This window comes from Cucumis sativus, chromosome 1, assembly GCF_000004075.3.
Source record: "Cucumis sativus cultivar 9930 chromosome 1, Cucumber_9930_V3, whole genome shotgun sequence".
Taxonomy (NCBI): domain Eukaryota; kingdom Viridiplantae; phylum Streptophyta; class Magnoliopsida; order Cucurbitales; family Cucurbitaceae; genus Cucumis; species Cucumis sativus.
The window spans coordinates 2,511,275-2,622,092 of record NC_026655.2 but is presented as its reverse complement, the minus strand read 5'-3'; the positions used below and the strand labels follow the sequence as shown (position 1 = coordinate 2,622,092).

General features: G+C 32.2%; 16 protein-coding genes and 1 long non-coding RNA gene across 20 annotated transcripts; 8 read left to right on the top strand and 9 right to left on the bottom strand.

Moving 5' to 3' along the window:
- Nucleotides 1-2,714: 2,714 nt before the first annotated feature.
- LOC101205241 (protein DETOXIFICATION 16) lies at nt 2,715-7,785 on the top strand. The gene is made up of 8 exons (XM_011650762.2): nt 2,715-3,265; nt 3,860-4,404; nt 4,506-4,592; nt 4,668-4,724; nt 4,917-5,155; nt 6,674-6,792; nt 7,220-7,306; nt 7,391-7,785. The coding sequence occupies exons 1-8, from the start codon at nt 2,966-2,968 to the stop codon at nt 7,448-7,450; spliced, it is 1,494 nt and encodes a 497-aa protein (XP_011649064.1). The 5' UTR covers nt 2,715-2,965; the 3' UTR covers nt 7,451-7,785.
- A 1,339-nt stretch (nt 7,786-9,124) lies between these two features.
- LOC101218125 (protein DETOXIFICATION 16) lies at nt 9,125-12,345 on the top strand. The gene is made up of 8 exons (XM_004137285.3): nt 9,125-9,506; nt 9,620-10,164; nt 10,255-10,341; nt 10,421-10,477; nt 10,676-10,914; nt 11,436-11,554; nt 11,819-11,905; nt 11,990-12,345. Exons 1-8 carry the CDS (start codon nt 9,210-9,212, stop codon nt 12,047-12,049), a joined length of 1,491 nt encoding a protein of 496 aa, XP_004137333.3. The 5' UTR covers nt 9,125-9,209; the 3' UTR covers nt 12,050-12,345.
- Nucleotides 12,346-14,014: 1,669 nt separating this feature from the next.
- LOC101217888 (protein DETOXIFICATION 16) lies at nt 14,015-17,750 on the top strand. Its single transcript, XM_004137284.3, has 8 exons — nt 14,015-14,504; nt 14,901-15,445; nt 15,532-15,618; nt 15,711-15,767; nt 15,923-16,161; nt 16,982-17,100; nt 17,213-17,299; nt 17,384-17,750. The coding sequence occupies exons 1-8, from the start codon at nt 14,208-14,210 to the stop codon at nt 17,441-17,443; spliced, it is 1,491 nt and encodes a 496-aa protein (XP_004137332.2). The 5' UTR covers nt 14,015-14,207; the 3' UTR covers nt 17,444-17,750.
- A 265-nt stretch (nt 17,751-18,015) lies between these two features.
- Nucleotides 18,016-23,635, bottom strand: LOC101217645 (cyclin-dependent kinase D-3). Its single transcript, XM_004137283.3, has 8 exons — nt 23,147-23,635; nt 22,428-22,726; nt 22,221-22,329; nt 21,815-21,940; nt 20,576-20,811; nt 20,165-20,494; nt 19,073-19,194; nt 18,016-18,500 (listed from the first exon to the last, which is right to left on the bottom strand). Exons 1-7 carry the CDS (start codon nt 23,249-23,251, stop codon nt 19,143-19,145), a joined length of 1,257 nt encoding a protein of 418 aa, XP_004137331.1. The 5' UTR covers nt 23,252-23,635; the 3' UTR covers nt 18,016-18,500; nt 19,073-19,142.
- Nucleotides 23,636-25,350: 1,715 nt separating this feature from the next.
- On the top strand, nt 25,351-26,940 carry LOC101217418 (probable glutathione S-transferase). The gene is made up of 2 exons (XM_004137282.3): nt 25,351-25,771; nt 26,328-26,940. The coding sequence occupies exons 1-2, from the start codon at nt 25,463-25,465 to the stop codon at nt 26,691-26,693; spliced, it is 675 nt and encodes a 224-aa protein (XP_004137330.1). The 5' UTR covers nt 25,351-25,462; the 3' UTR covers nt 26,694-26,940.
- Nucleotides 26,941-27,492: 552 nt separating this feature from the next.
- Nucleotides 27,493-29,584, bottom strand: LOC101217184. The gene is made up of 4 exons (XM_004137281.3): nt 29,210-29,584; nt 28,312-28,506; nt 28,157-28,216; nt 27,493-27,979 (listed from the first exon to the last, which is right to left on the bottom strand). The coding sequence occupies exons 1-4, from the start codon at nt 29,477-29,479 to the stop codon at nt 27,692-27,694; spliced, it is 813 nt and encodes a 270-aa protein (XP_004137329.1). The 5' UTR covers nt 29,480-29,584; the 3' UTR covers nt 27,493-27,691.
- Nucleotides 29,585-30,976: 1,392 nt separating this feature from the next.
- LOC101216945 (peroxisome biogenesis protein 3-2) lies at nt 30,977-37,952 on the bottom strand. The gene is made up of 8 exons (XM_011650735.2): nt 37,576-37,952; nt 37,367-37,428; nt 36,210-36,371; nt 35,917-36,116; nt 35,697-35,827; nt 33,276-33,403; nt 31,779-32,006; nt 30,977-31,438 (listed from the first exon to the last, which is right to left on the bottom strand). The coding sequence occupies exons 2-8, from the start codon at nt 37,378-37,380 to the stop codon at nt 31,180-31,182; spliced, it is 1,122 nt and encodes a 373-aa protein (XP_011649037.1). The 5' UTR covers nt 37,381-37,428; nt 37,576-37,952; the 3' UTR covers nt 30,977-31,179.
- Nucleotides 37,953-40,454: 2,502 nt separating this feature from the next.
- LOC101216713 (guanine nucleotide-binding protein subunit beta-like protein) lies at nt 40,455-42,451 on the top strand. The gene is made up of 2 exons (XM_004137279.3): nt 40,455-41,410; nt 42,049-42,451. The coding sequence occupies exons 1-2, from the start codon at nt 40,529-40,531 to the stop codon at nt 42,148-42,150; spliced, it is 984 nt and encodes a 327-aa protein (XP_004137327.1). The 5' UTR covers nt 40,455-40,528; the 3' UTR covers nt 42,151-42,451.
- Nucleotides 42,452-44,483: 2,032 nt separating this feature from the next.
- On the bottom strand, nt 44,484-52,819 carry LOC101211075 (DExH-box ATP-dependent RNA helicase DExH3). Its single transcript, XM_004137501.3, has 19 exons — nt 52,221-52,819; nt 51,882-52,036; nt 51,687-51,774; nt 51,287-51,535; nt 50,452-50,547; nt 50,174-50,362; nt 49,916-50,075; nt 49,654-49,784; nt 48,815-48,988; nt 48,423-48,695; nt 48,102-48,296; nt 47,580-47,783; nt 47,358-47,427; nt 47,116-47,264; nt 46,683-46,991; nt 46,426-46,485; nt 46,115-46,267; nt 45,906-46,016; nt 44,484-45,800 (listed from the first exon to the last, which is right to left on the bottom strand). The coding sequence occupies exons 1-19, from the start codon at nt 52,614-52,616 to the stop codon at nt 45,315-45,317; spliced, it is 3,648 nt and encodes a 1,215-aa protein (XP_004137549.2). The 5' UTR covers nt 52,617-52,819; the 3' UTR covers nt 44,484-45,314.
- A 2,536-nt stretch (nt 52,820-55,355) lies between these two features.
- LOC101210826 (WAT1-related protein At3g18200) lies at nt 55,356-58,085 on the bottom strand. Its single transcript, XM_004137500.3, has 7 exons — nt 57,840-58,085; nt 57,684-57,746; nt 57,481-57,597; nt 56,865-57,111; nt 56,294-56,452; nt 56,015-56,166; nt 55,356-55,928 (listed from the first exon to the last, which is right to left on the bottom strand). Exons 1-7 carry the CDS (start codon nt 58,031-58,033, stop codon nt 55,772-55,774), a joined length of 1,089 nt encoding a protein of 362 aa, XP_004137548.1. The 5' UTR covers nt 58,034-58,085; the 3' UTR covers nt 55,356-55,771.
- A 1,760-nt stretch (nt 58,086-59,845) lies between these two features.
- On the bottom strand, nt 59,846-65,888 carry LOC101216467 (probable protein phosphatase 2C 8). 2 transcript variants are annotated; one of them, XM_004137278.3, is made up of 10 exons: nt 65,411-65,882; nt 64,977-65,085; nt 64,392-64,428; nt 64,249-64,293; nt 63,514-63,566; nt 62,709-62,870; nt 61,549-61,632; nt 61,133-61,222; nt 60,973-61,020; nt 59,846-60,394 (listed from the first exon to the last, which is right to left on the bottom strand). In XM_004137278.3, the coding sequence occupies exons 1-10, from the start codon at nt 65,716-65,718 to the stop codon at nt 60,284-60,286; spliced, it is 1,047 nt and encodes a 348-aa protein (XP_004137326.1). In that variant the 5' UTR covers nt 65,719-65,882; the 3' UTR covers nt 59,846-60,283. The 2 variants fall into 2 exon arrangements, with proteins under 2 accessions (XP_004137326.1, XP_031741048.1); XM_031885188.1 differs by lacking the exons at nt 60,973-61,020; nt 61,133-61,222 and having other exon boundaries at nt 65,411-65,888.
- A 684-nt stretch (nt 65,889-66,572) lies between these two features.
- Nucleotides 66,573-71,085, top strand: LOC101216222. The gene is made up of 2 exons (XM_004137277.3): nt 66,573-67,291; nt 69,011-71,085. The coding sequence occupies exons 1-2, from the start codon at nt 67,130-67,132 to the stop codon at nt 69,569-69,571; spliced, it is 723 nt and encodes a 240-aa protein (XP_004137325.1). The 5' UTR covers nt 66,573-67,129; the 3' UTR covers nt 69,572-71,085.
- A 2,016-nt stretch (nt 71,086-73,101) lies between these two features.
- LOC105434572 lies at nt 73,102-74,521 on the bottom strand. Its single transcript, XR_968662.2, has 2 exons — nt 73,855-74,521; nt 73,102-73,509 (listed from the first exon to the last, which is right to left on the bottom strand). It is a non-coding gene; the product is annotated as an uncharacterized LOC105434572 (long non-coding RNA).
- A 9,538-nt stretch (nt 74,522-84,059) lies between these two features.
- On the top strand, nt 84,060-86,999 carry LOC101215981. The gene is made up of 4 exons (XM_004137276.3): nt 84,060-84,199; nt 85,384-86,217; nt 86,316-86,474; nt 86,600-86,999. Exons 1-4 carry the CDS (start codon nt 84,191-84,193, stop codon nt 86,846-86,848), a joined length of 1,251 nt encoding a protein of 416 aa, XP_004137324.1. The 5' UTR covers nt 84,060-84,190; the 3' UTR covers nt 86,849-86,999.
- Nucleotides 87,000-87,453: 454 nt separating this feature from the next.
- On the bottom strand, nt 87,454-90,600 carry LOC105436375. 2 transcript variants are annotated; one of them, XM_011662040.2, is made up of 4 exons: nt 90,470-90,600; nt 88,750-89,613; nt 87,956-88,123; nt 87,454-87,824 (listed from the first exon to the last, which is right to left on the bottom strand). In XM_011662040.2, exons 2-4 carry the CDS (start codon nt 89,605-89,607, stop codon nt 87,561-87,563), a joined length of 1,290 nt encoding a protein of 429 aa, XP_011660342.2. In that variant the 5' UTR covers nt 89,608-89,613; nt 90,470-90,600; the 3' UTR covers nt 87,454-87,560. The 2 variants fall into 2 exon arrangements, with proteins under 2 accessions (XP_011660342.2, XP_031736213.1); XM_031880353.1 differs by having other exon boundaries at nt 88,750-89,636; nt 90,470-90,542.
- A 2,602-nt stretch (nt 90,601-93,202) lies between these two features.
- On the bottom strand, nt 93,203-97,012 carry LOC101210584. Of its 2 annotated transcripts, none has more exons than XM_011650691.2 (4): nt 96,870-97,012; nt 94,520-95,389; nt 93,802-93,969; nt 93,203-93,679 (listed from the first exon to the last, which is right to left on the bottom strand). In XM_011650691.2, exons 2-4 carry the CDS (start codon nt 95,378-95,380, stop codon nt 93,410-93,412), a joined length of 1,299 nt encoding a protein of 432 aa, XP_011648993.2. In that variant the 5' UTR covers nt 95,381-95,389; nt 96,870-97,012; the 3' UTR covers nt 93,203-93,409. The 2 variants fall into 2 exon arrangements, with proteins under 2 accessions (XP_011648993.2, XP_031736212.1); XM_031880352.1 differs by having other exon boundaries at nt 94,520-95,415; nt 96,870-96,888.
- A 9,658-nt stretch (nt 97,013-106,670) lies between these two features.
- Nucleotides 106,671-109,375, top strand: LOC101210340. Its single transcript, XM_004137498.3, has 2 exons — nt 106,671-107,901; nt 108,312-109,375. Exons 1-2 carry the CDS (start codon nt 106,754-106,756, stop codon nt 109,168-109,170), a joined length of 2,007 nt encoding a protein of 668 aa, XP_004137546.1. The 5' UTR covers nt 106,671-106,753; the 3' UTR covers nt 109,171-109,375.
- The last annotated feature ends 1,443 nt before the right edge of the window (nt 109,376-110,818 follow it).

Sequence of the window (110,818 nt, the reverse complement as noted above, 5' to 3'; positions counted from 1 at the left end):
AAAGAGAATATAACTTCTCATTAAATTTGACATTAATGTACAAAAAAAAAATCTCAAAAATAATAAATTTTCTACAATATTTAAAACTGAAGTTCTATTAACCGATAGTGGATACACTACACTAATAGAAAACACTGATAGAATTTAAAATTTTATTATAACTCGTAAATATTTTAATTTATTTTGTTATTTTTAAAATAGTATTAATTTAAAATCTTAAAAAATGAATTAAAACTTCTAAAAATTTTCTTTTTATTATTCCTTATCAACTTTTGGACATTTACATTATATCACGTGAAACACAATGATACGTCATTAATCTATAAATAAAAGTGTAAAATTCTTATTCATTGATTGAAATATTCTTTTGTTGAATTTTGATTTTTACAGTTTTTATTAGAAATTCCTTGATCGTTAGGGTGTTTTTCTCATCATATCGACATTTTAAATATTATTAGTAATTTTATTTTCATTGTACATCTTTTTCTGTCATTACTAAAACGAACATATAACTCAATTGAATGTATTAATACTATCAAAAGCTTTTGGTTCGAATTTTTCTACCAAAAAAATGAATTTTACAAACAATTATCACTACCTCAAACCTATGAATCTATGAATGAGGGGAATAAAGATTAATGGTAATAAAATCAACTAAGATTATGATGAATATTTTATCGACTAAAAGCTTTACAGTTCATGGAGTTCACAAAATAAAGTTATATAAAAAATTCGTATACTAGTTTGTCGCGGAGACTTTTGGTTCGATAGCCAAATATTAGAACTTAGGAGGAGTCTGATATTGATATTGATATTGTATTTAGGGGAATTTAAATATAACGAATGCATGTTACAGGATTGGATCTCACTCTTAGGGAAAACTGAACGTATTGTATTAAGAGCATCTCATACAAAGCTTAAAGATAAATATTGTGGAAGTGAAAGAGCTCAAACTTAGGAGAAGCCTTAGTTGAAACGTTGAAGAGCAAGTTATATAGAGTTAGGAGTCTGGTAGATAAGTACTTTCGTGGTAATTATATGCTCAATTACTTTATATAGTGAAGTTTCAATACTTTTGTTATCCATAACAATTCACTTCATTTTTTTTAACTTCTATTTTCTCCCTAATTTTCAATTAAAATTTTGTAAAATAAATTAAAACATTTATAAAATATAGCAAAATTTTGGATTATATCAGTGATAAAAACTGATAAATTTCTATCATTGTCTATCAATATCACTGGTAGAATCATATTAGTATCTATTATTGATAAAATATGAAGTTTGACTATATTTTAAAAAATATTTTATGAAACTTTCCATTTTTTACGATTCTCCTTTATAATATTTTTTTTATCTAATTCAATAAATTATAAATTGGTCATAATAAATTACTTTTAGGATGAATTTACAGTTTTTGGTAGGTTACAAATTTAACTTTGTATTGTAATTAAGATTGAAATCAACTATTGATTGAAGTATTAAAATTTGAACATTATGCATTAGAGCATACAAAAACAATTGATTTTATTTATATATTTATATAATGAGTAGTTATGATTATATGTTTATATTGATTTGTATAAAATCATCCAAACTATCCTTAATTAGAAAATTCCAAGGACAAAAGAATAAAGTGAGAAGTTTCTTCCTACTTTATTCATCAAGTCTCAAACACTATTTATAAATTTCATTACTCATTCATATAGTCCAAGAAAAAGGGTGAGGAAATGACAAAAACGTCCTTGTGAACTATTGATGGCAACCAGCATCATTTATTAGTGCGATCTTTGTAGGGTCAATTCCAAAATTATACTATTTTCTTTCGAAACAAATCAGATAAATTTAATAAAATATTTACGACATATACTAAAATTTTTCTATTCCATCACTAATAAACATTCATAATCATTAATATGCTTTTATTAGTAAACTTGATAGTTCGGGATAGAAGTCTATTAATTTTTATTATGGATAGAATCCAAAATTTTGCGTAAATATTTTACTATTTTTAAAAATGCAAGCTACAAAAAGTATTTTTCTTTTTCAAAATAGAAAATTTATTATGAAGTATTTTTTATAATGGAAGTTTGTAAAAATAGTAAAAAAAAATTTAGTTAATTGAATCCATGTTACCTATATTTTTTAAACTGCAAAAACAGTAAATTACTAGCTGATTACCATTAATTACTAGTGAAAAAAATGTATTATAAGCTATTTTTTTTTTTTCATCTAATTCAATTCTTCGTTTTATAAAGTCTATAATTTTAAAAAGAAAAATCATATAAAATGCGTATTTGAGTTTCTTTCATAATCTTAAAAACAAGTTTGTTGTTTAAAAGAATGAGAAAGTGAATTAATTAACAAATACATGTTAAAAGTCAATTGAGCAAATGAGCATTAGCTTATTAAATCATTGATTGTAAACGTGGTGTGAGTTTGTTTTTTTCCTTTGTAATAATATAATTTAATGTGATTTAATTTTTAAAGCAATTTTTGGTGGATGCAAATTGCAAATACACAGCTCATTTGTTTTTTTTGGATCGTTAGAAACGTGTGATCTAACATAGAGAAAAAACAAGGAAACCATGTTAGTGCAATTTCGGCTAGTCAAATTTCTCTCCCCCTACTCTCTTTTTGATCTTACCCCACTTTTCTCTAATCAATGGACCTAACTTTCAAACGAACCTGTAATTAAGGGGAGGACTCTTTGTTTGTGAACACTACATGATGAAAAAAATCGGTGGTGTTTGTTTAAACTTTATATCAACGAAGTTTGAATATCTGAATCTTTTAGTAAAACTGTAGGATACAAAAACGATTAAAATAACAACCATTCATCAAAGAAGGCATTTCCAAATTTTCCACCGCTTCCTTCTTTCTAGTTTTAACTTGTTTAATAAGCGCCCGGGGTGTAGCTCTCTTATCCTTGAGCCTCTATCCTTCTCCATAAGCAGAAGAAATCATGGAGAAAGATACCAACTCCTCATTGAACTCGCCCCTTCTTCACATTTCTGAAGATGGGTTGACTTCCTCTAATGGCGAGAGGGAGAGACGAGTCAATGATATCAACCATAGAAGGCAACAAGTTGGGGAAGAAATAAAGAAGCAGCTATGGCTAGCTGGGCCTTTGATATTGGTCAGTCTTTTACAATATTGTTTGCAGATGATTTCCGTCATGTTTGTGGGCCATCTCGGCGAGTTGTCTCTCTCTGGTGCTTCTATGGCGACTTCTTTTGCAACCGTCACTGGTTTTAGCTTGTTGGTGAGTTAGGTTTCTTTTTGTTTTTCCAGAAAAACTCATAATGGGTTTATTGAGAATGATGCCATTTTGTATTTCATAACTAGTTTCAGCTTATTGGTGAGTTGGGTTTCTGTTTGTTTCTTGAAAAAAAAAAAAAAAAAAAAAACCTCATTTTCTTGATGAATTTTCATTAATGGGTTTCTAAAGAATGATGCATTTTGATTTAATAACTTGTTTCAGCTTATTATTGAGTTGGGTTTCTGTTTGCTTCTCCAGAAAGATTCATTGTGTTGATGAATATGCAATAATGGATTTATTTAGAATGATGCACTTTTTGATCTCAAAACTAGTTTTCCTATAAACCCTGTTGATCTAGTTTTGGGTTTTACCAAAACGCTTCATACCAATAGATTCATAGTTGATCTCCCTCATATGGCTAATGTTCATTTCTTTATCTGATCAATATGGGACTTTAATCATATTCTCAAAGAGTTTTCTTACTTATAATCGTCTTAGTTTGAATATTATCTAGCAAATTTAGATTGGTTGACTTTGAGTTGAATTAGAAATCATCCATGTTACTTAAAATTGTCTTTAATTTGAATATTTGTATAGATGGGGATGGCTAGTGCTCTGGATACATTTTGTGGCCAATCTTATGGAGCAAAGCAGTTTCATATGCTGGGAATTCATATGCAGCGAGCGATGTTTGTTCTTTCAATTGTGAGCATCCCTCTTGCAGTTATTTGGGCTAACACAGGAGAAATTCTGAAATTTCTTGGCCAAGATGCTGAAATCTCAGCAGAAGCTGGGAAATATGCTATTTTCATGATTCCAAGCCTGTTTGCATATGGTTTACTTCAATGTCTGAACAGATTCTTACAAACCCAAAACGTCGTTTTTCCAATGGTGATGTGTTCTGGAATAGCAGCTTTGCTTCACATCCCCATATGTTGGATTCTAATTTTCGAAATTGGACTCGAGATTCGTGGAGCGGCTATGGCCAATGCCATCTCTTATTGGATTAATGTGTTGATGTTGATGCTTTATGTTAAGTATTCTTCTTCATGTTCCAAGTCTTGGACTGGCTTTTCAGTTCAGGCTTTTCAAAACATCCCAAATTTCCTTAGACTTGCAATTCCTTCAGCTTGCATGGTTTGGTAATTCTCGCTTTACTATTATTTTTTTCATCATCATCATCATCATCATCATAAAGATGTTTTGATTTGTCTCACAATGTTCAACAAAATGTTCTCAACAGCTTGGAAATGTGGTCATTTGAATTGATCGTTCTTTTATCTGGACTTTTACCAAATCCAAAATTAGAGACATCAGTTCTTTCCATTAGGTAAATAACAGAAATCACTTCTTGTTTCTTCTTACCTAGCCACCTCTAGCTTCACTGACTCATTTTCTTTTCCAGTCTTAATACAGCGACGATCTTTTGGATGATCCCATTTGGTATGAGTGGCGCTGGAAGGTAAATTTCATACAAATTTCTCATTACAATCTCCATTGTCTTAATCAAGAACTTTACAAAAGACCACTTTCATTTCTTCTTCTTCTTCCATCTCTCCCTCAGTTTTGAAACTAAAACATTGCATATGTGACGAAAATGGAAATATACAAATATAACTGATATGTATATACTAATTCTGTTTCATTTTGTTAGCACGCGAGTCTCTAACGAACTAGGAGCTGGCCGTTCTGCAGCAGCAAAGCTAGCTGGATGTGTAGTTGTGTCAATGGCCACTATTGAAGGACTACTGCTTGCAATTATCTTAGTTCTTATACGTAATGTTTGGGGCTACGCTTATAGCAGTGAACCAGAAGTGGTGGAATATTTAGCAAACATGCTTCCTATCGTTGCAATTTCCAGTTTTCTTGATGGACTTCAATGTGTGCTTTCAGGTTCTCATTTTATCTTATTCTACAATTATATGTTTTTCTTCTCTTATTATGTTTCATTTCATTTGACTCCAACTAGCTTTGAAATGAAAATTGAAGTAGAACTTGAACCAAAAACTTACATTAGAGTTTATAATTAACCCCTTTCCACAACTAGTCAGACAAACTTACCTTACATGTCACAAGTAGGCAACTTAGGTTTAGATGCCATTTTCTAGTTAGGCAGTAAGATGTGCATTCTCACATTCTCACAAGCACATAGACAACAAGTACCACTTTTGTCAAATTTTGGTCATAAAAAATCAACAAAAATGTACAGCAAGTCTTCACAGGATAACTGACTTTTTAGTGCATCTTTTACAATAGATATGCAGTCAAATGAATAATCTCTATTGAAAAGAGAGACAACGAGTTCACACCAATTTACGTGGAAACCCGAGTACCGAGAGAAAAACCACGATTGTTTGTTGTTGTTATTTTCTAATGAATAAAACAATAGGTACATGGGAGAATAAATAGAGTACACAATGGAATAAAAAAGGAAAAGATTTAGGAAAATAAGGAATACATTCCCATAATCTTTCCATAATTATTCTAGGATTCTAACAAAGAAAAAACCTAGAAAAAAGGAAAGAATTCCAACAATCTCATATTGTAGCACTTCGATGGAGCTATACGTCAGACGAATAAATCTGCAAAATAGAAATTCGTTAGTAGTATGTTTAAGACATTTTGCGGCTCTTCTTGGTGTGCAAACAGCTTTGGAATTGCCTTGTCGTCCCTAGAATAAAACAGGTATGTTTGTCGATCGGAGCTGCACTAGAACCGAATGAAAAACCAACACTCTAATGATACTTGCTCGGATTTCAAAATAGAATGAAATAGAATAGGAGAGAACGAAATTAGATAGAACAGTTTTTTAATTCACTTCGATGATCTCAAAAAGAGAACCAAGGTGAGATATATATAGTGGAGCAGGAAAGCTGGTAACATTTCTTAATGATTCAACAGTCAAAAAATGGTTCAACCGTCTACACAAAATTAATTAACAAAAACATAAAGGTAATTATGAGAAACAACTCAAATTTAATTTTAACAAAAAAAGTAAATCTATTCGTCTGATCTTGGACGGACAAGAGTGCATGCATAGAGATATTGACAAAGCCACATTTTTCTATCTTCTCACTCTCTCCAAAACTTGGGCTACCAAACCCATAACCCAAAGTATGGGTATTTAAGGGAAGCTTCACTTTGCTTTCTAAGCAATTGAGAATCCAACTTTGAATAAAATAATAATAGTTTTTATCTAAATAAATTTTCATCAACACTCTCTCTCTCTGATTATGCTTATAGTTAAATGTTAGACTTGGCATTACATGTCTACAGATCTATTATGATTTGAATTGGTGTCTGCACTAGGATTGTTCTTCTACCCTTATGGCCTAACCATCCACATATTTACTTGCTTAAAATGATAAGTATTTTATAATATCTACTTATATGTGCATAAAAACAATGCAGGCATTGCTAGAGGTTGTGGTTGGCAGAAGATTGGTGCATATGTCAATCTTGGATCATATTATATTGTGGGAATTCCATCTGCAGTTTTGCTTGCTTTTGTTTTGCACGTTGGTGGAAAGGTAAAAACAAAAAACCCTGATGATCATATGTCATTCATTCTTAAATTGAATTATACTAAACACTCGTTGTCTCATCATTCAAACTTGTAATGTTACCCTTTGACCTCTCATAAACGTCATTAACCACTCTAGGAGTAGAAATCTTTCAAAATTTCAGAAGAAGATTAGAACTTGAAATGGTGTGGGAGTGACCTAAAGTGATTCGGCTATCCATATCTCCATTCTAAGTCATAATTTCTGTTTTGAACTCCAGAGGACTTCTCTACTCCAAAGATAATTCTAAAACACTTATAGATTTAACAATAATATTCCAACTTCTGAATCCACAAACAACAAAGCTGATAGCCATTTTTATAATCCAACCCAACTCTTACCAACCGTAATTCTACTCTAATCTTTTTTCTATTTTGTAAATGACTCTTAATAGGGGCTGTGGTTTGGCATCATTTTAGCACTCATTGTCCAAGTCCTTTCTCTTGCTACCATTACCATCCGCACCAACTGGGACCAAGAAGTACAATTCCATAACTCAAACTTTAAACTTTGACTTATTCCCTAACTTTAATGCTTCTAATGCATTCATTTTGTTCATATTCAGGCAAAGATAGCTACAGAACGTGTTTATGATGCAATAATTCCATCAAATGTTGTCTCATAAAACTTGAGTTACTTGGTGGAGGAGCTTTGTTTTTGAGTTCTACTTTTGGAAGCCAAGGTTGATAGCTTCTTCCAACTTGACTATTGTTCAAGGATAGCTGAAGATTCTTTCACTTGAAGATCGGGTTTTCTCAATCTTCACGTGTTTAAAAATCATTCAATCTAGATTAAATTACGACAAATTTAGTTCTCCGTAGTTTAAAGAAAGCTAGAATTTATGTTTCGATTGTGGTATACGTTGTGCTATTGGACATATGTAAAAAATTGCAGGTACCACAAGTATTAAAAAGTGAAGGTGGAGAATTAGAGAAATAAAAGTATAGAATTTGGAGGTCATGTCCTTAGGGTAAATATTGGTCAGATCATTATCATCCGTGATAGTTACAAATTTAGCAATTAGATTCAAAATAAGTAAGTATATAACAACATTTTAAAAAGTTTGTAAATATAGCAAAAATTGTCAAATTCTATCAATGATATAAATCTATCACCGATAGATCATGTTGCAAATATTGGTCTATCATCAATAAATCATACGAAGTCTATCCGTGATAGATTTGCTATATTTGCAATTTTTTTAAAATGTTGTTATCTCCTTAATTATTATTCATAAAATGGTCATCAATTGCAATTTTTTTAACTTTTCCATGAAAGTATTTTATTTTTTAGAAAAAAGTTAGAATACTTTTATTTATTTTTTAAAAAAATAATAGAAGTAAAAGGAAAAAAAGAATATTACAGCAAATGTTTAAAACGTTAAGTACTTTATAAGTCTGCATTTAGACCGATTAATTAATGTGTTGTTTTTAAAATATTAAAAATTGACTTAAAACTTTATATATATACTTTTTATGGTTATCAACTTATGAACCTTTCCATTATTACTAATCTATAAATAAAAGTGTAAAGTACTTATTGATTGATGTAAATATTCTTTTGTTGAATTTTGAACTTTATAATTTTTTATGAGAAATTTCCATCAACATTTCTTTAAAATTTGATCTTTAGGGTATCTTTACAACTCTATTTTTATTGTACATATCTTTTTCTTCAATATTTTTATAAATAATTGTCATTGCTAAAATGAGTAAGAATGTTGAAGAAGTGAAAGAAGTGAAGAGAGAATGGAAGAAACAAAAAGGGAAAGAATAATAAAGATTTTTTAAAAAAATTAATGCTAAAAATGTCAACTAAGATTAAGATGAATATTATCTACTAAAAGCTTTACATTTCATATCTTTTACTTTAAATTTCGAATTTTAGTTTTGTGCTTTCGAATTGAAAAAATCACTGATAAAGTCGATAGTCGCAATTATACTTTTAAACTTTTAAATTTAAATATTAAGTCTTCAACAATATTCAGATTAGATTAAAATTGGATCCTCGAACTTAGTTTTAGATTAATATAATAGAAATGCTAATAATTATATTCCTAATTTAGTTTTAGAGTGAAGTTAATTATTGATCTAAACAAATTTTATAAACTTTGTGCATTTTAGAAATATAGGATGGTTTATGGATATAAATATATTAATGAACTTATGAACTATAAGAGGAGAGTTGGATTTTAACATTGAAAATATTTACAAAACGACAATTAAATAATAACCAATCAATTTTTTTAGAAAGAATACATAAAAGGCAATGATTATTATAATAATGTAGAAAGGCGTCACCAAAATTTCCACCTCTGTCATTCGTTCACATGTTTATAAGTATCGTTCCGGCCTCCTTCTTTGTCCTTCTCCGCAAGCAGAGAAATGGTGGAGAAAGGTGCCGGTTCGTCATTGAACTCGCCCCTTCTTCACATTTCTGAAGATGGGTTGGTTTCTTCTAATGGGGTGATACGATCAAGTGATAGAATTCGTAGAAGGCAACAAGTAGCGGAGGAATTAAAGAGGCAGTTATGGCTAGCTGGGCCTTTAATATTGGTTAGTCTATTACAATATTCTTTGCAGATGATTTCCGTCATGTTCGTTGGTCATCTCGGCGAATTGCCTCTCTCTGGTGCTTCTATGGCCACTTCTTTCGCAACAGTCACTGGTTTCAGCTTATTGGTGAGTTGGGTTTCTGTTTGTTTCTCGTGAAAAACTCGTTGTATTGCTCAATATTCATTTACACGGGGATATTTTAAATGATTCACTTTTTGTTATTTTGAATATATGTATAGATGGGGATGGCTAGTGCTTTGGATACATTTTGTGGTCAATCTTATGGAGCAAAGCAGTATCATATGCTGGGAATTCATATGCAGAGAGCTATGGTTGTTCTTTTACTTGTGAGCGTCCCTCTTGCAGTTATTTGGGCTAATACAGGAGGGATTCTGAAATTACTTGGCCAAGATCATGAAATTGCAGCTGAAGCTGGGAAATATGCCATATGCATGATTCCAACTCTTTTTGCGTATGGTTTACTTCAATGTTTGAACAGGTTCTTACAGACCCAAAACATTGTTTTACCAATGGTGATGTGTTCTGCAACCGTAGTTTTGCTTCACATCCTCATTTGTTGGATTTTTATATATAAAGTAGGACTCGGAATTCGAGGAGCGGCTATCGCTAGCTCCATCTCTTATTCGCTCAATGTGTTGATGACTATGCTTTATGTTAAGTTCTCTTCTTCATGTTCCAAGTCTTGGACAGGCTTTTCAGTGAAGGCTTTTCAAAACATCCCAACTTATATTAGACTCGCAATTCCTTCAGCTTGCATGGTTTGGTAATTCTCTTTTTACTATTACTCCTTTTTATCATCATCATGAAGATGTATTAATTTGTCACATAATGTTCAACAAAATGCTCTCAACAGCTTGGAAATGTGGTCATTTGAGTTGACCGTTCTCTTATCTGGGCTTCTACCAAATCCAAAATTAGAGACATCAGTACTTTCAATAAGGTAAATAACAGAGAGACATCAGTTCTTTTTTCTTCATATCTAGCCACCTCTAACTTCACTTACACATATTCTTTACCAGCCTTAATACAGCTGCAATAATTTGGAATATCTCATTTGGCATGAGTGGTGTAGGAAGGTAAATTTCAGACAACTTCTCAGTAGAATCACTATTGTCCCTGACTCTCTACAAAGAACTTATATACGATCACTTTCACATGTTCTTCTATCTCTCCTGAATTTGAAAACTAAAAACTTCGCATTTGTCATTTGTTAAAAAAAATGGATAGATGACCAGTGTAACTGAGATTTCTTTGTTTGTATTTCATTCTTTTAGTACGCGAGTCTCAAACGAACTAGGAGCCGGCCATCCTGCAGCAGCGAAGCTAGCTGGGTGCGTAGTAATGACAATGGTAACTATTCATGGGGTGGTTGTTGGAACTTTCTTCATTCTTATACGTGATGTTTGGGGCTACGCTTTTAGCAACGAACAAGAAGTGGTTGAATATTTAGCAAAGATGCTTCCTATAGTTGCAGTTTCTGAATTTTTCTCAGGTCTTCAATGTGTACTTTCAGGTTATCATTCTATCATATGCTACAATTATATATATATTTTTTCCACTTCATATGTTTTATTTCATTTGACTTCATCTAGCCTTGGAATGAAATTTGTAGAGGTGGAATTAAATGATTGTGATTAGTCTCTACCATCGATATCTGTTCCACATGCTACATCCAAGTTGTCTAGATGACATTTTCTGTTCAGGCAGTAAGATGTGCATTCCCATAAAAACATAGACAAATTAAAAGTACCACTTGTGTCAAGTACTTGGATCATAAAAAAATTAACTGAGTATTGTCAGGATATCAGACTTTTTACTGCATATATTGGTAAATAGATATGTAGCCAAATGAATTTAATCTCTCTCTTGGTCATGTTTATTACTAAAACCTCTTCTTTGTGTTAATATTAGACTTGGGTTTACATGTCTACCCTATATTATAACTTGACTTGGTGCCTGCATTAAGCTTTTTAACCCTTGCGGTGTAACCAAGCACATTTTACTTAACTTGTCTTTCGCATATACTCAATGCAGGCATTGCTAGAGGGTGCGGGTGGCAAAAGATAGGTGCATATGTCAATCTTGGATCATATTATATCGCGGGAGTTCCATTTGGAATTCTGCTTGCTTTTGTTTTTCACGTCGGTGGACAGGTACTTTTATTCTTAGACTAAATTATACAAAATGCTCAGAAACTTGACCCTTCGTTTATAAGTACTTTATTCTTTCAAAATTTGTAATATTACCCTTATCATCTTTTATATGATCTTATAACTATCCTTGGAGTATAAATAATTAAAAAATTTCAAATGAAAATTGAGACATGAAATGATGTGACAATTCATATTTTCATTCTAGTTCAATGCCCTTTCATTCCAAGACCCAATTTCTGACCTATTGTAAATGATCCTTAATAGGGGCTGTGGTTTGGCATCATGTCTGCACTCATAGTCCAAGCATCTTCTCTTGGTATCATTACCATCCGCACCAACTGGGACCAAGAAGTACAACTCATAACTCAAATCTCAACTTTGCTTTATTCCCTAAACTTGTTGAAGTTTCTAATGCATTCATTTTCTGCTATTCAGGCAAAGAAAGCTACAGAACGAGTATACGACACAACAATTCCAAGTAACGTTGTCTCATGAAACTACAGTAATTTTTTGGTGAAGGGGCTTTGTGATTGACACGATTGAGCTCTTGCTTTCTTTTCAAAATCAATAAATTGTGTAAGCCAAGCTTGAAAGGTTCATTTTTTATCAATAACATGGGCTCTTACACAAATAAATGATATCTTAGTTTCCATTATTGTGTTTAGAAATCATTCAATATTTCATTTGTATTATTCTTTGCTCTCTATATTGAATGAACATCTCAAACATAAGCATTGCAAAATAAAGGTGGAGAGTATATATATAAAAGAAGAAAAATATTGAATTTTTGAGTCTTGTTCTTGTTTCTCTTTAGGGATATACATTGGTGATGATTATTATACTGTTCAGGCCTCTTTTGAGCTTGTTAATTCACTTCGTTTTCTGTTTGTTTCTTGGGAAAAGGTTGTTGAAATAAATGATAGTGATCGGTAACATAAAGTTGTATCATTTTATAAATGAAGAAGTTTGTCCGTAAAGCTAAATTACAAAAATTTTAAAAAAAAATTATTCATGAATTTGTAGTTTGTATCAAAAATACATTTAAACTTTCAAAATTTTTAAAAATGTCCTTAAACTTTAAAAAATTGTTATAAAATATCATTACAGTTGATTTTAGATAGAAATAGTTAAAGTTTTATTTAAAAAATACACTTGAACTATTGAAAATTTTCATAAATAACATTAAACTTAAAAATAAGTTTTATTTTAAAAAAATACTATAATTGATCCAAATTTTAGGTTGATTTTCTCGACCGCCAAAATAAACCAAAATTCAATGCTAAAACCAAAATTTTAAATTTATTTGATTATTAACATAAAATGATAAGATTATGAACATCACAAATCTCAATGTTATTATTATAATTAGCATAATGTTAACTACCAAATGAAAACATGTATTAGACTATTAACACATAGTCGAATAGATCAAATGTTGTGAGATTCTTTTTTATTTGACTAGTTATTGTTTTAGTATGTTTTTGGGAGAATTTGTTTTTTTTCTTCTTAATTTCGTGAGATTTTGTGGAATTTTATATTTTAATCAAAGTTTAAAACATTGATGTTGATGGATATCTCGAAATGTTAATTTTACATAAATGTTGATTTCGATAGATATTTCTGGAAAATTATTGAAACAAAAAAAAATATTAGTAAATAAATATGTTATTATTTTCAAATAAATATGTTATTATTTTCAAATAAATAAATATGTCTATTACTTATATTTAAGTCTTTTTTTTGTGTGATTGGTGGATTTTTCTACTATTCAATGAAAATATCAATTATCTCTTCTGTCGAGATCGAACGAAGAAATTTGGTGTAGGGTTTGGATGAATGAGTATTTTTTTTTTTCATTTTTCTAAACTTAAGGATAGTTATAAATTTTTTTTAATAGTTTAGAAATATTTTTGAAACAAAACATGAACGTTTCCATCCAAAACTACCGTAAAAGATATTTTTGGACATTTTTTTTAAAGTTTAAGAACGTCTTTTTTTAACTTTTGAAAGTTTAAGAGTATTTTTGACACAAACCACACAGTTGATGAACATTTTCTTTTATAATTTAACAAATTTGATGAAGAGATATGATATAAATATGTCTCTTCTTGGAATAGAATTTATATAACGATTTGTTAAAGCATATCTACTGTTTGTTGTCAAACCACAAATCCAAATGATGAACCCAAAAAATAACAAAGTGAAGCCGACGTTAGAGCCTCTAGTAAACTCTCTACAAATAGAGGTGAGTTTAATAATTTAAGAGAAGACTTGGAAGAAATGAGTTTACAAGAAGACTTGGAAGAAAAACTTAGCTTATAGAAAAGGCATCAAAAGCTATACTAAAGTCTGATATAAGATTACATTTATTCAAACATCGGATTTATTTAAGAGGCAGTTTGGGAGTTTGAATGTTATCACCATTGCTGAATGGAGGAACGAATAAAAAAAATGAGATTATGAATTGTGAAGAAGATGAATACCAAACCATAATGAACTTAATATTTCAATTCAATCCCGAACACCGGATTTGAATGTAAATTTTGAATTACATATGGTCATAGTTTATATATAATTTATATTTATATGGAGCCATCATCTTCATCTTCATATTCACCTCCTCTGCTCTCTCCTTGTCTGTGAGCAGAGAGAAATGATGGAGGAAGAATATCAAAACTCGTCATTTAACTCACCCCTTATTCACAAATCTGAAGATGAAGTGAATTCCAAAGACGAGAGACAAATAGATTATGAGAATATCAGAAGGAAGCTGATAGCTGAGGAAGTTAAGAAGCAATTATGGCTAGCAGGGCCTCTAATATTGGTCAGTCTTCTTCAATACTGTTTGCAGATGATTTCCATCATGTTTGTGGGTCATCTCGGCGAATTGCCTCTCTCCGGTGCTTCCATGGCTGTTTCTTTTACATCGGTGACTGGTTTCACCGTCTTGGTGAGTTGGGTTTCTGTTTATTTCTTCGAAAAATTACATCTTCTTGCTGTTTCTTTATTGTAGATTGGGGTGATTGAACCATTGGATTTTGAATGTTAATGGTGACTTGTGTACTTAAATTTTATGCCTTGGAACTTTTTCTGGAGGGGTACGTTCACAAGTTTATCTGCCTTATTTTAGAAGACAATTATTTCTGATTAACAATTTTTGGGTCATAAGCGAACAAAGAGGCTGTGTGGTATTGGTTTTGAATTCCACAATTTTTATTTTCTATCCATGATGAGTATATAACAGATATTGATACTCAATCGTTCATGGTTTAATTTAGGATGGTGCACTTTGTTTTTAAGGCTAATCATCTTACCACAAATGGTGTTAATTTGAATATATGTATAGTTGGGGATGGCTAGTGCTTTGGATACATTTTGTGGTCAATCCTATGGAGCAAAGCAGTATCATATGCTGGGAATTCATTTGCAGAGAGCTATGTTTGTTCTTTCACTTGTGAGCATTCCCCTTGCAGTCATTTGGGCTAACACAGGGGAAATCCTGAAGTTACTTGGCCAAGATGCTCAAATTTCAGCTGAAGCTGGGAAATATGCTAAATGCTTGATACCATGCCTTTTTGCACATGGTCTTGTTCAATGTCTGTACAGATTTTTACAGACCCAAAACGTTGTTTTCCCTATGATGATGAGTTCTGGAATATCAGCTTTGTCTCACATCACCCTCTGTTGGCTTATGGTATTCAAAGTTGGACTTGGAACTCGAGGAGCTGCTGTGGCAAACTCTATTTCTTATTGGATCAATGCATTGATATTGATACTTTATGTTAAGTTTTCTTCTTCAAGTTCGAAGACTTGGACTGGCTTTTCAAGGCTGGCTTTTCACAACATCCCTTATTTTCTTAAACTTGCAATCCCTTCAACTGTCATGGTTTGGTAATTCTCATTTCTATTGTTTCTCCCTTTTATCATGATCACAAAGATGGAGTTTCTCTAAAAATGTTCGAAAAGATTTTCAACAGCCTGGAATTGTGGTCATTTGAAATGGTGGTTCTTCTGTCTGGACTTCTACCAAATCCGAAACTAGAGACATCAGTGCTTTCTATTAGGTATGAACTAGATACATCAGTTTTTCAGGAGCAAGCTTGTTTTCTTCTTTTATTTAACCACCTCTAGCTTTGCCATCACATTTGTTTACCAGCCTTAATACAGATTTAACCGTTTGGATGATCCCAATGGGTCTGAGTGCTGCTGCTAGGTAAATTTGCGACTGTCTTTCATAAGAATCTCCATTTTCTTTATCATTAACTTAAAAGTGATCATTTTCATGTCTTTTTCCATTTTTCCTGAATTGGGTAACTGAGGACCTTGCATTTCTTTTGAGATTTCAATGTTTCTACTTTATTTTGTAAGCACTCGAGTTTCAAATGAACTAGGAGCTGGTCGTCCTGCAGCAGCAAAGCTAGCGGGGTATGTAGTTATGACAATAGCCGTTATTGAGGGGCTACTGCTTGCGACTGTCTTGATTCTTGTAAGAAATGTATGGGGTTATGCTTATAGCAACGAACAAGAAGTGGTCGAATATGTAGCGAACGTAGTTCCTCTAATTGCAGTGTCCAGTTTTCTTGATGGACTCCAATGTGTTCTTTCAGGTTCTTATTTTGTAGTTCTTTTACAATCGTATATTTTTCTTCTCTACATATCTTTCATTTCATGCGACTCCCTGCTAGTCTTGAATCAAAAATTGTAGAGGTGGATTCCAATGATTATGAGTTAGACTGCCTTCTGCTAGCATTTGGTTATCGGAGGCTGAGTTCTTATTCGAAGATTGAATTCTCTTGCTATAGTTAGTTCTCGTTTCAGTGATATTCATGATTACTTGAAGCAACTTGCATGCATTTACGCTAATCCCATAGCTTCCATGTATTATCAGTAATCCAACTGGATAACACATAAAAACTCATGACATATTTGAATTCATTGATTGGGGAATATTACAGTCTGAATTTATTACCATGTGCCAATGAACATCATAGTTTAAACTTCACAGTGTTATCTTTTTTACCAATGACTAGCTTGTTGTGGTTTTGATATTTCCGAACCAAGTTATCTACACTTTCTAGTTTCTAGTTGGTTACTAAGACATGAAATGGTAAGGCAAGAGGAATTCTCGAAAAAGCTGTGTCGATTTTGCTCCCAAGAAATCAAACATCATCTTTTCGAAACTCTATTTTCTAGCAGAAACCCCACCAGCAATTTCTTTACAGAGTTTTAAACTTTTTAGGTAAACCTTGATGATCTAACCAGACACATTCTACTTAAGCTGTGTCGATCTTTGTTCTTTGTTTTAGTTAATATTAGACTTGGGATTACATTTATACAGTTACAGATAACTTGATGATCTAACAAGACACATTCTACTTACCCAAAGTAAGGTAATGGTATTTTGTATAATGCTTAAATAAAATGCAGGCATTGCTAGAGGATGTGGTTGGCAGAAAATTGGTGCATATGTCAATCTTGGATCATATTATCTCGTGGGAATCCCATCTGCAGTGTTGCTTGCTTTTGTCTTCCATGTTGGTGGAAAGGTAAAAATGATAATAACAGTTATCTCCATTCTCCATTCTCACCGGTTTACTTCACTTCCTACAACTACTGCTGATCCAGTTTTTAACCTCTCTCGAAAACATTCCTTCATAGGGGCTGTGGTTAGGCATCATCTGTGCACTTGCTGTCCAAACACTTTCTCTTGCTATCATTACCATTCGCACTAACTGGGACCAAGAAGTACAACTTTAAACTCAAATCTCAACTTTCTTTCATTCTTGAGAAATTTGATGTTTCTGATTATGCATTCATCCAATGTTTCAGGCAAAAAAGGCTACAGAACGAGTGTACGATGCAGTGATTCCAGTGAATGCCATCTCATGAAACTAAAGTTTTTCTTTGGTGTAGGAGCTCTTTGATTAGTCTCTTGATGTGAAGTTCTTTGCCTTTGAAAATCAACAAATTTGGAAATGATTACAAAAGCCGCATTTTCACTGATTCGAAGTTGGTTTTCCGTTTTCATGTGTTTGGAAATCATTCTATCTTACCCAATGAAAGCTCAAGGGAAATTACGTAAAATTTTATCTAAATTCAATGCTTAATAAGAGAGTAAGTTGTAATAGAACAGAAGAGCATGGGGCTTAGAATATTTCCCTTGCGAATAAAGATGGTTTGTGATAATTTTCTGAAATATCTTGTTTTCTACAAGGTTCATTCTTGATGGTTCGATGAATCCTCTATAAAGTTCTCTTTAGAAAACCAACAAAATGCAATTACTGCCACTTCAGAAAGCTTACAAGACTCAAAAGTAAGAATACTCTTGTATGATTATCATTCTTAGTTATAACATCAATCTCATCAATTAAAATGCCTACTTTCATTGAGATATTTCAATTAGAAAGGAAGAGTACTGTAGATAATATTACAATCATACACGTAACCCTATAGAACAGATATTGTTCGTAAAATCCTGGCAATCTTATTACAAGCAGTAATAAGATAATTTTCATTTTCCTTTCCAATTGAAACATAGCAAGCTTAGCTTCTCAATGATTTCCGAACCATTGTGGAAGTTCTTTCTCCAAGTGCCTTAAATAACCAAATAGTCATCACCACACACAAAAACACATGATAGAAGAAAAATCAGTGAATCTTTACACAATGTATGATCAATTTTATTTCGTTTTGTTACTGTGTACTGAATACTGCTTCGAAGCTGTTAAAGTGTTACACTTCCCAAAACCGAGTTGTAGCAGAAATGGTCCAAGGCAGAGGCATCAAATATTTTTATAAGAGATCAAATGAATTAACTTCAATTAGCTATATGTAAAAATTACATAATGAAACACCGGTATAATTTAGTAGTGGCTCAAGGGGATAAGAGGGTAAACGATAAATGATCCGGCAGTCTTTACCTTGGGAAGTAATTCCACAATTTGCCCTAGAAAACAACCAAATAGCAATCACGTGAGGATATTCAGCAAGATTCTTTGTAAATAGGTCTATAACCTTCATGAGAATAGAGATATCGCGGGAAAAAAACTACTATTGAGATAGAGTGGAAAAGACATGAAAAGGCAAACACTTAAAACCTAACAAACTAAGTCCAGAAAGGAAACCAAAACTAGAGAGTAAATAAATTTTAAAGCCGAAGCCAAATGAAGTATCTTTGAGCATAAGCCAACTAAAAAGTGTGAATACCGAAAATTGGACACCAGAAATCTTGAAGCGATCTAAATATTACAAGAGATGCATTATTAACAGAGTTACAAAGCCGCTTAAACATACAGGAAATTTAAGTCCATCTCTCCAAGCACTCAATTGAGAAGAACGCTCATCTTTTAAAATACTAACAAGCTGGGAAGAGGAAAGGAAAAGAAGGGTAAGGGTAAAAAAATTGTCGATCGTAAAGGTTACAGGATGAGAGATCTTTTACAAAAAGAGAGATTAGGTTACATGACAAGGAAAAAAAGAGAATAGTTCAAGTTCGAACAAACTCGAAAGTTATTGTACCTCATAAATGCAGGCTAGCATTCAATTGAAAGGCCGAACTCATATTGCAGTACAATGATACGGAGTCTCCTTATTGCTGGAATTCAAGATCTAATTTCCTTTTAAGATGTGATCTGTCAGCACTGCAAGTGAAGAGGAAAAATAACAAAATCTATTCAGAATCTAGGTGTCATGAAGATCACGTAGCTGCTTAAAAAATGTTTAGTTTCTTATTAAAAAATAAAAACAAATAGCCTGCATCTTTCCACTTGGTGGCTTTGATTCATGAACGAATTTATCACCATTTATTAGACTTAATAATGTGCCCAAGGGTTGTGATTTCACATCTCCTCCCACCCATCCTAAGTTAGGACTTGGAAGGGTACATAAATATATACTTTTCAGAGCGAAAACTGAAAAGTATATGCATATTGCCCATGAGGAAGCGCCATTCAAATGGAGCAAACATGCACATCCAAGAACTATTACTACATGTTTTTCCATGAAAACTTAAAGCAAACAACTCATGCAACATGACCAATCCTTTACCAATATCAATAATGCAATTTTTTTTAAGTACATCAATAATGCAAAATTGAACATTTATCATTGCAATTAGTTATCAAAGAAATACACTACATTCTGCACAATAAGGTAACACAATCAAAATTTGGTTAGACTATCTTAAAACATCTCCCCTTTAAAAGATTTCATTCAATAAATAAAATTACTATCCCATGATTTTTTGTGTTCTTATAAGTTTTTAGAGATTAGGTTAAATATGGCGATGCCTTGATTATTAGAAATTAGGAGGCCTTTCTGTGATAGTTTCTTCTTAGGGAGGGTTCTCTCCACCCTTGCCCTTAAGTTTTCCTTTTGTCAATATGAATATACTTTTCAGTTTTCACTCTTTCATAATTTTTTTTTAAAAAAAAAGGTTACTATCCCATGACATATTAAACTTAAATTAATTCAAACCCAGACTATGACATTACATTCAAGAAGGTTCATAACTCCTATACCATGCGTTCATACCCATTTTCAAGCTAAGGCAGACAATCGGCTTAGCAATTTACACAATATAATTATTGTGGCAGAATGAGAAAATTTTACCTGTTAATTGTAGGTCTATTTGGAGGTTTTCCACCAAATACAGAAAAATCCAACGACATAGGCGCTGCTTCATTCTTGCTCGTATTTCCAGCAGCCAACTCTCGCACCTCATTAACATGGTCATCAAGCCTATCAGCTCTATATGCATTGCCTTCAAAAGCCTCACGATCTGGCATTACTCTTCTTGACTTTCTTGGAGGTGAGAGTACAGTAGGACCGTCATTTGAATTTAAATCCAAAACTCGAGAGTTTGAGTTCGTAGGTTCACGCTTTGAAGTAGGCCTTGGAAGCTTACTAGGATCTGTGGGAAGTGGTGCAGATGTGAAGTACCTAAAAAGGAAAACCTGTAAGAAATGTATCCAAAATAATTCTAGGATTCTAACTTATATTTTCATATATTAAAAATGAAACCTATGCTCCAATGCTTGTTGAATGGTAATTCTAGATTTTGGATCATATGCAAACATCTTTGATAGGAGATCCAGCGTGTCATCACTAGCCATAGGAAACAATGATCTTAGAGGAGGTGCAGGGACATATTGGAACTCAACGTAATCAGGTAGGTATAACATATCAGGCCATTGTGAAGGCGTAGGCGTTCCAAACGCTGCAAAAATCTTCCCTAATTGATCAATGTCACTTGAACCCTGTCAATGACAGAAATGATTTTAGAAACAATCAAAAGAGATACAAGAAACCAAATTTGAATATAAATCTATTTTGCATAATAATACAAATCCAAGAACACCATGCAAGTGGATTAAAACATCACAGAATATAATTGTCAGAGACTAATCACTAGGGTTCTCGGAAGAGTACAGAAATCAAGTACAGATTTCTTTGTTTTTTCTTAATAGAAATCAAAACATTGGCAGAGGTAACTTGAAGTCAAGAAAATACGGGTCAGCTAAATTACAAGCCATGAAACTTACCTTTATACCACATACTAACAACACCATCTACACAAACCCAGGTTTCTACAGCCCATTCTTCCAAGAACCTAGACACAGATTATATAAACGAAGGCTGCTCAACTATAAGCTTAATAAACTAAGGGAGTAAGGGTTGTTAAATTTGTGAGCTAAATATTCCCTTGTTGGTATTAGCAAAATCAGTTCTCATGCTCAAATATACTCTGGAAAGTCTATTGCACTGCAGGAAATGCAAGACTAGCCACATTGATAGAAACATTCATATCATGGCATACAAAATGACTCATACTCGGCAAAAACCCCACGGCCAAATTCATTACCCAGAATATATGGAAGCTCAATAATTTATTGTATGCAACTAGTTCTAAGCTTGATTTGTAAGTACACAACCACGTGGATATACGTAAGCTGGAAATATACATCGGTTGGTTGTTATTAAGAGAGAGCTCGCATTGGAGTCAAAAGTTTGCTTGTAGAAAAAACACGGCACTTAAAACTCATACTTTGTATCATACATTGTTTGAATGCTACCATGGAACCACTATGTGTAGAAAGACTAATTAATACATGACACTAAGTTCGTACTTCATTTATTTACATGGTGAAGCCTGCAAATTACAAGCAGAAAAAGAGAGAAGAAACAAATATGATTATCGTGGGATATACTTCAGCCATCATCAGGTAAAGAATTGTTTGTATTTTACAAATATAGGCATACCTGAAGAAAAGGTCGACGAAGTAGTAGTTCAGCAAAAATACAAGCTGCTGCCCAAACATCCACTGCAGAACCATATTGCTTAGTACCAAACAATAGCTCAGGTGCTCTGTACCATCGAGCAAAAACCTATTTTGAAATATTGCAGCGATAGGTGTTAAGATTGAAATGAATGGAAATTCAGGAATTGTGATGAAATAATTGGCCACAATAAAATGAGGATGGTTCTGAGCCTGAACTATTTTATATTGGAAAAATAATTCCGTCTATAATACATAACCCGGTCATTAAATATGACCAACTTCAAAGCAACAGATACTACACATAATAAATTAGAGCCGAGAGATTCCAAAGCAAGAAATTTTTACCTGCATCAATCAATAATGCAAAAGAGGGAGAAGAAGTATACCTGGTGAGTAAATCTACGATCCGGACTCCCAAATATCCGAGCCAAACCAAAATCCGCAAGTTTCAGTTGACCATTTGATCCTATCAACAAATTATTTGGCTTCATATCCCTGCAAAGTACAAGCGGGCATATTATAAACAGAAAGTAATCACAGGTATCCAGATGCTAAATAAGCAAAAACAATAGCATTGTAAAAAAATTGGACACCTATGCAAAACCCATTTCTTGTGGCAATATGCAAGGCCTTTCAACGTCATCTGAAGGTATGATTTGATGTCAGCTGGGGAAAGAAATATGTTTCGATCACGTATAACAGCTTCAAGGTCTGTCTCCATAAATTCAAACACAAGATGCAAATTCCCTTTGTGAGGGAATGCATCAATTAACTCAATTATATTTGAATCTTTTAGCTCTTTAAGCAGCTTGATTTCTCGAAGAGCAGTAAAATTTACTCCCTCTTTTTGTTTCCCAAGCCGAATTTTCTTGATGGCAACCGTCTGACCTGTCTAGAAAGTAAAAAAAAGAAGTTGGTAAACCAAGTTGAAATCCCCCTTACATCAAAATTTCAAGTAACTAAAGAACTAACGCCTTAGGTCCAGACATCTATTCAGCTACAGTGAGTCACAATTCAAGTAAACAAATCTGATTTTACATTAGTGTATATCCTAGAGCAATAGACATTCCACCAAATTGAAACACAACCAAATTAACGAAACTCGAAAAAACACACTCCAAATAGCTCCAGAAGCCATCGCCATATTCCCCCTTCCTAGCTACCGCACCCATCACAGCATAATCCCAAATCAATTACAGCTAATTTCAGCAACAACTAAACGAATTACTCCCTCTCTTCTCTATCCCATATATTCCCACCAAAGTAATCGACGCGCTATCAACTTTTTTTCACGCAAAGAAAGCATACCAACCTGAGTATCAATGGCTTTATATACAACACCATAGGTACCCTCTCCAAGAACCTCACGCTTTAAATATCTATCAGCCACTTTCTTTGATGGATCGAGGTCAGCCATTGGTGCATCAAAAATAGTACTTCTTGAAAATGTGTTGTTAGGTCCGGTAACGTTCTCATGCCAGAGACATAGGCTGAGAGAAAAGGATTGTGAAAGGCACCATTGTTGAAAGAAGGGAAGTGGGAGGAAATTAGGGTTTGGAGATGGTGAGTGTGTGCAGTTCAGTTCGTATGCTTAAAGAAAGCCGTTGAAGATAGAGAGAAAGACGAGAGCGTAGAAAAGCAGCCACTTTCTTTTGCCCGCTCCAAGGATGTTTTCCTTTTTCTTTCCCTCGCCAATGGGCAAATCGATTCTTACTATTGCATCCTCTCATTTCGTTTCAATAAATGTTGGGCCGTTGCGCACGCGGCCCAAATCCTTATTATTTAGAATTAAAAAATACTCTTTTTATATTATTTTTTCGTCCGACTTCTATCTCGTATTTGGATTTCAAAATGCGATCCTTTGTGTGGAGAGCGTTTACAAACGATGATCCATTTCACGTCAAATATGTTTACTTATTGCGTTATTCTAATATATTGATTCTCTACTTTCGACCGTGTTTCCTTTTCTTTTTTTCATGATTGATTTCTTCCGTTTTGTTAGTTTTTCGTGAAAATCAGGATGAAGATTGTGATAAGAATTATCTCATTACGTAAAGATAATATGCATGGTCATCCCTAATGCGATACAGTAAAAAAATAGAATTAGTGGATTATGACGTAAGCAAAATGTTATAAATCATATTTTTTTTAAAGGTAGATCATCAATCACAAACACTTTTTTGAGACGGTCATCTGTACAAAAACCTCTATTCAGTCGTTAACTTTTGAGTTTGATTTTAATTTACTTTCTAGATTTCAAAATATTGCAATTTTAACTTTAAGATTTGAGTTTTTGAATTTTGTTTTGCCTAAGTTTTAAGACTTTTTCGCTTTTGATCTCTAAAGACTAACTTGGTTCATGGTATACTTTTAAAAAAAACCAAATAACTTGATTTCTAAAAATGTATTTATGTATAAAACCATTTTGTGAGAAAATGCACTCAATCATAACGTTGTTATCTATTTGAATTACATTTAACCACACTACCTATCGGAAAGCTCAACCACAAATGACTGCCACTATAATTGCACCTTTGAGTCAACGATGCAATAAGAAAAAAAGTGGTTGATGCGGTATTTATTGTTGATTAAGCTCGGTGAGGTTGATCGGATGAATCATGTGGCCTTTCACTATTATGGTTTGTGATTGTGACTAGATTATCAAAGTCTTACGAAAATGAATCCGACCCACTTATTAAAGATCGTCTTATCCATAGCATAAAGACTTTGAAAGGTAGAAGTCAAATAATTTTATGTCTAGATCTTAAATGTACTCCTACGTTATGAAACGCCAAAATGGGTGAAGATTGAAAGGCGTAAGTGGCATCATTTACAACATTATGAAAATGATTTTAATAACGAAATGAATCTTCTATATAGTTATAAATAATATCAAATTATTCTTCTCCATATTACACATTAATTGTCGCACTAATTTTTACTTTATAAATATATCTAAAAAACAATTTCAAAAAGTTCGAGAGCACTCTTAGTTTTAGGAGAGTAAAAACAAAGCATAATTAAAATCTAACTCAAAATTTATACGTTTTTCTTTTCTTCAGTATAAATTTAAACTATTGAAATTTAAAACTAATGGAAGAAATGAAAGGACAGTACTTTTTCAAACAAACATGTAAAAATATCATATCGCAAGCAATGACGTTTCAGTGAAGAATCTAAATTTCAAACAAATCTTTATAAAATGGAACATGGTTGACTCTGAATCTTTCAAGGGTAACACTTGAACAGATCAGATCTAGGTTCTTCAATTTTCATTCCTTCCATATATTTTATATCAATTCTTTCTGTAGATGGTCTCTTACCCCTTATTTGATAGCTAATTTACTTTTGAAAAGGTAACATTGTTTACTAATAAACATGCTCATTCTGAAGAAGAAAAAGCAAAGTGATGCATTTGGTGGCTGTTTAAAAAAAAAAAAAATGGGGCCTCGTTTAAAAACTCATTAGCACTATCCTTTGATGCCAGCTCCTAGTCAAAGAAGCTATTTCCTACGTTTGAAAGGTCAAAATTGGACAATAATAATAGCATCAGCTAGAAGCAATACAGAGTCACAGACTATAAAAGGCAAGAAACTTGAGCTAAAGGAGATATCAAATATCACCAACAATGGCAGAGGTAAAGATTATTGGATCAGCTGGAAGCCTATTCTGCATAAGGGTCGAATGGGCCTTGAAGCTCAAAGGAATTGAGTTTGAGTACATAGTTGAAGACTTGAGAAACAAAAGTGAGCTGCTTCTCAAGTCCAACCCTGTACACAAGAAAATACCTGTGTTTTTGCACAATGACAAAGCCATCTCCGAGTCGCTTCTCATTATTGAATACATCGACGAGACGTGGAAGGAGAACCCGATATTGCCTGAAGATCCATATGACAGAGCCAATGCTCGCTTCTGGGCTAAGTTTTTAGACGAGAAGGTAACCATAGTTCTTTTGCTATTAACTTCCTTTTTCATGCATTTTTGTGCTTCCAAGTCCTGAAATTTAATTTAAATTAAGCTTTAAAGATAAAAATTCAGTGATAGCATAAATGGTAGGTCATATAAACAATTTTTGGCATACAATACAACTATTTAGGTCCTGTTTGATAACAATTTTGTTTTTAGTTTCTGTTTTTTTAATTTATTGCTTGTTTTCTCCCTTTAAATTCTTAACGGAGTTCCAAAATCAGAAACAAGTTTTCAGTTTTTATAGTTTCTAAAACTTTGTTTTGTTTTTGAAAACATTGGTAAGTACCAATGTATAACAAAACAAATAAACTTATAAATGTGAGAAATGATTACAAGCTTAATTTTCAAAAACTAAACCAAATAGTTATCTAGTGCAACCTTAGTTTTGCAAAACTTAAGACCTTCAAACTAAATGGAGTGGTTACAGAAAATGACACAAAACTGGTTGCACTCCAAATCTGTAACTTCACAAGATAATGGCTTATCGTCAGAATATTGTAATAACCATACTTTTCTTAACGCAGGGTTTGATCGGTGCCTGGGAAGCTTGCCAGGCTGAAGGAGAAGAGAAAGAGAAGGCTGTAGAGGCTGCAATACAAAATTTGGCACTGCTTGACAAAGAAATACAAGGAAAGAAATTCTTTGGTGGAGAGCAAATTGGTTACCTAGATTTAGCTGCAGGTTGGATTTGCCACTGGCTCAATGTTCTGGATGAAGTGGGAGAAATGAATGTGTTTGACAGAGAAAGGGTCCCATCCCTTCATGAATGGGCTCAAAACTTCATCCACGTTCCAGTTATCAAAGAATCGCTTCCACCCAGAGAAACTCTAGTCAACTACTTCAAGGGGAGTCTGAGCTACGTCCGGTCCTTGGCTGCAAATAAGAACTAAGATGTCTCGTCCAAAGTTTGCATTTCGTTAAAAATAAGTTTATTCTGTCAAACAGTAAGAATACAGATGGTCAATGTGAAACAAATCTCATAGGTTAAAAAATCATAGGAGGTGTTTGTGTTTGGATACTCTTTACTACCCTGGATGATATGCATCTGCTTCATTGATTGTTCAGCTCTTCCACATTTTTTTCCTTATATTTTTTGACCATTTTAATCAATTAATACGAAAGCATGAATTAATGAAAGAAACTGGAATAACAAGAGTAACATATAAACTCCTTTCCTCCCTTCTAAACTGAACTGACTTCGTCTAAATTATCCATCACTCCCAAGATGAAATCTACGCAGAAGTCAGAAGAGTGGATTACTTGTTGATTCATGGAACAGCTGAGCATTCTAGGTTTGCTCGTTGCTGTCTACATGAATCATTCAACATTTATAAGATATCTTGTTAACTTATAAAAATAATTTTTTTAAAAAATTAAGAGGATAGCAGCACAGCTACACTTGACCCCCCCAAAATGATAGACGATCATTGGCACCAGCCTTCCAAAACTAAATTCTAGAGAAAGAAAGAGTAAGCTAAGGTGATCTCAATAGAATCAATACTTGATTGCTGTTCAAGCTACACTCAAACACTGTATCTCCAAGAGCCATCCAAAGAGAAGTGGCAGTTACCTAAAAAGAAGCCCAAAAATCATAATAAACTTTCTGCTGGAGCAAATAGTATGCTCTATATAAATAAATAATTGATTCGTTCAGAGTTGGCAAATAGGACAGATGAAGTGAAACTCATGTAGACCAATTCGAAAGGTTTCTATGCCAATTGCAAACTTTCAAATGAGAGAAGGTAGTTCAAAGGATGTACACGTTCTTAATAAATATAGCACATTGAACATTTGAATATGACAGCGTCGAGGTACATGATAATTTGATACAAGCATACAAATTCGACATGTACAAAGCAGAAGATCAAATATCTGATGGAGAAAAGAACTAAGTATTGACACGGCGACACCGGCACCAAAATGCAGTTCCCCCACTTCTACCACGAGCAACAGCTATTTCCTCATCAACATAAAACCAGATAAAGCAAGGATCCTTGGTGCTTGGCTCCCTTTCTTCTTTTTGACCAAGACTAATCTCTAAAGGGTTTAAAGGTCCAATTTTTATTCGAACTCGTTCGAAAATGAACGCTAGTATTCTTGTCTTCCATGAAAGTCTACCTTCGAACGTTAAGCTTCCAATAGGTCCCAGAAACACTCCATTCTCTATTCTTTTTCCCTAAATCCAGGCAATGATGAATTAGTTTCAGGAAAAAAAGATCTGGAAAATCAACGAGAGCATCCCTAAACTTTTGTTCCAAGTGCACAATAAGGTTTGCTAAGTTATAACTTCTTGCAATCTTATCAGAGGAGAAATCGTATAGCAAAGTCCAGATAGAAAGATAGATATACGTACAGCAGCATCAAACCTCTGGATGGCTGTAACAGGGAAGTAGCGACCCTTTTTCAATTTTTTCTGCAATTCAGTACTAAAATCCAGTGTTTAGAAAACTCCAAAACGGGAGTGATTAAATCTTCTTAATTAGAAAATGAAATGGAAATAAAATCAACCTCAGCAGTAAAAATAAGCATCCAGGTTCTACCAGGAGAGCTTGTTCCACCAAGTGTATTAAAAAACTTTGAAGGGTCAAGTTTAGCCTTCTCAAGTACAGAAAAAGCAGACAAAACTTCTTCTGCTGGTACCTTTCTTGTCTTTGCCGCATTTTTTAGCACTTTAACGCTCTTTTCCACTTCCTCGTTCACAATCTACACAAATCAATTAGTCAAATAAATTATATAGTCTTTTTTCTTTTAATAGAAATAACCACTTTCATTGAAAAAAATGAAAGAATACAAGCACGGACAAACAAAAAATCAAACCCACAAAAGAGAGGACCTTCGACAAAAAGGGACTCCAACTATGCAAAAGAATGTCGGGTAGTTACAAAAAATCTTCGAAATTGAAGTCCACGAAAACAACTGACAATTGACAATAGGTGGTTACTCCATCAATGGAATAAATATTATAAGGTCCCTTGAATTACTCCATGGGATCCTCAGCATGCCCCTAAAGATAGTAATTACTCAGGATCACCATTTTTGGATCGGATTTGAATTTTTGTATCAAATGTCTGTTTAGGCTCTTTGTGGTATGTCATAACATAATAAACCATCTATTGATTAAAAAGCATTTGGTATTGTATCATCTACAAGAACAGATACAGAACTGTGGATACTGTTGACCAAACAGCCTAAAGAACAGAACGTACTTTATTATGCAATACACCATTTCAATAAGAACATAATTGAACTTCTATAATATGCCATCCTTCGTGCCATTCGGCAATAACCCAACAGAGCTTAAATAGAAATAATATCAACCTCATTGAATATGTAAATAGAAAAATCAACACACTAACAAAAAAACTTAACCACAAGAGAAATATCAAAAGTAAAAAACATCTAATACATTGCTTGAAGTGGAACTCTCTTCCTCAACCAGAACTGGGGTCGCTCCATTTGGGTCTTTTCCGTCTAAAGCTGCGCAGGTTTTCAAACTCGGAAACCGGTAAATTGAAGGCGTATTTGAAGATTTGAAGGAAATCGAAGATTGGGAGTTGGCATTCAAAGGGACTTTAAGGACTTTTGGGGGGATGAGAGAGTTGTTGGATGAACTGTGAGCGAACCGGGTTAAGGAGAAGGAGCTGAAAGAGGAAGCTGCCACAGTGAGTGAGCTCATCGTTATTCACTTCGTCTAGAGAGGAAGGTTCTTCGTCTTCCTTTAACCCATACAAATATCTGGTGAGGATCAAATCCTCGTAAGCCATGATTGCCAACAATCCTCTGATTTGATGAATATGAACGGTTCTTTATTTTTCTTCAAATGGAAATTTTGATTGATTTAAATTCATCCATCTAGAGAAAAAAAAAAGTTCATTTAAAATAAAATCGTTTTTATTTAAACAACTATTAAAAATACACTTTAAGAGTGTTCCAAATGTTGGAGTAACATTGAACGGACGTTTTTTAAATGGCAAAATAAATCAAAATTTGCAAAATTTTGAATTCTATAATAGGAATCGATAAACTTTTATAATTGTCTATCAACTATCAATGTCTATCACGGTTAGAATATGAAGTTTTACTATATTTTATAAATATTTTGTTAAATTTATCATCTTTTATGATTCTCCAATTTTAAAAATTTTAAAGAGATTTTTAAACTTAAATATTTCAAAAGTTTCCATTTTAATGTTTGGTTAAATTTTAGTGATGTACTCTAAAATATTAAAAATATAAAAATGAAGATTAAACATTTTAAAGTAGTAAAAAATATTATAGAATCGGTAAGAATAAGAAATCCATATTGAACTTTGAACCCTTCCAAAAGATTGATGAAGAAGAAAGAAAGAAAAACAGTTAATTTTTTTCCAACTAACATACAAATATTTATTACAAAGACAAAACAGAGTAAACAATGAAAACATCAACCTAAGTAGACAGAAATTCAAATATTTGTAAAACAAATGGTTAATGAAATATTGTTTATATATAGTTGAAAAAAATAAAATAAATAATTACAGAGTTGTTTACATCTCATTATTAAATATAAATTCATAATCTTTAAAAATTAAATTATTGAATATAAATGACGATTTTTTAAATTTGATTAATAACTAATATTTATTTTAAAATGTAGAATAATATTGTAAATTTAAAATCTACGAATCGTCTAAAAATGATTAAGCTTTTTAATATAATAAAATAAATATTAAAATAGAATAAATTTCAAAATAAATGGACAATACTATAATTATTTTTCTCCCAAGTAGGTTATGAATGCAATTAAAGAATCAAACACTTACTAGGGCATGGCATTATTGGTACATATGAAAAAATAATATGGTGGAAGTATATTGGCTCCAACACTTTGTCATTAATACTTTTATTCTGGATTCTATATTTTAAGTAAAATTTGTCAAACCTCCCAACAAAAAAGAAAAGAAAATGAATTGTCATTAATACTTTAATTCTGGATTCTATATTTTAAGACTTTCAGTTTCACCAATTAAATTATCTATGCACTGCAAACTCTCAACTCTATCCATCAAACATGCATTATTTTCGTCTAATTATTTTGGATGTGCATTGTTTAAAAGAAGTAATAACAAAAATGGACCAACAAATATATATAAATTCATATCAACATGGAATAGAACCAAAAAAAGAAAACAGGAGATGGAAAGAATTTTCAAATTATTATCAAATAAATTGACACTATCTTTACCCCAAGTGCTCCTTTCAAATTGTGAAAGTTCAAGGATCCAAGTCAAACCAGAAACTTCTTTTTACAAGGCTGTGTAACCCCACAACAAAAACAAGACCCTAAAGAAATGGCAAGAATGTGCAAGCAAGCAAGCCATGCCATCATCTTTCTTTCTAAGCGGCAGGCATATTTGCATAAAGAAGAGTAAAGAAGATTTCCACTTCTGGTATACCTCTTATCATTTGGATGAATCTACTTTTGATTGGATCTTCAAGGAGCAATAGCCCCATCTGAGCAACTCTAGGAACAAGTCTGGCCAACGGTATTCCTGATGCTTTGCTGCTGCCTCCAGCAAGTGAAGCCTCCATTTCTTCCATCAACCCATCAACGCCTACTTCTAACGATCTCTCCATGATGTTCCCAAACTCGACACTGAACCAATAAAAAGAGACACACATGTTTTATCTTTAACTCAAATGAAACGTGATTGAAGATTTACATTTGTTTGGGTGGATACTTGAGCAATAATATTCCACTTAAAGTAATGTGTTCACAAGAGGAATGTAAAATCGACCCTGAATTATATAAAGGAAGCATGATTCCAGCTGAAATGCATTATTGAGGCAAGCATTTAAGAATGCAAAAGAGAGGGATTTGAAGGAATTCTGACTCTCAAGTGCACACCAAACTTGATCTCTATTCAATACTCCATGCAAGTCAACTAATGAGATTGTCCATTTCAGTATAATGACTTGATTTATAATTCTCATACCTTAGCAGTACTGCTCTAGTTTCCATCATAAGTTGGTCAAACTTGTTGAAATTTGGGGCAACTGCATCATCATCGGTGGATAGTGTGTCTGTAATACTAGATTGATTGTCGCCAGGCATCACGTAGTCCAACCAATGATGGGGACTAGCTGTGCTCATGAAGATTTTAATTATTTGAGTAGTAGTTTCACGAAGTACAGTTGTATTAAAGACATCTCGCAATTGTTTTCTGCAACCAAGAAATTGACAAAGAATATTAATCACATCTGAGAATTTTTCGAGATAGCCATATATACAAGACATAGTTATAACCAGATAAGATCTTTGTAAAGCATCCTTAAGCAAAGCTTTAGGAGAACTATCCTTCCGGCTTACTTGACTGCAAAGCTCAGAATCAAAAAACATTTTTCTTAGTTGCCCGATATGTCAATACCAGGTTCCTTATTTATTCTCAAGGCAACTTCACCGAAAGCATACTTTACAAGTATCTTCTAATATCAGTTCAATTCCCCAAAAAGTATCTTAAGCCACATGTGGTTCTTTTGTCACATGGAAGAATGGAAGTATGTTAAGCTAATTATGCAATAAAGTTGAAGAATCCAAAATATTTGGAATTAGAATTAAGTTTTACTAAAAAAGCTTGGAACACTTTGTTTAGGATTTTTGAATTGGAGCTTTGTCTCCCTAGTAAGATTGATAGATGGATAATTGGGACTCAACATTAGAGGTTATAGCCCAAAAGGAAACATCTTACGAAAATGTGCGACTCGGTCCCTTTTGTGGTGCATTTGGAAAGAAAGGAATAGTAGAATTTTTTAAGATAGCTATAATTCTTTTGATTCTTTTTGGACTGTGTTGCAACACACAGCTTCTTGATGGAGTACGAATTACACCAAACACTTTTGTAATTATAGCCTTTCAATGATTTTCAACAATTGGAAGGCTATCATTTCTTAGTTTCTTCCGGGAAGGGCCCTCTTGTCCCTTGCCCTTAGGTTGTTCTTTTTTGTTATATGAATACACTTGTTTCTTATTAAAAAAAAAAATCAAGTTTTACAAAGAAATCTCAGTTCCTAGTAATCAAAGAATTTTGAACCTGTGTGATTCAATTGTAAGACAAATACTTTAACAGGATACTCTTTCTTTAGTTCAATAGGGTGGGGATTTGAACCTTTGGTAGATAATATGTTCTTTAACCAACTGAGCAATGCTCAAGCTGATTAACGGGAAGATGGTGTAGAAACATAATATTTTACATCATTCATTTGGTTATAAAATCAAAGTAAGATAATATCCACAAAATGATATAATACTTGATTTTATTGAGAAATTATATATATCAAGTCATGTGACTACAAACAGCTGTTATTTCTTTGATCATGTCCATGTGTATTAAAAAATATCCACGTCAGATTTTAAGAAAATGATTGAAATGATGTTCACTAAAATTTCAAGCAAAAAATTGTTTTTCTGAAACTATGCTAAACAAAGCCTTTACCTCTTGAGAACTTCTCCTACTGCTACCTGCAATTTAGGAATCAAGGCATTCAGACCATAATTACAGAGAAAATCAGAGATGGCCAGAAATTTTTGTTGGTCCTCCCTATCGATGAGATCAGCCTCCTCCTGTGGAATCAGAAATCAGAAGGACCAATATTAGGGGAAGATAACTAAACAGTAACACACTCCGCCTTCCAAGTTATGATATCAAATAACCTTAATATCTCAAGTCATATATAGAAGCCTTCACCCGGCCAAAGGATTGACATGTATGTTGACTACTAATTTGTTGGGGTAACATGGTCAATCCACTTCACGAATGAAGAAAAATGACCAAAACACCAAAATATAAATAACAATGACCCTGAATTTGTAGACGTTTTAATTTAATTGGAGTTGAACTGTAGATATTTTGAGCTACACTGAAGGATGAGATGACAAGGGCCTAGCAGCAGCAGGAGCATGGTGCTCCTTAACTGGCATTATGGATCAAAGACTTGTAAACTTGTTTATTTTGTTGTTGCTTAACGTGCATAAAGAAAATGTAATTAGTTCAGTTCTTTTTCCATCCCTTTGGCAACCATGGGCTTCCCAAGAAATTGAAATACACCTCAGAAAATCTCACGGACAGTTGCATGGGTGGTCACGACTCACCATGCACACAGTAGTGACATTTGTGTTCACAACTGACTCCTCAGTCAATCCAACACAGTGAAGTAGTCCTTGAAGCCCATTCCTAAGGACTGCAGCTAATTTTTATGTGTCTAACTTAATTTCATATGCTTTTATGGGAAATGAAGCTTTCATGATTAAAGGCTAAACAAATACAAAGGCACACAAAGAAAAAAAAGGACCACCCCACCCCTCCAAAAATTAAAAAAAATAAAAAATAAACAAACAAACAAAAACTAAACAAGTATAAACCCCCATCTAAAAGAATAAGACATAATTGTTAATTATAAAACTCCAGAGAAACAGCACCCACAGAAAAGAGTTAGTAGAACAATATCTCAAACTCGTTGAAGATCCTATTATTTCCCTCAAACTAAATACCCCACAAAACAACAAAGAAACAAGCATGCCATAGGACATTTTCCCCCATCTTGAAAAGGAGGATTGTTTGACCTCCTAACAACAATATGTTCTACACAACAAGCACATCCCAAAGACTCTAAAATGTGTTTCTAAAGAGGCCGAGCAAACTGATATCTCTAAAAAATACGGAAGGGTCATTAGCTAGATCATGGTGCATCGTTCAAATTTTATTTGATGTCTCACTTGCATTTATAAAAGTTCCGAATATAGAAGATTGCTGATAATTTTTGCTACCCAACCAGAGGCCCTTCGCTAGCTTTCCTTTAAAACATAAACAATACTAGTGATTCAAATTCATGAAAGAAGAATAAAAAGAAAACAAAAGTAACAAACAATTTGTATCTCCCTTCATTAACTGTGAGATCTATCGGGGTCACAATTTGTATCAATTAAACAAATAGTTGGAATTCCCACACCACAGTGAGGTAGTATTTTATTTCTCTCTTCCACGGGAGAGATACCAAATTATGATACTACTTGCTCCCCAAACCTATCCTATTCTTCTTTCTTCAGAGCACATATTCAATATCACTTTGTCATAAAGCTTTGGCCATAAATAAATGTAAAAGACCATTAAGCAAATATGCATATTCTCTAGTAATGCCACAGTGGTGAGGAATCATACACTTGATAAGAAGCGAATGGTTTTCATTCACAGGTCTTGGGCAATAGGATTTCAAAAATGAATCATGACTTACAAACTTTATAGGCACTCAAACTGTTCGGAAATACTAGTGGGGACAATACTTAATAAGAATATACCAGATTCAATCAGATTTTTTAGTTAATGAATTAAATAAAGACTAGCCTCTAGTATGTGCTATAGACCTAGAATATGGAACAACTGATAGAAATGAGATTGCATCAATCAATTACTGATCTAGTCAGAATTCTATCATTCAGCATTTCAGTTAGTAAATGAATCTTACAAAATAAATAATCTGAAAAGACAATTGATCAATAATAAAATTGCACAAATCATAAAACGACCCAACTTTCTAATGAATACTCACAGAAATCATTGTCAAGTACTTCCATGCATGAAATGAAAAAATAGTACCATCATCAAGAACAAATCAATTGTAAAAAAAATGAAGCCAAGTAAATAATAAAATGATCTATGCATGACTCATTTGATAACTAACAGATTTTTGAAAATTCAGCTGTAACCACTACTTTCACCATAATAAATAAATTATGGTGAAAAAAAAACACAATTTCAAAAACACAGTAATAGTTATCAAACAAAATCTTAGTAATTCTAAGAGTGACAGAGCTGAAAACAGTTCACAAAATATGAAATGGAAAAAGTAGAAGGCCTTACAAGCAAATGGGAGCTACCAAGACCACGGGCAGTATCAATGTACATATGTCGTCCTAAGATGTTGACTTGAACTCTAATGTATAAGCTTAACACAGTTATTGCCCATAGTGATATCACCATCTTTGTGAAGCCTGGAAAAAGACATTCCAACCGGGTGATCTCAGTCTATTTTATTCAGTCAAAAACCAGAAGATATAAAAACCAAAATGAGACTTCATACTTAGTATTTTGAGGTTTTCCCATAGATCAAGTTTCTCTGCTAATGTCAAAGTGTTTGGTTGACCCTTTCCCATCATTAATCTCTCTGTCAGATGTGAAAGATCCAAATCTTCCTCTATCCGATTGTGTAGATGTTGTATAGCATGAGGCAGAGTCGTCGTGTCAGCTATTCTTTGAATGTTCTCAAAATGAGCTTGTATTCTGCAAGCACAATTCCAGCAAACAGAAAAGTTAAAGAACTCAGAAAACAGATACTGATATAAAGAAGGGAAGAAAAAGTAAGCATCTCTTAACTGAGCTTTAATGAGCTCGTCTGCTTCCCGCTCATTATCCAATTCTCTCTGGATATCATGAAGCCTTCGACTGTAATAATCATATTGTCGATAAAGAAAATACCCACTTCCTAAAACTCCAGCTGTAATTAAAATTTTTCTCTTATGCCTTTTCCAGAAATCCCTGCTTGCACAATGTTAGATATAATAAGACATGATGAAATGGGAGAAACCAAACAATTCCCACAGCTCCATATCAACCACTAACTTTCAAAATCTTCATTCAACATCAATTTGCACTACCAAACCATATTTTGAGATCAATAGGTTGAAGTTAAAAGATAGTTTTAAATATTATGTGATGTTAGGTTGGCCCAATAATCAAATGGGCAAGGTGCAGAAGGGATAGTCTAGAAACCATGTGTTCTAACCACGATGCCTACCAATTAAGATATCAACTGTTCTGTGAAATTCTTTATGCTGGAGTCCACCTAAGTTGGCCAACACCTTCATGTGTATACTAACCTAAACAACGATCTTGATTTTGGTTTTTTCATTTTTTTCCTTCATGCTTGTCTACTGACTATTTCTATTGTTTTATAATATAATTGTAAAACTTAATGATCTTTTCTCTTTTCTTTTCTTTTCTTTTTCAACTGTAAACAGCCAAGAAGGTATCCTCCGTGGATGTTCACAGTGGTAGGTAGGCCCAAGCTTATCCCCTCTCCCCGAGAGATTCTTACTCATTCAGTTCTTTTAATTCCATACATGACACAACTATTAATTCTTATCCTTCATAAAGTAGTAATGATAAAAGTACCGTACTTTTCTTCCTTTCCGGGTAAACGTTCATTCAAAAAATGGAAGTTACACTCGTTAGGAGCCTATGTTGTCATCAAAGAACACGAAACTATTCATACTATATTGATCAATTAGAAACCAACCACGCTATCCTAATCTCAATTGTCTAAAATCAGAGAATAGCAGCATTTCCACCTAAGAAAATAACAAGGCAACCAAATTTAGATCATCTATCAAACATAGCCACAAATTTATCAATTCAACTTCAAGGCAGTAGAATCAAGGGAAAAAGAAGACTACCCAGAAGAAAGCCCCTTCAATCAATAGCAATACAAAGGGAGACATATGAAATAATGCTGCAGAAACATAAGAACCGACCTTATAGGAAACATTTTGATGTCAAGAATTAAACCGAATATCCATCACCATGCCTTCTTCGTCTGCAAATCAATTTCGAACAAACTCAAAATTGAGATGAGAAGAAAAACTTTATAAACAGTCAAGAGTAAAAAAGAGAGAGAATTAAAAAAAAAAAAAAACGTAAGAGGGATATCAAATAAGCTAGAAAAAACAATACTATCACTAACCCAGAAAGGGAGAGAGATGGTGAAACGCGTAACTCGACGATAAGGCTCGAAAAATCGAAAGAACCCCAGGTGATAAAAAGCGAAAAGGCGAAATGGGAAGCAACTGGAGAGGGCAATTAGGAAGCAAGTGTTTCCGTTTAAATGAATAAAAATTGTTAGTAGTCTCTTTGAGGATGCGAAATTTTGAGGGTTTGGAGGTTGAAGATGGGAAAGAAGGAAGAAGCTAAGAAAAGAGAGTGGCCAATTTGATTGATGGATTAAATGTGTGAATAAATTTTGGTCTTGTAATTGTTTACCACTTCGAGTTCGACGTTTGGATTTATTTAGCTCTTCCTACGCTTCTCTTTCCTTTTCCTTTATTTCCTTCTTTCTTTGGTGGTGGAATGTCGCAACCACAAAAGCAATCCCTCCAGTGCTTTTATTCTCAATAGTTCATCCACTTTTTCTACTTTTGAAATAATATTCATTTGAAATGAGTTTTGTATCGTAAATTTTGACAAAAATGTTCAACCCAATGGAGGTTTGAATTATATCATATTACAAGTTAATTTCATTTCCAATGTTAAATAGTTTAGAGAATATTTGCAATTAAAATTTGGAAAAAAATTTAAAAATAATCTATACATGATTTTCCATGTATAAATAATATATAACCAAAAAAAACTTAAATCAACTCTATAAGATTTCGTGAATTTTGTTATATTTTTTAAATGGTTTTATCGTATAAAAAATTGTACTCTAATTTATCCCTTTGATACATTTTAAATTTATTTTTATCTGACCGGAAAAAGTAACATTTCTTATTCATAAATTATAGCTAGCATTACTAAACATGGAAATTGAATTAAAAAATTTACCCAAAATAATTAGTGTTAAAAAAAGTTACATTTTTAGTTCGAAATTTTGAAGAATAATGTATTTGGTTGAAGTTTTTAAAACGTGCTATTTTAGTTGCTAAAATTTGATCCTTAAATTTTGAAAATGTATATTTTCATTCACTATAAATGATTTTAAAAGACGGTTTTCTAAAGTGTTTTTTATTTTATTTTAAAAAATATTTGTATAATATTTAAAATTAGAAAAAAAAAACAGTTTTACAAACATATACGAATTTAAAATTTTATTTTTATTAATTTAAATGTCCTGTAGTTATTTATAATATAAGTTCAAACGATTTTCTAAACATGTTTTTTTAAACTCAATGATTAAAAAGATACATTTTAAAAAGAAATTAGTATCCTAATTTTATAAACCTAACATCTAAAAGGTGCGTTTTTAAAATTTGAGTACCAAATGCATGTTTGAGTAATAGAGTAATTTTCCATATATTGTATCATTATATATGACATATCACTTAATTTGGACAATAAATATCAATGCTAACATATAAAAATAAGAGAAGGTTCATAGTTTTCACAAAGCTGAACGGTTTTCAAGTTACAACTTTTAATTTGGTCACTGTGTATACCTTCACATCTCTTTTACCTTCCTCTTCCTTTTATCACTTTTATCACTCACAAATTTACAATGTATACATGTAAAGGTGTGGAACCAAAACCGTTACAAAAAATTATGGTGGATCATCGGAGAGAAAGAAGAACATAATAAACGTACTTGTACAACTAACTTTTTTTTTTAAAAAAAAATCATTGTTTATGTCTTTTGTTATTGTAATGGGAATTGTTGATTGGTGTTGAAACTCTCGGTTTTATTTTATTGTAGTGGAATTTGCTACATACCGCACTTGACACTTATTATTATTGTCCGTAAAAAAAACTTATATATGTTCTTTAGTCATGTTATATGAATATTATTTTATATTAGTTTTTTCTTCATATAGAATAATTTTGTCTAAGATTTACAATAACGTTTTGTTCAACATGATTTGCCAAAACTAAGTTCATTGTGTGGTTGATTTTGTTGTAAGTGTAGAAGCATCACTGAAACATGGAAACCTAGTGTACCTGACATTGGTAGAAGACATGTTCATCACAGAAGCCAACCACAACATTGAAAATATTTCAGCAATACGTTGCCATATAAGCTCAAATAATTAATGTCGATTCCAGTGTATTCTAGACGCTCGTAGGAGTTCAAGCATACATCGCATCCAATTTCAGTCATCATGCACTAGTATTATGCACATGATGAAAGACTCATGTATGTTGACACCCAACTACATATCAGTAATGTTTTTGTACATCGTCATCGTTCAAATATAAAAGAAACAACTGCTATATGATATGAGTTTATATCGATTTTTTCACTACATAATTTTAAAATTTATATATAATTTGATTAAACATTTTCATGAAGTGCCTTAAAACTACATGTGTCAATGTTTTGTAAACATAAAAAACTAAACTAAATTAGTGTTCATGTTATATTTTTAGATAATAATATTATTAAAATATATTAAACTAATAAAAAAATATTATAAGTCGTGATTAAGATAAAAGATTTGCACATCTAACCATATATTGAATCTAAGAGTTTTATATACGTAACCATCCATCACGAGTTTTATATACGTAACTATCCATATAACATCAAACGAAACGTATGGACGTATTATTCTATTTATGTCAATAGTTTTCTAATCATATAATAGGATTGTTTTCTTAGAAATATGAAGTCGTGGTTGGAATTATATATATAAAAAAAGTATACAATTCATAAATTAAAGTTGTATTTTAGACTAGTTTTTTTTTTTTTTTTTTGAAACATTAAAGATTAAATATTAAAAATTGCAACAAAGTAATATATATTATATTAGGGAGGGGTAAAATAAAAGAAAAAGAAAAAGAAAAATCCCAAACGGTTTTAGGGTTACAAAACCCTAATTTGCCCTAACTCTCACTATATATATATTCGTATCTTCCTTTTCTTCCTCCTCTATCGCTCACAAACTTCAACACAGCCAAGGCGTAGAACCAAAGCACAGCTCAAAAAAATGGCGGAAGGGCTTGTTCTGCGAGGCACAATGAGGGCTCACACCGACATGGTGACGGCCATCGCCACTCCCATCGACAATTCCGATATGATTGTCACCTCTTCCCGTGACAAATCCATCATCATGTGGCGTCTCACCAAGGAAGAGAAGACCTACGGTGTTCCTCAACGAAGGCTCAATGGTCACTCCCACTTTGTTCAAGATGTTGTCCTCTCATCCGACGGTCAGTTCGCCCTTTCTGGTTCCTGGGACGGCGAACTCCGCCTCTGGGACCTGGCTACCGGCAATACATCCCGTCGATTCGTCGGACATTCCAAAGATGTTCTCTCCGTCGCCTTCTCCATCGACAATCGCCAGATCGTCTCAGCCTCTCGTGACCGAACCATCAAGCTATGGAACACTCTCGGTGAGTGCAAGTACACAATCCAGGACGGCGACGCTCACTCTGACTGGGTTAGCTGTGTTAGATTCAGTCCTAACACCCTCCAGCCAACTATTGTTTCGGCGTCTTGGGACAAAACCGTGAAGGTCTGGAACTTGACCAATTGCAAGTTGAGAGTTACTCTCGCTGGTCACGCTGGTTATGTTAACACGGTGGCTGTTTCGCCGGATGGCTCTCTGTGCGCTAGCGGTGGCAAAGACGGAGTGATTTTGCTGTGGGATTTGGCTGAGGGTAAGAGGCTTTATTCATTGGATGCCGGATCGATTATTCATGCTCTTTGTTTCAGCCCCAACAGGTACTGGCTCTGTGCTGCAACCGAGAGCAGTATTAAGATCTGGGATTTGGAGAGCAAAAGCATTGTGGAGGATTTGAAAGTCGATTTGAAAACCGAGGCAGAGAAAACCGATGACACCCACGCTGCCACTGCCAACAAGATTAAGGTATATTCGTTTTTCTCTGTTCATTCTTTCCTAAATGAACCGTTTGTACTAAATATCTTTTCAATATTTGTTGAATTTCAATTGCTTTTCTATACTCGTTGATGATTGATCAATTTATTCTGGTCTGCCTGCAGTTGCCCATCACCCTGTTTTACTAGTATGCCATGTTATTAACATTCATCTTGCTTATCGGGAACTTGAAGTGTGATAGTTTTGTGTAATTGGTGTATTGTCTTGCAATGTTTTGTGGAACTGGTATCTTGTGTTTATTCACTTTCATATAAAGATTGCCCCAATCTTTCTTATTGTTTTATATTAGCCATTGGAAGTGAATCTATAATACATTATCGAATTTGTTGCTTTTCTGTCTGTAAATGTTTTGGGATTATGTTTATACTCGACAAGATTTTGTTTTTAATGGTTGAGTGAATTCAAGCTTGCACATTTAGTTGTCACATGTTGTAGTTCGGTCAAGTTTTATGCAAGCTTTAGATATCGGTACGATGATCAAGAGGCAAAATCTTCCTTTTTAATCATGGGTTGTCAAATTTTACAAGGAACCTTCATGTTTCAACTTGTGCTATCTTCGATGAACACATTCATTAATCTATATTCAAAGTTTTGTGTTGGATTTTCAGGTTATTTACTGCACAAGTTTGAGCTGGAGCGCAGATGGGAGCACATTGTTTGGTGGTTACACAGATGGAGTGGTCAGAGTTTGGGGAATTGGTCGTTACTAGGAATATCCATTATGATTATTTGCAGACGCACTTTTTTGTTTCTATTTTGAGAAGAAACTTGTTAAACCTTAATCCTTACAAGTATCAGTGTTTAGAATTTTCTTTAGGGTTTTGCTGGGAGTGATGAATGAATCATTTGGTTTTTAATTTAATGTTGAAGATGATTACTTTTGAGGTCAACAATGTTTTTTTGTCTTTGAGATCTACCAAAATTCAGAGGTTTTAAAGTATGTTCTGACTTTTTCTTAAAGAGAAAGTATCATATAGTTGCATGCATCTATATAAAAGGTTTTTGATTTGATGTTTCTGCTGCTATATCAGTTTATGCATATGTTCTAATATGCAGCTTCTAATATTAAAATCTTTGGTGAATGAATGGTGATTTGCAAAGAACTTCTACTGAAATTTGCTGCGAAGGTGAATCAGTTCTTGTTGATACTGTATTTAAATTATGCTATGAAACAAAGACTTCCAAATTAATTTGTATGTCTTTCCCATAGGATTGTTCATATGTTGAATCATGGATGATTATTTACTATTATTTTCTTGTGTGGTTATGAATCAAATACATTTAAGTTTGAACCCTCAATTCGTGTGGGACTCATGTGTGTTAATTGGGCCTGTTGGACCTTTTCTGCTCAATGGGCCTTTGGGCTTAATTTAGGGTTTCTATTTGAATTTGACGAATTAGATTTTTTTCCCACATGTGGTGGAAGTTTTCGAATATTACAATTTTATTTGACAAATGAATTAGTAATTTTTGTTTAATTTATTCATACTACATTAATCTTGTTATTCTCTATTATTTTTAACATAATACACAAAGAATTTAAAAGGAGAAAACATTAACTTTATAACAAAATTTATCCAATGTTTGATAACCTATTTAATTTTTTTTTTTTTTTTATCTATGTTTCAATTACTTTTTCTATTCATAAGAATCTCTTCTTTTTTCCTCTACCATGTCTATTTTTTAATATCTCTCACCTATATTTTAAAAGTAATGTCTTCCATTCCACTTTCAAGTCCAGTGATTCCTAATGTGGCCTGAACCTGAATCTAAAGTGAGATTGGATGATAATTTTATGTATCAGTATTATTTCAATAATACGTACATGAAGTATAGGTTCTCTCTTCATAATGGGGTATTTTCCAATGGCTTTGGATCATCGGCTGTTCCGATGACAATTCAGTTGATATTGTTTCTTTTTAACTGTGTATCTAACCAAAATTGTTAATGTGGAGTATGTCTTGTGATTTTAGCATTACTTATGTAGTCTTTTTTCTACAAGCCAAAGATTCTGTCGGAGATGAAGAGCATCGCTAGACAATGGACTACAAGAACAGCTCGAAAACAAAGACTAAACAAGTAGTTATGTCAATTAATTTGACCAATTGGATAAACAAAGATTAAAATTAGAAGATTTTTAACCAATTAAAGAATCTCACAAAGAGATGCTCCAAGAACTCCACATTCATTCTGGTTGGGAAGTTAATCCAAAGCCATTGGAGAAACTAAAATGCCTTCTACGAACAAAAACTTCAATCAGCTATGACAACAACATTATAGAGCATTCTTTACCAATACGAAACTGTACCATCATACGGCTACTCATTGGTCGGCAATGTGAGATCCTCTAGATGTTCGATTACCCTCACATCACTTGATTCAAAAGGTTGCATAGAAATTGAAACTTCCAAAGGACTTTTCAGAATTTTAACTTCGGAAAGTATACATACTGACTGATCAAACGCAACAACAGATCAGAAATAGGCAATCTTTTATCAAAAATTCGAATTGCTTTGAGTAACACAATCTCCCAATTTTCCTAGCTCGGGAACAACCAAACAAAGTGTTAAGACACATACTCCGACTCCTAGTTACAAAACACACAAAAAGAATAGGAAGAAACCTCTCAAAGAAGCAAATTCAAATTGGCTTGAAGAGTTATGAAAGAATTACCACATGAAAATCTTGATTTTGTTTGAAGAGACGAGCCCCAAACATTAATCCACAAGTTCGTTGTTTCATATTCATTAGGAGAGGAGAATTCCTCACGCATAAGCACTATGGGTGGAGAACAACCCACTTTTTTAATAATGCCACAACAAACAATCAAGAATTACAATACGTTGCATGTGCATCGAAAGAATCACATTTTGGAAAGAAAAGAAAATAATTTTTTTATTATTTTTAGATTAATTTCTATTTGTCTTAAATTTTGATTTTGATATAGTGTTACAATTTTATCTGTTAAATTCAAATTTTATTTCAATTTGATCTATATATTTCAAATACAAAAACCAACGAACAAAAGAAAGGGGCACAAAAATAGTACGACAAGTACAATGACTAAGTATATAATGATAAAATTTAACTAAATCAAGTCAATTCCATCCCTTCACAATCAAACTCATTCTCAATTACATCTCTCCAACAAGTTCAAATCTCCACCCCAAACTAGGAAAGAAAAGTACACAAGGGAACAAAAATTCCTTCAGTAATAAAACTGAAAAACAACCCGGATCTATTATTGAACAAAGCCCTGTTTATAAGATTAGCATTAATAACTAAAGAATATGTTAGACCACCATCAAAATTAGGTGAACAAACAAGTATATGGCCACAAGCCCAGCTGTGCATTGCCCGTCCCCTTGGCCTGTAAGGAAGGGTAACAAAATCAAGAAGTTTTGTAGAGAAACTGAAGAATTGGCTTCTGCTGAGCCCTTCTTAAGCAGAGGAGGGTAGCTCATACAACAGCATCTCAAGCAGCTTTTAACTATCTACCTAATTACTCAAACTGGTAAATTTCTATTGCCTAGTCCTTAAATCTATGGAGGGTTAATAACCATTGTGCAAAATTATTGCTGCAGATTCTTGCCACTGCAGTAGCTCGCTGCATTGCTGATTACTTGCTTCAAAGTTCAAATCGCTCTAAACCTTGAGTGTTCATTTGAAAAGAATAATGCAAGCTAGCTCTTGTAAATGGATAGCTCCATGTCAAAGATTTGGTACTAGTGATAGAACTAGATTGACTGTTGCCTAGCCATAGCCAGAAAATCATTCCCCTCTTTCTCAAATATCACAAACTTCAAAGATGAGCGAGTTGAAAAGTTATTCGCAGTTATCATCTTTTTGCTTTTGTACTCTTTTATCCGTCCAATCAACTCCATTTGGCACTATGAAATGATGGATTGGTATTTTTCTTTCTGCTTTTTTTTAGAAGTATGGAAGCGTGATCGATAGCTTGGGAAGATGAATGTGTCTCACCCTGTAGCCATAGAAGAGCCTCAGCAGCCGCATCTTTTTCCGCAAGTTTCTTGCTGCCACAGGGTTGGCCCACAAAGTTCAATCCGTTGAAAATAACAGTGGAGCGGAACTGATTGTTTCTTAATTGCTTGGTATTGTAAGTTGGTGTTTCATGTCCAGCTCTCAGAAGTAGGGTCTGAAGCTGATTCTTGGAATTATCACCCCCACCTCCATCACCATGTTTCTGTCGAGGTAAACTGTCGGTCATTGCTTTTTTTGATGGTACAGGCATATGTCGACCAAAGACAAACCGACCCGCACAGTGATCCTCTGAAATCAACAACCTTAACGCTGTGAGTAGCTCATTGTGTGGCTCCATATCCAACTTCGGATTCAAAAGCTGCAGAAAGAAAACTCAGATTGAGAAGAGGACAACAGCATCCCTCAAGACATGTAGGATTAAGAAATCTGGTGTAAAGGGAACTGGAATAAAAAATGAAATTACTTTTTGATGAACAAGCTCATCAAGCTCCCTTTTAAGGCTCAAATAAGTCTCGGCCAATGCAGGTTTCATGAAAAACTCCAAATAACCATCCAGCATTTTGAGGTGACCATCCTATATAAATTTAAATATTTCGTTAAGCAGGTTTCAATTTTGAAAAGAAATGCAAAAGGAGTAATATGCTGAAGCAAAGTTTGAAATAGAATACGTACAAGTCCTCCTCTAGAAACATTTCCTCCAAATAAAAGCAGGACAGAGTCAGATACCCCAGTAGAATCCCGAAGAAAGACTGAATTTACTTTCACCTTTTCATTGAACACCAGCCAAGGGTAGGGAATTTTTGGATATCCAGCATTAACTGAGTTCTGTTCAATTATAAAATAAATAAACAAGAAAAAACAAATGAATCGTTTTTCTTAATGCTGAACATCCTTCATTCAATAAATACAGTAGAATGAGTTGGAACGACTATGATTGGGAATAAAATTTGAACCCAAGTAGCCATGAAATGAGAAAAACTTACCGAGTATAGCATAACCTGACCATCTTCCATTGTTTTTAAAGCTACTGATTTCTCTTTGTTCTGTTCAAAATGATTATGGTCAGTGCCTAGCTACCATAGATTATTAAAGCTTTATGAAGTTATTAGTCTGCTGAATAAGATTCTGAACAAAGATAATTGTTCTTACAAAGTTTCTTTTTGTTTTTTTGGAAATGAAAAATCAAACCAATTAAAGCTATATATCAGGTAAATTCGTGAATATACCAAACATAACTTACCACAACAGAGCAAATTCCGGGAAACAAACCGGCACAGATGACTGCACGGATTAAGTGCTCGTCGTGGTTTGAGATGTTACATTTTTCTGAATCATAATCAACTAGACCAGCGTCCTTCAGCAAAAAGAAGAACTGCTTCCTCAGAGAGTCGATGGCTCTAAGAGTTTGCATAGAGAGAAAGTTTCTCCAACAGTACTCATAACCGGATTGCTGTTTTTCAGCATCTCTCCAACCCTGATAAGCTCGAACTAAGGCAAGATGATCACTGCAGTCACGTGCAGCAAAGTGTGCTTTTGCTGATTCAGCTAACTGAATCAGGAAAAAAAAACCAAAAGATGAATGTCACAAATTACGTTTGTAACAGCCACTACGGGAACCAGCCTCTCATCAAATAAATAATAAATGCTTTAGAATTATGTGTTAGCAAACTTACATCCTTTTTATCAGATGGCATAAGGAAAGGATCTCTCACACTAAGACCAGCAACAATAGTCATAATTGGATCAAGGCAGTTGAAAATAGCTCCTAATATAAGCATTTTCCCTAGTTTAGGCTCAACTGGAAGAACTGACAAGTGTTTCCCTGAAGGATGAGGATGACAAACCAGAGTTCAAGTAACAGTAGAAATAATTAGAAACAAATTCAACGCAAGGGAAAAGAGGATGGAATCCACACCAAGAACTGTTAGATTTTCTTTGTTATCCAGAGCTCCAATTATCTTCAAATAATCTATGGCATTTTGAACCTTCAAGGAGCAAAATAACACATAAGGTGGAATACAAATAAGAGTCCATGGAAGTAAAATTTCAAGAATTTGATAGGAACGGCTCATCGAATTTATTTCCATGTAAGATCACTACTGTAATACTAAGGCTTATTCATTAAAGTTGTACTCACTGATAAAGGCTCTGGCGGCTGCAATGCATTTGATAGGAAATCTGATATGCTTCCAAGTTGCAGACTCTTGATTTGCAAACACAAAGACTGCAATGGAGTCCTTAAAAGTTCTGGCAGTTGATAATCAGCAAAAGCATCATATACGCATTTGGGATAGAGATGGTAACACTCGCCGGGTTGAACACGACCAGCCCTACCTCTTCTCTGGTTGGTGGGGGAAATAGGTCAACCAAGTAAGTGATAATGCAAATGTTATTAAATTATGCACACACACAAAAAAAAAAAAAAAAAACAGCAACACACTATTATTCAGTACATTTCTTTTATTTCTGAAGCATGAATCCTTTTTCTTTTCCTTTCTTTTCTTTTTTTAAACCGTTGTGTTGGAGTTCATAGACTAATATTGTATTCAAAGTCTTATAGCGAAGGAAAAAACATATATGAAGTTTAAATAGGATATGACTCATGAGTTTGAAGTGGCAAACCAACGAACACAATCAAGTGATATCAAATTATTCTTACTTGTCGTGCAGCAGCCTTGGAGATCCAGGATGGAAGCAAACAAGGAGTGTTATTTAGTGCATCATAGGATGTCTCCTTTGCTTTTCCACAGTCAACAACAAAAACCACATCATTGATGGTGATACTGGTCTCTGCCATGTTTGTAGCTAGGACTATTTTCCTAACTCCATCTTCAGGTTTATCAAATATCAATTTCTGTTTCAATAGATGATAAAATATATACAAACTATTTATTGTTAGATGAAAGGCAGATTTCAAATTCAAAGATGCCAAGCAGTATTTCATAATACTGGCAATTACATGTGCAAGTAACACAGTTACCTGCTCAGAGCTGGCCATTGAACCATGACATGCAAGGAGCAAGACTCTGCTAGGATCCCCTAATAAAGGGTGAGACAGGAGCTGGTCCTTTAAAGAGTTTATATCGTCCCAACCGGTCATAAAAACTAATATAGCACCTGGCCTCTCCTTCTTGACAATGTAGGAGAGGACATGCTCAATGAGGTTGAAACCAATGGAATCAGGATTCCAATAGGATAGAGACTCCTGAGTCCGAGGACTGTATGCTGAAAAGTTAGCAGCCTCAAATGCATCCTATGTCAAAACAAGAAGGTTTAGCATGTGCAGAAAAGAATATAGAAAATAAGAATGAGAACATCCGCTACTGGAATTTCCATAAACTATGATATATGAGTGAGAGAATATATGTATACCTCCACAGATGAAGCAATCTGGGTCTTCCTTTTCTTTAGAGCTTGAGCTTGTCTTTGCATTTTCCACGCCTTTTCTTGACCATAATCATCAATTTGATTATATGAAGTTAATTTATAGCCAGTAATCTCAAGAATATTCTCCAAAAAGTGTGCACGAACTGGGTATGTAAAACCCTGAAAATAGAATGGGTTAGAAGAAAGTTGACTCCTGTGAGCATTATGTTTAATGTGTTAGAAGAACGTTTCAGTGGCCTGTTTTCTGGGGCCCTTAGGATTGTTTATAATAACCAGTAGAGGTCAAAACCCCACTAAAAAGAAGTGTGTAATAAAGATTTAAGACCCAAGAGAAAATAATATAGCATTTGAAAGGATTATTTTTTACAAGAATATTAAAACATCAAAAGGCCTTAAAATGGTAACGTGATGTACAACACTGTGCCCCTACATTAAAATGTGTACAAGGAAACTAAGATAAGATAACTTTGAGCTAAAGCCTAAAAGCATAATGTAATCAATAACAGAACACTAAAAAAAATCTTCAACAAAAGAAAACTACCATTTTTCAATATTCTGTCCAAATGTAAATGCATATATATATATATATAAACGGGAAATATCATCAAGGAAAGTATAGGCATGTTGTATCCATTTCTTAATTATAAATTGATAATAACACAAGCAAATAAGACGGGTAAACATCCATGGATATCCTACACTACACTTATCTGGCAATTAAAGAGGGAAATTTCAACCTAGAACATTAAAACCTGGGAGAGGGGAGGAAGAAGATATGGCAATTAATTTCTGTCCATTAAAGCTTACAAATAATATAATCTTACAGGGATATGCATCGTTGGAGCACCACCAAAATAAGAAGAAAAAAGCTCGGCATTTAGAGTTGCGCTCATTAAGATCAACCTCAAATCCGGCCGGCGAGGAAGAAGATCTTTCAGGACAATAACAAGAAAATCTGGTAAAGAGATATAAACGGGTTAATTTAAATTAAGTCACCTTCATTAAAATATAAAGATATTTGTATAACTTGGTTAAATTTTCAAAAGGTTAATCCATGGCTACAATATCTTAATATCTCATTATTACCTTCGTTCATTCCACGTTCATGAATCTCATCAACAATAACATGACTTACACCCTTCAAATTTCTGTCAACAAGCAATCTTCTCAATAGTACACCAGTGGTGCAAAAGAGAAGACGGGTATCCCTTCCTTTCATACCCTCAAGCCGAACTTTATAACCAACCTTTTGAGAAAAGGGAAAAGAAATAGAACTCCGGTATTTAGCAAGTTAAAATATTATCCAGAAAAGTAAAAAGTCAAAACATCACTTTGGCAACTTACAGACTCTCCCAGTTTCTCTCCACGTTCTGCAGCAACTCTTTCAGAAACAGACATGGCAGAAATACGTCTAGGCTGAGTACATATAATACTACAAGAAGCTCCACGAGCAGCTTCAATCTCAGATTCTAAAATATACTGAGGAAGCTGTGTGGTTTTGCCACAACCAGTTTCACCGGAGACAACGACTACCTGCATATTGTTTCTTTCAGTCAGTTCAAAATAGCAACATGTTTCAACCTCAGCATCACTTATGCTAATTATTTAACTTGACCACGTACCTGATTTTCTGAAATGGCCTTTAACAATGCTTCCCTCTCTTTGAAGGCAGGGAGACTCTTGCGAAATTCTATCATTTTTTGGCCCTCAAGAGATTCCTGAAGAATTTCATGTCAAACAAGCAAGTACTTCAACAAAACGATCAGGAGGAAATGACGGTGCAAACGAGAAAGAGACCCATTAGATAGTAGACAATCCAAAAGAAGACATGCACTAGTAGAAAATTATGAATCGTGAGTGATTGTGCATGAAACCCGACAATTGACATATTTATGTGAAATCAGGATTCAACTTCTATTATGAAAAAATTCACATCCATGACATTACCATCAATATTGAACAGTTTTAATACAAGAAAAATTTCAGCCTGCCTTAGTTTATTGGAATTAATTCAAGTAGTGTTAGACCCTACAGCTACCTCACTCATTTTGAATGAGCAGTTTTTCTGAAATTAGCTTTGTAATTGAAGGATGTTCTTCCATTTAACTTCTAGTTCTATGTAACTTCCAAACAAATAATACCACACGAGAAATTACCACTGGTTTCATGAACGAGCTGTTATCATCTTTCAAATTTCTGTTTGACCACTGAAATTAGCTTTGAAAGAAATGCATGACTAGCAGTTATCATCTAAAATAGTTAACCTCTCATCATCTATTACCAGCACGACATGCTAGAAGAGGATTATCTTCTGAAGCATAAATTTTCAGTTTATAATTCAAACAAATTGAATGAGACTTCACAAATCAACAATAAAAATATGTAATTTTTTACATTCCAAAAGAAAGTTATAATTCGTTTTAAAACATAATTATAATATCTTTTTTAAAAAAATACCTGCCATTCTTGCTGCTGATACCTCAGTTGCAAACTTTTGCGGCGAAGAATTTTCTCCATGACAACACTTTGTGTTGTCGAAGGTTCCTGGTGCTGAAACAGTCCATTATTGTTAGCACAGTTTTCAGCAATGCCAGAATTTGGCAAGTAACTGTTTGAAAAACATCCTCTTGACACAGACTTGTAAGAAGATTGGTACAATCTTAGATGACCTTCAACTTCCCTTTGGACACCAAAAGGTAAGACCACCTGTAAATAAAAACAAACTTGAATAACTCTTCACTCAAGATGGATGAAATAAAAAAGAAGAAGAAGAAGAAGGTACATTCAACTCAATTAGTATACTCATCCTCGCAAGTCGAAACGACACTACAAAATTTGGGTATGAAAAGATATGTACCTCTCTCTGTGGTCGCTTATCATCCAGGTCCGGCCTATAATTCGGCAGGGGATCTTTACTAAATACAACAACTCTGGAATATTGACGGCTGCCAGAGTAATTGAAAACAATGTCAATAAGCATCATATGATATAACATGGGTGCTGAAATAAATATTTAAACAGTATTCAAAAGTAAACCATAAACTTGAAATACCTATGCAAATTCATTCGGGTTGCCAATGCTGAAAGTTGCTCAAAATCACGTCTATCCTTTTTCTCCCTTGACACTACTTCTACTTCCTCATTGTTTCGTAGAAGCATAGTTAACTTCCATCTCCACTCGTCTACGTTATCAAGGGTTGATGAACTCTGGAAATCATGAAGAGAATGTAACAAGTAAGTAACTATTCCATTGCTCATGAACTGAAGCTCCCAAATATAAGTACATGTGTGTATGTATGTATATATGTATATTGGGTTTTTAAAAAATATAACATTTTTGTGATAGCCATAGAATCATTAAAAAATGAAGAAGCAAGGAAAAGAAACATACCCTTTGGGCCTGGGGAGAGCCAAATTCGACATCAGATTCATCACTAGAAACATCGTCACACGCAAAGCGACCATAATTATAGCTAGACTGATGCTGCCCAAAGGGGAACGCAATATTCCTTTGCTTGAAACCCTTGACATGGTCCTGTTGTTTCTCCTTCAAGGAAACTTCAACCCACTTGGATTGGGTGGTGGAACAACGAACAACACCAGAAACAGAGGCCGGACGGGAGTGGTGTAAGTTGACAAACCCCATTGAAATGTTCCTCCGGGTGAAAAGACGAGGAGTCCAAGGTGTGAAACGGGTTGAAAATGGAAAAGGAGAAGTGGGTTTGAAGGAGATGGACATGGAAGTCCTCCTGAAATAGGAGTTGAAGAAGGATGATGAGTAAGGCATTGGATTAATGGAGAAGTGAAAAAAGGGGAAAATCTAGTTGAAGAAGTTGGGAACCATTTTCTGAAATTGGGGTTTTGGATAGTTGGAGAAAGGAAACTCGGGCAGGGAGATGAGATTGAAGAAGCTCCACGTTCTTCTTCTTCTTTGTAGCGGAACTTTGTTTAGTTCGTTCTAACGCTCAAACCATTTTCATCTTCTTTCTTTCTTTATATTTTCTCCCCTTTTTATTTTATTTATTGTCATTTCTAACTGTTTTAGGGTTTTTCTTGTTATAAAAAAATTGTATGTGTGAGACATCTAATCTCAAGGTTTAACAATAAGCCTAACAACATAACAAGATGGGGTGAATTTTGGGATCACTTCTTTAAGCGTTTATATATATATTTTAAACATTTGAAAACTCAATCCAGACGAACACTAAATTCATTTTGCGGTATATCTATACCAAAAAAGTACATTAAAAGATCTCCACAGTCCATATTACTCTTTTCTTCCTTTCGTTCATCGTTTTTTGTTCCGGTGTTGCTAAATCAAATTAATCATTGATAAACTAAGAGAAGAAAAGAGCGTATTAGGGTTATTAAATATCAGTTCAATTAGTCATTCATGAGTGCTCGTAACACCAATTGAGTCTGTTTTACCCTAGGTTACATCTAAATTCTTAAATACTAGTGCTTCTCTAATGAACAACATGTTTATGGTACAACGATTAAACATAAACCCCTTTTTGGGTTAGTGAGAGGGTATATCTCTTTATTCAAGTCATGGAGTCACCATTTAGTAGAACATTTATCTATTTACCCTAAAGTTGGAAAGTAATTGTTCTTCGTACACAAGAGTCCATAATACACTTTAAGTTGTATAGTCGTATAAGTCATCTTATTGAAATAAAAACATAACTAGTAAATTATGAATTTATATCTAGTGGTATGATTTTATGCAAACTCATTGTATAGATACCCTCACTTGCATGTTACCTACATGAATGCATTTGATCATTATGTTTATCTCAAATACAAAGTGGATCGTATTCTTAGTGTTACCAAGAAAAGGTATCCAACCTTATTCTTCTACTATAGACCCGTTTGATTGTATCTTGAACATTAATGATGTATGTATTTACATACTATTTAGGACTCATCAGATTGTCTCGAACGTTAGTTTATTTGATATAGAGTTATTAAAACAATAATAATACTAAACAATTAATAACTTTTATTTAATTATTAACAAAAATATTTTATTGATAATGATCAATTAGTTACACTTATTATCTACGAGTTTTATGACATAAAACCTAACAAGTTTCAACTCATTGACTTTAATATCACATTTTCTAGTCATCCTTGATTGACAGCGAAATTTGTTGAAAGCTTAAGTTTGTTACCTGATCTTATTCTAGAATATCCATTATTTATTTCTATTTCTAAATTTAGATCAACTTGATATATACATATGTGATTGCCGTGATTGCAAAATTACCATATACAATACTATTTGTTGATAATTCTCATCTCATTTGGAATAAGTTTTCTTCGAGGACGATTGATGAAGCTAAGATTTAACATGTTACTTTAAGACCAGATGTCACACTTTTGCATTCCACAAGTTAAGCCAATATGTTGCGCAACCCTCCCTAAGTTTTAAAACCTAAACCCTAAACCCATAATTTCTAAACAGTCAGTCACATTTACTTTCTATTCATACATTTTTACGTTTATATCTTAAGAGATGTTCAAGTCAAGGTGTTTTTCTTCCAAAATCATCGTCTTTTCATCTCAAGGCCTGTAGTGCGATGTTGATTTGGGCATCTTGGCCTAGATTTACATATGTCAACCACAATCAACTTTTGTATCTTCATGGGTGATAATGGTCTTATCTCTTGGAAAGCAAAGAAGCAGACTTAGGCTTTGTGGGGGTATGGTAATTATTTGAGTTTCTTTTTTATTTACTCTATACTAATATTTATTTTTATTTACTTTTAAAAAACTAAAATTTAAATATATTTCTAAAAATTTAATTTTAAGAGCTTTTTCTATTTAATTTAACTTAAAGTTAAAGTTAGCATTCGATGCAAATCATTATAAGAAATTGAAAGAGTTAAAACGACTGTAATTATATCGATAAATTAAAATATTTACAAATTATAGCATAATTTTAAATTTTATCACTGTTAGTCTTTTATCAATGTAACATATCAATAACTATCCGTGATAGAATTTACTATAGATTGTAAATATTTTGTAAAATCTACTGTTTAAAAAAAAATTTATATAATTAATTCTATTATAGTTTAATTTTTAGGCAAAAATAAAAATCTTTCCAACGTCTTGTTTTTTTTTGAAGGCATCAGTAGAAAATGGATAATTGTTTATGCTAAATCTAGACGGGAAGAACAACACCTGCAGATTTGTTTGAAAGGAAGAAGAACATAATCTGCAAAAACAAAAAGAAAGAAAAAAGAGAACATATGGGTATGGTAATCGACACACACTCACACACTCCGATGCTGAATTGAAAGAGTGAAAAAAAATGTGGAATAAAAAGAGTTGTGATAAGATAATACCTCATATATAGAATCAACAATAGTGATGTGTTTTCTAGAGAATTTAAACTTCTCTTCTGTTTGAAAATCCTATTATCCAATTGAACCAAATGTGAGCTTTTTGGAGAAAGGAAACTCCGGCAGGGAGATGAGATTGAAGAACCTCCACCTTCTGAACATATACATTTATAATAAAATAGGAAAATGTACTTTTAAGCTTTGAAATTTGATATCAGTACAGTACAGTTTGGAACTTCAAGACAGTAGTATCTTTAATAATCTAGATGAAAAAGAAGAAAAGAGAAAGCAAAATCAAAGTAGGAAAAGTAATTCACATTTTTTTTTTCTTTTGAGAAAATGTACTTCACAATTGAGTATGCTTTTAAAGATTGATTACAAACAACATTTCCCAGTTTCTTGTTCCAAACAAACACAGTTTGTTTTACAAGTTGAAAATTCTGGCCTTTTTATCTCTAACAAGACAACCCCAACATATCCTTCATCTTGTAGGATCAGCCACCTTCTTCTTCACAAAATCACAACTCTTTCTTGTCAAATTATGTATACATTTTTTGTTCATATCTCATGAAATTATTACATTACAGTCTCTTCATGCTATGTCTAACACAACATTCTCTTGCTCTTCTTTTTGGTCATCCAAAAGAGGATGTTTCAAACACTTATCTTCTTCTTCCAATGCTTTTTCTTTACTTTTTCCCCACAAAACTAAGTACAGCCCAAGTGTTATAAGAACAGCACCAATAACCCTGCATTTGAATCATGATAAGGAAAAATCTAGATTAGTCTCCATATAATGTCTACGAACAAAGGTCTTTGAGTTTGTTGATTTTACCCGCCGGAGAATAACCGATCTCCGAGGATGAGGAACGCCATGATGGCTACTAGGACAGTTTGGAGAGGTTGGAAAACAGCAACAAAGACAGGATCACTTTTGTGGATGCACCATGTTTGGAGGGAAAAGACAATGCCAGAGGCTACAATACCCTATAAAAACCCAAAGGAAGAAACTTAGATCAATTGGGAGATTTCTTGTTTTCATTTGGTTTTATAATGGAAAGCAATGGATTGAAATTTATGGGAAAACTTGAGAGTTTGGAGAGTGAGTTCTTACAGCATATAAGATTGTGAAGAGTTCTTCAACAGATTGGATTTTCCAGTATTGATAATCTGTTTCCACAAAGCCAGCTATGACTAGGAATTGGATCAGTCCAAAGAAGCATGTGTATGAAGTTAATGTTAGTTTTGCTGGATACTTCTTCAATAAAGAACCCTGCAAAAAGTGATGAAAATTACGAGTTTAAAGCTAATACATCACTCATTGATTCAAAAGTATAAACTAATAGTTGAAAGTATATCATCTAACATTCTTGTTTCACTCGTGAACTTGAAATATGTAAAAGATTTAACAAGTGGAAATCACAAGGAGAGTGAATTTACTATCACATTTGAACTCTACATAAATCATCTTAAATCAATGAAAATGGAGTCTTTTAGTTACAAATCTATGATGTTTTCTGACTCTATCTGATATGAAGCTTTGACATTATTTTTGAACTCTACCTAAAAGGTCTTAAACCAGGAGATGTATAATATATTATCTTTTAGCTGTAAATCTATGAGGCTTTTCCACACTGTAAAAGATGTAATATGGATAGAGTTTTGGTAAGGAAAATGAATATGACCTGAAAAACCATCCAACCAGCCCAAGAAAGGCAGTGGCCTAGCAGGTAAATACAACCCCATCTCCAATTTTGGACTTTAATTGTAGGGTCATCCATCTCTAAGATACTACTTCCTTGAGTCAGGTAATTGTTGTGGAGAAGTGGAGGGCCTCTATAGAGAGTGATCACAGTTGCACCTCCAACACTCCCTATGGTTCCCAAAATCTTTGCCAAACCATCTATCCTTCTGAAGTTGACTTGCTCTAGCCTGAAATAGAGAAAGAAGTTTTGAAACAAAAGATGTTAGTGTTAAACCACATATTATCTCAAAAGTTTAACTTGATGAGTGAAGGTAAATTTAATATTATATCATCTAACACTTTTCACTTGTGAGCTTGAAAGAGGTGGAGAATCTAACAAGTATAAAACAATATTAGTTGTAGAGGATATAGCATTGTAAATAATGTTTGAACACATGATCTCTTACTTTGATACCATATTAAATTATTGATAGACAAAAAAAACTTAAACTTGATGGGTGAATGTCAATTCAATATCAAGTCGAAGAAACGGAACATTTCACTTGAAGAAAAGAAAATGCCATTAGAGGCAATAGAAGTGTAGTGTGTAAGTGTACCTCAGAACAGAAGCCATCACAAAGGTAATAGCAGGAACTGAGTTTTGCATTGCAGAAGCAAAAGTTGGGGATGCATAGTTTAGCCCCAAGAGATAGAATCCTTGATTGGCAGTAATCCTAAAACAAGGCAAGTTTCATACATTTTAAAGATCAAAAGGCAAACAGAAATAAAAAGAAATGGAAAGCTCTTTTTTATCTCTTACCCCAATAAAGCTAGAAGAAAGAACTGAAGCAGCAATGAGAAAGTAAGAGGTGGCCTTTCATTCCTGAGAAAATACCAATAAAAACCATATTTTAGCACGGATGAAAGGATAAACATTCACATTACAAAACTTTATATAACAAATTTACAAACTTACTTCTCTAGAAAATAAGCAAAAGGACTCAATAGAGCTAAAGCGATTGCGTTCCGATACACCGGATAAACAACTTTACTAACACCAATGTTTAAAGCAACTCTTGACACAATGTGAAATCCTGCATAACACAACTGCAAAACAACCAATCCAAGAAGAAGCTTTATTTTCTCGGAAAAAAGACTTCCCTTGTCCATATCTGCTCGTCTTTTTTTCACTCTCTTTTGCCTTAACTGTCACAATAAACTAAACAAAAGTACTCCATATATTTATACTATTTGATACTTGTAGGCAAAATGAAAGGGCCTGTCACAATCATGAATCTGCTCATTATTGGCAATATCCATAGGCATAAAAAATTAATCTTTTGCATAAACTTTAGGTACTAACTGTGATTAAAACATCCCCTAAAAAAATAAATAAATAAAAAAGGGTCTGAATGTTGACTTTTGAAATGGATTTTGTTGGGGAGACAGTATTGGGATTAAGCATGTTAGCCAGATAATGAAAGAGAGGATGATCTCAGTTTCATTTGGCTTGGCAGCAAGATCCCACTACTTATTTATATCTTTATATTTGTTAAATATTGACTCTTGTCTCCTAATGTGTTTGTATTATCATAATGAGCAAATTATATGGCTGCTTAACAATCTAATTGTTTGGTTTAGACAGGAATATTAGTTTAATTTATAAAAGGAAACATGATGTAATATTATCAATAATTGTGATGATAAACAGTTGAATTATGCAACTAGGATAACCATATTGATTATGATGTTGGTGTTTGTTAAAAATGAAGAAAAATTGATCAACTGGTTTTATTGTTAGTGGAACGAATCAAATGAGGGGAAGAACCAAGGATTGGCATGTGCTTGTGATTATTGATCGGACAATTTCTTCTTCTTTTTCTTTTTTTTTTTTCCTTTCCTTTTTTTATTGTTGGGACAATTTATATGTTGCTATTTTTCTTTTATTTAAATATGTGAAGAATATAGAAGGAAATTTGGAATGAAAAATTTTACAAAATTGATTGGGAATTAAAAGATTTCTTCCTCACTCATTTCATTGTTCCAAAAGTTTGTAAAATTGCCCTCCCATTCTAACAAAGATTAAAGGAAAAAAAAAAGACGATTTCAACCTGCCATCAATAATATCAAGTTTTGATCTCCATATTAAGAAAAGGAGAAGAAAACCAAGTATTTGTTGCAAATAACACACTTTTAAGCTAATTGTTTTATGGCTATGTACAAAATAATATCAATTTTCAATCTTCGTACTATTTTTTTTTGTTTTTTAGTCTCGATATCGAATTCTACAATGAGACTAAAAGGTATAATGTAAATTTTGTTTTGGTCTCAACATTGATTTTGAAACATTGTTATTGATAAGAAAAGTGCTTATATAATTGATGAAATACTTAAAATGACTATTTCTAACCATTTCCTAAGAAGTCCCTGCGTTCTTATTGTTTGTCTTAAAAAAATAATAGAAAAATATGAAAGCCATCTTTAATTATGATGCATGTATATGCAACTAGAGGTTTTAATGTCTATAATTATAATCCCTTTAATTAATGGGAGTGGTTCTCAATGGTCCATCTCTTAGAATATATAAATATTATCAAACAATACAATAGAGAAATGCATACAATAAATTCATGTGATGACAAGTAAGCGACACATAGATCTCTTTATTACAATACAAATCAAACGAATCTCCACCAATTATTTACCTTTCCAATCATGAGATTCTTCCACCAAGAGAGAAAAAGCATATTTAAAAAAATTGCAACTTAAATCAATGAGAAAGAACAATGTGACTATCCATGGGAAGAAGATTGATTTGCATTATACAATCAAGAAAGGAAATAGATTCCCTTTAAACTAATCATAATAATCTCACCCATCCTGATTGGTTCAACTGCCCATGAACTTTAAGCACAACCTGACAATCACAGCTTAAAACAGAGTAGACGAAAATAAGTACATAATCAAGTTCAATGCAAAATATTGCAATCAGGATGTCCCTACTTTGAAGTGATTTTAGTTATTGAATATCATTGAGTTCCAATCATGAAATCATCACTCCTGATTGTTTGGTCATAGACAAGAATACATATCTAAGCATGAAATCAACACTATAGTTGTGCTCATACATATTCCACCAACATACAAACAACTAAGAAAATCTTTACTTGCACAATATTGTTGGAAGGTAATAATATCAGTATCTTACAAAATCTTGAAACTGAAGTTGCACATAAATTTATACACTGGTGCGTCACTGCTTCCACATCAGTTTCCAAATATACTTCGTACCTCTAACTCTTGGGAATTCCACAAACTCGCTAAGGAGTCCACTTGTACAAAAAAGTTGGCATCTTGAGAGCTCGCTGATACAGCACTAGTCACAGAGAAATCTCAGACTTGGAATTATTCTTTGCTTTATCATTTGGGCCTGAAGACAACGACAATTGCAGTACAGTTATCTTTACAGCGTCGCTCACGGATTGCTTCCCTCACAAGACGTCGACTTATTGATGCTACGGACAAACCATCCTGTTCAACAAGGATATCTTTTGTAATACTTGATCAACATGAGTGTTTAATAACACTAAACAACTTACCATGATTCTCATGAAAATTTAACTAACAGATGGCCCGAATAAAAATTGAAAGCAATTAAAGTTGTACATCTATATAACGCTCAAATTCTTTATGAACACAGCGAAACACAAGTCAATGTTGTGTGGTATCTATCACCTTCACTGAGGAAAGATAGATAGCAATGAAGACATAATGAGAGAGAGAGGTCATTGTGTGAAATTTGATTCAAGCTTATGTTGTGAAATAAACAATGTCATAAAGAAAATACCAACTCAGCATCTCCATAATTTAAAATATCAAAATAATAATAAGACCTCCATCTAGAGTTCATTTTTCCTCATTAAAGTTATGAAATTTGAAAGAGTAAAATAAATGAAAACAACCAATAACAATAAATAAAATTTATCAACGCAACAACTCAACCTGATGTTGATCAAGGCATGAAAGAATGCCAAAAATATACTTTGTAAAAAAAATAAGAACGTCAATGTTGCTTCGAAATAGCCAACCAAATTTCATTGTGCCCCTACCTTCAATAATTTCTGCACAAAATCGACTGCATCACTTGGTCCAAAAACCTGATTTTTTTTTAAAGAAATCAAGAAGGAAAGAGAAAAGAAGATAAGGAAATGACAACAGAAACAGGAATGATAGAAAAAAAGTATCAATAGCACTCAGTGTCAAACTAACCCCCCAAAGTCCATCACATCCGAGAATGATAAAATGTTCCCTATCAGTCAATTCAAAAGAATGAATGTCCGGAGTCACGATAACACCCAACTGCAAGTATTATGTGGTTGCTGCTCAGATTTTAGTTCAGAAAACAATGGCAAACGAAGAACATTTGACTATAGTTTAATTAAGGCTAAGCATAAAAACAACTTAAAAGAGAACATTTGGTTGTAGCTCATACGGGAAAATGATCAACCACAGATTGGGGTCTATCACAGAAAAAGGGTTGTCAATTAAAAGATTTCAGTTTGTTATAATTTCACTCAAGATGCTATCTTTCTCATCCATCTTAATCTTTGCCGTGAGATTTTATACTAAACAACTAAAACCAGGAATTATTGGATAATAAGGGTGTACAAATCAATGCACAAAACCTTTTTAAATTGGCGATCTCCAAATGCCCGAGAAACTTCAAGACGACCCTGCAAGCGACCATTTGAACCAACAACACCACCAGCCTGGAAAAATTCATGTTTTTTAGATCTAATCAGGATGGCAAAGACTAGTGCAATTTGATGCACAATGATAAATGCAGGCAACATTTCTGTGATGCACTAACCAGGCTGCATACATACCTAGAATTGCACAACATCAAACATTCATACATCTTATTAAAGCTGTATATGTCATGAGTATCTGAAATTCACATAAGATTCCTGCTCAGTTAATACTATTTCATTTTGTTTCAAACTTCCACTGGAGCATCTCCTTCCTGAAATCTGGATGCTCCTTCCATGGATCCATGGATCCATGTGACTTGAAACCTTAAAAATGTCCATTTGAGAACCCAAAACATTCACCCAACGGATGCAATTTTTAAACTCTATGATTCATTTGGTTAAAGACAACACTAGGCAGTAGACATGTCTGATCTCATGTATCATAGATAGCATAAGTGAAGATAAGTAAGCATCACAAAGGAACTACTTTACTTGAGCGTAGATTTCTTTCCCTTGTTGAAGGGTATTATTATCGATTGTGCATTTGCCAAAAAGTTTACTTGAGAAAATTGATTCACTCATTCAACGGTCATCATTTTGAATGTAAGAGTCTGATTCTTGGTTCTTATCAGCCATGTAGCAAGTTGACAAAGAGCAAAGAGCTAGCGAAGGCAAGAAAAATAAAAACATTCCTTATTCCATTTCTTCTTTGTTGCCAATGAAACACTAAATATCCTAAGCTCTTCCGGAGATGTATGTAAAGAATAAATGGCTGAAAGACATTCTGAACCTTTCTTGTTTTTGATAAAAGGAGTCTTCAAATTTAAATGATAAGATATCATATACAAGCGCTCCAACTATCAAATTAGTGCGGTATAGTTCTGAATCTTCAGATGTATCTCTCATTGACCACACAAAGGTTATAATGCTACTGAAGCATAAATCCTTGCTTGTTGTATGTCTAGCTTGCTGTTACACTTCGAGTTAGTGCCTTCTTTTCTTTTATTGTTCTTTTCTTTAGTAACACATATAATTGATCTCCATAATTCTTACCTTTTGAATGTTTATTTCTTTAAAAGAATAAAGGTTCTTACTTTTTGAATGCGAGCTCTTTCCTGCGGGTAGATTGCCTTATGTTCCCTTGTCAAAACAATAGCCTTTAAAGAGCTTCCACCATTGGAATTAGTTGTTGATTTATCAGTAGTCAAAGATCGGGCTACAACTGCTTTAGCGTCACCAACATTAGCAACGAAAACCTACAAAATCCCTTAGTCAGAAAAACACTATCTTGAAAATCAAGGAAATCAATAAAAGAAAGAAAGAAAAATAACTTAAGCAAGCTGTTGGAGCATTAAATAGAAAAAGACAACAACATATATGATCATTACAAAACGGCCATTCTAAAAGCATGTGTGCTCTTCAAAAGAAAATTACAAGCGTCTCTTAGTCCTATGTTTGGTAAACCGTTTAGGCACAGTATAGATTGGTCCCTTATGCCTTATATATACGGTGTTGTCCAAATTCGTCCTTATTAGTTAAACACTTTCAACTTTATCCTTATTTTTATCAATTTATTTCAACCTGTGAGGAAGGGGAGAAAACTATGATGATGTGAAAATAGGAATTGATTGAAAAGGAGGGAGTATCCAAGTGAACCTAAGAAGAAGACCATAGATTACACAAACTGTCTCCAAGTAGCAACAATCATACAAGGAAATAGTTTTAAAGGATCTACTTAAAGAACTCTAGTTTAAAGCAACTTAACACATAGCATCTACCCTTTTCAACTTTAAAATAACTATCTGAATCAAATACATGGATTTTATCTCAATATATTTAGCTTTCCAGCAGGTCAATAGTCAAACAGTAAGTTTATAGTAAAACAGTAAATAAACTTACTGTTTGACCTAAGACCCAAACGCAAACAGCAGTAGCACCATCCTGCCATCCCCCTGAAACAATTTGTCAAACAACAAGATGTAATTAAGGTTCTTAACCATAGCCTAAGAAATCTTCAAGCACCTGGATTTGCTCTCATGAGGTATGATTGGAACTTATCTCAATCTTCGACCACAGTAATGCAACAGCATGTTTTTTGTTTTTCAAATAATTTCTTAGATTAAAATTAATTTCTGCTGTAAGTGCCTTTGCCTTTGAGCCACGATTTTCATGTCAACTAAAAGTCTTGCAGACCAGTCAAGAGACATGTGCTTTGGGAAGTGTGGCCTGTATACAATTAGCCTAGACTTGCATAGAGAAGTTTTTTAGTGAACAAAAGATTGTATCTTTAACCAAATTTTCAAAAGATTGTGAATGGAACCTCTTTGACTTGAAGAGGGGCCTCACTCAACTACACCCTTTTGTTATCCAAATGAATTGTAGTTTTTTAACTTCTTGCCTTCTCTCAGAAATGGGTAATCTTGTCTTCCTAGTTAATGAGTTATGCTTCTTATCATTATAATATTTTTTTTCAAAAAGAAAAACTATGGCCTATTATATGATTATTTCTAGAAGACAATTAGACTGAACCCTTCTATACTCCCATTGATACAAATAGAACAGCTAAGGTTTCTTTTATGGTATAAACATAATTATGAAAGTAACCAGCCCACATAACACAAAAGTTAGAAGCACCTGCAGAACTTTCTTGAAGAAGAGACTCATCTGTTTTCCGAAACCCTACAATATATATAAAAAGGCAATTAAATACATCAAGTTGCAAATACAACAAATCCCAAGTCATTGATGGAAACAAAAACAAAAAGAACCATTCATACCATCAAGTATTGCCTTTTTAGTTGCTTTTACATCCAACTGGATCGACATGAACAAGTAAAAAATAGAGGCAAGAGTCAGGAAATATAAATACAGTCAGGTGCAGGGCACCAGGAAAAGACATAAAAATCTCAAATACCAAGATTAAAATGCAGGTGAAGAAACTGTCAAGGAAATCAATGGTGTGATAAAAAGTTATAGGACATCATGGCCAGCCAGGCAGATATCAACTAAAGCGTACCCAAAAACTGAAGTTGGTGATTAAAAAACAATGTCATCACCAAAAGTACTAGCATCTCAGTCATAGTGCCTTTTGAGTTATTTATCAAAGTAGTATCGCTATTTTGCAGTTAATTCAGGTTATACTGGAAAAAAAATGCTATCTGTTAGATAGAAATTAATCAACATGTTAATTATATTCTCTAATATCTATTTTAATTTCTAGATGCACATCATGGACTAAAATAGCCGCTGTTGCTTCATTTGCCATGAATAAACATGAATAGTTTAAAACAGCTTCAGCCTACGAGGTCCTTGTTTCTATTAACTAATCTAATATGCCGAAAAACAGACTAGGCAAAACACACCAACTCACGTGGTAACCCGGATGAGAGAACGTTCTTCTGCAAATGCTTTTGAGCGTGCTCGGCAGCTAACCGACCCCCATGTCCATCGTAGATAGCAAAATGTGCACATCTGACCGCAAAACAAAGAACTAATTGAAAATTTTCACAATTTGTCAGAACAAACCACTGAAGCTCATGATATACCGCGTCTTAACACTACGTTAGCTAACTGAAAATTGTTTTAAATACACTTCAAAAGTATTCTGATTGGTTGTACTTACTTTTTAAATTAAACACTTGACACACTCTTAATCAATTCCATCAACAGTATAAAAGGAGCAACATCGTCCTAATACCAGTTTGTCAATTCAAGATAATACCCATGAAGCATATGATAAAAACTCAATAAGGGCACACAGAAATGCAATAAAACCATAAAATAAACAACTAAGAACCTCAATTTCCCAGGAAAATCCAAGCTTGCATCCAAGAGCAAAACCCAGGCATCTTCCATTGTATGCCTAGACCCTTTATCCTCCGCAGCATCCGCTTCAATTACAAACTCGACATCCCTCTTGATGACCTTAAGTTCTTCATCACCATTGACAGCTTCCAAGTTTCTAGCGCCAGTTTCATCGGCAGCAGCTTGAGTTTTAAACTTCTTCACAGTAACATCAGCATCTTCGACATCTGCACCGCGCTTGGACTTAGGTTCGAGCTTCGAAGTCTCCTCTTCGAGAATTGATTTAGCAGTATCGGCCATTGTATTGTTACTACAAAGAAAATTTGAGAAAGATATAGATAATTATCTCTACAGAAGAAGAAAATGGAGAACCCTATCTCAGGATCGCCACCGGAGAAGTGACAACATTTGATACAATGACTTCCCCGGAACGGAGAGAGTCGTTTTTATTTATTTTTTTAGTTCATCAAAACCTAAACTTAAAATCATAATGGTAAAAAAAAATGCCAAAACAACTATGAGTTAGTCATTAACAGATTCTTCTCTAGTAGTTAAGCTTTGATTTAGAAATATATATTTTTAAGCAGTATTTTACTAATAAAATTTAATTAAGAATATACACGAATTGGGAGTGGGAGTAGGATCGAGGTGGCTTTCTCCTTCGTTCACCAAAAATGATCTGTACGAGGCTCTAACTTAAAATAGTTTGAGCATTTAGATTCGTGTTATAACGTAACATTTGACAACTCAAATCCTTCAAATAACAAATTTCTCACTACTCTAATATTTTCAATTATCACATGCACCATAACCAAGTTTGATGACTATACTCATGTGACCAACACTATAATCAATGCCACTCGTTCATATTGTTTAACAATGTTCGATTATAGAAATTTAATTTTAATAGCAGCTCTTCAAGTACGGCAAACTTATGTTCACAAGCAAATTGGAGAAAATTTAACCAACCTAATTGTTTTTACTTTAAATAAACTTTTTGGATGAAGTAGGCTTTTGATTTCTAAGTTTCGAGTTTAATATCTATTTGATCGTTCAAATTTGAAAAGAAACACTTTCACGATTAAAAAATGATGGTAAATGATGTGCATTATCAATTTGTTATGGGTTGATGTAAGGAAAAAATCACATGGAAACAAATTTGAAAGGAGGCAGACAAAAATATATTGTTTTGATTCATCTTCCAATAGGGGCAGCTAAAGGTCAGCCATTGTTGAACCAATTGGGGAAGTTCCCCTCCGATTCTTCTCCTTCGTTGTCATGGTTGAAGACCATCAACATTAGGGTTTCGCCATAAAAACAGTACTCAGCTACTTTACTTCTTAAGAAATGGCGTGAGAAGCAACATTGATAATTGTGTCCAAATATGAAATACCTCCACTACTTGCAGTGGATAGCTTTATAGAACAGGATCAATTTCATCATCACTATTTTAAAACTAAAATCGTTTTGTACGTTTTTCTTTCCCAAATTTAAAATGGGCGATTCTTGTTCGAGCTTGCTGGATCTGATTCCGTTGTCTGTGAATTGAGACCTCTTGATAGGAACTATTCGACTGCCTTTTTCGGCAAGGCTCTGCTTTCTCTGTCCTTTGCTTCAATCTCAGTCTATTCTATTCGGCGCCCTTTAGCTTCCATGATTTAGAGATAACGAGTATTAGAAGCGAGAAGAGAAAGCTGAGTGTTGAGCTTCAATGGAGGAGGCTGCTATCGACTTTCTTCTGGTGCCTTTAGGTCTCTGTTTGTTGGTGGTTTATCACTTATGGTTGGTTCTTACCATTTATCGGAATCCCAGACGGACGGTCATTGGTCTCAACGCCGAGTCCCGCCGCCAATGGGTGTTTTGCGTGATGACTGTAAGTTCCCTGAGTTTCGAAAACTTCTTCGGAGGGCGGGAATTGTTATTCGCAATTGTGGGTTATGAATACTATCTTTATCTAATTAGATAATTATGTGAGAATTAGATGCCTTGTCAATTGAATTTTGATGGGTAAACTGTATATTATCTGCTGGGTAATGATTTGATTCTGTTTTTGGTGGGGCATTGGTACTGAGCATGTACTTAGAATTCCTTGCACGGTTATCAAATGGAAATCTCATCACTTGAATGATCACTATAACTTGCCAATGGTTCCTTTGATGCTTTTGCGGTCACTGTTATAGTGATGAAATTGTATTTGAGAAAAAGACAGATGGGTACGCTGTTTCAACACTGATTTCTCTATTATTTGAGTCCAACATCTTTAGCTGTTAGGTTGAGTCAGCTTGAAACTTTTAAAGAACTCCAGTTTTGACCAGTCTTTATCAGCGTAGTTTTCCAAAATTATGCTACTGTTTCCAATTCTTAAGCATGCTTGCTTTAGCTAGGACCGTTCCTCCATGTGACAGATTAAAATGGGAATGACATACACCCGTGTTGAATCCATAAGTGCCTATTATCCTTGTCGAAAAAGTATTGAGTTCCCCCTAACTCCCAAAGAGTATAGAACATGAACTTCAGCTTCATATGTTGATTGCTTAATTTGAACGGAAATTCATTGTTATGGACGAATGGAACCTCTGGCTTTGAGATTGATAGTATAAGCACTATGCTCATTTTGTCAACTCAAATTCAGGGTTGACCAAGTTAGACATTTAATTAGACGGTAATACTGGCCGGAGGACATCTTGCACATAAGTCCAAATATGTTTCTCCCTCGTGATGGTTTAGGGGTTTAGTTATCATAGAGGATCTCCACGTGAACTACCACTAACTTTAATGATATAAGTTTCAATCAGGTCAACCTGGCCAATTAGAAAAACTCAGGTTTTTAGTATGCAAAGTTCTTCAGTGAAGTGAGAAAAGTGACTTCATTTGAATTTTTTTTTGACGATCTATGCAATTTCTTTGAACATAAGATCAATATATGGAAGATCAGGCTAATACAAAAAATGTTATTGGAGTTAGGTGTTTATGGCTCTCTTTCGTATAAATTACACAAGTGGTGTAGTTAGAGAAATAAATCCCGCAATGTTTTCACATTTCTTGTTGTTCCATATTCTTTTTCTAATATATCCTACATAAATAATTTTCTTTTACTTTCGTTCTCTTGTTCTTTTTTGTTACCCTTGGAGCAATGTACACATGTATGTTGAAACTGTAGGCACTTTCAAGCAAACAAGTCTTACAAGGCCATAATTTTATGAAATACATATGATATCATGGGAAAATCATCTTCTTGAGTGGATATTTCCTTTCTTTAGTAAAACCAGAAGTTCATGTGAAAACTGAAAGTTCTTCAATGCAATACTAACTTGACCTCCCTCTAAATTCAGTTCTATAACAACAATCCAGAAGTTTAGACGTGCCATATTTGTGCAGAAATTGTACTATTAGACAGTGGTCTATGCTCCTTTAAAGTAGAACTCTTCACCATTAAATGAATCACTTATTTTTTTGCAGAAACTACGGTTTGCATTGTTTTCATATAACTACACATATCTGTTTGATAGATAACGGCAGTTCATTTTCTTCAGTTCAAGGTTTCTATTCTGTATGCTTGAGGCTTGAACATGATGCAATGTTTGATTTTCAGGATCCATTGAAGAATGGTGTTTTAGCCGTTCAGACAATACGAAACAACATAATGGCATCTACACTTTTAGCAACAACAGCAATAACTCTCAGTTCGTTAATTGGTGTTTTTGTGAGCAGCTCATCAGACATGAGTAATGCAAAACTGCATCTAATTTATGGCAACAAGTCTGCCCTTTGTACTTCAATCAAGTACTTCTCAATCTTGTTGTGCTTCCTTGTTGCTTTTCTATGTAATGTGCAGTCAATAAGATACTATGCTCATGTAAGTTTCTTGGTCACTGTTCCTACATGGAGAGATCAGAAAGAGTCTATTCAGTACGTTGCCAGAAACTTGAATCGAGGCAGCCACTTCTGGTCCGTTGGATTGCGAGCATTTTACTTCTCATTCCCTCTCTTTCTATGGATTTTTGGGCCAATTCCTATGTTTGCTTGTTGCTGTATAATGTTATGTATTCTTTATTTTTTGGACACAACGACTAGTTTTACACGGCAACTTCACACCCGATCACTGAAGGATGACCAGCAAGTCGATCTGGAATCACCTCGTCAAGCATTGTAAGTACTGTTGAAGTCTCGTAATACCCTTGATCCAAACCTATATCCAACATAGTCTAATATATAGTCATTAAATATGTTTGCTTCAGCTGAATTCCTGATTGCTAAAAGACTCTATAGATTAACTTGTCTATATAATTACAACTTTGGAAGAAGTGCCAATAAATGAATGGCTGGTTTTATTCTCCAAATTGGAATGTAATGTATTTGAATGCATTTTTTCTCAACGTTTCTAATTCAAGTTGCACTTAGTCTTGTTTGTATCATTCATTTTCCCCTGTAGTAAAACATTATTAGCTCTTTCCTCTGCTATCACACCTTTCATCATCAATCGGAGGAGGCTCATTGCCTTCTACGACGTTCCTGTATGCCCAAACTTAATAAATTTGGAATCTACCTTTCAAGTCATGCACTAATTTTGTAAATCTTAAATCCATCTAACGATACGAATGAACTTCCACACCTTAATTAACACAAAGTCAAATTCACTAATAACCTCTTGAACCTTTTTCCAACATACAAAATGAATATTATTCATGTACGGTTGATGACTCAGAAGAGAGTCGTCATATCTTTATCGTGCTTCCATTACAGGTAAGCTATGGCTGTAATTTGGTGACATTTTGTCCCATTGAATTCTGGTTTATATTGTAGTAGACATTCAATAATGGCCAAGATTAATTTGTACAGAACAGTAACATCTGCTTTTCTTTGTCAAAGCACAAAGACAAAGAGAGAGACAAAGAGAGAGACGCCAGGTAAGCTGAAAATAACACAACAGAATGTGTTTTGTTTGTGATTTAAAGGACATAACTGGGTGAGTAACACAGTGAAATGATGAAATGTGTGGAAGTCAATTTGGATGCTTTTCCCTTTTCTTTTATTGGAGTTCAGAAATACCTGTTGAATTCTCTCTCATTTTCCATTTCCATAAAGTTTACCCAACTGCCTAATATGGCCAAATGCAGCCATCCAGGTTTTGTGGTTGACAACAGTGTGCCACAGTGCACTGCAGCCAGCTTTGGCAGGGCCAATAAGATGGCGTTGACACACCCCTGTGGAGGGAGCCAAATTGTCAAGCTTTTTTATTCATCTTTTTCTCCTGAATCAAACACATTCTCTGTGATTCTGACTCGACAAAGTCCATTTAGAGCTGTCGCTCTTATCATCATCATCATCATCTTCAAGGTATTTTCATGGAGTGGCCCAAGTTCTTGAATATATTGTATTGCATGCTAGGTATAATAGTAATTTGTGCTAGTTGGTAGTACTGGAACTCTGATATTGAGGGTTGTTTTTGTGGTGTTTGCCTAGATAGTGGAGCACTTATTGTTTTTGGGTTAAATATGGGAAACTCAAATGAGAACTTTTGGGTAAAACCATTTGCCATTTTTGCAAGATGTGTCATTGTGGTTTAACTGGCATTTATGGTAGATTTTCAAGGGTTTTGCCAATTGAAAATTAAGATGGTGTCTTAATGTTGCACACCATGTAGCATGAACTGATCAATTGTAAAAACAATTTAATCAAATTCTTTATTTACTTTGATGCAGAAACTTTCTTGGCAAATCAAGAAGGGTGTTGTCATGATTGAAACTAATATATAAAACACTGATATGATTCAAAACATTGATATTTCTCTCATACCTCTATGTTCACAATCATCAAATAAAAAAATTCCTCCAAGAAGTGTATGAACTCTTACAAAACGACAACATTTTTAATAACAATTAAAGATCCTTAAACCCCATCCGGGAGTGTACCATTGTATTAGTTTCAAAACTTCCTGATCTCTTCAATTATTCATATACTCTTTATATCGCCCTTGATTATTGGCACTCATTAATTAACTTCATTCTTTTTAGTTTGTTTAGTACACACTTGCTTCGTATAAGCTATGAAGCATCATTTTCCCAGAAAAAAAAGAAGATGAATTTTTTAATGTGGGCACAGAGAGTTGGCAAGGGTATATGTGTGTATCTAAGAGAGCTGGTTGAAAGTGGGAGGAAGGGGGAGACCACAAGGGCAAGAGCCATTGGAATCTTTCCTCTTTTGTGTGTTTCTTTACTTCCACAAGACATGGGCTGTCAGTGTCACACTTGTAGACTACCTATCAATTAATCCATCGAAAACTGTGAATCTTCATCAACTCAAGGCACGAGGGGTACTGATCGCATTGAGGGAGAATGGGTCCGAAACCAATATGTCGATCTAGGTGGAAGCGATATCAATCTTGTTAATAAAGAGGATACTTTGTTTGAAATCTTCATAGAGAATATTATTTTTGTTGAAAAAGCTATCGTAAACAAAACGACTTAATTATATTATAGCTTTGGTTTCCTCTTCGGTCTCTTGTTTGTGATGAAGAGTTAGATTTGATGGAGTAGTTAGATTGTATCTTCTATCTCTCCTATTAAAAGACTTCTAAAATATAACACCATTTTATGCACAATGAACAAACATAAATACATCATAGGTGCTTGAAAATTAATGTTGATGATGTTCCTTGTTCAAAAAGAGGGTCTTGGCTTGGGGGTGATGGTGAGAAATATCGATCGTGATATTGATCTTATCTTATCTCTTTCTTTTTCAGCTTTCTCTTCTTTTGGTGTCATCAATTGTAGATGGCATCTTTGTCGAGTTATTTTAAAGTTAGGGAGCTGTCTTGTCTCTTCTCAGAAGTTAATGTTGTAACCGTTAAAAGGATAGAGTGACCGTTAAAAGATAGAATTTGATTGAATAGTATTTAGATGCCTTTTTCAAAAGAAAAAAAAAACATACAAACGCAGTTACTATTACCCACTTGCCCACCCACCCCTTCCAATCTTTAAATTGATACCTCAATCTCTCTCCTCTCCCATGGGAGATATTTTACCATCATTCAATCCAATCATTTTTGGATTGTTTTCACCTTTTTCATCTTTCTTTTTTTGCTTATATTGGTTGAAAGATTTGGTTAAACTTAATCAGCCTATTAACTTATCTTCATACCATCTCACATTAAGGATGATTTATCTCCCTTTAATTAGTCACAACACAATGCTTTATCATATGTATATGTTTTAGGGTTTTGTTTATCATTTGCCAAGATAAAAAAATAAAAGCTTCTTTAACCCTTGGCCCTTTTTCTCAACATGAAATTCTCTACTTTCTAAATTTGAACATATATATTTACTTTTCTTAGTCAAAAAGTACTGTGAGGTGGTGGGATTCCAAGCCTTTGATCTTTTAGATATATATTTGGTTTAGATATTTCAACCCAAATATTCTTAAGTTGGTGCTTTGATCTTATAATAACATACAAAAACAACAACAAACCAAATCAATTTGGATAACACCAATTTAATTTTACAATAACAAAGAATGATTAGATTGTTGCATCACTCAATCATTCATCCCACATAACACAAGTGAGACATTATTATCCTTTAGTTAAATGTATAGGTAATCCAAAATTGAATACCAATTTTATGACCCTAGCTTTAATTTGTTCCTTATTTCAATCCATGTCTTAAAATCCAATGAACCAAAATGGGAAGAGATCAGAAGAAGATAATTTATTTATGGAATGTACACTGAAAATAGTACAAATGGAATAATAATCTATGAGAATGTATGAACAATAATGGCTTCATTTTTAGGTGAGGATTTATTCCAAACCCCTCCCTTTAATTTGCCTCCATTTTTTCTTTTATCTTTTTGGTGTATTACAAAAACACAATATATATATTTATATATAATGTTGGGAAGATGAATAATATAATAATGGGCATTTCTCACCCACAAATATAATGAATCATAAACAAGTGGCAATTGTGAGCCTCATTTCCCTCTTTTGAGGAATATTCACTTTACTCTTTTAATATCTCATGGGCATATAGGCATCTTCCTAATTGTGATATCTTCAACCCCTTCATCATAATTCTATTCATTTCCTGCATTCTTTTCCAAAAAAAGAACAACATTATTATCAATAATAATAACTCATTTTTAAGGAAAAATCCTTCCTGACGACACCCTTCTTCAGAATTTAATTAATTACCCAAAAACCAGTTCATTTCTTCTTCTTCTTCTCATCTAAATTCTAAAGATTGAAGCTTTATCAAACAACAGTCCTTAAATTATATTTTTTCTATGAGGAGTTCTTTAAGTTAAAAGGGTGAGGTTTGAGAGTAGTTAATCAAAAGGGAAAGTGTTTAAAGAGAAAAGAATGTGAGAACATAAAAAACCCCAATTCAAACAAAAAAAGGTTGCAAGAGAGAATTAATTTAGATATAGAAACCTTACCAATTACGAATACCTCAACGACTAAGACCTAAAATCTTGCATATTTCTGAATAGTTCTTTTCATCCCTTGCCCTAGCTAGCTATTTGAACTGCTGCATAAAGCACCTAAAAACATAGAAAAATCAACACATTTAATTTCTTAGGGCTGTATATAATTAACTCAACTAGTTATTGCACCTCTATATACATAGATACACATATATATATATATGTAAGAGATTAAGAAATTAAAAGTGATTAGAGGTGAAAAGGAGATTAGAAAAATGAGTAGATTATTAAAAGTGAAGGGATGGGATATATATAAAAGGAAGGGGTGAAGAGAGTGATGACAGAAGCATAGAGAGCACAAATGGAGTGAAATGCATAATAATGATAATGTCTCTCTCCAAATTTCTAAACCCTAAAAAACAAAGAATAGTATTGATAACAATGATAATGATGATGAGTTTTTGCATATCATCATCTGTGCTCTCTATCTTCTGTCAACAACATATCACATATGTTCCTTCTTTTGCCCCCCAAAGAAAAACTTCATTTTTGGGAAACAGAAATGCAAAAAATAAATTAAATAATTAGTTCTCAAAGAAAAAGAAAAAAGAAAGATTAAAAAAGAAAAGAGAAGAGATATTTGTTGAAAGAAAGAAGAGAAGAGAATGATTAATTGAGAGCCTATCAATGGACTCCACACAAATGGTCACTATTTATAGGGAACTTTGAGAAGAATTTTAGAAAAAAAAAAAAGAATGTTATATATATATATATTACTTCAAAGATATTTTATTTTATAAAATGCTCTTTTCATGCTTACATTTTAGGTTTAGTTTCGATTCGATCCTCTACACTTTTAATACTTAAATTTTGAGTTTGATTTCAATTTACTTTCCAAAATTTTAAAACTAAACCATTTTATCGACATATTTAGTTTTTATTTCAATGTAAGTCTCTAAGTTCTTAGATTTACAATTTTAATATAAAAAATTTCACTAGATAATCGCTAAAATAATTTAAAATACATCCAATTAATTAATAGGTATTTTGCATCAAGTATAAGAACACTTTTAAAAATAGCAAAATAAATTAAAAAATTTACAATTTATAGCAAAAAATTTTAGATTCTAGCTCTTTTATCAATTAAAAGATATCACTAGTTATCAAATATTTGTTAATTGATAGAATATAAAATTTTGCTATAATTTTTAAATATTTTATCAAATTTACTATTTTGGACAATTTGTGTAAAGTATAAATCTTTAACCTAAATATTAACATGAAAACAATATATAGGTTATAGCTAAAAACAGTTGAAGGACTAGAAATGAAACGTTTTAAAATTGAAGGGACCCTAAACTAAAAACTTAATTACAAAAAGATATTTTTCCAATTTTCATATATTTAAAAGATACACAAACACTGCAAATTCAAACTGTTTATCACGAGAACAAAATCTCCTAAACAAGACTATATATATCTTATTACCAAATCCTTGTGTGTATGTGTGTGTTTTTTTGCTAATAAAGTTGTTTGATTATATGAATAGTTTGGTAGAGAAGAGATAATTGGGAAAATAGGCAGTGAGAGAAGAAAAATATTAGGGAAAATTTTGAGAGAACACAATAATGTATAAAATCTTGAACTGTACTATGAGTTGTACAGATTATATTGATGAGAGTTTTTGCCATAAAATCTGATCCAATATAGTTTGTTATGATTCTCTTCTTGTTTTTTCTTTTTCTATTGACTCATTCTTTGCAGTGAGTGAGACCCACTTTCATTAATGTTTTTGTTACTCCAACGATAATATTAAAATTACCCATTTCTTAATCATTCTCTAGGGTTTTTACACATCAAACTCCCCCACATTTTCATTCACATGCAAAACCAAACTCTAGGGTTTAGCTAGGTAATCTGATTCAAGTGAATTCTTTTTGTTGAAACCGATCTAAAGAAGAGAACAAAGTTGCTCGTAATAAATTATTCGACGGCTTTTCATTAATTAGGTTAAACTTTTATTGTATCCCTCCCTTTGAAAAATGGGGTGGATTGGTTGATGGGGAGGATTTATGTACTTTTTAGGTCTAAAAGAAGACATTTAAAATTATCCCCAATACATATGGTGAGAAGATCATCAATCAAACCTCTACTTTGAGGTTTTTATACAGAAATACTTATATATAAGAAGAAAATGTAATAAAAGTATTGAAACACATATATTTGAGAAATTTATTTACAGATAAAGTAAAATTCAATCATTATATATATTTTCAGTATCTTTGACATTTAAGACAATTGCCCTTAAATTTAACCATGACAACCATATTGAAGCTTGTGGAGTTGAATGATAATTTAGTTATATAGGGTTAAGTTGAACAATGGAATACATATATACAATATTATTGTGACATATATATTATATAATAGTTGTGAAAGAAATTATAATAGATATGAATATTGTTGGTAGAAAAAGTAAAGGGAGGGAGTGAATTAGGAGGGTATATATATAATGTGACATGTTGTGTTTGAATTTATTCCTTCAAATAAAAGAATAAGAAGGAAGAGGGAGAAGAAGAAGAAGAAGAAAGGCACCTTATAGGTTATTTTGAACAAAGCATAGATTTAAAATCAACTTTACAATGTGTGTTGGACCCAGCCACATTCTATCACATCCACAACAACTATATATCATCTTTAATTGGATGGTTGGACTTGTCACCATCTCATCATATATCACTAATTAAAACACACACACCCCTTAATCATACTTTTCTCTATTCTTAATTCCCTTTTTTTCACCTCCAACATACGAGATTAGAAAACCCCATTACCCTAAATTATTTATAAATTCCAAAAATGTATCTTTCCAAGTTTCATTTGATTCTCGAGTTATCGTAATACACTATTTTTAGTTCTTGAGTTTTTAAAATGTTAAAAGATTGTTCGAATAAAATTTGAAAATTATAAGTCTATTCTTATAAATTTGGGAACTAAAAAAATACATTTTTAAAAATTTAGGGAAACCCTATCTCTCAATTATATTTTGTTGAAAGTTGTTGTTTATTTTTATAAATATTATTCTTTTGTGACGAGTGGGAGACCTTAAGAATAGTGTCATTGAATACTCAAATTATATGCTTTCATAAAAGAGATTTATGTGTAGTGGGGAATGTCATGTTAAATCAAACTCTCCCTCAAGGTTTTAACTTTGACTAATTTTAATTTTCCAAATCATGTTTGACAACACTCAACCAATTCACCTTCTCATTAATAATTAAGGTGGTAAAATGTATCAACAAATCTCAAAACGAATTCTTTATCAACTTGACGTTGAGTCCCAAGTAAGGATGTTTTGTAAAATGTCACTTTTTATAGTTTTCAAATTTTAACTTGATTTTTAAAAATATAGATAAAAAGTAGATATTGAAACGAGAAATCCTAGAGGTTGAAGAGATGTTTATATGTTTAATTTCAAAATCATCCAAAAACAAAAAAACTATAGTGACTGAATTTTTTTTGTTTACAAATTAGGGTTTTGAAGCTTAGAAAAGAAACAAATATTAATTTAAGAGTGAGATGAAGATGGTTGCTTGTTTACAATATCTCATAATAATTAATAAGAATTTAAAGGGCATTAAAAATAAAACATTTATATACATATTCTTTTTGAAATTAACATTATGGCATTTTGGGTATATATGAAGGTAACATTCCTCCCCCAATTGAGATGGGATACAAAGAGAGATATATTTATATATGATATATATAAATATGGATTAGTTCCCTATGGGTAGCAACTTGGAAGGTGAAAACATTGAGAAAAACCAAAGAAAACAAGAAAAGTTTAAGATCCAAATTGGCTCATTCAATTCCCACTCATTAATTATCACACATTTCTTATCAAACCTTTGATTTTTTAAGATATATATAGCCTTATTGAATATAAATTAGTGGAAATGGGAAGGTTGTGTCATTTTCACACATATATAAACAATATAGAAAAGGAAGAAGGAATTGATGATGATCCAAAGCCTCCAACACAACACGTGTCGACACCCCACTTTCACAATGAATTCCATTGATAGCTTAGTTACTTATATATATATATATAACATCAAATTAAAACAAAAAAATATTCAACAATTAATTATCATAATTAACACAAACCCTAACATCTCTTTGATCATATTTGAGTTTTCTTATGAGTTTATAAATAGATCATATATTGAACTAAAAAGATAGGAATAGGACTTAGTCAAATTTATAATGGGGCTTTGTTAACTATATAAAGAATAAATGTTGATTTGGACGATCATATCAATATTAATGCATGACATCAAAAGTACTTCCCAGTTAAAAGTGTTTGAGCAAGAGTAATACTAAAATGGCTTCTTTCATTGTGTATGGTAAGCATTTATGTGAAATAAATTTTTCTTATAGTGAGACGCCCTTTGGTATAGACCAACATAACCAATTATACCCATAATGTTCAATTTGATCGTGCTAAAGTTTAAAGGAATGATTACAGTAGACAAATTTGGACAACTTTGACATTGTGAAGTGACCCCAAACGTAATGTAGGTCATGCCTAAGCACACATGCATGCACCCTCTACAACTAAAATAAAAAGTCATACGACATTGGTTAAAAATCCAAGTGGTCAAAACCTTAGTTCCTAAGGACGATGCCTCGAGTATGCCTCCAACGCCAAAAAAACTCTTTAGACTCAATTCAACCTCTTTTAGTCTAATTCAAAGGATAAATCGAAAACCCTAGCTAGCTAACTAACTAGGCTAACCCTCGTATAAAAAATTAATATAGATCATAACTTCTTCCTTTTTCTCATATAGTTCATGCATTTAAATAGATTTGAATCCAAAATTCTTGTAATTACAAATGATAATACACACATATATAATATATATAATACAATATTTTATTTATATATTAGATTAAATTCTCCTTTTTGCTAACTTTAGAAGTTGGGTTGCGTTTGAAGTAGGCTGTCATGACAAAAAGAGCTTAATAGATAACCACAAAATAAAACACTACACATGTCCTTGTTTTAGTTCGGAGAAATTATCTTTTTAGTCTCCAAATTTTGAACAATATGTGTTCGATTCTTAAATTTTAAAAATGTACGATTTTAATTACAATATTTACAAAAGTAGATCCATTAATCCTCAAGTTTTCAAAAGGTATATTTCCAGCGTTTCAAATAACTTTACATTTTTATTTAAACAACCATACATGACATTTTAAATTAGAAGAATAATGTTTAAAAATCACATCATCCTCTCTAAAACTATTTTTTTCTAAGCTTAAATATCAAATAATTATTTAACAAAAAAAAGTTTCAATAACTTTTCTAAACCTAAAAAAAAAAAAAGACTAAAAGGTACATTTTAGAAACTTAAAAGATTACATTTTAATAACTCAGGAACGGAACATACGTATTCTTCTCCCACAATTCCTGAAAGAAACACTCATGTGTATTATTCTCTTACAAATTGGTGTTATCCCATATCATTGTTGATTAGGGGAGGTAATTAATTAAAATATTTGATGAGATTCCCATTCTTTGGAATATATAGATTTGACTAATTGATAAGGGTACTTTAATTAGTTTTTTTGCTTTCCCATTCCTGGAAATGGACATTTGATTTGATAATTCTTTTGGCTATATATTCAAAATTGGTAATGCATTATCAAATCTTTCAATGTTTGTCGTCTAAACTTTTCCTATACAGAGATAATAGAGATACCCAATCAACCCTAATCGTATAATTCTATATTCTTTAGTCTCTTCTATACCTTCTTCGAAGGATATAGGTCGTCCCTTTTTCTATTCACTTCACTTTTTTACTTTCCAAGCTACGTCTAATCAAACTTAACCTAATTCGTACCTACCTTTCTCGCAACTTATCGTTAACAAATTATTTAATGAAATACTCATAATGAATCAAAATTGTCTCATTAATTGTAGCCTTTGGAAATGTAGAATGTTTAGGTCGTGGTTACGTCGATAACCCATATGAATTTTTGGTTATGTTCTTGGTTTCTAAAGATAAAATAATCCATATATAAATGTTATCTAGTACTAAATATCAAACGTTTTTTAAAATCATACCGATAGAGAAACAAAGGTTCCGTTTGGTAATCATTTGATTTTTTTGGTTTTGGAAAATTAAACTAAAATTAGCTTGATTTTAAAAAATATTGATAAAAAGTATATAACAAAACGTGAAATTTAGAGATGAAAAATATGTATATAAGCTAAAACTTTAAAAATAATAAAATAAAACAAAAATTTTAAATTTTACCAAACGAGAATCTAAAAGAAAATAATTATTTTTCCAATATAATTATGAATCTAACTCGGTGACATGAAAACCATGGTATAAGAAATTAAGAGTAAACAAACTCAATATAATTTTAGAAAACAAAAAATCAAGTTCGAGATTATCAAACAACGCCTTAAAGGTTTGTATAATTTCTTTCCTCAATAATAAAATTTGAGATATTTTTCTCTATATTGTGGCGGCTTTAATGAATAATTACTTGTCACTACCCAACTATACAAAACCAAAAAAACAAAAAATGCAATGAAACCTCTCTTTCACCTTTCTTCTCCCCATGTTCACATTGGCCATACATGTTTAAAAGGAAGGGGGACAACATTTTGATACATTTTGGATGAGAGTATAAGAACAATTACACATGTGAGTGTTGTTATTGGTTTATATTTTATATGAGTTTGGTTTCATCATCTTTTAGTTTTTAATTTGATGTTTTCCAAAATTGTGTTGATTTCTTCCTAATATCTTATGTTAAGACAAAAAAAACATACTTCTTTCTCTAACAACACATTTTAATTCTAAAACCGCAAATTAGAATGGTTGTGTTGAAATAAATTTTACCGTCTATCAACGATAAATAACGACAAACATTTATATAGACAGCTATCGGTGTTTGAGCATCGAAAGATAGTGATAGTTGATAATAATTTATAGTGTCTATGGATTTCTATCGCTACTAATTAAAAATATTTTTCGTAGTTTAAAAGTGTTTAGGGATCACAAAATACAATACAGATCGTCTACTACATGTTTGTTAATTCATCGCACTCAACAAATAAATAGAATTCTCTTATTGGTACCAAATAGACCCTCGTCATATTTGACGATTTGGTTTTTTAGACCGATTAAATTCATCTTTATATTATCTTTTTTTACGAGAAGTGTCCAATATGTTATCAATATAAACATAATTCAACTGTTAATAAACAAACGCGTACATTCAATCGAGAGATTGGAGGTTAAAAATCTCTCCCTTGCCCTATGAATTTATTTTAGTGAGGAACAAAGTATGATATTCAATATCATACATATATAGAAATTCCTTCCAAAAAAGAAAAAGAGGGAAGAAATTTAGTTAACCTTTAGAATTGGGGCTTGTGGAATGGCAGATGAAAAAAAGGAAGAGAAAGAAGCCCATATTAATGTTAGGAAGCCCAAAGAGAGGTTTCACTAAAATGTTAGTTAGGAAGCCCATACTAAAATGTTGCCAACAAAGAGTTTGAAGAACCAAAAAATTTACAATATTTTTGTGACATTTTAAACCTTTTTTTTTCTTTTTTTTTTTTATAGATTCTTTTGTAATATTTTGAAATAAAAATAGAATTTGTTTAGATTTCATATTAACTATAAATATGTGATTCTTTTTTCAAACATCATTTAAGTTGTTGTATTAAGTAGTCTCCAAATATTTAATTCTTTCTTTATTAACATGACGTCAAGATGTGACTTTCTTCATGTTATTACTTAGTTGATATTTGACTACAAATACGTGACACATCGACACAATTAGGGATGGCAAAAATCTTCATGGAGTTCGATACCTAGCGATAAATCTTTGGTTTGACTAGAGACATTAATTGAATTTGATCCCGACCGACCCAAATATTTCTTTTTTGTCATTTGATGTTAGATTTTTTAAAATTTTATTTGATAACTAAATTAACTTAAATTTTAAACAAAAAGTTGTTGAAATATTTGTTATCGTTAATTAATTTAAGAAAAATCACACAAAAAGATAGTTTTATAAAAACAAGTGTAGTAAATTTTATCTTTATACGACTCCAAGTGGGGATGGGGGATTTACGATTGGGAATGACTCCAACCCGATTGTCAATCTTAGACAGACCCAATGTGAACGTGAAGATGGAGAGGAAAAGGAAAAACAATGGTGATACGATCGAGGTAGGAGATGGAATTAAGTATCCAAATATCTTTTCTGTTTTCCTTTTTTGATGTTTACAAGAAAAATGGAGTGATAATGTTAAATAATTTAAATTCATTTTCTATTCAAAATATCTCCATCATATTCAATTTTAAATAATAAATGGTAAATGATAAAAATATGAGAAAATAATCTTATAATAATCTTATTATCATCTATATTTGAAAACCACAAATAGCTTTATAAATTTCATATATATACACTGCTACAAATTTATTGAAAAATCTAACCAAAATAATTTATAAGTGAATGGATCTAAAAATTAATAAATTTATTGACTTTTATACATCACAATTATCGTGTACTAGATTTCATATTTTGAAATTGATACACAATAACTCCATATATTATCTATTTTATCAATTAAATCTCTCTACATATGTTACCCATCGTTCATTCATTGATTTTCCATTTGGTTGGACAATTGAGTTTTTATAATACTCATAGCTGAAAATGTCCTTTCCATGGTAGCCGTTATAACTAGTAAAATCAATGTTAAGCTAAGCATATGATAGACTAATGGGTAAACTTTATTTTGAGTTGTTTTCAACATTTTTCTTAGAAAGACCCATACTTATTAACTCAACAAACATTTTATTTGAACGAACAAATGAAAACCAAATGCATAAAAATAAAATAACAAACTTGAAAAGACAAAGAAGAAGAAATAAATAAATAAAAACTTATCTCACAAGCAAGAAGAAGACGCTGAAGAAAAAGAAAAAAAAAAAACTTACAAAAATGATAAAACAAGTTACAATAATTAAGTCTATAACACATCTACTTTATTATTTGAAAAAATAACCAGAACAAAACCAAATTCATACATATAAAAGCCAGGTGTGATTTTGTTCAATTTTGGAGATATTCTAATTGATTTGGACATAGTGTTTTTATCAAACTATGAATTTGTGATCTAAAATGTGTGGGACATAGAATATTTTGATAAGATTATTTCTCCAAAAATCAAATCGTATATATATATATATATTTGAATGAATCTAAGACATGAAAGCTAATTTCAAACATTTACTTTGAGTTATCGAATAACTATATAAATGAGATTTTAAACCTTAATATTCTTTTTCCCACTATTGTTATTATTGACTTTTTCTCTTTTTCATTCTCTCCCATTTCATATTGACCCATCACATTTTCTAAAAATATGTGAGATAAATAATATTAGCTAAATACACAAGACTTTGCTTAGATAAGAAATATTATTGAGGTTCTAGAACTAATTTGACAAGTTTCACCATAACTTAAAATAAACTCAGACTCCTCTGAAGGTAATCGTGAAACTCAGACTCCCTCGAAAGTAATTGTAAATCTCTTCGAAAACGAATTCAGGCTCTCCTGAATTCATTGACTGTAGTGCAATTATCTGAGCTTTCATTCATATTTCTTATCAATCGATACTCTGTCAAACTTCTACGGTATGGCGGTCTTCAATAATCTGTCATACCGTAGAAGGTAACTAAGATACATTCGAAAACTTTCTTTGATAACACGAACTTCTTCGAATAGAAATCCAGTAATCCGCACACAAAAACTTGCGAGAAGCTTCAGAATTTAAATACTTTATCAAATCTTCAAGATCTTCTTTAAATCTCTTATCCCGTATACAATAAAACCACTAAAGAAGATATCAAGAATTCTTCGTAAAATAAAGAACGACACCAAAAATACAAACTTTTGACAACCTCTAGCAAGAATGAATTTTATGGAAATCTTTTAACTTCTTATTATTAAAAGATATTTATAAATGAACTTAAAGATAAAAAAATAAAAAAATGTAAAACTAATTTCATAATTCTTAAAAAAATCAAACATTTTCCATAGAAAAAGAAGAAAGAAAATAAGTAAAAGACAAAAGTAGGAGAGGGCAATAATTAGTGGGACAAAATATATACCATCTTGTAGCCATAGCCATTGAAAAGAAAACTAAAAGTGATGAATATATAAATCCTCTATTATCTCAGCAACCATTGATATCTACAATCTCTTTTTCCTTCTCTCTCTCTCTGCTTCGGTTTCTCCTTTCATGTCTACGGTATGCTCAAACCCTAATTCTAAGTCCTCATCACTTTTTCATTTTTGCTGTTCAATTCATACTTACTTACACAACAAATATATTTTAACTTTTTTCTTTTCTCACTTTAGTTGTTCTTCATCATTGCTTTCTCTAAATTTCAATTTATGTGTACCTTCTTTTGATGATAAATTATAAACGAGTATATAAATGAGTACTTTTGGAAACGAAAGAACTAAGTTTAGACCAAAAAGAGTTATATGACTGAATTTTATACTATATTTAGCTCTAATTTAAGAAGATATATATAAACTTGACTCATTTTTATTTTTGAGGAAGAAGATCATGGAGAGAAAAGGAAAAATAAAAAGAGGAAAACAAAGTAAAAGTAAAATAATATTAAAAGAATAATTTGTTTTTAACAATATTTCATTTTTTCTATATTATATAAGGATGTAATAAAATAAACTAATAATTGAAACAAAAATTAAATAAGTTCATCAACTTTCAATTTCATGTCAATTTAAGATGAGATGTTCGTATACGTCTGTCTATTGTTTCCAACTTTAGTATTTTACTTTTTCAAAAATCAATTTTGTATCAAATAAAGAAATAATAATACATTATTCTTCAACTCTCAATTTTGTATTTTATAAATTCCTCTAACTATATTCAATATTTTTTAAACTAAACAAATAGCATGAAATTAAATTTTATTTGTTTAGCAAATTAAAAAATATTAGATATTGAATTGTAATATAAAAAAAAATACTTTTTAATCTAAAAAGATCCAAAAATTTCAATTTCAAAGTTTTAAGGACTAAATTACAAGTTTAAAAATTAATTTAAAAAAAAACTAATATTATTACAATAGTAAAAGTAAAGGTTCTTCATATAATATTCAATATATAGTGGCCCTATAACATTATTATTACTACTACTACTATTATTATTCGTTTGATATAATTATATTGTTTCATCCCCCCTTTTTGTAATTAGTGCCCTCTATTATTCTTTTAATTACTTGTAATTTTAGAAATTAATGTATATGTGGACATCAAGTATTTACATTATTGAAGTTTTTCCCATTAGAGAGTTAAATACTATTTAAAAATTTTCCTCTATTTATCATAGTTAATAATAATATTTTTGATGCGATAATTAGTGACCTTCTACCTTGTTTTACTATTTTGTTATTTTTTCAGATAAAAACAATGTTATTCCATCATTGGTTTCTCCAATTTACACTCATAGTGACACTATTCCTAAACTTGGAAGCCATTCAAATAAACCACCAAACCCTAAAGACCCAATCTTTTCTCTCCCCATTATTCACTTTAACTCCTGGCTCAGTAATTGAAAAATTCTACTACAATCTCAACTTTCCCAAAGGCCATATTGCAATAAAGAGCTTTGATGCTGAAGTTGTCGATGAACAAGGTAACCCCGTCTCGCTTTTCGACACATATCTCCATCATTGGACACTCGTAAGATATTACCAACACAACAAAACCACAACAACAAATCATACAACAAATACAAACTCTATTATTATCGCGGGTAATAATGGAGTTTGCCAACCAAATACATTATCGTATTTTTATGGTATGGGAACCGAAGCGAGGAAAACATCAAATTTTCTTCCTGACCCATATGGAATTGAAGTTGGGAATGAAAAGGAAGTTCCTTTAGGGTTTGAAGAGAAGTGGGTTCTTAATGTTCATGCCATTGATACTAGAGGTGTGGTGGATAGAGTTGGATGTCTTGAGTGTAAATGTAGTTTGTATGATGTTAGCAAAGATGAATTGGATGATGATTATATAGGAGGATTTAAATGTTGTTATGATAAAGCTCAATGTAAAGTGAGGGAAGGTTATAATGGAGAGGAAAGGAATTTGTATATGAAATATACAGTGCAATGGGTTGATTGGGATGATGATTTTGTGATTCCTGTTAAAGTTTATGTAATTGATGTGACTGATACTTGGAAGCCGTCGATGGACTCATCGGGATTAATATCTCAAGAACATGACTGTAAGGTACGTCATCAATTTAACTACATTGATCTCTCGTTAATTTCGTAATTATTTTGGCTATGATTTTAGTGACTTTAACTTCTCTGTGCATATGCACATAGGTTGAGTATGATGTAGAATCTTGCTCCCTCAAAAACAAGTTGCATGGGAAGTGTAATGCTAACAAAAGGTCAAAGGTGATGTTTCAAGACACTGGATTCATTGTGTATGGAGCGGCTCATCAACACATTGGTGCAACCGGTGCAACCCTCTACGGAGAGGTATATAATAATCTAAAATCCATTATATATACTTGGTTTATAACCAAATGATTTATTTTGATCTATACACACATTCAATTATCTTTAAACGGTTAAGTTATACGTTCTACGACATTGTAAAACAGGATGGAAGAGTTTTATGTTCCTCGTCACCAATATATGGAGAAGGAGACGAAATAGGAAATGAAGAAGGATATATTGTTGGAATGTCAACTTGTTATCCAAAATTAGGGGATGTGAAGATTAATAAAGGAGAAATAGGGAGTTTTGTATCAAAGTATGATCCTACACAAAACCACACAGGTGTTATGGGTATCTTTAGTATTGTGGTTGCTACCAAATTACCTAACTCATTGTCTCACATGGAAGTATGAGCAATAAATCTTGGTTAGTCACATCCTAAAGAAATTAAATAATTCATGTGAAACTTATTATTGTATTCACATATATGATATTTTGTGTAAAATTTGGCTTGTGTTTAATAGTATCTATATATGTATAAAAATTATCTACATATTTACTTTATATCATTATCACTTTGAGAATTGTATGTGTGTCAGAAGTGTATATAAATAATTACTTCAAAAGTATGAAAAAAAAATAGTATATATAATTATAAATATTTCATCGTGACAAATAGTTTTGAAAATATATATATTTTTTAAATGTCTTTGTAGATGTTTATTTTATCTATGCTAATTAGTAATTTACTTCAACAATAAATCATTACAATATTTATGTATGATGTTGTGTTAGCAAAAATATGTTCGCACCTTATGCCTTTAGTAATTGGTATTTTCTTAATTAACCTTATACCTTAAATATATAGTAAATTTATAAAAGTAATAAATCAAATAGTAAATTTATTTAGTTATTAAGTCCTAAACAGATTTATGGTATGAGATTAATTTCTATCTTTTTTTTTGGGTGAAATTCTCAGCAAAATACAATAATCTAGTATTTATATAGCAAACAACCGTATAAAACGTCCACTTTTTAATATCTAAACCGTAGATTATTTATTTATTTCATACTATAGATCACTTATTCAAAAAGTTTGGATAATCCAAACTAAACTTTAGATCATTACATGACGATGGTGCTGTCATTGCCAGCTTTTTCCGGAAGTGTTGATGATGATTTTATTTTATCAGCAACAATAATGTGAAAGATACCCCGAACTCCTATGTGGGTCAATGTAGAACTATAATTGGATACAAAAGTTACCATTTCTCCTTTGTTGATCGTGATTGAACCTGGCTTTGGATAACAAGTTGTCATTCCAATCACATATCCTTCTTCATTTCCTTCGCCATAAATTGGAGATGAAGAGCACAGAACTCTTCCATCCTGATAAGAACATAGCGTTTATATCAAGGCTAATTATCTAAGGTCTGTCCATTTTCAGAAACAAAAAACTAGAAACGAAGTGCTAATGAATGCAAGAGCAAATATATAAACATAATAGTTAAGTTTATTACCTGTCCATAAAATGCTGCACCAGTTGCACCAATATGTTGGCTAGCCACTCCATAGATGAGATACCCACTTGATGGAAACATTACCTTTGACTTTTTCACAGCATTACATTTATCATCATCAAGCTTCTTTGTGAGGGAGCAGAACTCTGCATCTACATCATACTCAATCTGTATATTATATACACATACAAGAAAGCAATATATATAAACGGTTAGACATATGAACAACTTCATCTATGAAATTACATATAAAAATAATAATGAATAAGTCCAAGGACATACATATTAGTCAAAAAAATAGAACAACTATTATATTTATATTGGATACAAATTAAAGTAACGATGCACACTTTTAATCTCAAAGTTAATTTAGAAGTAACTGAAAATTTTCATTTATCTTATATCAATGTTGCTTTGTGATTTCAAACATATATTTAATATATATATCGTGATTTTACTTGAAAAGGAAAAATTTAAACCCACCAAACTTATAAAAATTAATAATTTCATATCAATTAATTTAATTATTTGGTAATTTAGTTAAATAGTTTAATTTATATTTAATATAAACATATTTGTTTCTTTAAGTGATTAAAAGTATATTAAAAGATGGTAAAGTTAGTGGATGAATTCATCTAGTTTTCACTTTCTATACACAAAATTAATAAATCAAACACAAGTATCAGATCTACTATTGTATTGTATGTTCCAACACAAAATTTAATTATATGATCTTAGGCATTTAATACAATACTTGTGATCAAAAGGAGTAATTAATAGAGAGTACAAGTTACCAGACAATGATGTTGTTGAGAAGCTCCCGCTGAGTCTGACAATGGCTTCAGAGTATCAGTAACATCAAATAAATAAACTTTAACAGGAATCACAAAATCGTTCCAATCCACCCACTTCACTCTATATCTCACAAACAAATTCCTTTCTGGAAAATCTTCTCCATCACTTAATGCATTCACTCTACACTTTGTTTTATCATAACAACATCTCAAACCTCCTTTATAATCTTCCGTTAATGGCCTTCCAAATCGATCTTTTGTAATATTATACAATTGGCAAATACACTCAATACATCCCAACTTGTTCTCTGCTCCTCTTGTATCAATTGCATGAACATTGAGACTCCACCTCTCTTCATAATCTGTGGGTATTTCTTTTGCATTCCCAACTTCAATTCCATATGGGTGTGGAAGAAATGTGGATAGTTTTCTTGATTCGGATCCGAAGGCGTAGTAGGCCTTTAAAACGTTCTGTCCACAAACTCCATTGTTGCTAGCAATGATGAAGTTTGGTTCTTGAAGCTCGTTATAGCTAGTATTTATTGTTGGGTTTGTTGCATTTTTGTGTTGGTAATATCTCATAAGTTCCCAGTGATGAAGGTAAGTTTGTGAAAGTGGAATTTGATTGCCTGATTCATCTACAACTTCAACATGAAAGCTTTTTATGGCAATGTGGGATTTTGGGAAGTTGATATTGTAGAAGAATTTCTCGATTACTAAACCAGGTGTTATTGTGAATGATGGAGATGAAAAGGTTTGAGTTTTTATGACCATATTCATGGGATAGTTATTGTTTGTTCCAACAGCTTCCAAGCATAAGATCATTGTCATCATTACAAGTACCAAAGGAAGCAACATTTTACTCTGCAAATTAGAGTGAGAAATGTCTAAAATTGTATGAGTTAGGAATATCTTTCACCTGCAAACAGAAATTCTTAATAACAAACAATATATTGTAATCTTAAGTTACTATATATCCTTTCAAATACTGTTAGATCTATTCATTTTTTTTATTCGAGATCTTTAACATAAAAGGAAACGTAGTATTTTGATATTCTACGTTGAAATTTTCAAATAAGTAATGATAATGATAACAAACTATCTCCACATATCTCTTTGATATCTCACATAGTATATGATTATTGTGCATTTTAAACCTAAGTTTTTTGTTGCTCTACTGAAGTCATCATATATAATTGTTCCCACTTCTATATATCATAGATCTTTCCTTCTCCCTATCCAACGTGAAACATTGCTTGTACTTAAAAAATTTCCCTTGGTTTATTTGGATTCGACTCCAATCCCAAAACTTGGATTTCTTCTCTATACTGTGATCCGGGTCATGATGCATAAGCCAAAGTTTCTTAAAAACCCAAACTTCTATCAGCTATGAAGTATAAATATGAATACGATATGATACAACAATACATAAATCTTAAAAAACTTAGGATACAGATACATTGAGGATACTTTTTTTTTTTGAAAAATACAAAAAATCTAAGATATATATTTAAATTAAACATAAAAGTACTAAATGCAATCCACTCCAAAAACATGCAATGCGAGAAGAATGACAATAGTACAAAGTAGCATACGAACACTAGAATACCATACAAAAAGAAACATCACAGATATTGAAATACAATAGTGAACAGAAAGTTGGTGGCACACTATAGAGACAAATGGATCAAAGAATAAGATTGGAGTGCATGAGAAGTACCCAGACAATTAGACAAACGAAGAACTTCTTTGTTGAACTATTGAAGATATTCAGATGGTTTACCTTTTCCTTTTTCTTTTGAACGTGTGACTCTGTGAAGACTCGGACTTAAAAAGATGTAGATTAGATGATTCTAGAGTTTTTTTTTTTCCCCTTTAGTTTTGGGTTGGAGAAGATTACGTGAGTTTTCATTTTTCTTTCTTTCTTTTAATGGTCCATACATCCCTTTCACGCATTTGGAAGAAGACATGCACATGTATTGATCAGAGAAAAAAAAAAAGCCAAATCGAATATCGAAGGGTATAATTTGGTATGATATCTGTGATGTTTCTGATTGTGTTTCATTGCTTACAGACTAAAGGAGAGGTCTAGATACGGCCAGAGGCTAGTTAAAATTCAAAGTACTCTCCTAAAGGTGGATTAAATTTTAAATAATTCAATTATTAATGTAAATTCTTCATTATAGGCTTAATTACATATGTTACCTTATTTAGGTTGTATAGGGCTCTTATTTATTTAGTCACACCAATGTAAAATAGATCAATTCAATCAATAAAATAATAGTAAAGTAACATCAGTAATTGTGATAACAGGAAAAGAAAAAAGAATAATCATAAGGAAAGTAGAGGTTTAAATAAGATGGAAGGCTTAATAGTAAATATGGAAATTGAAAAATACATGCATATTTGAGAAGATTAATGAAGGTTGGATGTGTTGAAGCATGCAGAGCCCTGAAGCTGCCTTGCTGATGTTGGTAGGTGTGAGTTCTCATTGACCCCAACTCTTCTTAAATCGAATAATCTAAAATGGAATTTTGCTTCCCACCTGAATCTCGAGTTCTGTCGATTAGCACATCATGACCATAAGAAATATTAACCAATATTATTAAATACTTGACTGTGACATTAGACTTTATGAATATTTGGACTGTGATAGGATAGGTAAAGAAGGGCCGAAGGGATCATAATGTGTTACTCGTACTACTTACTTACTGAATGCATGTTTTGGGAGTATCCTATTAAACCAAAAGTTTTATACAAAATAAATAAAATAAGACCTCACAAACTATATATATGTAACTTCTTTAATTTGTCCATCAAACTTTTGAGATTGAAGAAGTTCATATATCAAAAAGCTAGCTATAGGCCACTACAAGAATTGAAACAATCTACCGTGGCATAGAAAATGTGTAGGGATTATGGAAAGTTGTAGAAGTCTTCCGATGCCGTCAAATAAAGTATCAGTAATTATCGATAACCACAAAGAGGCATAAGAGGTCATCAAATATTACAATCCTATTATTGTTAATTGATTTTGATTAGACGAAACCGTGTTTATATAATACAGTAAACATATTAATTTTCTATAGGTATTACTAACATAGAGATGCACAAAAGATCCAAACACGAATATCTCTTTCACTCAAGTACGTCCAAGAACCAAATTTCATAATTGTAAGCAACAATGGAGGGTGCCAAAACATTTCCCTTTCCACACTTCTATGGCAGTGAGCGTTCTTAAAACATCAATTTTTCTTCCAAACCCATATGGAATTGAAGTTGGGAATGAAAAGGAAGTTCCAAATGGGCGTTCTTAATATTCATGTCACATTGATACTAGAGGTTTGAAGGATAGAATTGGTTGCACTGAATGTAAAAATGTCATTTGCATAATGTTATATTAATTGATGAGTTATACGTGCGAACAAAATTATATTTATTTTTTAAAAAAATTGATGTTATTTTAAGTGCAATATCGGAAAATTTTGTTATTACTTTTTAAATCCGCACTCTCGTATTTTTTTTCTTAAAAAATAGTATCGTAGATCAAATACACAAATATTTGTATTTTTAATTTACCAAAATTTAAATTTTTTATTAAAAAATATGTTCAATTAGTTTTTGTAAATACAATATCAATCTTGAACGTTTTGTATGTAAGTTTTATATAATAAATTAATATAACTATAAGAATCGTAATGATGATATATTAAACTTATATCATTGGTCATAGTCTATCTACAATAGAATATCTATCACTAATAGAATTGTGTTATATTTTCAATTGATCTTTAAAAATGTGTGGCTATAATACACACTTAATTATTATCACTAAAATGCTTACCCACTCCAATTACGTTTGTTAGTTAACTTTTTGTCTAGGTATGACATATTATTAATATTATTAATGAGATCTTTAGCTATTATAATGTAGAGTATGCTACTAAAATGGTGAGAAAAAAAATTGTAACATACCATTTAAAATTAAAATTATCAATCTTTTGCTAATTTACGTTGTTGCTCTAAAAGTACAAAAGAAGAAAAAACACATCCCCTCAAGTTTTGAATTTTGCTCATGTCAAAAAGAGAATTAAAAGAGAGAAAAAGAAAACAAACAAACAAGATACACGAATTTTTTCTTTTGAGATAACAGCTAGATTTGTTGCGTCTTTGTTTAAAATGAGAATTTAAATAGATTTGTATCTCTCTTGAAAAATTGAAGTGCATGATTTAGATATAACGTCGTTGGATAATAGAAGAGATGCAACAACCAAAAAACTCTATATTTACTCTACAATTTATGCATCATATGTTGTGTTAGGAAAAATATGTTTGCACCTTATATGTATTTAGTGATTGATATATGACTGTTTCTTAACCTTATATCTTTATATAATAATTCAAATAGTAAATTTATTTAGTTTAAACATATTTGATAGAATGAGACATCTTCTTCTGAAAGGCCTGGTTAGTTTTTTTGATAGAACTCTAAGCAAAATACAATAATCTATAATCTAGCTAGTATTTATATATATAGTAAACAGTTGTAAAACGTCCACTTTTTAATATCTAAAAACTGTAGATTTACCAAATACTAATTTACTTCATACTATAGATCACTTATTCAAAAAGCTACAACAGTACAAACTAAGCTTTTAGATCATAACATGACGATGGTGTTGTTATTGCCAACTTCTTCCGAAAGTGTCGATGATGGTTTGAATATTCTGTCAGCAACAATAATGTGAAAGATACCCATAACTCCTCTGTGGGTCAGTGTGGAACTATAATTGGATACAAAAGTTACCATTTCTCCTTTGTTGATCTTGATTGAACCTGGCTTTGGATAACAAGTTGTCATTCCAATCACATATCCTTCCTCATTTTCTTTCCCATGAATTGGAGATGAAGAGCATAAAACTCTTCCATCCTGATAACAACATAAAGCTAATTATTTAAGCTCCATTTTCAAAAACAAAAAACTAGTTAGAAACGAATTATGGTAATGAATGCAAAAGCAAATATATAAACATAATAATTGGTTAATATTACCTGTCCGTAAAATGTTGCACCAGTTGCACCAATGTGTTGGTGAGCCACTCCATAGATGAGATACCCACTTGATGGAAACATTACCTTCGACTTTTTCACAGCATTACATTTATCATCATCAAGCTTATTTTTGAGGGAGCAAAACTCTGCTTCTACATCATACTCAATCTATATATTATATATACATACAAGAAAACAATATAAATGGTTATATATATATATATATGTAGAACATCATCTATGAAACTATATATAAAAATAATAATTTATAAGTCCAAAGGACATACATATTATTAGACAGAAAATACAGCAACTATATTGATATTGGATACAAATAACGATAACACACTCCAATTTTAAAGTTTAGACAGCCCTATTAGATACATAACTAAATCATTTTTCTATTATGATTGGTTGAGATGCTGTGCATGCTTTGATTTTATTTAAAATGAAAATTTTAAAACCCATCAAACTGAATAGAAATCAATACTTTATATACACAGTTAGTTTTCACTTTTCATATTAAATAATGCTAGATTTAATGTGATGAATTTTTCTCTTACAGTTAGTTTTCACTTTCTAACACAAAATTAATAAATCAAACACAAGTATCAGATCTATTATTGTGTTGTATATTCCAACACAAAATTTAATTACATCTTAGGCATTTAAAACAATACTTGTGATCAAAAGGAGTAATTAATAGAGTTTAACTTACCAGACAATGATGTTGTTGAGAAGCTTCCGTTGAGTCTGACAATGGCTTCGGAGTATCAGTAACATCAAATAAATAAATTTTGACAGGAATCACAAAATCATTCCAATCCACCCACTTCACTCTATATCTCACAAACAAATTCCTTTCTTGAAAATCTTCTCCATCACTTAATACATTCACTCTACACTTTGTTTTATCATAACAACATCTCAAACCTCCTTTATAATCTTCCGTTAATGGCCTTCCAGATCGATCTTTTGTAATATTATACAAATGGCAATGACACTCGATACATCCCAACTTGTTCTCTGCTCCTCTTGTATCAATGGCATGAACATTGAGACTCCACCTCTCTTCATAATCTGTGGGAATTTCTTTTGGATTCCCAACTTCAATTCCATATGGGTGTGGAAGAAATGTGGATAGTTTTCTTGATTCGGATCCCATGGCGTAGTAGGCCGGTAAAATGTTCCGTTCACAGACTCCACTGTTGCTAGCAATGATAAAGTTTGGTTCTTGAAGCTCGTTATAGCTAGTATTTATTGTTGGGTTTGTTGCATTTTTGTGTTGGTAATATCTCACAAGTACCCAGTGATGAAGGTAAGTTTGTGGAAGTGGGATTTGATTGCCTGATTCATCTACAACTTCAACATGAAAGCTTTTTATGGCAATGTGGGATTTTGGGAAGTTGATATTGTAGAAGAATTTCTCGATTACTAAACCAGGTGTCATGGTGAATGATGGAGATAAAAAGGTTTGAGTTTTTATGACCATATTCATGAGATTGTTGTTATTGTTTGTTCCAACAGCTTCCAAGCATGAGATCATTGTCATCATTACAAGTACCAAAGGAAGCAACATTATTTTACTCTGCAGCAAATTAGAGTGAGGAATGTCTAAAAATATATTTGTTAGGAATTTTTCACCTGCAAACAGTAGTTCTTAATAACAAATAATCCCAAGAATAAGATAGTTATATACTGTGGTTGCCATAGTCATACATTAAGTCAAAGGAGGAAGATGTAGAATCTGTTTGTGATCTTTCTTTATGTTCAAAATATATTGTATAAATTATTGTAAGTTACTGTTCTTTCAAATATTGTGAGATCTGAAAAGGGTTGGTTTTAAAGAAATTTGAGAAAAATGGATACTTTCAAAACTATTTTAGTAAAATGGGTCAACATTACGTAGACTCGACTCTATTCCATACAAATTATTATTTTTAAATATATATTATTACTATTATAATTATCATCAACATTTCTTCTTACTATTATCATTACTATGATTTCCACACTTCTTCTCCTCCTCCTCTCTTAATACACTTAGTATATATATTTTGATGGTTTTTTTTCATTTTGACTTTGTAATTTTTGATATTATATAGATGAGAGAAAATTTAGGAAAACAAATGGATAGCAACAAATTTAGCAATTAGATTCAAAATAATTAAGTATATAACATCATTTTAAAAGATTTATAAATATAGTAAAATTTGTCAAATTCTATCAACGATACAAGTTTATAGCGATAGTTTTGCTATATTTACAATTTTTTTTAAATATTGTTATATTCTTAATTATTATTCCTCAAACCCACACAAAATATTATTTGTACTTCAAAAATTTTCCTTGGTTTATTTGTATTTTGACTCCAAACCCAAAACTTCGTTTTCTTCTCTATACTATGATCGGGTTCATGATGCAAAGACCAAAGTTCCTTACGAAACCAAACTTCTATCAGTTATGAAGTATAAATATGATACAACAACACACCAATTTTAAAAGAATTGGGAGACAGATACATATTCAAGTGGGTTCCTTTTTCCTTTTTCTTTTGAACGTGACTCTGTGAAGACTCAAAACTTAAGATGTAGATTAAATGATTCTAGAGTTTGATTTTCTTTTCTCTCCTTTAGTTTTTGGTTGGTGCAGTGGACTTTTTCAATAGGCTACTTAGTTTTGGGTTGGAGAAGATTACATGAGTTTTCTTTCTTCTTTCTTTCTCTTAAAAGGTCCAACAAATCCCAGGAGACACATGTATTGAGAGAGAAAAAAAAAAAGGCAGGTCGAATATCAAATACCATCTAGGAAGTATCTGGGGGTATTGGTACCATATCTATGATGCATCTGACTGTGCTTCTTTGCTTACAAACTAAAGGAGAGAGGTCTAGATACGGTGAGGCCAAGTTAATATCAAAGTACTCGATCGTTAAGGTGGATTAAATTTAAATAATTCAGTAATTGTGATAACAGGAAGAAAAAAAAAAAGAATAATCATAAGAAATTAGAGGGAATTTAAATAAGATTGGGAAGCTTAATAGTAAATATGGAAATTAAAGAGTACTTACATGTTTGAGAAGATTAATGAAGGTTGGATGTGTAGCTGCCTTGCTTATGTTAATAGGTGTGAGTTCTGATTGAACTCACTCTTCTTAAATCGAGCTAAAAGGAATATTTTGCATCCCACGTGAATCTCGACCACACCACCATAAGAAATATCAATTAATAGTATTAGAATATACTTGCATGTGGACATTCGACTTTAGGAATATTTGGACTGTGATAGGATAGGTAAAGAAGGCCCGAAGGGATGGGTTCGTTACTCTTACTTCTTACTACTTACTACTTACTACTTACTCACTGAACGCATGTTTTGGAAGAGATTTTTAACTACTCAAAATTATCTCAATATTTAATTCTACATTTATTTTTTGAATGATTAAAAGTAGTTTTTGAAATTGTCAAAACTCAAGGAGTGATTTTAACTATGAGAGAATCATTCTTAAACCTGCCTTTCAGTATTGAGTGGATCATTAAGTGGAACAGGCTCTGTGATAGAGGATAGAGCTTTGGCCAAGTTTGAAATTCTGGAATTGGTTGTTGGGTTAGATTACGAAAATACTGAGATGGGCATTGGATGATGCAATAAATAAAGACTTGAAAGAAAATCAACTTTAACCCCTTAATTTGGTATCAAATTGCATCCTAAATTATAAATTTTCATCAAACTTTACCATAAAACTTGAACAAGTACTGTTGTAAACTCCATAAGAAAAAATCCTCTTGAATTACAGATCAAATAAACAAGTAATAATTTAATTAAAAACAAACATTTAAATAATAACCCGAGTAATAATTTAAACAAATCTGAACAAATGTTTGATAGGTTTGATTTGGGGTTTGGTTCATTATTTTAATAAGGTTTGTTCTAAGTTGAATAAACTTGCAACTCAGTGGTTGGGCTGAGTCTAACCAGTGCTTTAGGCCTACCAAACTCATGATGCATGAAGACCCCTAACCATAAACCTATCGAGTTGATAGGTAATGTTTAATCTACTATTAAAGCGAAAGTTTTATATGAGATAAACAAAAATAAGATCTCACACTCTTTAAAACAATATATATGGACGTTCTCTGATAGCTCATCAAATAAGTTGCTCATGTTTAATTTACCTAATATGATATCAAAAAGCTATAGACCCACTACAAGTAATGTAACAATCTATGGTCGCATAAAAAATGCGTCGGAAGATTATGTTGTGGAAAGTTATTGAAATCTCCCAACACCAATGTCTAATACAGTAAACATATTAATTCCCAACAAGTATTACCAACGAAAAGATGCAAAAGATCCAAACACCAATGTCTCTTTCACTCAAGTCCAAAAAACAATGGAGTGTGCCAAAAACATGCCCATCCATAATTCTCTATGGTACATTGGTGCAGATTCAACAAAAAAAACATCAAATTTTCTTCCAAACCCATATGGGAATTGAAGTTGGGAATGAAAAGGAAGTTCCAAATGGGCGTTCTTAATATTCATGTCATTGATACTAGAGGTTTGAAGGATAGAATGGGTTGCATTGAATGTAAATTAAATGCCATATGTATAATGTTACAAAAGATACGATGAATTGAAAGATGATGATCATAAAGGAGGTTTGAGATGTTGTTATGATCAAATACAAAGTAAAGTGAGAGAAGGGTTATGAAAAAGGTGTGGAAAGGAATTAATTGTATGTGAAATATACAAGTGGTGGATTGGAATGATAAGTTTGTCATTCCTCCTAATGTTATTTATGTATATTTTATCTGAGACTGATTCAACTGGGTCAACCATTTGTATTACTGCTTTTATAATATTTTTAGAACTCATAATCTAATATATGCATTAGTATATTGTTTGTTCATTGAGTGAAAGGAATATATTGAGGGAAACTTCTGAAAAAATCCTACAAATGAATTAGATAATTTTTCTACAATATAACATAGTAGTACCTTTTGAAGCTAATAAAGTTATGTCTTAGAGCCACTTACGATTAAAATTACAATCAGATCCAATGTGCACAAAAAATTGGTGATATAACTATAAGAGTTGTATTAGTGATATGTTAGGTCTATACCACTCCTAGTTGTTTGTCTATAATAGAATATCTATCATCAATAGATTTTTTATACATTTTCAATTGGTCTTAAAGAATGTGGTTATATATTTAATAATTATTACTAAAGTGCTACCCATTGCAATTACGTTAGTTTTTAACCTTTTATCTAGATATTACATATTATCAACTGGGTGATCCTCAGCTATTATTTTGTGGTTTTGTGCATAGGTGGAGTATAGTGTAGAGTCTTACTCTTCAAGAAAACAAGGTTGGCGATGATGATAATGATGAATGTAATGCTACTAAAATGGTGAGGCTGTTCTGATCTCCCTGTAGTGGTTATATCATATATGGGAATGGCTCATCTACATATTGGTGGTCTTGGTTCAACACTTCATGATGAGTTAATTAGACTCCCTAATCATTGATCTTCATATTTCTAGAAGTAAACAACGACTAGTTCATTCATTCATTTGTGAATAATAATGAAATATATTGCACTTAGGAAGAGGAAGGGTACGTATTATGTTCTTCCAAAAGATAGATATGTTGTTGGCATCTCAACATGTTATCCACAACCAGGCTCTATCAAAATCAATAATAAAGAAAATTTGACTATTGTTTCCAAATATGATCCTTCACAGAATCATATTGGGGGTTATGTGTCTCTTTCATATTATGCTTAACCAAACTCATTGCTTCACATGATATATGTCTTAGGGTTTGCTAAAAAAACCTAATATCATTATGAAAGCTAATCAAAAATGTATTTATGTAATTAATGTGATTGAAAAAAGATTAGGATATATGTAAAAGCTGTTTGGCTTTGTTAATGTTTTGTTACCATTATAATAATAATTGTATTTTACTTTGGAATGAACGAGTAAACTATGTTTGAATATCTAGTTTCACCGAACGTTTTCATTTAGCCTTTTACATTCTCCTCGTATACATAACTACTATTATGCATTATTCGTACTTTTTTCACTTGATTTAATGTGTGTGATAAAGACACTAAAGATATGTCAAACTAATTGAAATAATTAGTATAGGATGTTGATTAACACCGTAGATATTTAATAAATTAATACAACTTATTTAGTTATGATTTATCAAATAATTAATATTCAATAAAAATGACAGTAATAGCTAGAATTTTTTTCAAAAAATAAGAGCCCACACTAAACCCCAATATACTCAAATTGTCAAACATGAAGAGCTGGTTTCTAGCTGCTATGCATTTCCTGCCTAAATCCTTTCTTCTTAAATGCCATCCTCCCTAAGTTGGTGAACTTTTCAACTACTTTTATATATACACTCCATATTTTATTTAATTTTTGTATCGTATAAATTAAGTTTTGTCCATTTAATATTATTAGGTGAGACAATATATATAATTATTTAATTTTTGAAAATTGAGTAAACTACTCCAATAACATACTTATATTATATATATATATTCTCAAAAACCAAACTTTTGAAAAATGAAAAATAAAAGTTTTCACAAACTGTCTTTGTTCTTATAATTAAATTTGACTATAAATTTTACTGTGTAAAAGATGAAACTCATAATAAATAAGAAAAAAAATAGAAAAACTCACTGGCAATATAAAGTTCAAAATGCGTCAAAAACAATGTATAATTAATGATTCATTATATATAAAAAATGTTAAGAGCTTGTTTGGATTGATTTTGAGTATTTATAAATACTTTTTCTATACTTTGAAACACTTAATTTCAATCACTAACATTACATCAAATATCAATCAATTTATACTTAATATAGTTAATTAAAATAAACATGAAATAATTACTACTTGTAAATATTTTATTCATTTATGTTCATTTCTTAGACTTAAAATTTTTACAATAAGTGATCTGGTAGATAATCTTAAAGCTCTTTTAGATAATGAATATCTTATTAAACAAACACAATATACATTTATCTTATTAAGTCAATAAGAACTTAGCTCAATTGACAATATTGTAAAGTCAGACAGATTGTTTCATGAAATTATTCGAGGTGTGCATGTAAACTAACTCGAACACTCACAAATATATAAAAAAAAAATGTATATACGTTGAGAACCAAAAAGGATATTGATTCTATTCTACTGACGTTCACTTATACTAAAAAATAATAAACATATCAAAGCGTATCCAACCGAGAGAAGTTATACAATATAATTGTTTGTTTGATTTTTCTATTAATGTTATATTGAATAAATGATACTAAATTTGGTAGTTGGCATGGATATAACCACTCATTAATTATGATAAAAAAAATTCACTAAAGCATTATTGCTTTGCACTTTTTCCTTATAGACTCTAGCTAGCCATTAAATACAAAATTAATGTGATGCATTTCTCTCTCTCATTTTTCTTGAAAAACCAAAGCATAGAAAGGAAAAAGAGGCATTTACTTGAAGAGAGTTATTGAGGTAGAGACCCAAAAAGCATAATATAGGCATGGGAATGGGGAGAAGAAGATCATCATATGAAAGGCTGAGAAGTGAAAACATTGGTGAATTAGTTGATGAACAAAGCAAGATGAAGATCAAGACCAATCCAACTATAATACTTGGAGGAAGAAGAAGAAGCAGTAATAATCTTGTAGAGTTATGGAAGAAAATGGAAGGAAAAGCAAAATTAGGATTGCCATTGAAGAGGTTTATAGCTACTTATGAAGCAATGATGCTTTGTTTTGCCCACAAGTTTGTGTTTCCTCAACAATGGTAAATCCTTTCATTTTTATTCTTTGTTTTGTGTGTTTAATATTAGGGTTAATGTTATAAGCTTAGTTGTTATATCATCTCCAAAATCTCCTTGGGTTCTTTGTTGTTCAATCATCTATTGTTCTACCAAATATAAAGATGGATAATTTTTTGCACTCAAATGTGCTAATATATATATTTGCTTCGGTTGCATGTTTCAAGAATATATATATATATATATATATATATATATGTTTACTTGTATATTCTCTTTTTTCTACCTTTTAAGTATATACTATATTTCATAATTGATCGACATTTTACGTTTATTAGTAAAATAAATTACTTTTTTATGTGCAGGTGTATTATATAATATTGTATAAAAATATGAATCACATTCAATTTTATTTCTTTTGGTTCTATTATATTGTTATATATGTAACTGATTAAGATGTGTTATGGGCTCATGCATCTACCAACCATATAGTATAAACAAAAATCAAATATTTAGGGAACGATGAATGTGAGAGTGAATGAAAAAAAAAAAAAAAGTAAACAAGTGTAATTTAGAATGCACTCAAATATTTTTCTTACGTTGTTTGCCAACATGAACCTCAATTTGTCGACAATATTGGATTAAATGCATGTACTTGATTATTTATATATATATAAAAAGACTTTAGCAATGAATATGATATTGCGTCAAACATATATACTTAATTATTAGAAAAAGAAAAAAAAAAGTAATTTAGACAATAGACTTCATTCAACTAGAAAAGTTGAAATAAAGTAATTAAAAGTTATCGTGGTCGTTAACGACTATCTGGAGCAATGAATTTTAATCAATCATGCATGTGTAACTTCAAGCATATCAATTCGAAAGTTATTGATCCTCTTCCTCTTGACTTGTATTTTCGGGTGCAATATGTCTCCTCATCTCTCCGTCTCTAAAAATGCTTCATCCATGTTGTCTAGCTATTAATGCACTTTTGATCCATACCTTCAGAATATCATCCATAGCGAAGGTATACGATATTTACTCAAATCCATCCACCTCTTACATCAACATGCATTTGAATTCATTATTATTCCAACTTAAAACTAGTGCATGCTTTACGACAAAGCAACTATCAAGCTTAAAAAATCTCACCTTGGTTGGTCACACCCATATTAATTCACCTTACAATTTTAAATATCACAGAACGTTCAATGAAGAGTAGGGACCCTTTCCCCACGTTGTCAACCTTACCAAAGCATAAATGTATATATGAACTTCATACTTCAAAATTCAACTCCACACTTCAAACAATCATTTAAAGATTCAATGTACAACGACACTTTGAAACTTAAGGATCAAATGAAAGCTAGACCCAGGACCTTGAAACCAAAGTGACAGTTTTCCGTCTCTAGTTGCCTCTCATCTCTCAATCAGTACACGATCTACTTTCCTCTCGTTCTATTTCTTTCTTTTTTGAGAATAAACATTATTGTCATCAGTATCATTTGCCTTTTTTTTAAAAATACTTTTAACCTAAGTTTTCTTAGATTGAAAATTTTCAAATTGATAAAACTAATTAAATCTGATTTCCCATGGAATTTTTAAGGCATTTACAAGAAGAACATTTCCCAACTGTCAACAGATAATAGATCAAATCTAATTAGGAAGTAAAGTCAATCTAATTTATTAATTAAAAAATCATTGATAGTATAAAAAGAAAAAAAAATGAAATTGTATGTGTATGAAATCAAAATATTGTTCTAGAAAACTCAATAAAATTAGCATATAACAAAGTAAGATTCAAAATGGGAGTTTGTATTAATTGTGATTTTCTATGACACATCATGTGATTGCAAAGATTAAATATAACCAAAAATGCCATTTATGATCATATGAAAACACATGCTCCCATTAACCATAATGCGAATATTCTTTATATTAAAAAAAAATTATATTCCACACTTTTTTAACTTCACAAATTTTTAAATAAAATTTAACTAATTGAAACGAACCATATATTATTACAACGGTATCATTAAAATATGTAAATTATTTTAATGCATTTAGTTCGTTTTCTTATTGTAATAATTCGTATCAACCTTATTACCGAACATTTTCAAATATAAAAAAAAATTGATAATATATTTAGCAAAATTTTGAATCCTATTAGTGATAGAAATTGATAGACTTGTATCACTATATATCAATGTTACTGATAGAAGCATATCAATATCTATTAATGTCTTTTATTGATAGAATAATCTGAAATTTTTTATATATGTTGTAAATATTTTGATAATTTGTTATTTTTTACAATTTTTTCTAGATTAATGAATTGATGTGTTAAAATTGTAGGTAAAATCCATACTCTAATTCTCTTAGGATTAGAATGAACCGTAGGTTAGCAATTTTCTTATCAACACATAATTATTATTACATAATTTTTAAAAATAGCAAATTTTACAAAATATTTACAATCTATAGCAAAAGATTTAAATTTTGTCACTGATATGCTATAGTGATAGAAGTCTAATCATCACCGATAGAATTCAAAATTTTATATAAAATAACTTATAATTTCTTAATATTTATACATTTGAGAGTTTCCATATATGAATCTATGATTGTTGTTTGAGTAATTTTCATTACCCAAAATTTGAATCAACATATGAAAAATTAATAGATAATACAAACACTAATGAATATAAAGTTGAAAAGCTATAGAGATTTTTAAAAAAAGTAAGTGAATGAAAATTATATATAAAAAGAGGAAGTTGGAAAGCAGAAAGGAAAGCAACGTTGAAATCACGAAAGAGAAAGGGTAAAGATGTGAATGATGTCTTCCTTTACTCAATGAACAATCAATAATAACAATAATACAATTGTAAATGCAATGAATCCCATTATTAAACTATGCCTCAAAATTCTCAATTTTTCTCTTTATACTATGATTTATAGTTCATAGTTAATCAACCTTATTTCTTTCTTTCTTTTTTTTTTTTTTTTTGATAATTTCATCATTTGTTGGAAATCGAAATCCAAATAGTACCTTTTTCATTTTCTTTATTCTCATTCTTGTACTGATTTATTTGTAAAGATGCTAAAAAAATATTTTTCAAGGTGGTGACTTCAAACCTCTCTTGTTGAAAGAGATTTTATATAGAAAAAGACGTCTACACTACACGGCCAGAAATTGATATGAGGAAACATAGCTAGTCGTCTAAGACAATTACTTAAGAATATAGATGTCATATTTTTTAGTAAATTTATGGCTAATATAGCTTACTTTACATAGAAATCATCACTAACAAATTTAAATTTATTTGATGACTGTATTTTTTAGAAAAATTGTCAAAATTAGAACATTTACGAAATATTTACAAAATGTAATTAACTTTATCATTTATCATTTAGGGTTTGTTTACAAAGTATAAATAACTTATCAATTTTTTTTATTTTATAGATTTATTTAAGAATATTTTAAAAATAAAATCCAATTCTATTTAAGAACAATTTCCTTTTCAATTTATATATAAAAAAAAATAATAACTAATTAAAACAAAATTAGACCATCTAATTAACTTATTATATTAATATAATGATATTATTTTAAAAGAACCATTTAGTTAATTTATTTCATATAAACTAATTACAAAACACTAACTATAATAAAACAACGTCAATTAAAAAGGCACTCTAACTGTAAAGTTTCAGCATAGTATAAAGTAATTATGTGTTCGATCCATGGTGGCCACCTATCTAGAAAATAATTTACAGATTTCCTTGATAACCAAATGTTGTAGAATCAGGCACCGTGAGATTAACTAGTTGAGGTAAGTGTAAACTGTCCAACTCGAAATTATAGAGATTATATAACTCTATTTCATTTTTCTATCCTCGTATATTGATGAAAAAGAAATGCAATAATATAATTTATCATAGATTAACATAGTAAAGGTTGTACCAAACACTTAGTTAACACGATTAAAATTTCTATAAATGTGAGCCATGTGATATTATGTACTGTATTGTTGGCTACACTTTCATGATATAAGGTATTACATAATCAAAATGGAGTTATTATATTATAACTAAAATTAAAAAAAATATCATGAAAATAAGCCTAAAACTTTACGTGAGAATAATCAAAATGTATACAAATTAACCCAAACACGCAAAAATGATTATAAATTATTTGAGAAAAAAAAATGCATGGAAAGTTAACAAACAACACTCTATGGAGGCAATTGCACATTTAACAACACAACTACTCTTGCTACTTAACGATTTTATTTAGGTCATTTTTACACTTATCTTAGGTGATTTGGTTTTGTTTTATCTCTGTTAAGGTATGTTTGGGAGTGATTATAAAGTTATTTAAATCAAAATTGATTTTAAAATGATTAAATTTCCTCTAGTCATTTTTAAAAAATCATTATAAATAGATTTTTTTAAAAAGAAAATTAAGTCAATTTTGGTGAAATGAAGTTCACCCTAACAAAGCTATTTGGAGCTCGTTTGAGTTGCTATTGTTGGTAGGTTGCAATTCTATACGGAAACATAGGTTGCAATTAGGGCATTGTTGCAATTCTATATGCCCTAAAGTTGTTAATTAGTTCATCAAATACCTTTATTGTAAAGTTTAAAAACATATCAAACACACAAAATTAACGGTAACAACGTGTTAAAATCTAAAAAGCCTAAACCCAAATGAATTAGATGTTTCTAAAACAACCTAAGAAGGAAGAAGAAAAAAACGATGGACTAAATATGGGAAATTTGACCTTAGCTTTTTTCTAAATTTCTTTGATTGGAAGCAATTAAGAGGATTTTCACCTCTAAGCTAATTCTTCTATATGAAGAAGCCATATTGTTATTTGCCTTGACTTTACTCAAATTTACCTATCTTGAAATGTAAGAAATAATAAAATAAAATACTTTATATTTTATATTTTATATTTTATAGTAAAAAACAAAAAAAACAAAAAATCAGGAAACTTTAAAAGCTTTATTTAATAGCATTTATTAAATAAATAAATAAATAAATAAAAGAAAAGCCATCTTGGAATTAAAGTGAAGTATTTGTATTTGATCCCAATCTGAGAGAGATTGAAATTCATTAGTAGTTGACTAAGATGGATCCACCACCTCCGGCCAGTGCAACAACGGCCGCTGCTGCTAACTATGCACCCAACTCCATGCAGCATCACCATCAAAACAACTATCAAGAATCCATTGAATCCTCACCCCGTTCCCACAATGCCGATTGGGACGACCCTCTCCCCCCAGTTCCCGGCGCCAAGCTCCGTCTCATGTGCAGCTATGGCGGCCACATTATCCCCCGTCCTCACGATAAGTCCCTCTGCTACGTCGGTGGCGACACTCGTATTGTCGTCGTCGACCGCCATTCCTCACTCTCTGACCTCTGCATGCGTCTCTCCCGAACACTCCTTAATGGCCGCCCTTTCACCCTCAAGTACCAGCTCCCTCACGAAGATCTCGATTCCCTTATTTCCATTGCGACGGATGAAGATCTCGAGAATATGATTGAGGAATATGACCGAATCACTATGGCTTCGCCGTTGAAACCTTTACGAATTCGTTTGTTTCTCTTCTTCATCAAGCCAGAAACTGCGGCGTCTATGGGTTCGTTGCTTGATGATGCTAAACACGAAACGTGGTTTGTTGATGCCTTAAATAACTCTGCTGGGATGATTCCTAGAGGGCTTTCTGATTCGGCTACTATGGAATGTATGGTGAATCTCGACGCGGTTCATACGAGTGATTCGTGTAATGATTTGGAAAATCAAGGTCATGATTCTTTAGGGCATATTGACAAACAGGTTGTGAAGAATAGTAGTTCGGCTCAAGATGTACAATCGATTCCTGATTCTCCTGCTGTGGAAAATGATTCTTCGTTTGGTTCCTCTTCTTCGGTGCCATCAATGTCCAATTTGCCGCCGATACGTGTCCGGGTGGAAGAGACGGAGGGTAGAGTTCAAGATCCGAAGGTGGGATTGGAAGAGCAGTTTGGGCAGATGAATTTTGGTGTTCCTCCAATTCCTACGGCGTTGGCTGCTGCTGCAGCAACTATTCCATTGGGTGTTATTTCAAATCATGAAAACGCCAATCGGGTCTTTCTCGACGACGAGAGACCGGAACAGGCCGGTACGGTGGCGTTTCGGAAGCCTCCATTGCCATTGCAAACCTTGCAAAACAGGGGTGTTGCCAGTCCTGTTGTTAGCGGTGGTTTTGGTCTACCGTCGCCGGATTCTGTTGCCAGGTATTGTATAACTCTTGTCCAAATTTCTCACTAAGCTTCAATATGGATTTCACTTGCTCGATTTAGCTCGCTCGTTCAAATGCTTTTTCAGAAAATCTTTGTTCATAAGAATATTATTGGCTACTCTTGTGAAGCACGTATGATTGTTGTCGTTTTCATCTCCTTCACCATGATTACGAAATCCCCTCATCTGAAAGCATGTTCTTTCACAGTGTTAATGTTTAAAATTAGGAGTTGTTTGTTCCTGCTGGCAAATGGTCATGGAGATCAATACATGCTTCTTACATTCGTTTTCTGAAATTTGAGAACTAAATACGAGGACCATCTTCAAGTTACAACTGGAAAATTTATTTGCTAGTTCGGTTTTGAAATGGCTCTTCATTAAAAAATGTTCTTGGTGTTTGTTACAGTGATAGTAGCATAGCATCAGCAAATTCTCAGTCCAAACCCATATATTTTCATGACCAAATTATGAGAGAGAACCAAGTTCAAGCCTCTCCCATTACAGAAAGTGATGGTTTCCTAACAAGTCAACAAGTACCAATTCAACACCTTGATCCTGCTTATCTCTTGACTTCACAATTAGATCAGAAGCAACCACAACAATTCGTCCACGCGACCACCCATTACATCCATCACCACCACCCTGCAGCCGCAGCGGGGCATGTCCCCGTTCAACAGTATTATCATCCCATTTACACTCCAACACCATCCCAACAGCAACTTCATCATCCAATTGATCAGCAATATCCGGTCTATCTAATGCCCATTACACAAACTCAACCAACCTACAATATGTCAGTCCAATCAAGTCCTGCTGAAACTCCCTTGGCTGTACCCAACCGGCAAGCATCCGCTAGCCCCGCCATTGTCTCTTCTTCAATCGTTTACAATGATAGTAATCAACCATCCCTCTATCCTCAGAAAGTTACCGCGGCTATGCCAGAAATGGCGGCTAACGTGTACAGAACTGCGGTGACGTCAAATCCTCCTCCCTTATTACAAGTTCCTCACAATCAGTTCCAACAACCATACATGGGTCTTCCCCAAATGAACTATCCATCTCAATCTTTAGCTGTCGCTCCTGCCCCCTCAGGCACTGCTAATTATGGATTTGACTACACTAATGCTCCACCCCAGAACATCCCAGCTACGCCGATGGCTTCTCAGTACCAAACTATGACTCAGGCAGCCGCGGCCGCTCTATCCGATGCTTCTAGACAGCTTCCAGTAGATGGCACACAGCAGCAGCAGGTCAGGAACTCATAGGCAGTACACAGCAATTCAGGTAAGACAAGAAAAATATGTTATGTTTTGTTTCTTTTTCCTAAATCATTATTAAGTTTAAACTTATTAGTTTTGGATGCATTTGATAGAATATGAATAATTAAAGCAACTCTATTCCTGTTGCTGTATCCTATGCTTTGAACTAAGAAATGAATGACCCGTATCATGGTTCAAATTTTGTGCTCTACATTAGTAGTAGTGGTGGTGGGAGTGATATCTTAAAATGGGCATGCTTTTAATCACTTAGAAATTAGTTTCTTGTTTAATTTCAGATTTTTAGAATCACTTTCAAATATGTCCCTACGATACAATTGGTATTAGAGCTTTTAAAAGCTTTATCGGTAGCTGATAACCATAGTTCATAGCAAAGAAAGTGAGGGTGAAGGATTTTTGTAAAAGAGAAGAAAATAGCATTCGTACAATGACGCATCTTCAAATTATTAACGGGGAACGGTAACTAACATGCAGTCTTCATTTTGAGGTCGGGTTCAAATCTTACGTCTCTCGTTTGTTATACTTAAAAGAATGATCTTGAAGCAATTTAATATTTTGAAACTCAAAAAGAAATATAATATTGCACACTTGGGAACCTCTCATTCGTTTGGGAAGTTCTATACTCTTTGCCAAAAAAGATGAATGGAAAACCCCAAATGAAGATACATTCTTAATTCCTCATTTCTATAGTCTTGATAATAGCTCCAAGTGGTCTTCTCTGTTACAAAAAAAATACCATGTGCTAGTCAACATCTTACGTAGCATTTCTTTTTGGTTGACAACTTAGGGTCGGTTTGATAAGTTTCTCATTTTCTAAAAAAGAACAAATCCCTTTTATATCTATTCTCCTTCCTTAAAAATTTAGCAACTAATTTCAAATCAAAATTTAATAAGGTATGATTAATAAAATCTATTGTATTATAGTTATTAATTTTGCAACAACCTGGTTTATGTTTATTTGATAATATCAATGTTTATAATTATTTATATTTTTTAATGTATTCTATATTTTATATTTTTTTAAAATAATTAACTTATATTTAAATTAAAAAAATAATGTTAGAAAAAATAACATAAGTAACAAAAAAAATTATTATCAAACAATTTTATGTTTCTATTTTTTTTTTTAAGAAAGAGAAAACGAGAATAGTTATCAAACATAGTTTTATTTCTTGTTCGGTCTTGTTTTATGTTCTAAAAAAACAGATCAAATATGCCCTCCACAGACAAGCTTATTTTCCTCACTTCTTGGATTTTTTCAATTAAGCCAATGGAAAAAAATTATTGCCCTAAAAGTTGCTTCATTTTAAAGTTATTTAAATTGCTTGGTAAGTGTTTAGGTCAACTTCCACACAACTCTACTAATTTCATAGGATAACTCGTTAAATAACTTTTGAGTATTAAATAACTTTATAGGATATTAAATTTGGTAATGGGCACCACCATGAATTAAATTCATGACATTTTAGCACTTTATCAAGTTTTAAAATGGTGGACTAGAAACTTAGAACAAGGGTAACATTATGATTGTCGATATCATTTTCCATAAGCAGTTCGACACACTACATTTTACTTTATTTCTAATCTTAAAATCATACTTGTATTTTATCATAAAGTGAATGGAGATAGCACGTAA

Excerpts from the sequence above, each read along its gene's own strand:
- LOC101205241 (XM_011650762.2), top strand. The coding sequence starts at position 2,966 with ATGGAGAAAGATACCAACTCCTCATTGAACTCGCCCCTTCTTCACATT. Across the intron at positions 6,793-7,219 it reads TTTTGCACGTTGGTGGAAAG|GGGCTGTGGTTTGGCATCAT; the intron begins GTAAAAACAAAA and ends GACTCTTAATAG. Across the intron at positions 7,307-7,390 it reads GCACCAACTGGGACCAAGAA|GCAAAGATAGCTACAGAACG; the intron begins GTACAATTCCAT and ends GTTCATATTCAG.
- LOC101218125 (XM_004137285.3), top strand. The coding sequence starts at position 9,210 with ATGGTGGAGAAAGGTGCCGGTTCGTCATTGAACTCGCCCCTTCTTCAC. Across the intron at positions 10,342-10,420 it reads ACATCAGTACTTTCAATAAG|CCTTAATACAGCTGCAATAA; the intron begins GTAAATAACAGA and ends ATTCTTTACCAG. Across the intron at positions 11,906-11,989 it reads GCACCAACTGGGACCAAGAA|GCAAAGAAAGCTACAGAACG; the intron begins GTACAACTCATA and ends TCTGCTATTCAG.
- LOC101217888 (XM_004137284.3), top strand. The coding sequence starts at position 14,208 with ATGATGGAGGAAGAATATCAAAACTCGTCATTTAACTCACCCCTTATT. Across the intron at positions 15,768-15,922 it reads GGTCTGAGTGCTGCTGCTAG|CACTCGAGTTTCAAATGAAC; the intron begins GTAAATTTGCGA and ends TTATTTTGTAAG. Across the intron at positions 16,162-16,981 it reads ACTCCAATGTGTTCTTTCAG|GCATTGCTAGAGGATGTGGT; the intron begins GTTCTTATTTTG and ends AATAAAATGCAG.
- LOC101217645 (XM_004137283.3), bottom strand. The coding sequence starts at position 23,251 with ATGGCTGACCTCGATCCATCAAAGAAAGTGGCTGATAGATATTTAAAG. Across the intron at positions 22,727-23,146 it reads ATAAAGCCATTGATACTCAG|ACAGGTCAGACGGTTGCCAT; the intron begins GTTGGTATGCTT and ends TTTACTTTCTAG. Across the intron at positions 20,495-20,575 it reads CAACAAGCATTGGAGCATAG|GTACTTCACATCTGCACCAC; the intron begins GTTTCATTTTTA and ends TTTCCTTTTTAG.
- LOC101217418 (XM_004137282.3), top strand. The coding sequence starts at position 25,463 with ATGGCAGAGGTAAAGATTATTGGATCAGCTGGAAGCCTATTCTGCATA. Across the intron at positions 25,772-26,327 it reads CTAAGTTTTTAGACGAGAAG|GGTTTGATCGGTGCCTGGGA; the intron begins GTAACCATAGTT and ends TTCTTAACGCAG.
- LOC101217184 (XM_004137281.3), bottom strand. The coding sequence starts at position 29,479 with ATGAGCTCACTCACTGTGGCAGCTTCCTCTTTCAGCTCCTTCTCCTTA. Across the intron at positions 28,217-28,311 it reads TGCTTATTTTTACTGCTGAG|AAAAAATTGAAAAAGGGTCG; the intron begins GTTGATTTTATT and ends ACTGAATTGCAG. Across the intron at positions 27,980-28,156 it reads TCCAGAGGTTTGATGCTGCT|GGAAAAAGAATAGAGAATGG; the intron begins GTACGTATATCT and ends GCCTGGATTTAG.
- LOC101216945 (XM_011650735.2), bottom strand. Across the intron at positions 35,828-35,916 it reads GGAAAACCTCAAAATACTAA|GCTTCACAAAGATGGTGATA; the intron begins GTATGAAGTCTC and ends GTCTTTTTCCAG. Across the intron at positions 32,007-33,275 it reads GTAGGAGAAGTTCTCAAGAG|AAAACAATTGCGAGATGTCT; the intron begins GTAAAGGCTTTG and ends TCTTGGTTGCAG.
- LOC101216713 (XM_004137279.3), top strand. The coding sequence starts at position 40,529 with ATGGCGGAAGGGCTTGTTCTGCGAGGCACAATGAGGGCTCACACCGAC. Across the intron at positions 41,411-42,048 it reads CCACTGCCAACAAGATTAAG|GTTATTTACTGCACAAGTTT; the intron begins GTATATTCGTTT and ends TTGGATTTTCAG.
- LOC101211075 (XM_004137501.3), bottom strand. The coding sequence starts at position 52,616 with ATGCCTTACTCATCATCCTTCTTCAACTCCTATTTCAGGAGGACTTCC. Across the intron at positions 51,775-51,881 it reads ACCCGAATGAATTTGCATAG|CCGTCAATATTCCAGAGTTG; the intron begins GTATTTCAAGTT and ends TTACTCTGGCAG. Across the intron at positions 46,268-46,425 it reads GTCAGGTTATGCTATACTCG|AACTCAGTTAATGCTGGATA; the intron begins GTAAGTTTTTCT and ends ATAATTGAACAG.
- LOC101210826 (XM_004137500.3), bottom strand. The coding sequence starts at position 58,033 with ATGGACAAGGGAAGTCTTTTTTCCGAGAAAATAAAGCTTCTTCTTGGA. Across the intron at positions 56,453-56,864 it reads CTGGTTGGATGGTTTTTCAG|GGTTCTTTATTGAAGAAGTA; the intron begins GTCATATTCATT and ends CACTTTTTGCAG. Across the intron at positions 56,167-56,293 it reads TCTTCACAATCTTATATGCT|GGTATTGTAGCCTCTGGCAT; the intron begins GTAAGAACTCAC and ends GGGTTTTTATAG.
- LOC101216467 (XM_004137278.3), bottom strand. The coding sequence starts at position 65,718 with ATGGCCGATACTGCTAAATCAATTCTCGAAGAGGAGACTTCGAAGCTC. Across the intron at positions 63,567-64,248 it reads TCTTCAAGAAAGTTCTGCAG|GGGGATGGCAGGATGGTGCT; the intron begins GTGCTTCTAACT and ends AAATTGTTTCAG. Across the intron at positions 61,223-61,548 it reads GAGATCGCCAATTTAAAAAG|TTGGGTGTTATCGTGACTCC; the intron begins GTTTTGTGCATT and ends TAATACTTGCAG.
- LOC101216222 (XM_004137277.3), top strand. The coding sequence starts at position 67,130 with ATGGAGGAGGCTGCTATCGACTTTCTTCTGGTGCCTTTAGGTCTCTGT. Across the intron at positions 67,292-69,010 it reads GGGTGTTTTGCGTGATGACT|GATCCATTGAAGAATGGTGT; the intron begins GTAAGTTCCCTG and ends TTTGATTTTCAG.
- LOC101215981 (XM_004137276.3), top strand. Across the intron at positions 86,218-86,315 it reads CTCAAGAACATGACTGTAAG|GTTGAGTATGATGTAGAATC; the intron begins GTACGTCATCAA and ends ATATGCACATAG. Across the intron at positions 86,475-86,599 it reads GTGCAACCCTCTACGGAGAG|GATGGAAGAGTTTTATGTTC; the intron begins GTATATAATAAT and ends ATTGTAAAACAG.
- LOC105436375 (XM_011662040.2), bottom strand. The coding sequence starts at position 89,607 with ATGTTGCTTCCTTTGGTACTTGTAATGATGACAATGATCTTATGCTTG. Across the intron at positions 88,124-88,749 it reads CTCAACAACATCATTGTCTG|ATTGAGTATGATGTAGATGC; the intron begins GTAACTTGTACT and ends TATAATATACAG. Across the intron at positions 87,825-87,955 it reads GTGCAGCATTTTATGGACAG|GATGGAAGAGTTCTGTGCTC; the intron begins GTAATAAACTTA and ends TGTTCTTATCAG.
- LOC101210584 (XM_011650691.2), bottom strand. The coding sequence starts at position 95,380 with ATGTTGCTTCCTTTGGTACTTGTAATGATGACAATGATCTCATGCTTG. Across the intron at positions 93,970-94,519 it reads CTCAACAACATCATTGTCTG|ATTGAGTATGATGTAGAAGC; the intron begins GTAAGTTAAACT and ends TATAATATATAG. Across the intron at positions 93,680-93,801 it reads GTGCAACATTTTACGGACAG|GATGGAAGAGTTTTATGCTC; the intron begins GTAATATTAACC and ends TGTTGTTATCAG.
- LOC101210340 (XM_004137498.3), top strand. The coding sequence starts at position 106,754 with ATGGATCCACCACCTCCGGCCAGTGCAACAACGGCCGCTGCTGCTAAC. Across the intron at positions 107,902-108,311 it reads TCGCCGGATTCTGTTGCCAG|TGATAGTAGCATAGCATCAG; the intron begins GTATTGTATAAC and ends TGTTTGTTACAG.